The 128,947-nt window shown below is 52.7% G+C and overlaps 39 protein-coding genes across 39 annotated transcripts; 19 read left to right on the forward strand and 20 right to left on the reverse strand.

The window, feature by feature from the left end:
* Positions 1–5,525: 5,525 nt before the first annotated feature.
* CDEST_03789 (uncharacterized protein) lies at positions 5,526–6,812 on the reverse strand. The gene has a single exon (XM_062919948.1). It carries the CDS (start codon positions 6,766–6,768, stop codon positions 5,845–5,847), a length of 924 nt encoding a protein of 307 aa, XP_062775999.1. The 5' UTR covers positions 6,769–6,812; the 3' UTR covers positions 5,526–5,844.
* Positions 6,813–8,591: 1,779 nt separating this feature from the next.
* On the forward strand, positions 8,592–9,725 carry CDEST_03790 (uncharacterized protein; the record flags this gene model as incomplete). Its single annotated transcript, XM_062919949.1, has 3 exons — positions 8,592–8,701; positions 8,763–8,881; positions 8,938–9,725. The coding sequence occupies 3 exons, from the start codon at positions 8,592–8,594 to the stop codon at positions 9,723–9,725; spliced, it is 1,017 nt and encodes a 338-aa protein (XP_062776000.1).
* A 679-nt stretch (positions 9,726–10,404) lies between these two features.
* Positions 10,405–13,650, forward strand: CDEST_03791 (Putative alpha-L-rhamnosidase, concanavalin-like domain, six-hairpin glycosidase superfamily). Its single transcript, XM_062919950.1, has 2 exons — positions 10,405–12,473; positions 12,532–13,650. Exons 1-2 carry the CDS (start codon positions 10,677–10,679, stop codon positions 13,435–13,437), a joined length of 2,703 nt encoding a protein of 900 aa, XP_062776001.1. The 5' UTR covers positions 10,405–10,676; the 3' UTR covers positions 13,438–13,650.
* Positions 13,651–13,726: 76 nt separating this feature from the next.
* Positions 13,727–14,389, reverse strand: CDEST_03792 (uncharacterized protein). Its single transcript, XM_062919951.1, has 2 exons — positions 14,061–14,389; positions 13,727–14,008 (listed from the first exon to the last, which is right to left on the reverse strand). Exons 1-2 carry the CDS (start codon positions 14,271–14,273, stop codon positions 13,874–13,876), a joined length of 348 nt encoding a protein of 115 aa, XP_062776002.1. The 5' UTR covers positions 14,274–14,389; the 3' UTR covers positions 13,727–13,873.
* A 759-nt stretch (positions 14,390–15,148) lies between these two features.
* CDEST_03793 (Putative mycotoxin biosynthesis protein UstYa) lies at positions 15,149–16,278 on the forward strand (the record flags this gene model as incomplete). The annotated part of the gene is made up of 4 exons (XM_062919952.1): positions 15,149–15,428; positions 15,487–15,767; positions 15,821–15,911; positions 15,995–16,278. The coding sequence occupies exons 1-4, from the start codon at positions 15,200–15,202 to the stop codon at positions 16,276–16,278; spliced, it is 885 nt and encodes a 294-aa protein (XP_062776003.1). The 5' UTR covers positions 15,149–15,199.
* A 384-nt stretch (positions 16,279–16,662) lies between these two features.
* On the reverse strand, positions 16,663–17,427 carry CDEST_03794 (Putative 2EXR domain-containing protein). Its single transcript, XM_062919953.1, has one exon. It carries the CDS (start codon positions 17,287–17,289, stop codon positions 16,693–16,695), a length of 597 nt encoding a protein of 198 aa, XP_062776004.1. The 5' UTR covers positions 17,290–17,427; the 3' UTR covers positions 16,663–16,692.
* Positions 17,428–18,543: 1,116 nt separating this feature from the next.
* Positions 18,544–19,531, forward strand: CDEST_03795 (Putative SGNH hydrolase-type esterase domain, SGNH hydrolase superfamily). Its single transcript, XM_062919954.1, has 2 exons — positions 18,544–19,100; positions 19,162–19,531. Exons 1-2 carry the CDS (start codon positions 18,678–18,680, stop codon positions 19,519–19,521), a joined length of 783 nt encoding a protein of 260 aa, XP_062776005.1. The 5' UTR covers positions 18,544–18,677; the 3' UTR covers positions 19,522–19,531.
* A 1-nt stretch (position 19,532) lies between these two features.
* CDEST_03796 (uncharacterized protein) lies at positions 19,533–20,313 on the reverse strand. Its single transcript, XM_062919955.1, has 4 exons — positions 20,204–20,313; positions 20,028–20,133; positions 19,921–19,968; positions 19,533–19,870 (listed from the first exon to the last, which is right to left on the reverse strand). The coding sequence occupies exons 1-4, from the start codon at positions 20,218–20,220 to the stop codon at positions 19,832–19,834; spliced, it is 210 nt and encodes a 69-aa protein (XP_062776006.1). The 5' UTR covers positions 20,221–20,313; the 3' UTR covers positions 19,533–19,831.
* Positions 20,314–20,727: 414 nt separating this feature from the next.
* CDEST_03797 (Putative protein kinase) lies at positions 20,728–23,816 on the forward strand. The gene is made up of 4 exons (XM_062919956.1): positions 20,728–21,278; positions 21,340–22,350; positions 22,407–23,249; positions 23,309–23,816. Exons 1-4 carry the CDS (start codon positions 21,213–21,215, stop codon positions 23,504–23,506), a joined length of 2,118 nt encoding a protein of 705 aa, XP_062776007.1. The 5' UTR covers positions 20,728–21,212; the 3' UTR covers positions 23,507–23,816.
* Positions 23,817–23,820: 4 nt separating this feature from the next.
* On the reverse strand, positions 23,821–24,406 carry CDEST_03798 (uncharacterized protein). Its single transcript, XM_062919957.1, has 3 exons — positions 24,174–24,406; positions 24,070–24,117; positions 23,821–23,981 (listed from the first exon to the last, which is right to left on the reverse strand). Exons 2-3 carry the CDS (start codon positions 24,108–24,110, stop codon positions 23,879–23,881), a joined length of 144 nt encoding a protein of 47 aa, XP_062776008.1. The 5' UTR covers positions 24,111–24,117; positions 24,174–24,406; the 3' UTR covers positions 23,821–23,878.
* A 570-nt stretch (positions 24,407–24,976) lies between these two features.
* Positions 24,977–27,112, forward strand: CDEST_03799 (uncharacterized protein). The gene is made up of 7 exons (XM_062919958.1): positions 24,977–25,242; positions 25,319–25,384; positions 25,443–25,486; positions 25,538–25,746; positions 25,796–26,418; positions 26,477–26,587; positions 26,712–27,112. The coding sequence occupies exons 1-7, from the start codon at positions 25,132–25,134 to the stop codon at positions 26,949–26,951; spliced, it is 1,404 nt and encodes a 467-aa protein (XP_062776009.1). The 5' UTR covers positions 24,977–25,131; the 3' UTR covers positions 26,952–27,112.
* A 214-nt stretch (positions 27,113–27,326) lies between these two features.
* On the reverse strand, positions 27,327–28,016 carry CDEST_03800 (uncharacterized protein). The gene is made up of 2 exons (XM_062919959.1): positions 27,698–28,016; positions 27,327–27,643 (listed from the first exon to the last, which is right to left on the reverse strand). The coding sequence occupies exons 1-2, from the start codon at positions 27,896–27,898 to the stop codon at positions 27,626–27,628; spliced, it is 219 nt and encodes a 72-aa protein (XP_062776010.1). The 5' UTR covers positions 27,899–28,016; the 3' UTR covers positions 27,327–27,625.
* Positions 28,017–28,791: 775 nt separating this feature from the next.
* Positions 28,792–29,476, reverse strand: CDEST_03801 (uncharacterized protein). Its single transcript, XM_062919960.1, has 4 exons — positions 29,347–29,476; positions 29,137–29,269; positions 29,031–29,078; positions 28,792–28,982 (listed from the first exon to the last, which is right to left on the reverse strand). Exons 1-4 carry the CDS (start codon positions 29,349–29,351, stop codon positions 28,956–28,958), a joined length of 213 nt encoding a protein of 70 aa, XP_062776011.1. The 5' UTR covers positions 29,352–29,476; the 3' UTR covers positions 28,792–28,955.
* Positions 29,477–29,920: 444 nt separating this feature from the next.
* CDEST_03802 (Putative protein kinase) lies at positions 29,921–33,091 on the forward strand. Its single transcript, XM_062919961.1, has 5 exons — positions 29,921–30,186; positions 30,250–30,276; positions 30,377–31,396; positions 31,458–32,207; positions 32,259–33,091. Exons 1-5 carry the CDS (start codon positions 30,169–30,171, stop codon positions 32,973–32,975), a joined length of 2,532 nt encoding a protein of 843 aa, XP_062776012.1. The 5' UTR covers positions 29,921–30,168; the 3' UTR covers positions 32,976–33,091.
* A 1-nt stretch (position 33,092) lies between these two features.
* On the reverse strand, positions 33,093–33,670 carry CDEST_03803 (uncharacterized protein). The gene is made up of 3 exons (XM_062919962.1): positions 33,512–33,670; positions 33,395–33,442; positions 33,093–33,341 (listed from the first exon to the last, which is right to left on the reverse strand). The coding sequence occupies exons 1-3, from the start codon at positions 33,620–33,622 to the stop codon at positions 33,291–33,293; spliced, it is 210 nt and encodes a 69-aa protein (XP_062776013.1). The 5' UTR covers positions 33,623–33,670; the 3' UTR covers positions 33,093–33,290.
* Positions 33,671–34,577: 907 nt separating this feature from the next.
* On the forward strand, positions 34,578–36,301 carry CDEST_03804 (Putative Mg2+ transporter protein, CorA-like/Zinc transport protein ZntB; the record flags this gene model as incomplete). The annotated part of the gene is made up of 7 exons (XM_062919963.1): positions 34,578–34,694; positions 34,746–34,808; positions 34,864–34,907; positions 34,960–35,156; positions 35,215–35,852; positions 35,909–36,040; positions 36,095–36,301. The coding sequence occupies 7 exons, from the start codon at positions 34,578–34,580 to the stop codon at positions 36,299–36,301; spliced, it is 1,398 nt and encodes a 465-aa protein (XP_062776014.1).
* Positions 36,267–38,192, reverse strand: CDEST_03805 (Putative major facilitator superfamily, MFS transporter superfamily). Its single transcript, XM_062919964.1, has 4 exons — positions 37,749–38,192; positions 37,539–37,697; positions 37,176–37,478; positions 36,267–37,119 (listed from the first exon to the last, which is right to left on the reverse strand). Exons 1-4 carry the CDS (start codon positions 38,043–38,045, stop codon positions 36,634–36,636), a joined length of 1,245 nt encoding a protein of 414 aa, XP_062776015.1. The 5' UTR covers positions 38,046–38,192; the 3' UTR covers positions 36,267–36,633.
* CDEST_03806 (uncharacterized protein) lies at positions 36,430–36,616 on the reverse strand. The gene has a single exon (XM_062919965.1). The coding sequence runs from the start codon at positions 36,612–36,614 to the stop codon at positions 36,441–36,443; it is 174 nt and encodes a 57-aa protein (XP_062776016.1). The 5' UTR covers positions 36,615–36,616; the 3' UTR covers positions 36,430–36,440.
* A 247-nt stretch (positions 38,193–38,439) lies between the features above and the next one.
* Positions 38,440–40,161, reverse strand: CDEST_03807 (uncharacterized protein; the record flags this gene model as incomplete). The annotated part of the gene is made up of 1 exon (XM_062919966.1): positions 38,440–40,161. The coding sequence occupies one exon, from the start codon at positions 40,159–40,161 to the stop codon at positions 38,440–38,442; it is 1,722 nt and encodes a 573-aa protein (XP_062776017.1).
* Positions 40,162–40,678: 517 nt separating this feature from the next.
* On the forward strand, positions 40,679–41,578 carry CDEST_03808 (uncharacterized protein; the record flags this gene model as incomplete). Its single annotated transcript, XM_062919967.1, has 3 exons — positions 40,679–40,890; positions 40,943–41,339; positions 41,393–41,578. 3 exons carry the CDS (start codon positions 40,679–40,681, stop codon positions 41,576–41,578), a joined length of 795 nt encoding a protein of 264 aa, XP_062776018.1.
* A 1,146-nt stretch (positions 41,579–42,724) lies between these two features.
* Positions 42,725–43,153, reverse strand: CDEST_03809 (uncharacterized protein). Its single transcript, XM_062919968.1, has one exon. The coding sequence runs from the start codon at positions 43,035–43,037 to the stop codon at positions 42,744–42,746; it is 294 nt and encodes a 97-aa protein (XP_062776019.1). The 5' UTR covers positions 43,038–43,153; the 3' UTR covers positions 42,725–42,743.
* Positions 43,154–45,007: 1,854 nt separating this feature from the next.
* CDEST_03810 (Putative 2EXR domain-containing protein) lies at positions 45,008–45,298 on the forward strand (the record flags this gene model as incomplete). Its single annotated transcript, XM_062919969.1, has 1 exon — positions 45,008–45,298. The coding sequence occupies one exon, from the start codon at positions 45,008–45,010 to the stop codon at positions 45,296–45,298; it is 291 nt and encodes a 96-aa protein (XP_062776020.1).
* A 252-nt stretch (positions 45,299–45,550) lies between these two features.
* CDEST_03811 (uncharacterized protein) lies at positions 45,551–47,027 on the reverse strand. Its single transcript, XM_062919970.1, has 6 exons — positions 46,495–47,027; positions 46,379–46,434; positions 46,243–46,305; positions 46,108–46,185; positions 45,964–46,044; positions 45,551–45,907 (listed from the first exon to the last, which is right to left on the reverse strand). Exons 1-6 carry the CDS (start codon positions 46,734–46,736, stop codon positions 45,747–45,749), a joined length of 681 nt encoding a protein of 226 aa, XP_062776021.1. The 5' UTR covers positions 46,737–47,027; the 3' UTR covers positions 45,551–45,746.
* CDEST_03812 (uncharacterized protein) lies at positions 46,995–48,092 on the forward strand (the record flags this gene model as incomplete). The annotated part of the gene is made up of 3 exons (XM_062919971.1): positions 46,995–47,127; positions 47,534–47,675; positions 47,888–48,092. The coding sequence occupies 3 exons, from the start codon at positions 46,995–46,997 to the stop codon at positions 48,090–48,092; spliced, it is 480 nt and encodes a 159-aa protein (XP_062776022.1).
* A 1,063-nt stretch (positions 48,093–49,155) lies between these two features.
* Positions 49,156–50,177, reverse strand: CDEST_03813 (Putative S-adenosyl-L-methionine-dependent methyltransferase superfamily). The gene has a single exon (XM_062919972.1). The coding sequence runs from the start codon at positions 49,929–49,931 to the stop codon at positions 49,209–49,211; it is 723 nt and encodes a 240-aa protein (XP_062776023.1). The 5' UTR covers positions 49,932–50,177; the 3' UTR covers positions 49,156–49,208.
* A 1,438-nt stretch (positions 50,178–51,615) lies between these two features.
* Positions 51,616–53,648, reverse strand: CDEST_03814 (Putative S-adenosyl-L-methionine-dependent methyltransferase superfamily; the record flags this gene model as incomplete). The annotated part of the gene is made up of 7 exons (XM_062919973.1): positions 51,616–52,232; positions 52,333–52,339; positions 52,462–52,574; positions 52,714–52,732; positions 52,816–52,924; positions 53,098–53,225; positions 53,415–53,648. 7 exons carry the CDS (start codon positions 53,646–53,648, stop codon positions 51,616–51,618), a joined length of 1,227 nt encoding a protein of 408 aa, XP_062776024.1.
* Positions 53,649–56,181: 2,533 nt separating this feature from the next.
* CDEST_03815 (Putative Acyl transferase domain superfamily, phosphopantetheine binding ACP domain, thiolase) lies at positions 56,182–64,713 on the forward strand (the record flags this gene model as incomplete). Its single annotated transcript, XM_062919974.1, has 7 exons — positions 56,182–56,355; positions 56,442–56,586; positions 56,728–56,996; positions 57,164–57,959; positions 58,047–58,529; positions 58,650–63,745; positions 63,808–64,713. 7 exons carry the CDS (start codon positions 56,182–56,184, stop codon positions 64,711–64,713), a joined length of 7,869 nt encoding a protein of 2,622 aa, XP_062776025.1.
* Positions 64,714–66,139: 1,426 nt separating this feature from the next.
* On the forward strand, positions 66,140–69,800 carry CDEST_03816 (Putative UDP-glucuronosyl/UDP-glucosyltransferase, Glycosyltransferase family 28). Its single transcript, XM_062919975.1, has 3 exons — positions 66,140–67,531; positions 67,680–69,415; positions 69,498–69,800. The coding sequence occupies exons 1-3, from the start codon at positions 66,624–66,626 to the stop codon at positions 69,689–69,691; spliced, it is 2,838 nt and encodes a 945-aa protein (XP_062776026.1). The 5' UTR covers positions 66,140–66,623; the 3' UTR covers positions 69,692–69,800.
* Positions 69,801–70,175: 375 nt separating this feature from the next.
* On the reverse strand, positions 70,176–71,621 carry CDEST_03817 (uncharacterized protein; the record flags this gene model as incomplete). The annotated part of the gene is made up of 1 exon (XM_062919976.1): positions 70,176–71,621. One exon carries the CDS (start codon positions 71,619–71,621, stop codon positions 70,176–70,178), a length of 1,446 nt encoding a protein of 481 aa, XP_062776027.1.
* A 1,611-nt stretch (positions 71,622–73,232) lies between these two features.
* On the forward strand, positions 73,233–74,783 carry CDEST_03818 (Putative pectate lyase PlyH/PlyE, pectin lyase/virulence factor). Its single transcript, XM_062919977.1, has 5 exons — positions 73,233–73,558; positions 73,613–73,730; positions 73,782–73,879; positions 73,944–74,105; positions 74,190–74,783. Exons 1-5 carry the CDS (start codon positions 73,280–73,282, stop codon positions 74,442–74,444), a joined length of 912 nt encoding a protein of 303 aa, XP_062776028.1. The 5' UTR covers positions 73,233–73,279; the 3' UTR covers positions 74,445–74,783.
* A 4,106-nt stretch (positions 74,784–78,889) lies between these two features.
* CDEST_03819 (uncharacterized protein) lies at positions 78,890–80,427 on the forward strand (the record flags this gene model as incomplete). Its single annotated transcript, XM_062919978.1, has 1 exon — positions 78,890–80,427. The coding sequence occupies one exon, from the start codon at positions 78,890–78,892 to the stop codon at positions 80,411–80,413; it is 1,524 nt and encodes a 507-aa protein (XP_062776029.1). The 3' UTR covers positions 80,414–80,427.
* Positions 80,428–80,506: 79 nt separating this feature from the next.
* CDEST_03820 (uncharacterized protein) lies at positions 80,507–81,169 on the reverse strand. Its single transcript, XM_062919979.1, has one exon. The coding sequence runs from the start codon at positions 80,891–80,893 to the stop codon at positions 80,537–80,539; it is 357 nt and encodes a 118-aa protein (XP_062776030.1). The 5' UTR covers positions 80,894–81,169; the 3' UTR covers positions 80,507–80,536.
* Positions 81,170–82,556: 1,387 nt separating this feature from the next.
* CDEST_03821 (Putative major facilitator superfamily, MFS transporter superfamily) lies at positions 82,557–84,656 on the forward strand. Its single transcript, XM_062919980.1, has one exon. The coding sequence runs from the start codon at positions 82,954–82,956 to the stop codon at positions 84,532–84,534; it is 1,581 nt and encodes a 526-aa protein (XP_062776031.1). The 5' UTR covers positions 82,557–82,953; the 3' UTR covers positions 84,535–84,656.
* CDEST_03822 (uncharacterized protein) lies at positions 83,740–88,279 on the reverse strand. Its single transcript, XM_062919981.1, has 6 exons — positions 86,771–88,279; positions 86,565–86,645; positions 86,437–86,461; positions 86,277–86,376; positions 85,972–86,207; positions 83,740–85,877 (listed from the first exon to the last, which is right to left on the reverse strand). The coding sequence occupies exons 1-6, from the start codon at positions 86,870–86,872 to the stop codon at positions 85,219–85,221; spliced, it is 1,203 nt and encodes a 400-aa protein (XP_062776032.1). The 5' UTR covers positions 86,873–88,279; the 3' UTR covers positions 83,740–85,218.
* A 3,787-nt stretch (positions 88,280–92,066) lies between these two features.
* Positions 92,067–93,016, reverse strand: CDEST_03823 (uncharacterized protein; the record flags this gene model as incomplete). The annotated part of the gene is made up of 2 exons (XM_062919982.1): positions 92,067–92,939; positions 92,986–93,016. 2 exons carry the CDS (start codon positions 93,014–93,016, stop codon positions 92,614–92,616), a joined length of 357 nt encoding a protein of 118 aa, XP_062776033.1. The 3' UTR covers positions 92,067–92,613.
* Positions 93,017–95,023: 2,007 nt separating this feature from the next.
* CDEST_03824 (uncharacterized protein) lies at positions 95,024–95,946 on the reverse strand. Its single transcript, XM_062919983.1, has one exon. It carries the CDS (start codon positions 95,815–95,817, stop codon positions 95,197–95,199), a length of 621 nt encoding a protein of 206 aa, XP_062776034.1. The 5' UTR covers positions 95,818–95,946; the 3' UTR covers positions 95,024–95,196.
* Positions 95,947–99,250: 3,304 nt separating this feature from the next.
* Positions 99,251–101,389, forward strand: CDEST_03825 (uncharacterized protein). The gene has a single exon (XM_062919984.1). The coding sequence runs from the start codon at positions 99,282–99,284 to the stop codon at positions 101,088–101,090; it is 1,809 nt and encodes a 602-aa protein (XP_062776035.1). The 5' UTR covers positions 99,251–99,281; the 3' UTR covers positions 101,091–101,389.
* Positions 101,390–101,829: 440 nt separating this feature from the next.
* On the forward strand, positions 101,830–103,455 carry CDEST_03826 (Putative tetratricopeptide-like helical domain superfamily; the record flags this gene model as incomplete). Its single annotated transcript, XM_062919985.1, has 2 exons — positions 101,830–102,276; positions 102,330–103,455. Exons 1-2 carry the CDS (start codon positions 101,837–101,839, stop codon positions 103,453–103,455), a joined length of 1,566 nt encoding a protein of 521 aa, XP_062776036.1. The 5' UTR covers positions 101,830–101,836.
* A 391-nt stretch (positions 103,456–103,846) lies between these two features.
* CDEST_03827 (Putative protein kinase-like domain superfamily) lies at positions 103,847–104,665 on the forward strand (the record flags this gene model as incomplete). Its single annotated transcript, XM_062919986.1, has 1 exon — positions 103,847–104,665. The coding sequence occupies one exon, from the start codon at positions 103,847–103,849 to the stop codon at positions 104,663–104,665; it is 819 nt and encodes a 272-aa protein (XP_062776037.1).
* Between the last annotated feature and the right edge of the window lie 24,282 nt (positions 104,666–128,947).

Below are 128,947 nucleotides of genomic sequence, written 5' to 3' on the forward strand. Positions count from 1 at the left end.
CAGTGCGCTAGTACCGGCGCACTGATCAGACGGGCCTTTAGGTCCTCAAAGGCGTCCTGGCACTCTTCAGACCATACGAACGGGGTGTCCTTCTTCGTCAGGGCAGTGAGGGGTCGGGCGACGGCTGAGAATTGGGGTATGAACTGTCGGTAATAGTTGGCAAACCCCACAAAGGATCGGACTCCCCTTACTGATCGGGGCGTTTCCCATAGCTGTATAGCCTTGACTTTCTCAGGGTCGACTCTTAGACCCCTTCCTACCTCGACAATGAATCCGAGGTATTTCACGCTTTTTGCCTCGAAGTCGCATTTGTCGATATCGATCTGTAACCCTGCCTCCTGCAATCTGATCAGGACCTTCTTAACCTTGCTTCGGTGATCTGCGAGCGATCCGCTCGAGTAGATCAGAATGTCGTCGATATAGGCAGAACAGAACTCATCAAGGTAGTCCCTCAACGTGTGATTGATGTATCGCTGAAAGGTCGCCGGGGCCCCAGTTAACCCGAAGGGTGTGACCATCCATTCGTACAGGCCGTACCGGGTGCGGAATGCAGTCTTCCATTCCTCCCCTGCCTTTATCCTGATCTTATGGAAGGCTGCAATAACGTCTAGCTTTGTTAACCACTTGGCTTGTGATACCGCCCTCAGCGTCTCGCTGATCAGGGGGAGAGGGTATCGATCCTTCTTCGTGATTGCGTTCAGACCTCGGTAGTCAACACAGAATCTCAGGCCTCCGCCAGGCTTCTTCACGAAAAGTACGGGGGCGGAGGCCGAGGAGCTGCTAGCTCTAATGAACCCTTTGTCCAGCAGGTCGGTAAGGGTCTTCCGCAGCACTATCAGTTCCTCCCTGGACATACCGTATAGTGGTCCCCAGGGGGCTTGATGCTCTCGGCCGTTGTTGTCTTTTTCCAGGGGGATCTCGTGGTCTATCCCCTTCCTGTGCGGCGGAAGCTTCTCGGCCTGATTACGGTCAAAGACCGGAAGGAACTGGTGATAGTGTTTAGGGAGCTTGTCTCTTGGGTCCGTCTTCTTCTTAGGGGCCAAGGCTTTCTCGATATCCGCGATACTTGCGGCAAAAATTCTCATACCGGTACCTTCCGCCGGGTTTTCCCGTCTCTCGCGCCTGATCAGGGCCATGAACACTGATGCCGCCTGCTTCTGTAGAGGAAACCGGTGATCCTCCTGCCCGGGTTTCCTTCCTTGTACCGTGTGGTTTGCTACTCCAATATGCAGGGAGTTGGTTGCTGGGCGGACGACCACATCATCGTCTTTCATCCAGGATTGTCCAAGGATCACGTCGTCCTCCTGATCAGGGATGACGTAAAAGAACAATCGTCGTCTCTTGTACCCGTCGATGTCGATGCTGGCGTACGTGACGGTGTCTATAGCCCCAGGCACTGTGACGTTGACCTGTTCGAGGGCTCTCGGTGGTATGCTGATACGCGGCAAGCGGAGTTTCGTAGCGTAGGTGTCGCTGATTGTGGCGTAAGTGAGGCACCCGTTATCCACCAAGGCGTAGGTGTAATGGGTGTTATTGATTCCGATGTTAACATAAAAGGGCTCACTATCCATGTTCTTCCTAACACTCCGCCACTCCTTTCTTGCTTCTACCTCCTGGCGGCGCTTTTCGCCAGGAGTTACTCTTTTCCCGAGTCTTCTGAGGTCTGGTCAGACTCCGTCTCGCTCGATTCCTCCGAGCTACTCTCGGCAACAAGCTTAGTCTTGGACTTCTTGACTTTCGACTTCTTAGTCTTTGCCTTCGGAGGTTTCTCTTCTACGTCCTCACAGTGCCGAGCGAGGTGCCCTGGCCTCCTGCACCTATAGCACAGGAAGTCTTTGGTCCTTACGTCCCTCTTCTTCCCTCCCTGGTCAGGGGCCTTGGTCTTACTGACCTTGGTAGGCTCCCAGTCCATCTTGTCGTGAGGTGGTCTTGTAGGGGACTTAGGCTTTGCCTGACCAGGGGTAGACAGCCTTCGTCGCTGCCTCTCTTGGCGTTCCTGAGAGGACTGGTTGTCTAGGCGAGATCCGATCTTCATTAAGAGCCTGGTGTACTCGGGGTAAGATTCCGGGATATCAGCCACGCTGATCAGGTGGCTGCGTAGGGTCGCATTCAAGGCTCCTTCAAGGTAGTTGATTCTTACAACGTCAACCCATTCGCCTCCTCCGCTCTCGGCCAGTTCCTTCTCGAACTTAGGGAGGAAAACAGCAAAGCTCTCGTACTCTTTCTGGCGGAGCGTTCGTAGTCGGCTGAGTGCCCTGGCCTTGGCGTTTGGGTCTCCATAGCAACTTTCCAGGTAGCTCATGAACTGGTCGGGCGACTCTTCTCCGTTTGCTCCACCCTGAGCGTAGTACGCTGACGCCATTGCTTGAGCTGTACCATCCAGCCTGGCGTATATATATCCAAATATATCAGCGTCACAGTCAAAGGCTCTCCTATCTAGGCGGATCTTTCCTTTCATCTCCAAGAACCAACGTCGGAAGTTTTTACGGGTACCATCGAACTTCGGAGGGTCGGGTATCTGGTGTTTTCTTCGGAGCGCGGTTATCGGTTGAGCCTGATCAGGGGGGGTGGAGGTTGCAGTCGTTGTAGGGGTCTCGTTTGGGGTCGTTGTCGGGTGCCTAGGTGCGGCTAGGGCTTGCTGCAGCAGTCGAATCTGCTCTCCGTGGGCCTCTCGTTCGGCCGCTTGGGTGGTTCGCATCTCCTGTAGCTGGGCAGCCAGCTGACTGATCAGCTGCACCAGCTGCTGTGGATTCTCAGATGGTTCGGCATTCATATTGCCCTCCATGTCGATAGCTCCCGCAACACACTGTGTTCTCTGGGGCTCTTCCGGTCTATCCTTTGTCCCGCAACCACAACGTGGTTCTGTTGAGACTAGACGGGGTACTCCTGATCAGTCCTACTCTGATCGGGTCCACGGGTTCTGTAGCTATTTTGGTTGACGGTCCCTTTTTCAACTAAGCTACGAGGCTCTGTCCTCCAGCCTCCGCCAGACCGCTACTTCTAGAGAAAGGCTCCGACGTCCTTAATCGCGCAGACTCTGGCCGTCCTCACTAGACGAACCGACCGTCTAGTATAGAGGATCCTGGTGTTTGGGATCTGAGGATAATGTAACGGTCCAAGGCGTGTGTATTTGCAACAGGCTATGGCGACTACTACGAGTATCCTCAGATGAGGATTAGAAGGGAAGAACAACAAATCTCCGCCTCGCAGCGGCCTGATCAGGGCCATGCGGCCCATGCCGCACTGGCCATCGGATTGTCGGCATCGTGGATTCCGTGGTGGGCCTGACCCGGGGTCGCCCGTGGCCGCGATATCCAGCAAGGCCTCATACGGGCCCAGCCCGTTACAATCCTACTATCTCTTATTATACTATATATAAGTAAATAAAGTATTTAATAAAAGTTTACTTTATTAAACTAGTATTAGTTTATATTATAGCTACATTAAAGCTTATTTAAACTTAAAAATAGAACTACCTACTAATTTAGTCTATAATTAATATTTTACTATAGTAAACTTTTACTAGTAAAAAAGTTATTATAGAATCTTTTTACTATTGCTTTATATAATAAGATCTAAAGTGCTTTTATATATATACTATAGCTATATATATTATTATATTAAAGTAGATTAATTATAATTATTTTCTTATAGTAAGTATATTAATATAAAATTTGCTTTAAATTCTATATAAAACTTAATAGTTACACTAATATGCTTATTACTAAGCAAATAGTATATTAAAGTATTTAAATACTATATTTTCTAAAACTTTAAGTAAATCTCTACTTATTAAATACTCTACCTTCTTTATAGCTATTATTACTAGTATTATAATAGTAGGGTAGAAAGTAGCACTTTTAGTGTAAATAGGTGGTAAGTGGGGTGCCCAGATGGGGGGGGTGCCCATAAGTGGGTGCGCGACGTTATCTAATCAGATAATCGGTAAGACTGCACCAACGCCCGATATGCTGAAAGATTGAAAGCATGTCTTACTTCGTCTTGAGAGGCCCTTTGTCAGAGAAGGCGCCCTGCTGTACGTTAACTATTGGAGTGCCAGCGTGAAATAGAGCCTTGCCAATGATTATGCTTAGGCCAAAGAGTGCGAGGCTAAGAGCGCGATGTGAAGAGCAGTATGGCGGCAGTAATCGGCAGCGTTATATCATGACTACATGCCTAATCTTCCACCGTGAGAAGCAGGCCACATGCGCTTTTGAAGTTTCTCAAGAGATAAGACACCACGAGAGATAAAGCAGAAGACACTCGGGTTTCTTGGCAGGGGCCAGGTCTGCTTTATTGGACGTGGAAAGAAACGCTAGCAGCCCTCCCACACCACCAATGTTCCTACGGAACACTGCAACGCCGTTCCCAGTCCCTCTCGCGGCTTGGCATACTACGAACTGCAGGAAACGGAGCAGCCTCTTTCGGCTCTGTGGAAAGTCATAAGTTGCTGTGTTTGTTTTTGGATGTATACACGGGCACCCAGCTTGTTGCAAAAGTGTCAGTAACTCAGCACGAAGGTGCGAGGTTCTTGGTCAAATGAAAGATATGGAAGTCAAATCTTGCCCAATGGTAGTAATTCATGTTTTGGCATGTCGAGGTGACAAATAAAGTTGTCAGCGTGACAGCGGTTTGGTCTGACTTGGTTTCCGATCCTCGAATCTAATGGATTGAAGAGGGAGAGCAGAAAGCCAACATAGCAATCAACGAGACGGTATACTTCTGGTTCCTCAAACCTCGCATTTCATCAGGAGACAGTTTTATCTTCCCTGAAGTTTTTGGAACCGAGATCGGGATTCTCGTCAAGCTTAACATATCGTCGAGCGCTGCACATGCTGGCCAAGAGACTGTCCAGATGGTGGTTTTTCTGGACGTTTTCTTTATTCTGCTTCTTGGTTCCTTGGCATGAGAGCTCGTCGTCTGACTTCACTCCCGCCAATCTGGAGTCACAATATTGTGTGCTACCCTGGATCTATGACTAACCGTAAGATTATGTTAGTCGTGATCCAAGATGAGAAGCGTAGAAGTCCAGTCTGGCAAGGTTTTGTGTGATGTTTCCTGGGAATCGGGGGATCCGTGAGGAGCCGGCGACGACGGTTTGCGAGAGCCGGGAGGTGAAACAAGGCTTATATCCGCCTAGTATGAGCTGTCTTCGTCATAAACGTAGCGGAAAAATCGACACCGCTAATCACGGCAACTTTTAACTCCTCAAGCCCCTTCCAGGATGTATGGAAGCATCAATCAGATTGGAAAATGCTTCTGAAGCGATGTGAACAGAACCTTCAGCAAAGGTGTGTTCAATAACCCCCAGATCCAGGCCATTTGATAGGTCTTGACCAGCATCTGTGCAACCAATGATCTTGATTAGGTGCTTAGTTATAGAGTTGATTTTTTTCATTGTGGCTTTAAGAATGCTGTTGCTAGCTCAGTAAGAACTTAAGTGTAGACAGCTACGTAGCTAAATGTCAGAGACTAATTGCACTAAAGTAATAGATCAACGTGCTGCAAAATTTCTTAATAGGTCTGGGACTATCATTTTGCTAAAAGCGCTCCTTATAGCTAGTTATAAACAGTTTCCCTTCTTATGCGATGCGCCTAAGGACAGCTAGAGTAACACCTTGGCTGCGCCTTAGCAGATTAGTAGGTTATCTATTTCAGTAGGCTTTCCCACCCCAACACCAAAGAAGTTACAATGGTAGCAGATCGTTCGAGACTCCAAGAGGTCTAGTGTATTACTGGGTAACAGAAAATATGTAGTAAAGAATTGAATGATTCTTGGACTGGCAACGAGTGGTTGCACGGGACTCTATAAAAGTTACACCCAAGGCTCCGTCACGCCTACTCTCAAGCGGTCGGAGGCGGAGGAACCGCAAATCTGCCACTTTCGATGTCTTCTTGCGCCTGGAGACTCATGTTGACGATCTCGATGATGACATGCTGGCGCTCCGCCTCAAGGTGCTCCTCGGAAATGGCGCTACCGTACCAGATGGAGGCATAGATATCAACCCTCCTCGTCATGTCACAGCCGACAAAATCGCGGGCGGCAATGTTGAGCACGCCAAAGTTGGTGTTTTTCTCGTCGACCAGGTTCTTGTCGCCGCAGGCCTTGATGGGGAACTCGGGCAAGGGGCGGACCATGGGCCGCTGGGCGCAGGTCTGGGGGCTGTAGTTGGGGATGGAGAAGTTGGTCGTGACGCCGCCCCAGCCCTCGAGGATGTGCGAGGTGCCGAGGGCGCCGGTGTGGTCCGAGTACTTGAAGTAGTGCTCCGCGTTGCCGCGATTGTTGGCGGCGTCGGCGAAGGGGGAGGCGGACCAGGCCGAAAAGGCCCATGCGGTCACGTTGGGGAGGTGGACGAGGGCGCGGCACTCGACGGCCTTCCAGGTGGCCGGGTCGTCGAGCGTCGAGTTGTCGTTGACGTCGTACCAGAACTGCTTGGCCTCCTGGATGTCGTCGGCGAAGATGTCGAGGAACCCCTTGTCGCCGATGGCCGACTTGCGAGCGAAGAGCAGGTCCATGCATCGCTCGGCCGAGGACGGAGCCGGCACGGAGGTGTCGTTGGCGCGCTCGTTGAGGGTGTTCCAGACGTACTGACACCGTTCGAGTTCAAAGTCGATCTTGCTGCCTAAGACTCGGGGCCCCGAGAGAATGTAGTCGTGGCCCTTGAAGGTCTCGGTCCAATTGCCGAACGCGGGCCATGGCGTGGACTGGGCAGATGCCAGGGCAGCGAAGGCGGCGGCGGCGGCAGCAGCAGCAGCGATGGGCAACATGACGAGATGGGGAGTGAAGGATGGAGAGATTGACTCAGGTTGAACTGCTTCAGCAAAGTTCGATTTTTTTCCTCAGTCTCGTATGGGTGTATGGTGTCTTATATTGTCGAGTGGCTGATAATAGTGCTTACATCCTCACCCGCGTATCTTGTCCAATCAATCACCTTGTTTGCCGTGGATTTTTTCTTCTCTTCCTTGCTAGGAGTCCAGCAAAGCCATCTTCACTATTGAAAAGAAAGCTGCAAACTTCATCGGAATCGGTAATTGGAAGTCCCACCCCCCCAGCGTCTCCAGCCCATCAGCTCTGGAAATTTATTCGCTTCCGCGGCTGTCAGATTCACTGCCGGAAAACACGCGACCAACCACAGCCAACGGCGTGATATCGACCCTGGTAGACCGTTGTGTGATGGACACGCAGGCACAAGGTACAGACTATAGGAGCCGAGACAAGCACCGAAGAATCAAGCCTGGTTGACAAACCGTTGGTCATTGTCCAAAAAGATGCCAGCGCTCTTTCTTACCTTCTTGAGTCGGTCACCGGACCAGAAACCAAGTCCATTCTGCATTTCCACGTTGCGCTGTCGCACAAACTTGAATGTTTTCGACGAGATGAGGGGAACATCCCGGTGTTCTGGGCAGACAAGTTAGGCTTGGTCGCCAAGATGTCCAGCGCCGGCGAAAACCGTTGGCCACCGTTTCTCTCTGCGGTCTCTCGGTTTTTTTTTGGGGGGGGGAGGATTTGAGACAAGGAGACGAGTGTAGATCAATGAACCGATGCTTGTCTCAATACAGCGTAATAAAAACACGCTGGGGATGGCCACACACGGAGAATGAACTCAATATTGACACTGACAAGATATTGTTTGTTTTTGAGCAAACACAGAAAAACCTGGAGAAGGCAAACAATTCGAAATGTGTCCAAGTCCAAATGTTTGTCTTCCCCCGGCAAACTTAAGAAGCGTATAATTACGCCCGGCGCTACCAGGAGATCGACATTCAGAATGGCTATGAATGGAGGCTGGGTGTTTGTGACGCGACATATACGATGAGCTCAAAGGTCTTGGGACCAATCATTCACCATCTAGTATCATGCTCATCTAAAAGCTCAACTGCGAGCAAAGGATCGATACCATGGATAGCTAGCAATCCCAGGGAGTTGGGGGTCGCAGTAGGCTGCTACTTTCCGCCGTGGGCTAAGCAGCGCCGCTCGTTCGATGCAACTGATGTGCCGTCCTCTGGTTGAAATGCAGAATAAACTCGCCTAAAGAGTGAGTTGCATGAACTACCTATTTAGCAGCTGAATGGGGCGCACTGCATCCTTTGGAGCAGGGAACGCTTCGCCAACCGACGGCATGCTATGGGACCTGCTTTTAGACAGCGGCACAGCGCAGCACAACGGAACCTCAAATCGCCAGCTACCATGACGAACTCTTGGCATGGCCTACGATTGGCGTGATCGGTCTTTCTTGCGGAGGGTTGGCGCTTCGCCAGTTTGGGCACCTCATGGTTTTGGCCCTTGGGTAGCATTCTGCAACACCTATCCCCTTCGCCACAATTTTGAAAGTCGTCCTGCCTAAATCCTATCTATTCTCGGGTTGACTTGGCTGGATGAAATTTTAGTATCATGACAAACAGGATTCTTTCATGAGGTTGACCCAGATATAAAATACGATGAAGGACTCGGGTAAAAGAGTAGGGCACAAACACAAAGACAACTCAATCATATCATACATACACCAAGGCGCTCAGTCACACCATCACACCAAGTCTTCAATAACAATTTCAAACCAGTAACACTCTCCACTACAGACACAACCGCCGACATGCGTACCAACTCTGCCGCCACCGTTGCACTGAGCTTTGCAACCTTTGCCGCCCCGGTTCTTTGCAATTTGGCCACCATCATTCGCATCCCCGAATGCGCGGCGAACGGGTGAGCAGTGTGACTGTTTCCAAAAGAAATCATTTGAACCAGCGAACTGACTTGGACCTAGGCATGGCACCGCTAAGAATATCTGGGAAACCAAGGCCGATAGGTGTCAAGCGGCGATTCTCTCTCTGTACGGCCGGGGTGCCGACACCATCACAGCTCCAAGGGCCGGATGCGACAGAAGTACGTCGGAACCCGAATCACTTCCAATCTTGGAATCATGCTTACTCTTGAGATAGTCGTCTCTGTCGACCCCTGCAGCGTCTGGTTGTGTGCAGGAGACGTCGGGTCCCAGGGCACAATCTCGGCTGGTGCTCTGGCCACCGCCGCCCAAGACATCCATTCATTCTGCAGGCTCAACGAAAACGCCGGCGGCAGAGTCTTTGTCGCGGCCCCGGGTGGGAAACCAGATGGCACAGTCATTGTCCAGCTGGGCGAGATCCACAAGGACGAGCTGAAGATGGCGAGGCGTGAGGAGCCTTCTCACGTCCAGGGAGACGAAGCTGCCGGGTATGACGAATCCGAAAGGAGAGAAACGGACTTGCGTCGTCGGAATCGCCTGTCGCGTGGCAAGAGATCTGACCCGGAAGAACTCGGCCTTGCAGAGGGCGTCAACGAGGGTGAGGAGATGATCCTGAACGAGGTCGAAACGGGGAACATCGCCGCGGACTTTCTGCAAGACATCCAGCGAGTCCGCAACGTCAACAACCCGAACTGGCAGAATACCGCGCAGGTTGAGCGGACGTACAACACCAACAGCGGGCCCATCACCATCAGCATGGGGTTCCTCGGGAGGAACGGACGCACTGTGAGGGACCTCGGGCTCCGCGACGTGGAGATCAACGACCTCGTCATGGAGATCATCGGCAACTGGTACGAGCGCGGCCTTCGCAGCTTGTTCTCGGTGCATATCTTCCGGCACTTCCGCAACGGCGGGCAGCCCGATGTCCCGCTTGGTGAGGTTGCCATTGTGATTGAGCGAGGCAACAGGGGCGGCAACTTGCTGCCGGTCCAGGGGTCGCAGTAAGTGAGGGTTGGGCAGAGCCTATGGGATATACTTGGAGGTTCTTTAGGGTGGTTTGATGTTGGTAACACAAGGGCCATTGAGAGTTGGAAGTCGTGGTAACGAGGAAATCAAGGCGTTGGTCTTGGTTGGCTTGGATAGAGTGGGAGATGGCGCCGTATCTGAAATTTAGCTCGCTCGTTTGTTTGACAAGTAAACAGTTTTCGATAGCTTAAAGTATTTTCAACACCACTGTCGTTTGCCGGTTTCAGTCAGCCTTACACGACTATTGTCTGAACCCAGAGTGCCCCATCCGTCTCAAAAGGAGCAGCCAGAGAACCAAAGTGTTGAAGCAGACGGAATGAAGTGTATCTTCTGACTCTCTATATATGATTAGTCCACAATTTAGTAACATCACTAAAGTCACATGCAAAAGGTACAGTCCTTTGACGGCTGGAGATGCTATTGTTGTTGAAGGAAGAGCGGTGCCCAACATCTTATTTACATAAAGCGCGCCACTTCGTTGAGGGGCTGGAAAAACATCGGCACACTTAGCGGCGCGAGTCTCCTCAGCTGGCATCCTTCCCTCATCCACATTGGGAACTTGGAGGCTCTACTTCGGAAGTGTTGGAGTCCATGATTGGTTGTCTTTCCTGAGATGCGGATTTCACCCCTCTCGATGCTAGGATCAAGCTCGGAAGAGGTGCCAACCCGCCCCTCGTCGTCAGACAGGTCTCCGACAACTCTCGGTCTCTTCTGGCCCGCTCGTGGCAGCTTCGAACCGATTGTGTTTTTCGGGCGGCCCTTATATCTAGTGTGACCGTCTCTGCCGGCGGGTATGTAGCAGACGTTGGGCGCTTTTACTCACTACTTTGGACATTGGGATACTTGCATCCAGTCACCCGCCGTCCAATCACCGATACCTGCGCAGACTCGACCAAAGTTCAAAGTGGTCGTCATTGCATCCAGATCGACATGGTGGAACTTCAGGTTGTCAACGTTCGTGTCGACCATTATCGGCGTCAGAACGCGCTGGGCATTCATCTAAGCAGGCCTCGGATCTCATGGCAATTCCAAGAATGCCCTCCGAGTTTCAAGTCAGTCCACTGGGAGGTCCGAATCCAACACGATGGATCTCAGCACCTTTTGGTGAGCGAGCCTGAAGCTCAGAACGATAATGTTCACTCAGCATACTGGCCCGAAAGCTTGCCTATCCAGTCTCGCAAGGTTTACTCCATCGATGTCAGGGCCCGGAGTGCCGAGCAGGCAGATTGGTCGCCCTGGAGCGAGCCATTCGTCCTGGAAACAGGTCTCTTGTATCGCCGCGACTGGAGCAGCAATCTCATCTCGGCTCCTTGGGCAGAGGATAGCAAGAACTCACCGCAGCCCGAGGACCTGTTCCGAAAAGAGTTCAAGACAGAGGGAAACATTCGCTCCGCGAGACTATATGTAACGGCACAGGGCGTGTACGAGGCTGAGATCAACGGGCGTAGAGTTGGCGACCATTTTCTTGCGCCGGGTTGGACAGCCTACGACGGAAGACTGCAATACCAGACTTACGACGTTACTTCGCAACTTTCTTCACTCGGTCGGAACTGCATCGGTATCCGGGTAGCCGAAGGATGGTTCAATGGCCGCATCGGCTTTGAGGGTGGGCGAAGGGGCATATGGGGCACTCGTACTGCGCTTCTGGCCCAGCTTGAGATTTCCTACGAGAGCGGGGTCACCGAGACTATCGTCGCCGATGACACCTGGAAAGTCACTCGCGGGCCCATCAAGCTCGCTGAGATCTACGACGGAGAGAAGTACGATGCGACGGCAGAGGTGGATGGCTGGTCAAGCCCAAGTGCGCTTTCGGGAGATTGGCATGCTGTCGATATTCTCCCTCCCCTGTCTGCCACAACAGAACTTATCTCTGGGTATGGAGAGCCGGTCCGGAGGCTTGAAACAGTCCCCCCATTGGAGGCCATCACAACGCCCTCCGGCAAAACCATTCTCGATTTTGGCCAAAACCTGGTTGGATACGTTCGCATCAAGCAGATCAAGGGCCAGCGAGGACATCAAGTGACACTGACCCACGCCGAAGTCCTGGAAAAGGGGGAGTTGGGCACAAGACCGCTGAGAGATTGCAAAGCCACGGATGTCTACACACTGAGAGGCGACTCGAACGGCGAGTCTTGGGAGCCACGGTTCAGCTTCCACGGATTCCGTTACGTCCAAGTCGATGGCTGGCCTTCATCCGGGGCCGGGCTTTCGGAAGCCGTCGAGGCTCAGGTGTGCCACACCGACATGGAAGAGATTGGAAACTTCTCCTGCTCGGACGAGATGCTGAACAAGCTGTACAGCAACATCCGGTGGTCGATGAGGGGCAACTTCCTATCCGTACCGACCGACTGTCCACAACGAGACGAGCGGCTTGGGTGGACCGGAGATCTTGCGCTTTTTGCGCCTACGGCAACCTTTATATATGACTGCTTCGGCATCCTGAAGAACTGGCTCGCGGATGTGGCCTTTGACCAGAAGGTGCTGGGTGGCGTTCCGCCTATGGTGTCTCCCAACGTTCTCCTCGGTCACAAGAACTGGGGCAAAATCGGCGCCAACGCCATCTGGCACGATGTGGTTGTGCTTGCGCCTTGGGCTCTTTACGAGGAAACGGCCGACCTGACTATCCTCCGAGATCAATACGAGTCTATGAAAACATGGATTGATGTGATCCCGAGGAACAAGTCCGGCTCGGTACACCTGTGGGACTTTAGCTTGTTCCAACTTGGGGTGAGTAACCTGCAATCTTGTCTCTCCTGGAGATTCATCTAGTAACACACACGTACAGGATTGGCTGGATCCCAACGCTCCTCCCGAAGAGCCGATGAAGGCCTTGACCGATCCCCCCCTCGTGGCAAACGCTTTCCTTGTCAGATCCCTCGATTTGATCACAAAGGTGGCGGCAGTCTTATCAAAGACAGACGACGCGGCACGGTATCGAGAAGAAGCCGAGGCGGCCCGCAAAGAGTTCCAAGATGAGTACGTCAGTGCCAACGGGCGCCTCACATCCGACTCGCAGACCGCCTACGCGCTCGCGATCTCCTTTGATCTCCTCCAACCTACCCAGCTGAAGCGAGGCGGTTCCCGGCTCGCAGAGATTGTCCGGCGTAACGGCTTCAGGATCGGCACAGGGTTCGCCGGGACGCCCTTCATCTGCGAAGCGCTCACCCACACCGGCCACAGCGACATCGCTTACTCCATGCTCTTGAACCAGAAGTGCCCGTCGTGGTTGTACCCGGTGACGATGGGCGCGACGACGGTATGGGAGCGCTGGGACAGCATGTTGCCGGACGGGACCATCAACCCCGGCGACATGACGTCCTTCAACCACTACGCCTTTGGTGCGGTGGCCAAGTTCCTCGTGGAGCGTCTTGCGGGCTTGCAGCGGTTGGAGCCTGGCTGGAAGCGATCGAGGGCACAGCCGGTGCTGGGGGCGGAGTTTATGCATGCGTCGGCGGAACATCTTACACCGTACGGCAGGGTGTCTTGCGCCTGGAAGTTATGCGGTGAGGCAGGCGGCCCGCAACAGCTTACAGTCGACGTGACTGTGCCGCCGCTCACGGAGATGGAGGTGGTATTGCCAACCAGAGGCGGGAAAAGGGTCGAGGTTGTCGGCTCTGGTGACTGGTCTTTCACCATAGAGTATGAACGTTGCTACGACTGGCCGGTGAAGGAATTGTCGATCTTCCCATAAGCAGACATCGAAACTTATCGGAAGACGCTCTGGACGGTACCTGGTCCTCATGAACGTTCATCGCAGAAAGCCTTGCAAAGCTTTCAGTTGCAACTTCTGACCTTCTGGTGATTGCGTGCTGGATCCGTGTCTTGTTTAGGTGTTTCGCAGCAAAGTATTCGTCTTCTAACAGGCTCAAGCCGCCGAAAGGAAGGGTATGATATTGGGTAAAAGCATCTCCATAACATGATAACAGTGGATTGCATTGGCATCTCACAGCATTGTCATGTAGTGATCATGGTACGTTGCCTGGTGTGACTTTCGCTATCCACTGTATGCATAACAGTTGCATCCACAAACATGAAAGTTTTAGCTAACAATGGTCATCGACTCATTGGCTCATCATAAAAATCTCATCATGGGAAACCAAGGCGCCCGGCATCCGCGTCAACGGGTCTTAGTAAGTGCCAGCAGACTTGATGACAATGGAGTCCTTAGCCAGCTGCTCGTACTCGGCCCCTCGTTTCTCTTCATCCCGCTTGTAGGTACCCGCGGACTTGATAACAATGGAATCCTTTGCGAGGTCGGCGTACTGCGTTATTGTGTCAGTTTATCGCAACAGAATTCAAGAGCTGTTCACGTACCTCTTCGCCACGCTTGTAGGTACCGGCAGACTTGATTATGATGCTGGCCTTGGCGACGTCGGCGTAGTCGGCCTCTCGCTTGTAAGTGCCAGCTGACTTGATGATAATGTTGGCCTTAGCTACATCGGCATAATCAGCAGCAGGTGCTGCGACAGGGGCCGCGACAACGCCGATGGCCTGGAGGGCAAGAAGAGTGACGACTGAAAGCTGCATCTTGGGCTGTCAGATTGATGGAGAGTAATGATGAAGGGCAGATTGACGGTTGGGAAAGCTCCGTTTATCTTTCTTCTGGTCGCTTCCCCATCTTTATGTGCTTTGAAGAACTGTCACATCCTCAGAATACATGGGTAAACCAGGCCCTCTTCTACCATTAGTGAGACTTTGGTAATGGTGGCGCCTTATCACAGTCTCCGATCACATCAGATAGATTAGGAAATCGTCTTCTGACTTAATATGTCCTTCTTGCCACATCTCTACGCTTGCAATACCAAGAACGGAAGGTCAAATATGACTTACGGCCCGTCTAGACCGTACCAGGATCACCATCCACGTACAGGGATACTGAACATTTGGTCCTCGAAAGCATTTCATTGGGACTCCAGTATCTTTCGACTAGAGCCGGACAACTCGGATTGCCGAACCAGCGGGCTCGCCTTCACCTTGGAACAGGGGTCAAATCCCACAGGGGCGGGGTTGCGCTTCCATCCGCTTCGGAATTCCACAGAGATGCGTGTCTGGGTCCAGGAATGCAACGATTCGGCTCTTACTAGTGGCCGTCGTTTCCGCAAAGCTTATATGAAAGCAGCCTACTCGTATCGATCCAGGGACTTTTGATGCAGCCCCCATGCCGAACCTAACTGCAACAAGCAGCTCGAACCTCGGAGGATTACGCCATGGGCGAAGGAGCAGGCAGGAGCGTCATCATCTCCCAGTGATGTGGGATTAGAATGATCTTTTCCAGCTTAGACCGCCGATAAGGTGTGACCTGCTCGCAAAACGAAGTTGCCGACTGACTATGGCGGCCAAGCTCACCTCAGTTTTGAACCGCACTCCTTTCAAATTCCCTTCATCAAACTCATTGTCCGAAACGACTGTTCTTAACTTCTTGTTGGGTTAGTCCAGACTTCAATTTTGGCAATATGTGGTGGAAATTGCGACGAGACTACGAAAGCCTACCACAATCTGAGGGGAAACCAAGAACCAACAACTCTCAGTGGGCACAATGGTTCACACAGCGTATGCCACGATTGACGGTGGTGCTTGGGGCTACTAATGCCATCACTCTTATTGCTTTCCTATTGAAATCGAGTGCTACTCCGTCGAGGGAAATCCTTGTAGAACAATGCACTCGAGAGCTGTCCACATTTTGTAAGTATGCTGACATCGACGTCCTGGTCTCAACACATCTGCTGATGATTTTCATTAGCACCAGCCTTTGAGGCTGTGAAGTACACGGCGCCAGATCACTACAACGCCGAATTCAGGCAAACAAATAAGTGGCGCGGCCCTCCCGGGACACACTCCAACGAAATTGACATTGCATGGCATGAAATCGAGCTTGGAGCAGGAGGCATCCGGGTCACGGAAGAAGAAGTCAAAAAACTGAACATGACCGATTCGCCAGAGATGCCGTTCCACAAAATCCCCGAGGATCAAGGTGGCGGGTATTTGGCCATGCTAGAGGTCTTTCATTTGCTCCATTGTCTGGTATGATCATATCGCTCCGAAACTTGCACTTGTGATGCCTGACGTTGTGGTAGAACTCATTGCGAATGGGGCTATTCTTCAACTACGACCACTACAAGTTTCTGGACGAGGGTGTCCCTGATGAAAACATACATTCCCACTTTGGTAAGAACAACTCTCAGCGCATCCCAAGGTCAAGAAACACCGCAAGGTATGATCCATCTCTGACCGGTTGCCATTCAACGCAGATCACTGTATCGACATGCTGCGGATGAATCTGCAATGTCAAGCCGACGTGACGCCCGCTCTCTTCGTCGACCCGCTCAACAACCCTTTGAGGCGAGACGCTCTCCCAAATTGGTCCTCCATGCACACTTGCAGAGATTTTGATGCAATTTTGGATTGGAACAAGCACGGCCCGAGATCTGTGCGTTGGCGGGATGCCGGGGCCAACCCATCGTGGGATCCCGCTCTCGAGGGAGCAGAACAGCCTTTCCCACCAGAGGGAGTTGACGAAGGCCATCACCACTGAAGCTAACTGAAAGTATCGGATTGTAAAGAGATTGCGAGAATGATTCATCACTTCCCAAAGTGTTTACCGACGCTGTGTTTCGGTGTCAATGTTGATGTGAGAGATGGTTTCAATACATAGAATAGTGTCTTAGTTCCATGATTAGATGAGAGTCATCGTCTATGAACCAAACCAGGATGGAGAGTTGAATATGGTAGTCCGAATTGCTTGAACTCGGTTGATTCGAAGTACTATAGGAGTGTCCAGCCACGATTGAAAGTTGGATGGCGCCTCAAGTATGGCATAAGAGCATGGTATCGGCATCAGAGGACACGATCACTTGAACAAGTTTTCTCGAGCTGATTAAAACAACAAAATTGATAACAACCTACTGAAATTGCCGTAGAACACATCTATTAGCCTCCCAGCATGTGACTATATGGGCTGCTCGCGGTGAACAAGACTCATTGTTCGATGTGTCGCCTTTTCGACTATGGTGATGCTGGGTAGTTTCGAACTGTTGTCTTTGACGAAACTCTGCATCGTGTCCCTTATTCTTTCTATCACATGAGCCCATTCTCGTAAAGACTCGTCGGATAAAAACGCCATCGTCTCTAAGACCCGAAAGCCCGTGAGGGCTTCCTGGTAATGACGTGACAAGCATTCAACGTCCTCCACTTCAATAGCGAGGTGACGAATGACTTCCTTTTCCATTCTGACTAGCTTTAGGTCCCAATAAGTAGCTTGGATGGTATCAAACTCAAAATTGACCCATATGTGACGTGGCATTGTACCGCTTGTGAACGATTTCTGGTACAATCTCAGGTTTCGAGACTCCCGACAAGCCTGCAGCACGGCAGGGATAGGACTTGATGAGGCGCAGTAAAGTAGCGTGTAGTCTAATGGGTGACGGCGATATTTGTTGAGCTCGACTTGAGCGCGAATCGTAAGTTCTCGCGGCTCTCTTGTAAGTTGCCAGATGCGCATCCGTAGCTCGAATGGAAGTTGGAAGAAGCAGTGAAATGTTTCCATTACTGACGTCTGAAGGCTTCTGTGCCTTGAACAGACCGCTTACTGCGGGCAAAACAGGCTGTCGTCATCACTTGAACGACAGGAAAAGAGGAAGTGAGACACACCGTCGTGAGCAACAATGGGCCGATTTGCGTGAAATGCGGACACTGTTTCGAGGTTTTCTTTGTCGGGGCATCGTCGCCTTAAGTGGGAATCTGACAATGTGTCCGTACATCCAGAAATTGCTGGATCAGGCGACTTGCAGACTGAGCAGTGCGTCATAAACTCATTCTGGCCGCCAAGTTCAATGGCGTCGACTGTGCCACATGCACCTTATGTTTTTGTTGCCAATGAGATGTAGCTTAGTCCTACATCTGCCGCAGTCGCCGTTCGCTTCCACGGCCAGTAATATTAACAGCTCAGCCTGCACTTTCTCGGCACGCCCCGTGGACTAAAATCGTTCAGCAAATGTCCCTAATGACAATCGAATGGAGAGGACTGAAGCTGTCCGATTGTGGCTGAGGCTAGAGACAGTTTTTGTCAATTATAAACGGGTATTAAGTGGACTGAGCCAAGTAGCTTTTAAACGAATATAAGTAGAAAAGGTAAAATGATAATTCAATATCTTCTACAGATGCTATATATTGGATAAGTGACAAATTGCAGTCCAAGTGATTGAACGCTGTGCTTAATCCAATGTGACGTAGACGGCTAGGAAAGCAAAAGTCCAGTCCCAGTTTCCACAGACACAGATCTATCTCGTTCAACATGGTTCTAGAGGTGGGGTGCCGTGAGTTAGCAACTGAATGCGAATTGTCAAGTAGACTATCCGTCAAGATTTTTACCTCATAGTGCCTTAACACTCGCAACTACATGTACCGCTTAGGAACCATCTATGAACAAGTGGCACGGCCATCTCGGCCGAATGATCCCACGGGCACGGGAAAGACCGAGTGACAGACGTGGGCTCCCCCGCATTATGCCATGCCAAGCTTCCCGTTGTCCGAGATCGTCCAAACCTGACAGCGAGATCAACGGAAGCAAGATCTCGTCTCCGCAGCAACTCTGCCGCACTTGGATATAAGCCTTCAGAGTTGAAGAAAGCGGCTAGACAGGCGGGGAAACCATTGGTGGGAATGACGTGGGGACATCGCGGCATTGATACCCATGTTGCCGTGATCGCTTCTCTCGGCGTAGTCTTCGCCGAGATGTTACGATGCTACTCTGAAAGTCTGTTTCGATTGTTCATATATATTAAAGCTCGTTTTCCTTGAGCCACGCTGTAAAACTCTGCCCAACTGCGAGAGACCAGCTTGTTCTGCATCGTCAACTGCCTTGCATCATTCGACGCATCTTCAGCTGCCCTGTGCATATTTTTTGGCGTCCCACGAATTTCTTGACTCGTCAAGATGAGAGTTCAAAGCATCGCAGCCATCTTGGCAGCGGCCGTCACATCGGTCTCCGCAATTCCATTCGGACACGGTAGCGTGTCGGAAACCCGTTCGACCAAGCCTCCCTACTTTCTGCTTACCGGCGACTCGACTGTTGCCATCAACGGCGGTTGGGGCAACGGATTCTTGTCCTTCGTCGAGTCGCCGGCCGATGGCAAGAACTATGGCAAGAGCGGTGCCACAACCGTGTCATTCAGAGCCCAAGGCATTTGGAAAACCGTCATAGAAGAGGTCAAGGCAAACAAGGACGACTTCAGTCCCATTGTCACAATCCAGTTCGGCCACAACGACCAAAAGGCCGCGGCGAACATTTCCCAAGAGCAGTTTCAAGCCAATCTCGAAGCTTTGGCGAACGAAGTTACGGCTGCTGGCGGAACTCCTGTGAGTCTACCCTTGCAAGGTATACCCAGAATGAATGTGGCTAATGAAAACTATTTTCAAGATCTTGATCACCTCTCTTACGCGTCGCACCTTCAGCGGCGGCAAGGTCATCCAGAACCTCGAGAACGAGCGCCTCCGGGCCATTGCCGCCGCAGAGGCTGTGGGTGCCACGTATCTGGACCTGAACACCGCCAGCACCAACTATGTCAACGCCATTGGCAACGCAAATGGGCGCAAGTACGACCTGTCGTCTGGCGATGCCACGCACTTGAACCCTGCCGGAGAGGTTGTATTCGGTCGCCTGGTTGCGGACCTGCTCCTTGAGAAACGGGAGGATCTTGCCGAGTTCATCAAGGAGAACAAAGCGCTGAGCGACAAAATCAAGGCTGGCGTGTTTGCCACCGGTGACGAGACAGACTAAGCGTATCTCCTTATAGAAACCTTCCTATGCTAATACCTGTCACATCTTGAGTTGCCGTGATTCCACCAGCATTTGCCCTCTACAATCCTAAGAAGCATTCTCGAATCCACTGATCATTGTAATGCACTCGGCGAATTTCTGTGGTCCTTCAAAGACTAACCGCCAACCCACAAGCACCCGCCCAATCGCGATGAAATTGAAATCTAATCTTATCTGCTTCACCAAAAGCAGCAAGCCAGAAGGAAGAAGTCCTATATTCCCGACGTCTTCTCGGCTCAACGCATGTGAGCCTCGTCGAGTAAAAGCGGTGCTATCGACATCTGCTGTAGAAGCAATTCGTCAATTCACCCTAGCTCAACGTCAGCCAGCACATGAAATACTGAAGGGGCAAAGACATACAGGCGACAATGGCCTTTGAGCGTAGATCCGATAGCTGTTGTGCCTCATCTGTATTTGAGCGTGTTAGAATTTGTGTCCCAAGACTTTGCGGGTATGGAAGACCTGACCTCTACTCGATAGCTGAGACCCATTTCCCCAAACTTCTGCTTCAGCAGCACGGATAGCTTCTGAGGGTCAACCTGACGCGCTGGCACGACAAGTTTCTCTTCATTTCTGAGGGCCCAACAATGGTTAGGAGACCATCACGCGTGCATTCGCTTACTCTCGCCGGAATCTATCTCACCTGTGATCCCAAGTCATTTCGCTTGCTGCCTGCCAACTGGAAAGTCTGTGTTCTATGATTGTAGTTTGATGATGGCTTCTAAACTGATGCCAGAACTTTGGAGAAAATAGCCACCCAGGGTGTTGTGGGGTTCGGGCATGTATAATCTGGGATTGAGACAGCCTGATCTTGCTTTTGTCACCTGATTATCTGCGTCACGCCAGCCTCATTATTTGTTTGAAAGTGCAAGAATGATTGGGCATGTGTGAGACTGCATTAAGCACAGCCCCCGTCATTCCATCGAGTTGGTGCATAGTCACCAAGTTGGTGTGTGGTTTCGGGATTTCATTGGCCTTGAAGTATTGCCCTTTAAATTGGGTGGCACGGCTGACCGTTTTGGCGCTTCTTAGGTGAGAAGAAAGGAGAAAGGATATGCCTCCGGCATGTCAGAGGCCTCAACGAGCATATCGACGCCTGTGATGACTCGGTCAGCCAGCATCGACTCGTCATGATGCCGCAGGCCAGAAAGCAGATATCAAGTCAAGTTTTTTCCACGCATAACCGAATCCGTTCGTGGACGTACCTTAGTTTGCTTTGAATCACACAAAAACCTCTAAGAAAACTGCGTTATTTCAGGCTCGAGCCTCAGGCGCGTATGTTGCACTCAGCCTTGAGTGAACCCCTTGTTTTCGCCCCCAACTCGCAGAGCAGCCCTTCAGCTGAATGCAGGACATAAGAAGCGCTACGTTCACTGGCCTCAACCCTTCTAGGTTAAGCCATCCTCAGCTTTTGTTAAACTCCCCAGCCTGCTGCGTCCGCATGGTCTCCGCTGAGCTACATCCTCTTGTTCCATTTTCTCCGTAGCGGTCAGGCGATGATGGACGGATGTGTGAGTCCTGACAGGGCTACAAGATTCCTTGTAGTCGTTTCAACGTGTGCGCTTTCACTTCTATATTTAATAACGACGTATCCTGAACATACAGCTAATCCTTTCCAATTGCCCAACTGAGGACACAACCACACCACCAAGATGACCATGCAAGGCAGAAACCGCTCTGCAAACAAGTCTGCCTCCGAAGACTGGGCCGGAGAAGTGGTGAGTGACCATCTTGCTGCCCCAAGCTTGAGAATTCGATCCTTTCTAAGGCGTATTGTAGCAATCATTGGTCGAAAAGTATGAGAACAAGGACCGTAATGGCGCAGATAACCCCGCAATCAGTGCTATCCATGGGCAGTCTGGCGTTTCCAGACGTCGTACCCGGGAAAACATCGACCTTTCGGAGAACAGCCCCAGGCCCAACCTCCAGTTTGCGAAGTCAGACCAAGGCTCTATCGGCCAAGACATATCCAGAATCAGGACTCAGAAGTCTCTAGAATCTATCAGCACTTGCGTTGATCACGGTGACAGCTATCGCCTGTCCAACCGCGACACGACACCTCCATCGGCTGATCAAAGTGGCTCGCTCCCTCAACTGCGGGAGGAAGTGCTTCACGCGGTGGGGCAGCATGATCACTTGGAGCCTAGGCATCCAGGGACTCGTCTTGAACTCCAGAAAGAACTCTTCAATGCTCTGGAGCGCCAGAGCAACGACAAGGAGTTTCTTCCTCTCCAGGCTCTCGACGACTTCATTACCGAGAATACAGTACAACGAGAGCTTGAGGCTGAATTCGATCATTTATCTAAGTCAGAGATAGAAGCCTGCGTGCACTATGTCTGTACTAGGAAGAAAATCAGCGATCCCAGGACCAAACACCTCAAGTTCACCTCTGGCCAAAGGATCTTTGCTCTCCTCATCATGATTGAGGGGTTGGATAGCTTTCTCAATCTCATGAGTCAAGGCCTTCACGACATTGATTTACCTCTAAAAGACAACTGCCAGCGTAGTTCTCATCGACCAAAGACATTTACTTGTTTCCAGTCTTGGTCCCCGTTCAGATTGCGATCCTTCGATGAGTGGCAATGGAAGCTGTTGGCACCGTATTTTTCCACGACCAAAGACAGAGAAGAGAGAGTCTTGTTTTACAGCTTGCCTGCTCCGACAGTAATGCCATGGCTTTCAGAAACAGGACCGAGGTCGGCAGATCCTGAGCCAGATCGTTTCGGGGGCTATAGCACAGTGAAGAAGGTCAAGATTCACCCTTCACATCACAACTTCCAATTCCCAGAGGTATGTCACATCGGCACTGTATGCTTTCGGAATAGCAATCACTAAGTCCCATCCAGGGACGCGAGCCTTGCTTTGCTGTGAAGAAGCTGTATACGCGTAACAAGAAAGAATTCGACCGCGAAGTCGACGCTCTGAAGAGGTTCAACACCAGAACAAACTCAAATCTTGTTCAATTGTTGGCGACATATCGGCATCACAACAATTACTGCCTCTTGTTTCCTGGCGCAGATGGGAATCTGAAAGATCTTTGGGAAGCAAACCCTCAACCGGTCGCAGAACCTAGTTACAAGAGAGCGATGTGGATGGCCGAGGTGTGTCATGGCATTGCCACGGGTCTGTCGCAGATCCACCAGCATAGGACCACGGAAGAAATACGCCGGGATGCGATCGAAATTGCGAAAGAGGATAAGAAAGGGGATTCACCTGCTGGGATACTTTCTAACACCCCAGCAAATCTTCGCCAGAACGATGACCGATTCGGTAGGCACGGCGATATAAAGCCTGAGAATATCCTATGGTTCAAGAACTACAAGGCGGACAGCTACCTCGGCGTTCTGCAGATCTCGGACTTTGGACTCACAAGGTTTCATAGCAAGCATTCTATTTCGAAACACATGTCGGAGGCTGTTGGGGGCCGGACTTACAGAGCACCCGAGTTCGACACCACGAGGAACGGGTTCGATCAATCGTACGACATATGGACTCTGGGTTGTGTATACCTTGAATTCATCACTTGGTACCTCCTTGGTTGGGACCAAGTGGATGACTTTTCTCAGAAGCGGACGGAGGAGGACGACGAAGCCTTGAAATCTTTTAACAAAGATGGGTTTCCAGAAGACAAGTTCTATAAGTTGGACGGCGACGGATCCCGGGCCACTGTCAAAAGCAGTGTCACTAGAGTGAGTCAGCGCTGTTAAGTTCCAGACACAAGCAAGCAACTGACTGAGCCGACACACAGTGGTTCAAAGTGCTTCATTCCCGGCCAGACTGCACCGATTACATACATCAGTTCCTGTACTTTGTCGAAGGTCGGATGCTTCGAGTTATGAAAACAGAGCGAGCAGAATGTGGTGAGGTTGCAGGGGAACTTTGCAAACTACTCGAACAGTGTGATAAACGTCCGGAATTTTGTCTGCATGGTATACCTGAAATCTGAAATAGCACCCAAAAAGATGAGATGGAGAAGAGAAGGTCTCTTAACAAATCCACTTCCCAGGATGCTGAACAAAATGGTTCCCGGTGAGCATTGTCCGGAGGGGGTAATATTTCTCGCGCGTTGGGCCTTTCGTTTGAACACATAACACTACATAAGGTGGTCTCTGGAAGGGCATAATCAAGGCCTAAGTAGGAGAAACACGCATCTACTTGTATCTTTCGGTAATTTTCTTTCACTTGCGAGGAGTATATACCGACTAGAACCTAGAAATAGAAGAAGTGGTGCGTCCGTTGTTGAGAAGTGGCATCATGGACAGATGTACTTGCTATTGAGGACATGCGACCACGTTGACGAAGCCACTCCTGCGTATCCCTACCGACCCCTCCTAGTCATATCATCGTCTATCCTATCACCAACCCTCCCCTTGTGTAGCATAGTGCGTCGCGATGTTCTCTTTGATTGTCTCGATTTCTTCCTAATGCTTCATTAGCTAAAGTATCACCGCCCAACATGTCAGATGGCAAGACGTGATGCTGTCAGAATGCACCGAATCCCACACATACATGTCGAAGTGCCCGAGGCAGGATGAGGTGGTAATGGTCATATTTAACCTGGAAATATCAGAATGCTTAACAGCCGGTTCAGAGCCACTGAAGGCTTAACTTACCTCTTTGATTTGGTGCTTGTTTCTGCCAAAGATCCGGTCGAGCTCTCGTTTGAGATCTTCCTGGCCCTGGTAGGCAATCGGTAACTGTTGCTCAACCCATTGAGCCTGACGGGATGATCGGTGTGACCTCATGGCCGAGGCCCTATCATTGGTGAAAAGAGTGATCGAGGCTGGAATGAAGGTTGCCTATAGCGAGTCCAATCTCAAACCGAGTGGGAATGGTTGCTCAGAGCTGAGAACGATGTGGAAAAAAGACAGTCATAAGCTAAAGTGGCAAAGGTTTCGATTCATTTAATTATTTTCTTCAAGGCAAGGTATAGATGATTTGCAGGGGCGAGCTTGCTTTCGCAAAAGTACGTCCATTTCGCCCGGGACGCTGCAAGACGGCTGTGAAGTTGCACATGAGGCTCAAGCTATCATCAAAAGTAAAGCAGTGTCTCATCTGGCGTGTGCAGTCGTTAAAACCGACGGTAACTAATATGCATGGTTCAAGTGCAATGCACATGTGACGAGAAGCGATGGCTCTTGTTGGCTTCTGCCAACACACCAACTCAGCAGTGAGAAAGGTGAGGCGGGAAAGATAAGCATGCCGTACCATACCCTGCTCCCGTTGGGCGGCAAGGCAGTGTCAGCTGGATTTGATGGCTTGTATTGGATGGATGCTTACCGAGCAAGTCTGCCTGACATGCAGGACTAAAATCAGGTGTGACGCATCTTATCATACAGTACTGCTACACCCAGACAAAACAAGCGGCAGATCCACGAGTGTGGTTTTCTTCGTGCATGGTAGGCAGCAGTCAGCACTTTTTTTGTTCAGTTTCTTTTCACGATAGTTATTCGTAGCGTTGTCTAGAAGTACATGCCCAACCGGTTCACCTACTCGCAAATAATTCCGTCGCAGAGTTTTTAGACGATCGAGTGATACTTACAGTGGACCAAGACCAAAGAACCCCGAAGTATGGACTGGGCACGCAGTGATCCCCGTATGGGTGACAAAAATCTTCGGACATTTCGATATCATCCGGCGCCTTGTCGCGTTGTCAAAAGGAAGCAAACGGGTGCGAATGAGGTTTGCATGACCCTCCGAGCAAAAAAAAAAAAACCAAAAAAAAAAAAAAACCAGACTCGATACTCACTAAGCATAGGGTCCTGTCTCTTTAGCTGTTACAGTTGGCGCAAGTGAGGGTGACTGGAAAAGCGCCTTCGACAAGGTTAGTTGTTGCCAAGCAAGATCTGGATTTGAAGCTTCGTTACTCATGTTTATCTCAGAAGATTTTCGGAGATATCGATGCGTCTCATGAGGGGCTCTTGATGTAAGTATTGTGTTCCGCAGCCACAGGCTTGAGGTTAAAGGTTGATAACAGACTTGCGACGAGAGCGGCAGAAAAGCCCATTACCAACTCACACGAAACTACGATTCTTTCCAAGCTCCCGTTCTCGCGGCCCAGTTGGTTGCAAATCATGGAAAAGTTTCACATTCATGATTCGGTCGCCAGGCTTATCAACCGAAACACTGCCGCGGAATTTTCCCGCAGCCAAATGAGCCCAAGCAATCTCGAAGGTCTAGCCATAGGTTAGTTTATCTCGCACCAGAAAGGAGGGTTTTAGTCTCACTCATGCAGTCTACAATTGCCGCTCGTCGGCTTCATGGCCGGGTGACATTGCTCTGTCTGTAACTTGGTTCCCAGAAAGGTGGAAGTGGTACGCCGTGTTTTACGGCTGCGACAACGCAACGGCAAAGAACATTGAACATCGACTGAACAATTGCGAGGATGCAACTTGCCACCCCCTCATTCTGTTGGGAATGTTTGCCGAGTTAGAAAGACGACGACAGATCAGCCTTGTCGACAAAGGCAGTCTAGACTTCCTCAGCGCTGTATCCAGCTTGAACAGTACTAACCACCAGTTGGATGACAGCGAATATGCCAGCCCGGTAGCTTCCAGTGCTGGATCTCACGACAACAGCCTTGCCATTGATCCCTGGCTTAAACTTTCGCATCTGAAGAACGGTATACAAAACTGGAAGGACCAGCTACTCAAGATGGTAACCCATGCCGATGAGCTCAACGAGTCTTACTTAAAGTCTGATCCCAACTCCACGGTGACCGTCAACGAATTCCGAAGCCAAATGCGTAGAATCGGGGGTAGGATCAAAGACAGACTAGAGGATATCATTCGCGACTGCGACGAACAGATGAGAAAATGCCAAACAAATTTGGATGGAATCATTCTGGCTGATCAGATGGTGAGTTGATCAAGAGTCGTTTTGTTTCATCTTTTCTAATCATTGGACCCATTTCTAGGCTCACACGCAAGCAAACATGATTATAGCTTCAAGGACGAAAGTGGACAGTAGCCAGATGAAGTCAATCGCTTTGCTGACCATGATCTTTCTCCCAGCTACTTTTGTTGCGGTAAGCACACCAATGCGATCGAATCTCAACCTGACTGCTCTTCAATGATGTTTAGCATTGTTTCTTCACACAAACACCTAAAAGTACGTTCGTAGCATGAAGTCTCACTGACAGCCCTCCACAGACCTTGTTTTCAATGACCTTTTTCAACTGGCAACCAAATTCAAAAGATGGAGAAGTCGTCGTCTCACCTCGAATATGGATCTACGCAGTTATTGCGGGTGGATTGACCATGATAACACTGATTACTTGGTTCTTATTTCTCAGAAGACGGCTAGCGAGGAAGCAGCTACGTCAACCGTCAAAGTTGGCAACTTTACTCACGACATTTCGACTTAGAACTCAACAGGTAGAAGACGAGTAGCTAGACGGCCATGGAGACATGAACAACGGCAACCAAATTGAGCGGTGTTCTTCTTGATCAATTGGTCTGTAATTATCATTAGCACGCTTGTATTGCTTCAAAATAGTGGAATAAAGACTGGCTGAGACTATACAATTACTACAATTACACTATCTCGCAACATATAGCGCTAAAATACTGACTTTTCTCTATCATGTTCGCCTCGAAAAGTGTCTATCTCAGTCGCCATAACATCTGGCAATCATATTTTGCACTTTTTTTGCGTTTCAGCCAAAAACCGCAGTCATGGCGGGATATCATCTGAAGCACAGGGTTAGCATTTCACCGTTAGACTAGAAAAAGCAAGCGACCGATGTTTAAAATTGGAATAGGTGGCACATGCGAATGTGTCTAAAGGCTTTCTACCCCCAGCCTTCCAAAATTTAAACTCTTGAGATCTCAGAGACCTAAAGCTCGAAAAACACCAAGCTAAATAGCTAACGCCTTTGCCTAGGACCCTCAGCTCCATCATCTTCGATGCCGATCGATGTTGCGTTCATTAATAAGTCGTAAGAATTGAGTACAGCATTCTATCACATGTTCCACTTTGAGTGAGTGCGTATTACTGCGTGCCGGCGCCGTGAGAGTCACATCACTCTTCAGATGAGTTTACGTGCAGGCTTCAGGATTGGCAATCACCCGCGCAAAAAAGCCTAGAGACCATGTTAGGAGTTAAGATATCTTGAGAGTTTGTGGTGAAAGGATACCCAGTTGATTTGTCGTTCTGTTGAGGGTGCCTTGATGGAATAGAAGTTATGCCGCATCTCTACTTTGTAGTTGATGTCTCCATAGTTTTCCTTCAGGAAGCTGGAGAGACGTTGTGGGCTCGATACATATTTTGACGGGATTTTGTGTTCCTGGAACCCTCCCTGGACAGATATGGTCGAACCAATGTCTGACGTGGGCATGGTAGTGGACTGATTTGAGTTGCGAAGGCGAGTAGTCTCTGGGAACCACTTCTGGATCGAGGAGCTCTTCTCCGTGTAAAAGCTTGTTATTCGTGCAGATGCTTAGTCTTGTAGAGTGTTTGTTGTGCCGATCGATAAGTTTTCAACATGCGCACATTTGCCGTAGATATTATATAGCACTCGACCATGAGCTTCACTTGAACGAGCCACATCAGCTGGTGGCACCTGATGTGATTCACGCACGGCAGGGGAAAACGACATAACAAGGCGGAAAAAGTGGAAAAACCCCCCTTATTCACTGCCCTAGGACTCACTGCCCCTGCGACTCATTCCTTGTCGAAGTGACTGGATCCTGAGAGCCATGACTGAGACGTCGCAGGAAGGTGCATAGTGGCCGCCTCAATCTTCATGTTGGCTGGGTGCTTTACGCAGAAGGGATTGCGTCTGAGCCCCCTGCATAAGGCTGATTGGCTAACATGCCACACCAAGCTCACTTATGAGGCACAGCCTGATTTCAAAAGCGTCTGTTTGACCGTCTGTGTAGCCTGCTATGGGAGCCTGCAGGATGTCTTGGCCATGCATGCATGAGCTGATGACGACTCGTTGGTGCATAGCCCCCCTCACCTTGAACGCCCCCAGTAGGTAGGCTTTTGCTGGGGTTGAGCAGGCAGCAGCGCCATTGTCTTGGATTTTGGGGTTCCATGCGTCCATTTGATCTACCGACATTTTCTTTTGGCATTCTCGAAGCAGGCTGCAATCTCTTCGGTTGTCGTCGCTCATCCTGCAGGGCTTAGAAGCAACACAGCCGCTTCCAATGACGGTGACCTTTAGGGGGATTCGGTGTCTCGGAGTCGAGTGGGGCCGTCCGGACACCGAGGGTTCGGGATCGTTGCCGGGCGAGCAGAAATAAATGACACTTTTTGTAAGAAGACAAAGTTCCAAGAATGAGAAGTAATGGAAAGTGAAGTCATCAATCAAGGATATTTATCTAACAGGTGTCAAACTCCGCGCATCAAAACTAGCCTCTGGGCTAAAACATTCGACCCATTCCAGACTGTCAATATACGCATTGGTTTATTTCCTCCTGGACACAGTCAGCATTGCATCAACTTCCGCCATGTCTTCCATTTACCTGAGATAGATGCCCCCTCGCGGAGATTGAAAATTTGTTGTGCCTCATCTTGATGGTTTACTCGTCAATTAGGTGTTTTATGATCTTATTCGCAGTCTGCGCTTACTTCCACACGGTACATTTTCTGCCCAAACCTTTGGTCCAAGACCTTTGACAGCTTTGCCGGATCAATGGACTGGCTTGCTAGCACTTGGGTCGGACCCGACCCGGTGTAGGAGCTTTTTCTTTGAGGACAGGCGCTGTGAGCCAAACCGATGAGCGTCAGTAAAAGGCCATGATGATGAGGCTGAATGACAGATGTTCTAGGCAGACTCACTTCATAGTATTATCGGAAACGCAAAAACAGTTCGACTGGTGAGCTCGATGAAGTAAAAAGTCGCGTCAGTAGCTTGGTGACACTTTTTCCACTCTCGCGTGGGTGCGAGCCTGCAGTTATTGACCCGGGTCCCTACACCCACTTTGCCCCCCCAGCAGGCATACCGGCGGCAGCGAGGTGGCTAGCCTGCTGGTTTGGGGGCAAATCCTCCTAGTGTCACTCTTATCGGCGGCGCGGCGGCTGGATGCGCGTCGATTCAATAGGTCCCTCAGCTGGGGGTCACACAAAACTCGGATTCTTGAAAGAGTCCGTGTTCCAGTCAGCCCCAGCGATTCAAGTTCCCTGGTAAATGCTTGCAATCTAGGTCGCCTGTGGCCCCCAATAAATGCAGTGGGAGCTGCATACATCGTAGGGAGCTGAACAGGGAGGCACAGCCACGGTGTCTATGCAGGTGACAGCCTGCATGAGAAAACTACTGGCGAACTGCATCCCTTTCCTGTGTCCTTACAGTATAACAGGCGGTGGTTTAAGGAATGATCAGCGTAAGCGGGTGGAAGTGGCTTACAGGCGTTTCCTCGCTGCTCGTCATTCCGCATCAAACGGCTTCCACCCATTTCCGCCCCCAAGGTCTTAGCTCAGGGCCGCCGTGCAACAATCAGAGCCTCGCCATATGGGACCATGATTGATTGACACCAGGAAAGCCTTGCTCGAATTTCATAAACGACTTGTGCTCCCGCAGTGTATCTTCCAACTTCTAGCCTTCTGAGCCAGTCAACCAACAGTCCGTCACATCTCGGCTCAACGGAGTTACACGCTCGTGCAATGGCAGTAGACCAGTCGGTAAGATCAACTGATTTTACGCGTGACCAAAAATGAGAAAGCATATTTTGCTGACAAAGCCAGGAATATGTTCCATTCGGTGTAGCAGGGGTATGTTGCCACCTTACGTCAACTCTCGATCTCGCGCGGGTGATAGTCCGACGGGCCGGACCGTGCTTCTTGTTCGAATCCAAGCTAACAACCATGTTAGGAACCTAATCATGACTCAAGTGCATACGGCGGTGAAGATGTCAATGGGAAGAACCTGGAGAATCCCGCATTGCGTTTGACTGCCGACGACGGCACAGAAACGGAGTTGGGCAATGTCGCAAATGCCGAGCCTGCTACTGGCGGGCTCGTGAGAGCCATGACGGGACTCGAAAACGACCTCTCCTCAGTGAGGTCACTGATCAAGTCAAGGACCCCTTCTGATGTTCAAACGCTTGTCATCGACCATGGTGACACAGCACAATTGCAGCAACAAGACCAAGATGGTCAGATTTCTGCTCCCGAGTCGCCTGGAAACGATCTTGCAGGTATCGGCGGGACACTTAGAGAGGAAAAGATGGAAGCCGACGACAAGCTCGAGCTATCGGATGCCGAAAGCGAAGATGCAGACGACCTCTGGAGTTTGCTCGACGACAACCTCATCACCCCACCGCCACACGATGGCAAGAAGTTCCTTCCCTTGAACGAGCTTCGAAGGATCATTGCGAAGCCCAAGGTCCGGCGGGCGTTGAGAAGCATTTTCCCGGACGAGAAGGCTGCTGAGTACGCCAACGCCGTGTGCAATAGGACCATCTACAGCGACAACCAACAGACGACGCGGCAGAGGATGTTCGCCATTCTTGTGCTCACGGAAAACATTGGCGCTTTACCCAGCCTCATTGATGAAGACCTCCACGACGCACACCTCCCTTTCCAGGAAGTTCGAGACGAAGGCGGGAAGAAATGGTACTTGTGTTGCAAAGGGAAAGACGGCACTCGCATACGATTCGAGGGAAGTCGCAAGTGGACAAACCCGAAGATCAAATCCTTTGTTGACAAGCAGTGGCACTTTCTCTCTCCTTTCTTCAACATGTTGGCAAACAAGCCGTTGGCATATCCTCTCGAGCCCATGATCATTCTCCCGTTTCTTGAAGGGGACGAAGGACACGACAACACGGTCTATGGCGGTTACAGCACGGTTTGGAGAGTCAAGATCCACCACGCGCATCATAACTATCTACACGTAGGTCTCGAACAGCGATGCAACCATGTAGATGAAGCTGCTGACATGAGTTTTATCGTAGCGTGCGGAACCTTACTTTGCGATCAAGAAGCTGCAAAAGTCCGTCGACAAGCGTGCCTTCAATCAGGAACTCCAGGCGCTGAAGACGTTCAACCGTCAGGGCCACGAACACCTGACCAAGTTGCTGGCGACGTATGAGTATCACGGTTACCAATTTTTCCTCTTTCCGTGGGCGGACGGCAATCTCCGAGAGTTCTGGCAGAGATACGATCGCCCGGAACCAAGTCCTCAACTCGTGGAATGGATAGCAGAGCAGTTTGCTGGCCTAGCGTCTGGCCTCGAGCTCATTCAGCACCCGCCGCGGGATACTGTGACGGTGGAAGACCCCAAGGACTTTGGTCGACATGGAGACTTGAAGCCAGAGAATGTGCTGTGGTTTAGGGACAGCAATCAATCCCACAACGTCCCGGGCAACGGGAAACTCAAGATTACGGATTTCGGTCTGACCAGATTCCACAGAGACATTACCAAGTCCAAGGACAATGCCCGGGGACTTGGCGTTTCACTGACATACAAGGCGCCCGAAGTCGATGTGGTTGATCGTGTCTCTCAAGCTTACGACCTCTGGACTATGGGGTTACTCCTTCTAGAGTTCGTGACTTGGTACCTCAAAGGGTGGGAAGGCGTCGATGAATTCTCCAGAAATCGATCAGAAGACGACGTTGGCAATGAGATCAGTATGGACATATTTTACAACCTTGGAATGCAAAACGGGAGGACAGTCGCTATCCTGAAGCCATCCGTCAAGAAGGTGTGTGACTTCATCTCCTACTGCTTTTTTAGATGCTCATGCAAAGCACAGTGGGCTCAGCATTTACACCAAGACCCTCACTGCTCTCTCTTTCTCCATGTTCTCATCACCTACATCACGCACCACCTGATCCGGGTGAACTACAAAGAGAGAGACACGAGCAAGGACGTGGCACATAAGTTGAGGGATATGGCCGAAAAATGCGCAAGAGATCCACAATATGCGTGGTTTGGATGTCCTAAGCCACCGAACAAGTCCGACACCGCCCGCACCGACAACACAGTCTCGGATGACGGCTATGGCGGCGCAGATCGCCAGGAAGTTGCGGATTCGTGCCACACTTCCACAGAGACCTGCTTCCACGATATCTACAAACCAGATTCTATGGAAGACATCGTTGCGCTGGATGATCTGCGCGAGGACACTCCAACACCTACCCGCAGAAGCCTTGCTAATGGGTCAGACGTTATGCCTCCTCCCAGAAGCAACACCAATCAACAACCTTTACACGAGCAAACCGCCGAAACAATGGAATTTCCCTATCAGTTTACTTCGGCACTGACGCACAGCCCTCCCCCTAGCCCACTCTATACTAGCCAGGCAAGCACAATTACTGAGAACGGTGACGAGGGGCGCTTGTCATTCAAAAGGGACCGGGAGGATCTTTTCGATGACTCACTTGGACGGGAGGTAAAGCAGCCGAAGCTGGATGCCAATGGTATGGTCTTATACGGATCAGATCCTGGCCACCTACGCCATACGCAATAGACGAGACTCATGGACAAAAACACGTGTATCATTGTATGCTAGACTAAAGAGTAGAGGTAGTAACTATAGCGTAATGCATCTATTTAATCCCAATCCACCTCGAATAGCGTATAATCCAAAAACCACAGGACTGAGCAACGTGTATTACTAAGTCTCGATGAGAACACGGGAATATAAATGAAATTGACTCCGCTAACAAGCCAAGGCATGGGGGTTCAGAACTTTTTGGACCTTCTTGGACCAGTGTTCCCATCCTCCTCAAAAGTGACTTGATGTCTGTGAGGCTTCACTGGTAATGACGACCTTCCACATTTCTTACTCCCGGTAATGCCACTTGACGTTGTCATGAATTTGCCTGATCTCTCCCTGGCTGTGTAAGCATCACTACATTCTCATATCCGATATCTATGTTGGCTTACCGGTTGAAGTTTCCTGGGAGCTTCAACGAGGTACTGATTGCCCTTCACCTTTTTGGGGCATTAGCAAATGACTAGACTCACACTTGACTGTTGACGATGGGAGAAAAGAACACTCACACTGAGCCGGTACTGATTGGCGCCAAACTTCTTATCCAACTCCTTTGCAACAGGGTCAGGGTCGTTGTAGCACCAGGGCAAAATGGACGGGACGAGTCTTGAGGGTGGCATGGCAAGGCAAGATAGCGTAACAAGTTCACCGAAAATGCCAAAGAGGGGCTGAAATCTCAAAGGGCAGGTAATCGGCCTCTAGGGAAATGCGAAAACAGAGATGCGCCTTATAAGCCTTCTCGGCACGCTTGCACCAGAGAAGAAAGCCTGATTGTTGCGGCTCTTGAATATTGCCAGCACTTGTCCGCCCTGGTAATAAGGCTGCCGGCCAGGCGTTCTAGGCAGATAAGCATGCGGCGGTGATCCTGCACTTCCCGGTATCAAGACGGATAAGCGGAGAACGGATGCATCACGAGTACTGTTTCTCCGGCAGAGAGGACAGGCTGCCCTAATCGGCCGTTGCTTTGAAATCCTCCTGGGAACCCCGCACTTTACAGTCAAGAGTACCTCCTGCTCAGCCCGTATGTGAGGGTGCGTGATGATTGTGCCACCGGCCGCATCCATTTGCACTACTGCATCATGCATGCTGCACGCTGCAACTGATATCGCAACATGAAGCAGGCTGAGCTGCAGACAATGAACCGCTGCTTCTCCGCCCGAATCTTCCTCCCAAATCCAGGCCAATGGCTGCTCAACACACATCCGGTTGTCTGCCAATCACTCTCACTGCTCCCATCACGTAGTCTGATCTGATCCAAGGCCGATTGCCGTCGGGACCATGAGCTGTGGCTGTGGCACTCGCGCCTCGTACCCCGCTCTGGGGAGGGATGTAAGGTGGTACCTTAAAGCCGGGCGATCGTGGGAACACTTTCTTTCAGTTCATGTTGGTGCTACCAGGAAGCAGCCAAGTGGCCCTGAAGACATCTCATTGAGCAGCATTTAGAGGCCGTACCCTCCCAGGGTCTGGTGCACGTGTGAGCTGGTCTTCTGGATTGACACAAGGTGGCCTTGACCGAGTCTGCTGCAAAATAGTCATCATCCTTGGTGCCATACACTGTGGAGCTTCTGATCGAAGATGGAGTGGCCGTCCAAGGCATGTAGGTTCAGAACTCGCGACTTTCGCGCCTTCAAATATGAGGAGCGGTCTTCCAGAGTCATCACCGTCCGTCTGGACGATACATCGGACTTGGAGGTGAAGTTTTCTTATGCCATGAAGTTTTCAACGTACTAATTTTGGTCGTAGGAGGCATTTGTCGATGAAGAACTGACGTCGTCATCGGATTGGGAGTCTTGGCTCCAAAGAACCGTGGGTGCTCATGCCAGGCAAAGCAAGTGGACTGAGCGGTATTGACACGGCACAGGAGACGGATGCAAAAGACGATGAATCGAACACACTCCATATAGTGTAGGTATTGGACAGAGGAACAAGTGAATCTACAGAACTGATTCCAAAATAGACTACTTCGCCGAACTACGAAAACAGTTTCCGAGTGCCCATCACAGATTCACCATGTCCCAGTGTCCCAAGCAACATTTAAGCAGATCACCGAGTCATTCCACACGCATCGGGCTCTAGCTCGAATAATCACTCGCAAAGATACAGAGTTTCTCTATTGTCTACAGGTAAACGAAAGTTTTGAGCCAGAAAGACTAGGTGAGCTTGAAAGCAAACCCCATGCCTCCGTAAGAGGTCTAAATGCTAAGCTGTTTAGTTTACAACTACCGCACTAGTGCAACATGGCCCAACGACGTTGCGGTCTCTGTAACTCATGATCCGAAGCTCCGGTCCACGATGGCAATCTTCTTCGGATTGGACGATGGCCAAGAGCACACGCTAATGGAGAGGATGAAAGATTCACTAGATGATTTCTACCACCCCCTCGCACTAGTCGGTGCGGTGTGCGAATTCGAGCGCGATAGACTGGTCACAGAGCATGCTCGTCCCATGGAGGGCAGATACCTTGAGAAGAATCTAGAGTGGAGTTCTGGCAGCAGCGAGAGTCTCGCATCCGGCTCAGAAACCGAGACAATGGAGGATGTTCTCGGCCTACGCTTCGACTCGAGCTTTCTCTTGACCGGCTTGACCGCTGCCAGGCGGCAACTTTCAAGGATAGTTGAGCACATTGAGGCATTACGCAAAGACGACGAAATGGCTGCATTCATGAGAGGTGCAAGATATTGGGCGAGCAAGGAGATCAAGACCGGGAGCGGAGACGCGGACCGCAGTAGGCAACTCAGGCACACAGCCGGGCGACTTCAACAGCGTCTCAACCAGATCTCCGACGAGTTCGAGATGAAGCTCGATAGCGTCCGAAACTCTATGGAGGACATGATGGCCACAACGCAGGTGGTAAGCAGACTATGCGGCTTGCGCGTTTACTACACGGGCTGAACTTGTGTGCACAGGTCATCAGCCGCATAGCCCGGCATGACAACCAGATAAACATGGCGATTTCTGTGGCCACAAGACGAGACAACTCTCAGATGCGGTCGATTGCCTTCGTGACGATGTTTTACCTCCCTCTCACGAGCATTGCTGTAAGTGAGCCACGAGTTCTCGAGGAAGTTAGGGTCAAACGCTGACTCGAGAAGACGATTTTCTCCATGAACGTGTTCAACTGGGACGCAAAGGACGGGGAGAATCTCATGACGACACACTTTTGGCTTTACTTGGCGGTTGCCGGGGTCTCGACGGTTCTTACTCTTGGGCTTTGGGTTTTTTACACTGGGATGCGAACGAGATTGTTTTTGAAGAAAAAAGATGAGGAAGCAGCTGAGGCTGAGTCACAAACTACATAGCGTGCCGTTGCGATGCGGTATTCAAGGCGCTGTTAGCTGCTCTAGTCGGGATAAATGCCTCTCTCGTCGTCTCCCCTTAAAATCGTATCTGATCAAGACCATCCCCTAAGTCTAAAAATTCAAGTATCAAGGATCAATATCAGATCGGTACAGGTACCTGATGCGTCTTACGCCACGTTGCTCCCAGACGAACAGTGAGATATACCAATCCAGCACATATGAATTGGATACCTGCTGACATTGTCGAAACCCAGCCAACGCCAATCGACTCGATTAACGGGAGGCATATTGCAGTCGAGATTCCTGCGAGCATGTATCTTATCAAGTAATGGCTAGCTGTTGTACATTCGGTTAGCGAACGTCCCTATCGGCGAAAGGATTCGGAGCTTGCCAGAAGCCTCCCCATTTTGGTGTTGCATAACGTCCAAGATGTAAGCATTCAAGCTTGGGAATGCTGCCAACTGCGCAACACCCTGGAGAAACATGCAGATGATGGGTAGCGGTATACCGCCAAATCTCTTGTCCAATGTCCAGCCGTACAAGACCATCGAGGTCGGCAGCATGATGCCCAAAAAGACCAGACTGCTCCGAAGTCTGTCCTCTGGTAAGCGAATACCACGCTTTCGGATCCACGAGGCCACGGTATAGTCGGCCCACCGTCCGCCAATCTGGCTGCCTACCACATAGCCGACGCCTGGAGCGATATAAAGCAAGCCAGACTGCAACGGGGTTGTGAGGTGGAATCTTGGGTTGAGCACATATCGAATCGGGGTCAGGAGGGAGTACATGTTCCAAACCAGTGAAGCAGATGCAAGACACTGCGTGAAAGTTAGCACAAATCACTCTCTGTGTGCGTTGGGCAAGGAAGACCTACAACCAAGAAGAAGTTCTTGTTGCCGTAAAGCTTCAAAATTCTGGAGGGATTTCCCCATTTCCAGAGCTTGCTGCACTTTTCCACCACTCCAAGGCCTGCAAGCTCGGATTTGCGAGTCTTGTGTAGTGTCTCTGGCAAGCAGAAAAAGACGAAGATCAACGCGACGCCGGCAAGACTGGCCTGGATCCAGAAGATGACCCTCCACGATGTGAAAGTCACGACTATACCACCAAGAAGTGGCCCGAATGCAGGGCCAATGGTCGTGCCGGTGAGAAACCAGCCGAGAGACGTTGCTCTCTCAGTCTACATTTCTCTCTCAGTCAGGTACTCGATGTTATAGGCTTGCGGGAGTAGCACGCTTACAGGGTGGTAGATATCCGAAATGCAACTAGACCCAAGGATCAAGAACGAGGTGCCTTGGAAAGCCGTGAATGCTCGAAAGACAAAAAACAACTCCAGCTGGGGCGATAAAGCTGTCCCAATAGTGAATGCCAGGAAAAGTGCGAGGCTATGAAGATAGGCCTATTGCTCATTAGAGTTTGGGCTCGCGAGCGGCAGATGGAGTTCGCCTACTGATCGGCGTCCAAATATATCGGCCCACGGTCCCCATATGAAAGCCGAAAGACCCATGAATGCGAGGTAGACGGCATTGCTGATACTGATGGCCGTCGCTGTCGTGTGATAGGTTGCGACGATTTCGGGCACGGCGGCAAGCACACTCGTTGTTGACACTTGCGCCAGAAAGCCGCAGAAAGCAGCGATGGCTGTAATTATACGCTTTTGCAAAGGTTTGAACCGGGAGTAGACCGAGAGTTGGACTCGGCCTTGGTCTTCGACCTCCAGCATCATCTCTGCGGTGACTGTCGACATCTTTGGCGCTGGTTTCAGATGTTCGAGGAATGGTAGCGCAGAAGGGAAAACTTCCAACTGCCTCTTTAGTTCTATAGTAGAGCGAAGTTGGCAATGATGGCCGATGTCGGCCCAGAGAGCCGACGTGACTCAAATAGAGTTCAGTCCCGGGCCGTCCAGGAGTCGGTCAAATTGCAGTCTGCCGGCCGGAACCCGCAACGGCCGCTCATGTTTAGTTCATAATAGGTAAATAGGTTTGTCTGTCATGTTACTAGATCAATCAATTGTCCAGTCAGGACTACAGCTGACTCGGTCTGTTGTTATTCAGTAAAGATGGCTTATCAACTATTATGAGTCAGACCTTACTGACCATTACAGGAGACACACGAGACGATTGGATTAATCGTTGATGTCTCTAAAGCTCTTGCGGAGTCATCGACTCCACGTTTCGGGCCGCTCTCACAACCCAGTTCCTAGTTTCGGGGTTCATCACTGCCACCCACTTTCTGCCCTTTACATCCCAACGTGCCATCCCTTTTTCCCATATCCCACCGGTAAACCCGTCCTCCTGACGGATGTCAGAGACGACCTCAAGAAGCTCGCTCTTCTCGAGAATGGCGGCCATTGACAGTAGTCCCTGCGGCTCCTCGGTCAGGATCGATGGCGTGTCCTGGAGACGGAAGAACACGAAGCCGACGGAGCATAGGGTCACGGCCAAGAACACGATGATGACGTACGCGACCCAAGGAACGACAAACAGGCGCGTTGTAGGCACAAAGGCTGTTCCACTAGCGGTCTCGAGGTTTGTGAGTCCATCAAACCCGTGAATGGCGACTGCGTTCATGTAAATGGCCGTAAAGACCTTCGGGATCGCCTCCATCAGTGCCTCTGATCCCAACGGGTTCGATGCCCGTGCTCGCTGCGCGTAGTACAATATTAAGTTGCCCATGTCTGTCGTGGACCACTTTGCCTGTGGGTTGAAAGTCACGGGCCCAAGGATTCCTTGTTCGAAGACTCTCCACAACTTGGGACGGCTGGTGTCTGGCTCACCGGTTTCGACGAATGACACAACGGTTGGGGTGCTCGCTGGTGACGAAACTCTCAAGGTCCCTGCGACTTGGCGGTATCCGGTGGCACAGGATATGACGCTGATGTTGTCGATGTTGTTGCTGGCTGAATTTGAATATCTGGCAGCCGTGAACACCAGACGACTGTAATGTGCATTGGCTGAGCAATCAAACTCCACCGTTGTCTTGAGGTATGTCTCCTGCGTGTTGATGACGGTAAAGCTCTGCTTGAAGTCGCAACCTCTATCGCTCCCGGAAACCTGAACTGAGTCTCCGTTGGACGTTACTGTGTAATCCTTGACTAGCTCGCAGCTCAGATAACCAGAATATGCCGTCGTGTTCGCCGCCATTGCGGACTTAGGGGCCAATTGAGAGTTGGCAGCAAATGGGCGGTAGGCACGCTCACCATCTGTCCAGGGTATGCTGTTGCCCCCGTAAAGCAGTGTTGCTGAGACTGTGTCCAGAACAGGTCGCCAGTCCAGAGTGGCATTGATGTTGTCGATGTTGTATGCTTTGGTATAAGCAATCGAAACTGGCTGGGACGCTGCCACGGCTTGCGCCACGAATAAACGTGCAGCGAGGGGTGCGATGAGGTAGGACAGAAACACGGAGAGCAGAGTCATTGTGCCCACTGTGAAGTGCGACTTTCGAAAGGCTCCCCACCAGCGCCAGACGGTGGCAACAACGCGATAGTCCAGGAGAATCGACACCTCGGCATCAGCGCCGCCGGCTTTGCGCAGCTCGACGTATGGTTGTCGTTCTGCAAGCGAGCTCGCAATCCACGTCCAGTACGCGCCGAAAAGGGAGAATGCGAGGCTGGGGAGAGAGGTCCAGAGTAAACCGAGGTTCCAGGGGACGTTGAATGTGACAGAGTTTTGGTCGGCCGATGTAGTGTTGTGTGTAGCGAGTGTAACGAAGCCACCCTTCTGAGACGATTCAATTGTTAGAACGATTATGGTGATGACCATGGCGATGTCGAGAAGGGCGAAGGTCAGGAGGTATGGCCATCGTAGACAGCGGGATAGCCAGCCGTAGGGGCATGAGGGAGACTCTGGACGTTTTTCCGACATGATTGAGTAGCATCAAGTTACAATGTCATCGCTAGTAGGTCGAAACTATGGCAAGGTAAAAGAATCGCCAGATAATCATCCTTGTGGGTGATATATCAATCACACGGCGCAACACAGCGCAATGGAACTTACCGAAGTGTGTTCAGCTAGGCGCCGCCACTTTCATCCCACAAGGCGGACTCGGACGCCATGCGGACAAGATCGCTAACCTAATACCCAGCTGAAATTTTAACTTAAGCCACAATGAACGTAGATTGGACCCCTTACTTCATCTAGTTTCCTTTCGGAGTAGGTTATCGGTGTTGGCTTGACAGCCGCAGTATGCCACGAAGGCCTCAAACATCCTCGACACGGGGCTGAGAAAACTGCGCCATGCTTCAACGACCTAGACCAACAATGTGGCTAAACAGCTGACTTGAATCTCCGAGTTGGGTTGGGGGGGCATTGACTAGTATTTAAGATCAAGGCGCGTCAACTTGAAAAAACCCAAAGATTCGGCCCGGTAACATCGAGCGAAATGCCTTCTTTCACGCTTTTTGTCGCTATCTTCCCCGCTCTCCTGAGTGTGTGCCACGGAGCAGCGTTCAGCCCGCCTGAATGCGTCGGTGATATCAAAGAGTTCCCGAACTGCGAAAAAGCCGATTCTATCGCTAGAAAATGCAGCAATCTCTCAAAGCAAGAGACCATCAAGTGTTTCTGCACCCAAGATCTACTGAACGCCTACGTTGGGTGAGTGCGGCATCAGCACGACTTTTCCGATGCCCTTGACTGATTATCACAGATGCAAGGGCGAATTCAGGCAATGCGCCCTGGGCAACTCCTTCGACAGCGCCTCCGATGACCAGATCGCCCAATGGCAAGATGCGTGCGGCCCCTATCTGCCGAAAGACATCACGACGCCCGTCGCCCCCACCGCGACGAGGACGCTGGACGATGACGCGTGCAAGAGCGCCGCCGAGAGCTGCGCCCAGCTGAGCCAGTCTATCACCTCGTGCTCTTCTGCTTACACCAAGCCGGCGGAGCTCACCAGCTGCCGCTGTCAGGAGTCGCTTGTCTCGCTCGCCTCGGCGTGCGACGTCAACGGACGGCAGTCGTGTATAGGGGTGATGTTGACAACGAGCAACATTTGGGAGTTTCGAAACTGCGAGGCTGCCACCAGCATCTTGCAAAGTTCAAAGGTAGATCTTGTGCGCTTTACTAATAGGGAGGCAATGACTAACTGTTGAGAAAGAATACTGGTCCCATTACCACGTCCGCAGGGACGTCTGCCGCAGCAACCACGGTAACTGGTCCTTTGAAGTTTGGGCCGAGTTCCACAATCACCACGACCGCTTCGAGTGGATCGATATCTTGGCACCATTACATGGGTGCGAGGGTCTTTGCTACAGTTCTTCTTGTTTTAATTCCATCCTTCTGATGCACAAGTCTGGTCCTGGCGTGGCAGAAGTAATGTTCATGTATGCGGGTGATGGCTTAATCAAACATCCACTACCTCTCAAAAACTGTTCCAATCAGGCTCCTTGGCTGTTTACCATGTAACGTCTTATCCAAACAACCGATCACATCTCATCTAAAAAAGGCCGGGTTCTTTTTTATGAGACTACCGCTTGAGGCGGGTGATCCGCCCATCCCATCCGCGGCTGAAACAGAAGCGCTCCAGTCAATGCCAAGCTGCTCATGAATCATGATCCTGGTGTAATCGGCCTCCCAAGCCGGCGCTTATTCCCGTGCAATATGCACGGGACACAAACAGGAAGCCGCGGACATGAGCGGCCAGCAGGCAACTAACCTCGCCCGGCCCCCATCTGCCATCCATCCGTTGTTTATTTCCTCATGGCCATGCACTGTGACCATCACGCTCCGAACAGTTGGCACTGGGATCGTTAAAGGTTTTGTGCCCAGTCGCTGCCGGACTTTGCTAAACCAACTAACTCTTCAAGAGGTATCGGTCACCGGAACATATCGTAAGCAGGCCAGGCTGCTGCAAGTAAGACTAGAAAAGACATGACCATCCGCACGTGGTGTATAATGATCGAACGTTGCCCCAGAACGGTGGGTAAGCCGCTCCACAATATAGGCAGCTCGTGTGGGTTTTGTCAGAGTTATCCCAGCTTCGACCATGCGGCCCATCTTGACATCGGGTAACTGGTCGCCGTCGGTATCCATCACGGAAATGTCTGCCAGGGCAGTCCCTCCAGAAAGATCTGACCCTACAGGTGCACGTGCCCATCGTCCATATCACGAGATTATGCGCATAGCTTCGGGACTCGGCCGAAGCCTGCTTAGGTTGGTATCTGTGGCAGGGTATACATTTGACATGCGCTAGAATTAAGGCGGTTGGGTGCCGCCTATACTATGTACTAGAGTACGTTGCCAAGGCGGTGGTCCCTCTCAAGGTCATACAGGTACACAATATAGAGAAAAACAGTTGCCTAATATGTATAATGCATGGGCATCTCCCTGTCTTCATCCGTCCAAAAGTTGGATCCCCAAATGCCAGACGCCCCACTCCCAAGACCTCGTGCCATCCGTCTTTCATGATAGGCTAAATCGGCATGGTAAACGGATCGTGGCGTCAGGTTTTAGCACTTGTGACGCTGTGCCCAGCGGATGAGATCGATGCAGGCGGCGCCGGTGTACTCGTTGCCGGGCTGACCATCGGGGCACGAGCAAACAGTGTCGTAGATGGGGGCGACGGGGGCGTTGCCGTTCTGGAAGTCGTTGGCGGTATCTCTGCAGGCGTTGGCGCAGCGGCCCTTCTTGTATTGGCAAGAGATGGCAGCACCGGCACAGAAACGCTTGCCGTTGGGCCCCGAGAGCTGAGCTGAGGCGCCCAGGACGAGGAGTGAGATGGAGAGAAGGGTGCTGAACTGCATCTTTGCGGTTATATCTGGAGGTATTGTGGGCGGTGAACGAGATAGGAGTTCGCCAAGGAGGACGTTTTGTTGTGAGAGATCGAAGCGAGAATGCAAGACTGGCGTGTGATGAGTGGTTTTGAGAGCTGTTGTTTAGGCTCGAAAGGAAGCCTCTTTTATAGATTATTCTCAGACTCAACTGGTCTACACGATCTTGTATCACAAGAGTGAAAGGTTATGCTTCACGAGTCGTGCAAGACTCAATCGTCAATATCCCGCAGGGACAGCAGCATCAACTTGTGGATCTAGAATCGCTCGGCAACTCGGTGCTTGTACCGTAAAACCGACGACAACATCCTCAGCCAGAAGTGGTTCCAGATAGTAAGTACTCCTCAGTAGTTCGTATGGGTCTTAGCGGGGCCACAGGTGAGAGTGAAACGTTGCTATGTCATCTAGGATTGGATCAATTCTTTCGCAACGGCCAATCGCGCAGCTGAATGAGGGACATCGTGCTCAGACTAGGGGCCTAGCCGGGTTCTTAACTCGGCATAGTAGATGCGGGATAATACCCGTCGAAGTTATCATGACACGGGCGCATGTTTGGCTGGACCAATATTTGGCTGCGGAGGCTTCCCAAACAGGAATGTCGATTAGATGGCTGCACTGGTGGACAAGGAATATCGAGGCACCGTCAACGCAATAGATTTCCTTAGAGAACACTATTAGACAAACGAAACCACACGTGACTAAGAGGACCTATTAGGCTAAGGTAGTTGACATTAAGGTCTAAGGTCTGACTTTACAACTGTTGACAGCAGATCTAGGGCTGCTAATCATGCGACTAACACTAACATAGCAGCTAGAACTCTGCCCCCTGCGTTCATGGGCCCTGTCAGCCCTTTCAAATGAATTTGACTCAAGTCCATCGTCGTCGCTACGATCGGAACTCCCGCAGTCAGGGGTAGACCGTATCCGGCGAAGAATCCGACACCCTGCGCGACCTCGTGGCGCCGCATGATGGAGGACATCCTGGAATGGGCCGACGAGCGTTGCGGGGCCTAATGAGGGCCGTTCGATAGAGACAACCCAGATGCAACAGCTTCGCATAAAGAGGATAAAATCATCTCGTGCTTTTTTTTTCTTTTTCTTTTTTTGCATGTTAGCTTGGCTTGTAACTGATGTCATTGGGACTGAGAAATCTCCCTTTACTGAGTATCAGATATTGCTGATCTGGGCGAATGGATGCCAACGTTGTGATATGCACCCACTGCTGCGGATGAGTAGCCATACATACAAGCGTCAGACCTAGTCACCAATAGCGCCCTTTTAACGTTAATACGCGCTAGAGCTGCTTGAGATAAGCGAACCATTGAAATAGCCGTAGTCAGACTTGTCGAGACGAACCCGTTTTGGGGATGAACGTCATGGATGCTTTATAAATGTACTGGTCTCTCCATCCTGCTTATATCCCACTGTGGTTTCCTCCCATCACGATGTCATGACTAGAGAGAATACATCTATACCCAAAAAAACCGCCTAGGCTGGGCGCAGACTTCTGTTCCTGGAAGCGCTTTGCCAGGCCGCAACGTCCCATTGAGGTAAATGCAAATGTTTCTAGGCATCCTCAGGCAATGAGTCTTATTGGCTTTGCCCCGCCCTATGCCAAAACGAAGCTATTCCCTCCGCATTTGATAGGATAGGTAGGTTGTCGTTATAATCAATGGATGTGTTTCTTTGCCGCACGGCGCAGTACTTGGATTATTATCGCCAATTGCTGATTTACAAGGTTCTGCTTCTTAGGCAATGAGACCCTTGGAAGACACTCTCATCTCACCTCATCTCACCGCATCTCATCTCATCTCGGCCACCAAATAAACAGGTAGCCCAAATCATCCAACCATCCGTCCCATTTCACAGTCCCTTTTATCAGCACTCCGTGCTTTTTCTTCCTATCAGCAAGCACATCACTTTGCACGGCCCAAGACCTACGCATGACTACCACTACCACGGCCATATTCCACCAATTCACACGTCCCTCCCCCGGGCTCCGCGCTCCCCTCTGGGAGCTGACCGTCGAGCCCCGCATCGTCGATGTGCGCGTCGTTTACCATCGCCCAGACCCTCTCAAGTTCAAGCGATCTGACCTAGGTGCGCTGACAGACAGGTGGATGGACAAGAGGCTGCTGCCGATACGCCACCTGCGCTTGTCTACCCCCGCCCTGGTCCAGCTGCAAGCTTGCCATGAGGCCTGCGACAATCTGAGAAGGCACCCTGATATTTGATATTGCTCTGACTTTCCCTGTGGACCTGAGAACGTCTATTTCGCTGACCTTGAACACATGGGCGGCATGGTGATGAACGGCATTCGCATGGATGCGATGGTGATCAAGGAGTACGTGGGAGCTTGGCGAGCCGGGAGAAGAGGGTTGAAGGAGTGTTCTGACGGTTGTTTCCGGTGCCACTGCTGTTTTAGTGATGACAGATTAATATCACAACTTAAGAGGTGTGATCAGTTGGAAATAGAGATGACATGCCGTTGATAGGTCTGCACCTCCATAGGCTCAGAAGTCCAGGTCGTAACTAGTTAAAGAAGGCTGCTAAGCTTGCAACAAGCTACCCTAGGAATCAAATTTACTAAGAAGCAGAGAAGTGTTACCAATTTCTTTCCCAAAACAGTCTACAGGCAAGTCTTGCTGCAAAAGACGGAAGGGTAGCCAAGCTCTCAACGTCTCAATTGGCTTTCTGAGCGGGCACTTTGATAGTCTCAAACTTCCACGTCTTTCCGCCGTCGGAGGTTTTCATGTCCCCTCCAGTAGCACCGAAATTCAATACTTTACTACTCCCAAAATCCTTGTCGGCCTTGTTAAGTACCACGGAGACATCCTTCCAACCTGCCAATGATAAGTCAGTCAGCTGTGCCTCTTCTTTCGTTCTGTGATGATCGTACTGTGTGCCGGGTGTTCGGCGCAGGCGTTGCCGTCAGCGCACAAGATTGAAAGGTAAAAGACATTTCCGACTTGGCCCCTACCTGGATTGATGCTAGTTAGTCCCGGCGCTATGGAGGAGTATTATTCGTGCTCTGGAGACATACTGTTCGTGACGGAAGAACTGGATTTCCCGTCAACGTAGACGTTTTGCTCCCAAATCTGGGTTTTTGAGTTGAGCTTGTCTGCGGGATTTGTTAGCAGACCAGCTACGATGTCACGGGGATAACTCGATGCCTTACATTCTGTTTTCACTGCAGCTCCAGGGGAGCAAGACTTAGGAGTCCCGAAGGTTGGCGTTGAGCCTGCCCGTCATTGAATTAATCGAGCCGGTCTGTGAAATAAAAGAGCTAACGGCGTCAGGGTAACGGTACATACCGGTGATAGTGTAGGCAAAGCTGCACCACTTTTTCCCTCCATCGTTGCAATAGGATCTACCAACTGGTATGAGTTATCTTTCTTGGTGCAACTGTAAAGGTTCATCCGCGCCATACCCGGTGGGAGAGTTAGAGACGACCCCTTGGATAAAGGTCTCCTTGTCGTTCATCATGATACCACTCCTTATGGCGATATCACCCTTCACGGAGTCAGGGACTTTAGGCAGAACAAGCGTGGCGCGGGCCTCCTCAATGTACGCATCGCCGGTGGTAGGGAGGGTGAGAATGTCGGAAATGGCCCTGCCTTGGCTGACTAGTACCGCCAAGATGCTGCAGATGACTGTGTGAAGTGTCTTCATGATGATAGCTGTAAGACTGAGAAGAAGCGAGCGTCAACCGTGGACAAGAGCATAAAATTCTGGGGTGGACATGTTTGAGGAGGAGAAACCTATTTATCCTCGTGTGTCCAGTAAATATCAGAGCGGAAAGAACAAGGGTCTGTCGGCATTAAACACTTTCGAATGAGCGCACGATGAGGGTGGGCAATCGGCTTGCGAGAACCTAACTCATGGAAGTGTATCTTCGTTACCGGCTCTGGCGCGGATGTTTACTCCGACATGAAAAAAGCCGAAGCCTATCAATCGATTAAATTCTACTGTTTGTCCTCTGGGATCTCCAACACTCGTGGTGAAACGGATCCAACAGCCTTTTCATGTCGACGACATCAAGACCCAGCTAACCTTGCATTGCGTATCTCGTATTATCAACTACACTACTTTCGCTAAATACTGGCATTAACGACAGGAGAAGGAAGTACATGGGCTAGAATCTTCATGAAGACCTCGTATTAGTAAAACGGGCTAAAGCTAAGGCCGCGTGGCGCTCTTGAACCTAGATCGCCGAGGCAGCAGAGGGTTCTGAAGCGAAAGAATTTGTCCTCTGATGTCAACATCACTCCAGTATACCTCAACGGACCCGACTTGATGATTTGAGTTACTTGATCCGATGTATTTACTTTTGTCCACAATTCCAAATATGCCCGCGTTCATCCCCTTTTCCGTCTAGTGCAGCTGACTGACTGTCGTCCATTGGTTGTGATTCTAGCAACACATTGTGGAGAGAAAGACATAGAAACAGGACTCACTGAGTTTGATAGGCTGTGATCTTCCTAGTGGCTGCGGGCGAAAGTTCTACGCTCTTCCGTCCGCGGCTGGACGTCTGGTTACTCCGGTCCGCCAACGTATAAATCACAAGGGCCGAGCTGCTCGGCCTAGAGTCAAAAACGGGCGGATACCATAGTACTCGTATGCCTTTGGGGGCAAACAAGATTCGTCACTGGGATTAGTTGACGAAGACGCTTACGACGCTCGACTCGTAGCCTTATATGTAGGCGTTCCATGATTCGCTCAAGGGAGGTTTATGCTCAAGCTCTGGCCTGTCACCAACATAAGTTTGGACGAAATCGATCAGGTGAGTAGGTTCGAGCTAACCCTGGTTCGACCACGGAAAGTCACGAGAGGGAGAAAAACGAGAACGAAAAGGGTAAAAAGCAGGGCGGCAAGAGCGACAGTATCGATAATGGTATTGGAGATGCCTGGAACAGCGACCTCAGTGCTTGGGATGGTGATCGTGAGCTGCAATATGCCGTCTATAGGGTTCGTCTTGGAGTTTGTGCGGTCAACGGCTCTGGCACCAGCCACGGCACCATGCACTAACAGTAATGTACTGTTGCAGGTCTCAAGATGAGTTTTGACATGCTGTGGCCAACTGCTTGAGGGAGAAACCCAAATACTTGATCTATTCTGGGAAGTGGAAATGCAAACGTTACCGCCAGCGTGGCAAAAACTTTCCCGCGCCGAGTTCAACTCATCCCATGTATCTTTTATTTTTATCTAGAAAAAAAATGCTTTTCTTCCTGAACCCATTTGATGCGGCTTGCAGAACAAAGCTCGCCGGCTCCGTCGGCCTTCTTCATTCTCCAAGTTGTGGCGCCAGGTGAGAATACTCGCGGACTAGCTCGTAAAACAACACAAGAAACTGTTCTGTCACAGAATATCTAGCGGACAAGACGATACATTGGTTTTTTTTTTTCGGCAGCCAGATAGGTCTGGGGAGAAGGAGAGTTTTGGAGAGTGTTTTCCGTGACATCGTGAACGAAGCGACAGATTTGTCTCTTCGCGCAGGTGTCAGGTTGTACTGCCCCTTGGGAAAACCGATTCTATGCTTATTTTTGCCAACAGGCACATTGCTAAGAAAGAAAAAGAAAAGCGCTGTCCGATGCCATATTTGGTTAGTTTGAAAACTCAAGAATGCTTCTGTTGAGCAGAACAGTGGTGATGTGGGCTGATGGACAGATTTTCTTGTCAGTTTGATTATCAATTAGGACTCGAAAGCACTCAGTGCTACCTTTTGTCTGTATTAAAATTGCAGTGATGAGTGCTTTAGACCGTATCCTTCAAGACGAAAAAGAAAAAAAGAAAAGAGAAAAAACAGACCTTGAACTCAATCTCAAACGGCATCATGCCATCATCACATAGCAGCCATGATTGCGACTTCACACAGACTGGACAAATCCCCCTTGGAAGCAGGAATACCCCCTCTTATATTCATCTAAGCATGATAGCGATGAGGGGAATTCGAAGTCACTGGCGATCTGTGGGAACGCAGGCGGCCTTACGACGCAAAGAACACAATCGATTAGACTCAGACACAGCGTTTCACATGTCGTTGATCAAATCACCATCAACTCCATAATACAATGCAAATAGATTTCGTTCTTTATTATTCATGCCGCACCGGGTATCAATCGTTATCCAGAACCTCTCGCAAACTCAAACATCCAAGAGCGGCTTCCTCGGCTTCTTGGCCCGGAAGAGCATCAGCTGGCCAATGACCCAGGTCTCGACCTCCTCGAACTCCTGGTCCAGCGCCTCCTGGACGTGCTCCTTCTCGTCGTCCCAGTTGTGGAAGATGCCCCACCACTTGTTGTACCAGCGGAGCTGGAACCTCGTGAGCCAGCCGGTGGACGCGTTCGGGCCGAGCACGGTGCAGCCCGACAGCACGCCGTCGTCGCTCAGCAGCTCCTTGTACGTGCCGAGGGCGCGCAGCTTGGCCCTGCCGCCGGGCATGCAGTGGAACAGGTTGAACATGGAGATGGAGTCGAAGCGCTCGCCGAGGAGCTGCTTGGGCGGCGGCTCCGTGACGTCGGCCTCGACGCAGCGGACGTCGGTGTTGGTCGCGACGGCCAGGACGCGCGCCTTGGCGGCCCGGAGCGGGTTCGCCGTCAGGTCGAGGAGGGTGAGGCGCTGCTTGCTGTCGGCGCGGAAGGGCCGGGCGAGGGCGGCGGCGGGGAACCAGCCCGTGGCGACGCCGCAGTCGAGGTGGTTGCGCGAGAAGTTCTCGGCGAAGAAGGGGAGGAGGACGTCGTTTGTCGAGCACTTCCAGATGTACCTCATGTTGAAGCCCAGGACGTACTTGTCGTAGAACAAGGTCAGGAAGGACGGCGAGTAGACGGCGCCGTACGCGGCGTTGGGATCAGCGCCGAGGTCAGCCATTGTGTGTGAGAGGGGGGGTCAGTTGGTGTTGTTTTTGTTGTTGGTTTTGATGCGTTTTGAGAGGGAGCAGGATGGCAGGGAAGTGGTGATCGTGACAGCGAGTCAAGATGATCCCTCTTGAGCTTGTCTAGGTTCTAGACACTCAATAATGGGAATAGACAAGGTGGTGGTGGATGGGGGGTTAACTGGTTGCTGTTTGCCGGCTCAAACTCTCTACCGGGATGGACGCTGCGGAAGCCCCAAAAACTCCGAATATTTCGGGCAAACGATAGCTATTACTACTTACTGCCTTGTCGGTGGCACCATACATACTTTGGTCGTCGGAACGAGCGCCGGGCATCTTGGCGCATAGTTGCAGCGAGATTCCGCAGCTTTCCTATCTATCCGTACGTTGTTGGTTCGACTGCTGCTCGACTTCTCGGCTGTGCACTAACAAACATACTTGGCCCCATTGTCCAATCAAACTCTGACTCCGGGCTCGACGGGGGACAGAGTGTTTGCTAACGTCGCAATTCTCTTATTCTCTTGTAACTCTGGTTGCAGAAGAAGTGGTCCCTGATATGCATCTCGGTGGGTCAGAGTGCCGGCTTCACTTCTGCTTCTGGAACCTGCATCGTCACCAAAACCTTTGCCCGTTGGCGCTAAGGACACTTGAGTTTCGAGGCACCTGTCGGGGTGAACCTCGGTTTGCGTGTCCAATGGGTGTGAAAGCCTGTTTAAATGCCTCAAAAGGGAACGGACCCATGAGTTGCGGGTTGCTGCTAGTCCAGCGCCATACCATACATATGCCTCATGCACGCGTGCGTTGCATGTGACCTAACCAAATGCCGGTGCCAATGTGCGAATGGCCTCACTAGGAGGAGGAAAACCAGAAGCCAATTGGTGTGCGGAGTGCAGGAGAGAAAGAAAGAGAGAGAGAGAGAGAGAGAGAGGGAAGAATCCCTGGTGATGACCCAGTTCCGGCGATCTTCGCTTGGCTTTGTTGACCACGCCGCAATCCTGCATTTGCAGGCCCCGGGAACCCTGCCAGACCCTATTGATCCTTTGGGGCGTGGGGGCTGGTTCCAGAGACAACAACGGCCAACAGCGACAACGAGCAAGCTTTGCTCGCCAAGGAGATGACGAGTCGCACTTTTACGGCGGCTGCGGCATGCCAGCCTGTCAACGGCATCTGATCTGTCGGTGAGCTTGCCACAACTGGAGCAAACACACAAGAACTTGCTGCTTGGGGGAGATGTGCTGTTTTCCGCTAAGGGGGGGTGGGAAGGGCGTGGACCGAGATAATGCATATGTTCTGTTCTTAAACCGCTTCTCATTCTTACGGGCAGAAAGAAAATTGAAGCCTGAAGGGGACGGTTCGCTGGCTCTGCGCAGTCGTCTACGTCGTGGTATATCTATCATCCAATGCCTTACAAACGTGACAAAAGTTTCTTTTTTTTTTCTAGACTTCATTCTCTTCCTCCTGCGGACTGAGGTTGGAGACTGACACCTGTGAAACCGACGCCTGCGCCGAGCGTAATGAGCTCGCGAGTGATGTGGACGTCGACGTGCCGCTACGTGGCTTGCGACAATACACCGTCAACCTAGATTTAGGGATGAGAATGTAGGCCAAGATCATTGTGGGAAGAGTAGAGAAGGCTGTCGAGAAAGAAAAGAGGTAAATGGAGGGGGGGGTGTGGTTCACTTACAATGTCATGAAGGAGTGGTATCTCGTGTCATCAATCTCCTTGCGGACCTTCTTCAGCAGCACCTGCACCTGGGCTTCGGACCAGCCGAGGCCGATGGTGAAGACGGGCACGCTGAGCGGCTCGATGATGGCGTTCCAGTTGGAGACCATCATGGCGCCGAACCGCTGGCACTTCTTGCCCGGGTAGCACGGGTTCGTGGGCGCGGCGTACTTGGTCAGCTTCATGCGCTCGAAGCCGGCCTTCTCCAGCAGGGGCTGGTACTCCTGGACGTAGCGGATGTCGCGGCCCATGTTCTCGAGGCCCTGGCCGAGGAGCCTGTTCCACTTTTGGAACGAGGTGCCGTCGAGGGACCGGTCCGGCGACTGGAGCACGGGGATCCACTCGGTGAACTCGACCCAGCCGCCGGGGTTCAGCTGGTCGTAGATGGACTGGATGAACTTTTCCTTATCGACGATGTCGCCGAGCATGCGGACGTGGATGTAGTCGAACTGCTTGTTGAGGGCCCAATCGGCCGTGGCGTCCATGAGCTTGAACTGGCAGTTGGGCGCCGAGTACGGCGGCCGCACCTTTTCGATATCGATGCCGACGACGGCACAGTTCGGGTTCTTCTTGGCTGAACGGCGGGGGAAAAGGGATCCCAGTAGTTAGCGTGGACCGTCGTGGACCGTCGTGGGCCGCGTGTCACCCGCATCATAACCGGAAGGAGAACTTGCCGTATTCCTATGTGCTCAAGTGGTTAGTCGAGAAGGGGGGAGGGGAGGGAGTGTTCCGTTTCCGTGATGGTTACATCATTTCTCATGCCCGGGATGGGATGGACGTGAAGGAGGGGAGAGGAAACGCACTAATGCCCATAGCCCCGGCCCCGTGCCAACGTCGAGGGCCGCTCTGGGCTTGACGACCGGGGCCAGGTGGAGTCTGCCGTCGAATAGCTCGGCAATGATTTGGTGTTGGAGGACTGCGTGGAGGTCAGCACGTCGTGCGTCTGGGACCTGCAAGGTTGACCCTCTCCTGCGAGACACGTAGGAGTCGGTGGGGAGGAGGGGGAGGGCATGGGAAAGAAGAGGCGAGGGGCGGCGTTCAGAGAGCTTGCTGACCATTTCTGTCTTGTTCTTCCTAGAGTTGGAACCACTGTATCAGCAGACATTGTTTGCGTGTCGATTGGTAAGTTGGGAAAGATGTAAGATGTTCTGACATACCTTGCTGTTTGGCACGAAGCCAAACCGCCTTCCGGTCTTTGCAAACTTGTTGAAGATGGATTGGAAGATGGAACGGGTATCCTTGGTTCGTGATTTCCCTGACCCGATGCTGTTTGGTTTGGGGGGAGGAGGGGGGATTGTTAGTCCAAGTCCAAGTCCAAGTCCAAGTCTTCAGATGGAATCATGGTCAAAAGTTGACAGTCGATTCAAGTGCTCAAGACACAAGCGGCCGTGCAAGAACGACGACTCCCATGAGCTGCTATAGGAGAGAGGACGACTCACGGTGTCGCCGTGCGGAAACTCACGGCCGGCGTTGCGTCGTCCGAACCGTCGTCCGAGTCGGATGCTCCCGCCCACAGCGCCCGGCTGACCTCATCGGACGTCGGGCTCGGATGGTCATCGGCATAGTCCTGTGTGATTTCATTAAACTCAATTCTCTGGTTCTCTAAGAAATAAAAAAAAATAAAAAATGAAAATAAAAATAAAAGTGTCCGTACAGAGCACCCTGATGACGATGAATCGTGATGGTCGGTCCAGTGCGGTGCAAGGGGGGTTGGGGGGTGGAGACAGACGAAAGCTAACACGGGCGTTTTACATACATCTTGTTGGCCCGAGTTCATCGAAGGCCTCGTCGAAGGCGGCGTGCGCGGCCTCCCGTCGCTCTCGGTCGACGGGTTGCGGGTACGCTCCGAGGACGAACTAGCGGTGAGCCGCGTCGATGTGGAGGCGGCCGAGACGCTGTTGGCGGCCGTTGATGGACGCAGCGGCAGCCGTCCCACGGGCGAGGCGCTACGACCGCTTTTGCGAAGCCTCTGCAGGCTGTGTTTGTCCATCAACCTGCGGTCCTCCTCCGAGCGAGACCGTGGGCGAGGCGAGAGGAGAGGAGGGGAGTGGGAGGGGAGAGGGGTGAAGGGGGAGGGGGGAGGGGGGGGGGGAAACGCCGGATGTGGTGTGATGGATGGGATGCGGTGCACCAAGACTGCAGCAGCAGCAGCAGCAGCAACAAAGAGCCAAGGGAAAGGGAAAAGAAGAGGGGCTGAGGACGTCAAGTGTAGGACAAGAAAGTCTCTGTGCAGAGCGCAAGGGGGGCGAAGGGAAGAAGAGGATGGATGTTCGGATAGACGGATAGTAGTAGGAATGGCAGTTCCTGATAGTCCGAGACAAACAAGACAAATCAACCGGCAGCAACAGAAGAGAGTTTGCGGGATAGACAAGGACGTCCCATGGACTCTGAACTCAAAGAACAGCAGCGGTTCGTCTCGTCTTTCTGTCTCTCTCTCTCTCTGTCTCTCTACTCTTTTTCTCTGGAGGGGGGAGGGGGTAAATGGGCCTAGGGCAACAGTTTAATTTTTTTTAGTACCGAGTCAACGGACACTGCCGTCGTGGAACACCCCTGTCGGTTCTCCCTTTTTCATCCCTTTACCCGCTTTCGAGGGCCGGGGGGCGTTGTGGAAGAGGGGGAAAAGGAAAAAGTTTGTAGGGAGTTCTTGGGTAAGCGACTGGCTTCAATGATGTGAGAGACGACATGCGGGGCTATCTCTCTCTCTCTCTCTCTCTCTCTCTGCGTGAATGGATCATGGCTTCAAGACTTGGGTGTCTGTATCTGTATCTGCGTATGTCCTAACTCCTGGGTTGACAAACAGGGAATTGTCAGCTGGAGAGAGAGAGAGAGAGAATCAAGACGCGGGCTACACCGTCATGCGCCAGGCTCCCGGCGTCCGGCGTACTCTGTACACAAATAGATAGAAGAGAGAACTTTTGCAAGCGAAGCAAATACGGGGGTTCTCTCGCGTCAACAGCGTTGTTATCTCCCCCCCTCGCGGCCCAACCTGTTGGACCGGCAGCTAGAGCTTGTCATCCTGCTAGTCATGACCTTGCATCCAGCACGGAGCGGAGCAGACGGCTGGGGAGGGGGGGGGGGGGGGGGCATGTCGCCGGGGGGAAGAACATCCAGGGCCCGGCAACTGGCACGCCATGAGTGGGATCTTCTCGCTTGCAAGGCCCCTGAGTCAAGGTTTCTGCCGCGAATCGTCATGAAAAAGGCCTGGATTGGGCACCAAAGCCATGCCGGATCTCTTTATGATCGTCGCCGGATCTGTAGATTCCGGCCTGTGTTATCCGTTTTGTGTCCCTACTACTCTAGACACTTGGAAGAACCATCGCCAGAGGTGTGTATCACCAGAGAGAACGCAACTCCCGCACCCACCCAAGCTCTCACTGCAGTGCCGAAGAAACGTTTTTTGTCTCCTCTCTCACGTGGCGTCGAAGAAATGCAGCCGACATCCCTTTGGGCGACCAACAGCCAATCTCCCGCCCACCCCACCACCACCGCCATCTAATAAGTACCCCAGCACACGCCCCTCCCCAGATGGCGTCCAGGCAGTTGCTTTCTAGGTATGGTTGGGTGGGCGGGTGATGTGATATATCACACTTGCAGAGGGGGGGCGCCATATGCAGTTTGTGCCGGTGCGAGCTGGATTAGGAAGAGACTGTCAATACTTTGCCCTCCTCCTGAGCCACTCTGCTTGGCGCCCGATGCTTGGGACTGTGATCTGCGATCCATGACCTAACCCCCTGAGCTATCATCTGGGTCTGGGGGGAGGGGGGACACATGATGTTTGGGTTGCATTAACAGCTCTACCGTCTCTTGGCCTGGCCCCCACGGCCCTGCTCGCCAAGATGGTATCAGGAGGCTTGACGAAACAAGGGAGCAGCAAAGCGTTGGTTTCTTCGAGAGGCCAACGGAGACCCAGCGAAGTCTAAGAGCATGTTCCACGCAATGAGGTACGGATATAGCTCCTGCCAATCAGACATCCCTGTACACAGACAGTAAGCCATACTTGTATTACCTTGCGTTGGATTTCCTTGTTGGAGCGGTTTGCCAGTCGCGATAACTCTCGGAGCCACCTCCGTGTTTTGTCCGTTGTCTGCCGATGAAGGGGCTTCCGTACAGCCAAACAACGTGAAGCATCGACACTCGATAGTCGGGGGGGTAGCGGACCAAGTCGAGGCCGCTTATCGAGCTTGACGCCAGAAATCGCCAACTGCCCACTTTGTCCACATGTCGTCGACGGTCCAGCTCAAGAGAGGAGAGGAGGGGGAGGGGGCGCGGGCAGCTAGTGGATTTCATCTCATAATGCCGCCATCTTCTGGAGCCCTGATCCAGGCCCCCTTCGACTTCGTCCTCAAGGATCTCCCTCCATGTTCCATTCTCAACCGCTTCCCCGAACCACCTCCATCCCTAACCTCCAGGCTCACCGTGGGCTCACCGCACGGACGTTGAGCAGATCATCGCCGGAATTATATCACACACATCCCATCAGACGTTCGTTCGGTTGGCCTAGTACGGATACTATCCGATCAGCCATGGAAGAACCCATCGCCATCGTCGGCCTGAGCGCCAGGCTGCCCGGCGACGGAGACACCCCCGAGCGCTTCTTTGAGTCTCTGCTGGCCGGGAGATCTGCCCGGACGGAAGTCCCACAGGATAGATACAACGCAGACGCCTTTTGGCATCCGGACGCCGACAGGAGCGGTGCTGTGCGTTAACTCCCCCCCTCCTCTCTACATGATGGTCGTTTATCACTTCATGGTGTCTGGCAACAATTGACAGGGCAAACGAATAGACACGAGTTCGCCATGGGCACTTTTTAAAAGGCAGCATTTCGGCGTTTGACGCCCCCTTTTTCTCCATCACGCCCACGGAGGCACGGAGTATCGATCCGCAGCAGCGAGGGATGCTGGAGAGCGTGTACAAGGCACTCGAAAATGGTACGCAAAAAGACCCAGATACCCCAATGACACGAGAAACGTGAGAAAGGAAGAAGAAAAAAAAAGAGAAGAAAAGAAAATGGGAAAAAATGGGAAAACAGATCGAGATGCTGACTTTCTTGCGTGCCCCTCCTCCTCTAGCCGGCATTCCCCTCGATACTGTTGCAGGGTCTCGGACCGGCGTGTACGTCGGCTGCTTCACGGCGGACTACAACGACCACATCGCCAAGGACCTCGATATCCCGAACAAGTACTCGGCGCTCGGCACGGTCGCGAGCATGCTCAGCAACAGGGTCTCGTGGTTCTTTGACTTCCGGGGCCCGAGTGTGACTGTCGACACGGCGTGTTCGAGCAGTCTAGTGGCAGTGCATGAAGCTTGCATGAGCCTAAAGCTCCGCGAGATATCCATGGTAAGATCCAAAGGAACTGTTCCAGGGGGAAGAGGAGGGGAAGAGGAGGGGGGGAGGGGGGGGCAGGTGGCGAGAAACCTTACTTTGACCCCCCTAGACTCTTTGGCCCCCAAACACTTGAGACAATATCATGAGCCCCCCCGGCTGACCCATCATCTCCTTGACAGGCCGTCGTGGGCGGGTGCAACCTTATCCTGACCCCGGAGATGACTCTCAAGCTCGACGCGGCGGGCGTGCTCGGCCCGGACGGCCGGTCGTACAGCTTCGACCACCGGGCCAACGGGTACGGCCGCGGCGAGGGGTTCGGCGCCGTCGTGCTCAAGCGGGTATCGGACGCCATCCGGGACGGGGACGTCATCCGGGCCGTCATCCGGAACTCGTCAACCAACCAGGACGGCCGTTCGCCCGGCATCACGCAGCCGACGAGGGCCGGCCAGGCGGCGCTCATCCGGCACGTCTACGACCGGGCGAACCTGGACCCGGCGCTTACGCGGTTCGCCGAGGCCCACGGCACGGGGACCCCCGTGGGCGACCCGATCGAGGCGGGCGCGCTGGCCGACGTCTTCGCGCCGCACCGGTCCCCCGACGAGCCGCTGTACGTCGGCGCGCTGAAGAGCAACGTCGGCCACCTCGAGGGCGCGGCGGGCGTGGCGGCCGTCATCAAGGGCGTGCTGACGCTCGAGAGCGGCGTCATCCCCGGCAACATGGGCTTCGAGAGGCGCAACCCCGAGATCCGGGACGCCTGGAACCTGGCGTTCCCGACGGCGCCGACCGTCTGGCCGCAGCGCGGGCTGAGGCGCATGTCGGTCAACTCGTTCGGCGTTGGCGGGAGCAACGCCCACGTCGTCATGGACGACGCGCTTCACTTCCTGAAGCGCCACCGGCTTGTCGGCAACCACCGGACGGAGGCGGTCCCCAACATCGCCCGACACCTGAGCGCCCCGTTGACGAATGGGAGCCGTGGTGAGTTCTCTCTCTCCCCTTCGACAACGACTTGATATGCATATACAGCTTTGCTCGCGGCTTCGCTGACTTTCCTTCTTTGAGTAGCAGATGACGCCAACGCATCGTCCCACCGCCCGTCAGACAGCGGCATAGACCTCAGCGGAAGCGAAAGCGAAGACCTCCCACGCCTCTGCGTCCTCTCGACGCACGACCCGGACGCCTCGTATCGTCTCCGGAAGTCGTACAAGGCGTACCTGGCAGCCAAGTTATCACAGGGCGTCATGGGCGAAGCAGCGCAACTGCGCCTCTTGAGGGATCTCAGCTACACGCTGGGCTCGAGGCGGACTCATCACTCGTGGAGAACAGCGTGCATCGCCAACTCGCCGAGACAACTGCAGAAAGCGCTGGAAGAGGGACCGGCACCGGTCAGGGCGAAACCAAAGCCTTGTCTGGCCTTCATCTTCACCGGGCAAGGGGCGCAATGGGCGGCCATGGGCATAGAATTGTTGGCGTACCGGGCCTTCCAGGAGAGCCTCTTCGCTGCCGATAGATACCTCAATGACCTAGGCTGCAGGTGGTCGTTAACGTGTAAGTCAAGCCGCCTTCCCAAGTTCCCCCTTCCCCCCCCCCCCCCTCCCTTTCTTTCAGGACAGGGATGCAAACCAACACGCGTTATCGGGATTTCGTATGCTGACATTCTGCTTCCAGTCGAGCTGTCCAGACCAAAATCGTCCTCTCGGATAGACGACCCGGAGTTCTGTCAGCCTATTTGCACGGCGTTGCAGGTTGCTCTGGTCGACCTCCTCACCACCTGGGGCGTCTTCCCTCATGCCATCGCCGGCCACTCCTCTGGTGAGGTCGCTGCGGCGTATGCTGCCGGAGCAATCTCTCGAGAGGCCGCGTGGAAGGTCGCCTACCACCGCGGGCGGCTGAGCGCCAAGTTGGCCCGCTCCGAATCGCGGCCCAAGACAGGCATGGCCGCCGTCGGCTTGGACAAGGCGAGCACCGAGGCGGCCATCGACCGCGTCAACCGGCTCGGCGGCGACGGCACGCTGGAGATCGCCTGCATGAACAGTGCCGACAGCCAAACCGTCAGCGGCGACGCCCAGAAGATCCGTCGCCTCGTCGAGATGCTCGGCGAGGAGAAGGTCTTTGCGAGGAGGCTTAACGTCGACGTGGCGTACCACTCGCAGTACATGAGGGCCGTGGCCGAAGAGTATCTCCAGGCGATGGGCGGCGACCTTGAGAAAGGCGCGCTCAAGAGCCCGTTCGAGCCGCGGTTCTACTCGTCGACGACGGGTGCTGCGATAGCGCTGTCGCAGCTCCGACGACCGGACTACTGGGTCAAGAACTTGGTGTCGCCTGTGCGGTTCACCGAGTCGGTAATGGAGATGCTCAAAGGCTCTCCTGTGCCCAAGTTCAACGGACACGTCAACGGAGACGTCAGACAAGAGGCTGTCATAGAGCCCATCACCGACTTCCTGGAGATCGGCCCTCATAGCGCTTTGAGAGGGCCGCTATCCAGCACCGTGAAGCAAGTCCGCGGCAGCTCGGCGGTCGACTATCACTCGGTCCTCCATCGCCAGAAGCCGGCCGTGGGAACCATCCTCGAGGCCATCGGCACCCTCTTCTGCCACGGACACGGCTTCAACCTCGCCCGGGTCAACGAAGCGGACGAGCCTCACGGGCCCCGGCCTCTCATGCTGACGAACCTGCCGTCGTACCCGTTCGACCACTCCAAGGAGTACTGGGTCGAGAGCACGTTGAGCAGCGGCTTCCGGAAGAGATCCGCGGGTCGGCACGAGCTCCTCGGGGCCCCAGTCCCCGGCGGCTTCAACGCGGACAACGCGGCGTGGCACAACTACATCCGGCTGACGGAGAGCCCGTGGATCGAGGACCACAAGGTCTCGGGGGACGTGCTGTACCCGGCGGCCGGCATGCTCGTCATGGCCATCGAGGCGAGCCGGCAGGTCGCCGACAGGACCAAGGCTCTGAGGGGGTTCAGGTTCCGAGACGTCTCTTTCAAGCTCGCGCTGCGCGTGCCTGACGATGCGAGCGGCGTCGAGTCGCAGTTCTACCTGCGCCGGTACCGGGATTCAAGTCTGTCGGACGACGGGCCCTCGTCGTGGCATGAGTTCCAGCTCTGGACTTTGCAGGACGACAAGTGGAGGGAACACTGCCACGGGTTCGTGCAGACAGAGTACGAAGCCGAGGACCGTCCCGTTCGTTCGAACATGATAGAGGACGACGTCGTGACGGGTGACAACCTCCTCGGCTGCGCAACTGAAGTATCTGTAGAGAGACTGTACCGCAACCTGTCGGACTCGGGGCTGGAGTTTGGCCCGACTTTCCAGACCCTGAGCAACGTGCGTGTCGGGGAACATCTCGACATGACCGCCACGGTCGACTCGCCCGGTGAAAGGGTTAAGCAGACGATGCCGTATCAGTACCTCCAACCGCATCTAGTGCACCCGGCCACTCTCGATGCCGTCGTCCACGCCAACCTCGTGCCTGTGGTTTCTGGTAATAAAGATGCCAAGTCCACCAGAGTCCCGACTTACCTGTCTGACGGATGGATCTCGGCGCGGCACGATCTGTCTCACGACTCCTACGCCGTGTCTGCAGAGTCCAAGATGCTCGGCCGGAACGAAGTCTCCGCCGAAGTCACGGCTACGCATCTCCAGCAGGGTCACAGAATCATGGTTCACATGTCGGGACTTGTTTTCAAGACAATTTCTGACGGTCCATCCAAGGATGCCAGGGACGACACGTCTGCACACCCGGCTTTCAACATTGCATGGAAGCCTGACCCTCTCTTCCTCGACAGAGAACAGGCTGCGAAGCTGTTCGAGCTGCCCATGACGCAGGAAGACGACCCAGCCCGGTGGATGAAGGACTCCGAGGCCCTCTGTCTCGCCTACATCCGCCGCCTCGTCCAGGACGTAGCCCAGGACACCATCGACAAGATGGCCCGGCATCACCAGCGATACTTCGCCTGGTTCCAGCACGTCGTGCGTCAATCCTCCAACGAGCCCCCCAGCAGCGACGACATCAACGAACTGGAAGCCAGGGTCATCGCCTCGGGCGCGCCGGAGGGGAAACTCATCGTCGCCGTCGGCAACGCCCTGGCCGACATCCTCGCCGGGGACCGCGACCCTCTGGACGTCATCTTTGGCGAAAAGCTGGCCGAGGACGTCTACAGCAACGGGCTCGGTTCGCGGCGCTGCTACGCGCAGCTCAGCCGCTACCTCGACGCCCTCGCCCACGCGAACCCGGCCATGTCGGTCCTCGAGATCGGGGCCGGCACCGGCGGCGCCACACGGCCCGTCATGGCGACGCTGACGCAGGGCGGCGGACGCCGGTACAAGCACTACGACTTCACCGACATCTCGCCCTCCTTCTTCGAGCAGGCTAAGGAGAACTTCCGGGGCGAGCTGGCGCACATGGGCTTCCGCGTGCTCAACGTCGAGAAGGACCCGCTGGCGCAGGGGTTCGAGGCCGGGCGGTACGACGTCGTCGTCGCGGCCAACGTGCTGCACGCGACGCGGGCGATGGACCAGACGCTGCGCAACGCGAGGACGCTGCTGAAGCCCGGCGGCCGGCTGCTGCTGTTCGAGATCACCAACACCGAGGTGCTACTCGGCAGCTTCTGCTTCGGCGTGCTGCCCGGGTGGTGGCTGTCGGAGGACGAGGACCGGGTCTGGGGCCCGCTGATGTCGCCGGCCTCGTGGCATCGCCACCTGGTGAGCGCCGGGTTCAGCGGCGTCGACGCCGTCTTTGACGACTTCCCCTCGTCGCCGCACCAGATGAGCTCGATCCTCGTGTCCACCGTCCCTGGTCGGCCGGAACAGGCACCGCTGGCCGAGATATCGACGATGACGACGACGTCGACCTTCGTCTTGGCGAGCGAGACACCTGCTCAACGCAAGCTCGCCGAGACTATCTCGCAGAGCATCATCGGCCGACAGGGGCCATGCGACATCACGACGGTCTCGGCCGTCGCCAGCCGGGACATGACCGGCTCTACATGCATCGTCGTGTCCGAGTGCGAGAAGCCCGTCTTGAGGGACATGACGGAGCAAGTGTTTGAGGGCGTCAAGCGGGTGCTCACCCAAAGCAAAGTCGTTCTTTGGGTCACCCGAGGCGGAACGGCTGCCGCGCCGGACCCGGACTCGGAGATGGTCACCGGCCTCGCGCGGGTCGTTCGATCGGAGCGGCCCGACGCCAAGATCCTCACCGCGTCCTTCGAGGCGGCCGCGGCAGAAGATGTAATCGTCGAGAAGTGTGCCCAGATACTCCGGGCAGCGCAAGACCACACGTCGGACAACTCGTTCAGGGTCGTCGACGGCGTCATCAACGTGCCCCGGCTCGTGCCAGCGGAGTATCTGACGGAACACGTCGAAGCTCAGACGGGGCCCTTGAGAGTCGTGGATAGGCACCTGATCAACGACGACAACGACGACAACGAAGACAACTCACGCTCTCTTGCTTTGCAGATTGGTAGTCCTGGACAACTAGACTCCTTCAGATTCGAAGACGACGACAACTACAAGACGCCGTTGGGAGACCACGACGTCGAGTTCAAGCCGATGGCCTGCGGACTCTCCGTCGACGATGACCTGTCCTCAGCTCTAGGGACCTCAGACAAGTCCACGCTAGGCTTCGAAGCGTCCGGCATCGTCACAAGAGCCGGATCGTCCTCCAGATTCCAGGCCGGCGACCGAGTCTTCGGTCTCTCCGTCTCGGGTGCCGTCAAGATGCGCGTGCGGTCCAGTGACGGCCTCCTTGCCAAACTGCCGGACGGCGTGGCTTGGGCCCACGGCGCTGCCCTGCCGGTGGACTACACGACGGCCTACGCGGTCCTTTGCGAGTTCGGATCGCTGCAACGAGGTGATACCGTTCTGGTGCATGGGGCCGCGTCCACCCTTGTACGGGCCTTGATCCAGGTTGCCCAACTCCAAGGCGCCGAGGTCTACGCGACGACTGTCGACGACGACCAGGCGGAACGCGACGTCTTCGTCGACGCCTGTGGCATCTCACGAGACCATCTCTTGAGCACCCGCGACGGACCACTGAAGCCGTCTCTCCAGAAGCTGACCAAGGGCCGCGGCATCAACGTCCTCGTCAACTCGGCCGGCGCGGACGCGTCTCTCGACAGCGCAGCGGGCTGCGTGGCGCCGTTCGGGCGCATCGTCAGCATCGGCTCCGACGTTCCCCTTTCAAGCGCGAGTCTCGTCCGGGGCCGCAACGTGCGCCTCGAGTCCTTCGGCCTCGCCGCCTGCGCATCCCACGACCTCGCCCGCACCGGGGCCCTGTTCCAGCGCATGGTGGACCTCGTCTTTGCGAACTGGAGCAGCGTCGGCCGGCCGGTCCCCGTCTCCGTCTACCCCTTCTCCCGAGTCCGAGATGCGTTCCGTCAGCTGCAAGCGGAAGGGCATAAGTCCAAGGTCGTTCTCGCGCCTCACGACCACGACGTGGTGCCGGTCTTGTCCGTCCGAAAGGCAATAAGTGTGTTTGACCCCGAGGCGTCGTATGTCGTTGCGGGCGGTCTAGGCGGGCTTGGGCGGTCAGTTGCGCGTTGGATGGCTTCCCGGGGTGCCCGGAACCTCATCTTGCTCTCGCGGCGTGGAGCAGTGGAGAAGCCTGCGATCGATCTCGTCCGCGAACTCGAGTCGTTGGGCGTCAACGTGGTCACGCCGGCGTGCGACGTGACGGATGAGAAGGCTCTGCGGCATGCCATGACGGAGCTCGCGGCCACACTGCCGCCCATCAAGGGCTGTATCCAAGGATCCATGGTCCTCCGGGTGAGTCTTTGTCGAATTCCTGGGTAAAAAATAAACCTGATACTAACACAAACACTTCAAAGGATAACATCGTCGAAAACATGTCGGTCGACGAGTGGAAAGCGGCCACCCTCCCCAAGGTAGACGGTTCGCGGAACCTGTGCAGCCTCCTCGCCGACACGGTCGACTTCGTCGTCTTCCTCTCGTCCTTCGTGGGCCTCATTGGCAACCCCGAGCAGGCCAACTACGCCGCGGGCGGCGCGTTCCAGGACGCCCTGGCGCGCCAGCTGAGGGCGCGGGGCGTCAACGCCGTCTCGGTCGACCTGCCCATCGTCGAGGGCGTCGGCTACGTCGCCGAGAAGCCGGGGCTCTGGGACCACCTCCGGTCCGCCGGGTGGACGCACATCTCCGAGGCCGAGCTCCACGCCGTCCTGGACTACCACTGCCGTCCCGTGGCGGCGGAGTACGGTCACGGGCCGCCCACGGCGGACGTCGCGAGGGCGCAGGTCATCCCGCGGCTCTGGCTGCCGCGGGAGACGGCCGTCGTCGAGGGCCACCAGACGCCGTCGTGGGGCGGGGATCCCCTCTTCAGCCACCTCCGGCTGAGGGCAACGGGAGAGGAAGGGAAGACGGCCGACGAGGCGGCAGCGGCGGCGGCGGCGGCGACGGGCAAGACAACGATCAACCACAGGGCGCTGCTCCAGGGCACGTCGTCGCGGGAGGAGGTCGAGGGGGTCGTGCTGGAGGCGCTGCTCCTCAAGATTGCGCGGATGCTCAGCGTGGGGGTGGCGAACCTCGAGACGTCGAGGCCGCTGCACGCGTACGGCATCGACTCGCTCACGGCGGTCGAGCTGCGGTCGTGGCTCGCCAAGGAGCTCGGCGCCGAGGTGTCCGTCTTTGACATCACCAACAACTCGAGCATTGCGCAGCTGGCGGTGGTGGCCGCGAAGAAGAGCAGCCTGGCGCCGAGGTTTGATGGAGGTCAGTGAGGAGCGTAGGGGGGAATTGGGTTGTTGGTATTTTAGTGGCATTCTTTTCTTTTTCTTGTTTCTCTTTTTTTCTCTTTTTTTCTGTTGCATTCTCAGTTGCATGTTTGTATGTGTTGGTAGACGCGGAGGCGGCATTCGCGATGCATTGGTCTTGTTTTCACGCAGATGGAAATGATGATGATGATTTGGACTTTTGCATTATTTTGTTGTTATTGGTTAGCGGGCGAACTTGTCTCTATAGAAGCTCAATGGATGTCGTTTTATTTTGCTACCGCTACTAAAGTGATTACTATCTCTTGCCACTGATTCATACGGGCAGAGGTGTAAACTTGATGCATTTGAGAGTTGGCTCACCAAAGCTAAACAAGCCCCTCTGAATCGCAACGCAGGAGAAGAAAAGGTAGGGAGCGTCGTGGGTCTAGAATATTTTCCGAGATTAGACAACCAGCTGTGCGCTAAGAGGAAGGGAAAAAGACGGGGGGGGAAAGGGAAAAAAGAAACCACCCCTCTAGATGCGGAGAGAAAGCTTGATCTTGGCTGGACTGGACTGGACTGGACTTCTTCGTCCGTGTGATCCGGCGCCCGCCACGGGAGCGCATTCCAGGGCTCCGTGTCGTCCGCAGTCCGCAGTCCGTAGTCCGTAGTTACCGACTGGACCGAGGTGACGGACGACAAGAGTCTGTCTTGGTTTCTTCCGTCTTCTGCAAGTTATCTCTTACTGTCTGCTGATGCTGGTGGATATACAGCTTCTCAAAAGGTCAAAAAATCACGAGCCGGGGCAGCCAAATAGTCGCGCAGATGGACGGAGTCTCGGAGTATTTGCTGAAGACGCTGGCTGGAGCTGGAGCTGGAGCCGGGGCCGCCGGCGAGTCCGACCCCTGGTCATCCGAGCATCCGCAGGGCATGCAGCCATCATGTACCAAGGATCGGATTGTTTGTCCCCCCCATTGTGCGAGTCTCGGCACACGAGGACTGAAGGGTTTTGTTTGTTTGTCAGTGGGGGAGCATGCAATGGCGATTGACTGACTGATGACTGATACTCAACAGGTTGTTTGTCCTGTTTGCAACTATAGAAAAGCGAGACACCAGGAACATGACACATTAGGTTTCCCAGTCTCTTCTCCTCTCTTCTCAGTCAGAGACAACCATCATCTATCACCCATCAACCATCACCCATCAACAGACAGCAGACAACAAGCAACAGGGCTCGAGGCGAGACCGAGAGGACCCCGTCAAAAAAGGGCTGTACGAGACTAACTGCAACCGGCGTAAACCTAAAGCGCCCCTCGTAAATCAAATCTGCATGGAGAACTCATCTTAATGAGTGCCCCCCTCTCCCTCCACGCGCCTCTTGGGGGAAACGCTAATGCCAAATCCTGACCCCTCCATGACGTTCCCTTGGCAATTTTCTGTACCAAAAAAATCAGAGGAAAAAAAAACACAGCGAACGAAGCCGCGTTCGATTGGCATGACACACGTGATTGATCGTCACCGAGTCAGCGCACCGTGGAATTTGCTTGCGGCATAGCATAGCATCGCATAGCATAGCATAGCATCTCACCACTTCATCTCATCATACTAGGTTTCATAGCTTATCTCGGAACTTGAGCTGAGAGCCTCAATCTCACTCAATCTCACTCAATCTCATAGAGCTTCGTCTCATCCTCTCTTCTCACCAACACTTTACAACAACTCATCGACAGCTTATCAACAGCTTATCAACACCTCGTCAATCGAGACAGTCAACTCCAATCAACCCACCGTCGAGTTACTTCTGTGAGAGCATACATACATACACAGCATCGAGAAAACACCCTCGTCCTCGTCCTCGTCCTCCTCCTCCTCCCCGGCAACCAGCCCTAGGTCCCCCGGGCCCCGAAGCCCATCGGATCCTCCGACTATCGATCGCCATGGCACTCAGCCGCGTCACGTCAAGGGGTCTGGGCCACATCCAGCTGGGGCAGAGCGACAGGTCCGACACGGCGACCTCGGGCAACGTCGGCAGCGATGGCCGCGTCAAGGTCCGGTTCCACGCAAACCCGCAGAAGCTGGCGTCCTGGTTCCAGGACTTCCAGGGCTCCTTCAGGCCGCACTCGGGCGACTACGACGACGGCATCATCGACAGAGTCAACACCAACGCCGACGATCTGACCCAGGCCCGGCTGCGTCGCCGCCACAGCAGCGTCGTGCTCGAGAACCTCAAGCGCCACCCGCCGGCCGCGAGCCCGCGCCTCAACATCGCCATCCACATCGTCGGCTCCCGCGGCGACGTCCAGCCCTTCATCCCCATCGCCCAGCTGCTCGCCCGCGCCCCTTACGGCCACCGCGTGCGCATCTGCACCCACCCCGTCTTCAAGGACTTTGTCGAGTCCAACGGCGTCGAGTTCTTCAGCATCGGCGGCGACCCGGAGGCCCTCATGGCCTACATGGTCAAGAACCCGGGCCTGCTGCCGAGCCGCGAGAGCGTCAAGGCCGGCGACATCGGCCAGCGCCGCAGGGAGATGGCTGAGATCATCAACGGCGCCTGGCGGAGCTGCATCGAGGCCGGCGACGGCATGGGCCAGCGCACCACCGCCGCCACCGTCAAGGACGCCGACGACCTCTTCGTCGCCGACGCCATCATCGCCAACCCGCCCTCCATGGCCCACATCCACTGCGCCGAGAAGCTCGGCATCCCGCTGCACATGGTCTTCACCATGCCCTGGTGTCCCACCCAGGCCTTTCACCACCCGCTGGCCTCCATGAGCTACGGCGAGGCCGACACGAGCGTCGCCAACTACCTCTCCTTTATCATGATGGAGCTGCTTACATGGCAAGGGTCGGTCATAATCTCTCATCCTGTTCCTCCTTCACTTCCTCTTCCTCCTCCCCCTCCCTTCCCCTTCCCCTTCCCCTCCCCCATAGTGTCCATAGACTGTTACTCTCCAAGATCCTCCCTCCGCCCCCTACTGACAAAAAACCCCCAGGCTCGGCGACTTGATCAACAAGTTCCGCACGCAGACCCTCGGCCTCGACCCCATCAGTCCCATGTGGGGTTGCCAGCTCCTCCCGAGGCTCCGCGTGCCCTACACGTTCCTCTGGTCCGAGTCTCTCATCCCGAAGCCTGCCGACTGGGACTCCCATATCAACATCACCGGCTTCTCCTTCCTCCCGCTCGCCGACAAGTACACGCCGCCCCCGGACCTGACGGCCTTCTTGGAGTCCGGCCCGCCGCCCGTCTACATCGGCTTCGGCTCCATCGTCGTCGATGACCCAAGGGCCCTCACGCAGCTCATCTTCGACGCCGTCCGGATCGCCGGCGTCCGCGCCATCGTCTCCAAGGGCTGGGGCGGCGTCGGCGGCGGCAGCGACGACACCGTCCCGGACAGCGTCTACCTCATCGGCAACTGCCCGCACGACTGGCTCTTCCGCCGCGTCTCGGCCGTCGTCCACCACGGCGGCGCCGGCACCTCCGCCGCCGGCATCGCCGCGGGGCGTCCGACCGTCGTCGTGCCCTTCTTCGGCGACCAGCCCTTCTGGGGCCAGATGATCGCCCGCGCCGGCGCCGGCCCTGCCCCCGTGCCCTTCAAGGAGATGACGGCCGAGACCCTGGCGGCGAGCATCTCCTTCGCCCTGCAGCCCGAGGTCCAGGTCGCCGTGCAGCGCATGGCCCAACGCATCGCCGAGGAGGACGGCGCCGGCGACACGGCGCGCGACATCCAGGAGAGGCTGGCCCTCGACACGATGCGCTGCGACATCTGCCCCGAACGCCTGGCCAACTGGACGCACCGGAAGACGGGCGCCCACCTGAGCAACTTCGCCGTCGGCTGCCTCGTCGACAGGGACCTCATGAAGCCCCACGACTTCAAGCTGCTCAGGCACAAGAAGTGGTACGTCGACGAGGGCGCCGAGCACCCCATCATCGGCCTGGTCGCCGCCGTCGCCGGCTTCTTCACCTCCGTCGGCATCGCCACCTCGGACTACTCGGAGCGCCTGCGCAATCCCCGGATTCCCCCGGGGGGGCCAAACGGAATGGAGATAGACCTTGAGGCCCAGTCCGAACGGGCAAAGCCCGCCGAGGTGGAGAGCAACACGACCCGCGAGGCATCCGCAGAACCCGACGGCGGCAGAGGAGAAGAAGGAGGAGGAGGAGGAGAAGAAGCGGGCATGGCGGAGGACGGGCATCTGAAGCGGGTGGCCAAGGCCAACACGATGACGCCCAAGCAGATGAACGCCATCGCCAGGAAGATGGCCACCAAGTCCCTACGGTGCGCCGACCCCACCGTCGAGATCGCCATGGACGACATGATGACCCGGGGCAGGGGCCGGCGGAGCAGGAGGCCCTCGGTCGCGTCGTCGTCGGCCGGCCGGCACCAGCGCAGAAGCCGGCCGATGGAGATCGCGCGCGCGACCGCCCGGTACGGCTTCGAGGTCGCCAAAGCCGGCCTCAAGGCGCCCGTGGCCGTCTTCTACAACATGGCCAACGGCTTTCACAACTACCCCTCGTACGCCTTCGCGAGCCACGACGTACGGCGGCGGGACGAGATCACGGGGCTGGGCAGCGGCATCCGAACGGCCGGCAAGGAGTTCGCGCTGGGGAACTGGGAGGCCTTTAGCGGGATCGTCGTGAAGCCCTATAAGGCCGTGAAGAAGGAGGGCATCAAGGGTTTGGGCAAGGGGATCTGGCAGGGCGGCCGCGGGTTCACCTACAACATCTTTGCCGGTAAGTGTGTCCTGCTGTTTTTTTGTGTCCGTCGATTTCCCCCGTTCGAACAAGAGTGCTAACTGTGGTTGTCCGTCCGCAGCGCTGTTCGGTCTGCCCGGGTACACTCTCAAGGGACTCGAAAAGGAGCTGTCGAAGCACAGTCTGACCGAGCTCAAGGCCGAGGTGCTGCTGATCCGGCTGAGGCAGGGGATTGTTGATTTTAGGAGGTCGACAGCAGCGGAGAGGGAGGAGGTTGTTGTAAGATGGCAGCAGTTTTTGTCGGGACGGTCGTGAAACCCAGTTAAACTTGTATACCCCTTTTCGTTTGTCTATAAGCCTTGTGTGTAGTACACTTTACTCGTAAGAAACGAGTCTATTCGTAATTCCAACTACTAATTCTGGAACCTGTTTTGGCTCTGGTTTTTTGATCGGCCCTTCACTGTCTACGAAGCCCTGATATCTGGGGGCTAGTTGTTTGCCTTGAGTCTACTAGCTGCCTCACCGAGCCCAAAGGTTCTGGGTCGCAATACTAGTGATGAGTATGTCAGGTTTCCGATATTGGATCACCTTCCCAACTGAATACAGGCCTGAAGTTCATGATTGTCACCAGCCGTGTCTGTTTGGTGAGATGTCCAACGATGGATGGGATAAATCACGATACCGGATTCGACAACACGCATTCATTGCTCACTAATGCACAGCGTCTGAGTGTTTTACGGGTCTTGATCAATTTCTTGGTACACTATGGGCGACTTCCTGGAACCTACACCCGATTTACTTACCACTGCCGAATCAAGTGGTACAACTCCAGTTGCTCACAGATGCTCTCCGGCTTGGTCAAACCAGCCGGGTCGATGCGCTGACTGACGGATTGGAGCGTGAGACCTGGGTGGTGGCGGCTTACTACCTTTTCCCACTTCGACAAGATCGCATAACTCAGAGGGATTTCCCAGGTAGCGCCCACCGTGAGTTTGACTTCGTCCTCCTTTACTTGATACCTTAAGAAGAACCCTTCGCCAGTACCACCGGCCCACACTTCAAGGACTCTTATACGAGGCATCCACCGGGCCGCCTGAGCTGATGTTTTAATAAGGTGTATCGCCTTTACCGGGTCATGGGCCAGGTGTCGAAACGGATAGGTGAGTGCCAAGTGTTCAATCTTTGGACTTTGCGAATCCCGTGGAAGCCCACCCCCGAAGTACTGGAGGAACTTTTCTGCATCCACTGCATGGGAAACGGCCAGTTCTTGGAGATTATAGCTACTCCGGGCTGCTTCGGCGGAGATGATGGAATTCTCGCGCATCGAGGCAAATGCGTCGCTTTCGAGTATGCTTCGGTTCTGGGCCAACCACATGCTTATTCTGCGTATGTCGGGGCGACTCGAGGTTTTGAACACTGGGCGACTTACAAGCTCGACATTAAACATGTCTTGATCGTCTATTCCAAGCCATGGTTCGTAGTTAATGTCGCGAAGACTCGGCAGGCTGTGGAGAATATGCTCCATTGACGTGTGGCGGATGCTCCGACATAGTTTCTGCTTAACGACAAATGAATGGATGATGGGAATCGGAGCTAGGGCCATGTTCGCAAAGGGCCAGGTAAGTGTAAGAAGGTTACCGAGCAAACGCTGCTCAACACCGGTGAGTGAGTATCCAGGCGACCGGCTGCGTTCACAGCGTTCGTGTTTCGGTGATGAACTCAGATGCCGCGCATCGCTCGGCGAGCTGGCGCTCAACTCAAGCGCGATTCCGTCTCCTGGGTTATGCGAGGGCCAGCTTGCAAGGACGCTGAAGAGTTTTATCATCGCGTCAGAGAACCTCGCGTTGTTCGCCATCATAGTCTCTCTGCTTTCCCGCTGGTCGCACTCCTCGCAGGTGTAGCTCTCCAGGTCGATGTGAAGCGAGATTTTCCTGACCAAGCTTCTTCGGTGATCCGCAATGATCTCTCTCAAGCCGGCGAGGCCCGACTCTAAAGTGGATGACCGAAAGTTCAGCGTCCGCCATAGCAAAGGTTCGAAGTAGGAACGCCACTCTTTCGATACGCTGGCCCAAGTGCGGACGTAATGGTTGCTGGCAGAAGAAAGTTGCTTCTCCAACTCGTCCAAAATCGGGAGGCGAAGCTCCGTTGGAAGTGCAGGCCATCCAGCAAGCGGTTTATTTTCAATGGCCGTCTGTTGCTCCAGCTCGGCTCCGGCTCGAGTTTGTGAGCTCATGCTCCTGGTCATGGAAAAGAATTTACGTAAAGACGGGTTCGAATGATGGCTCGTATGGGTTGAGTTCTCAGGTGTTGCAATAGATGTTCAAGCACAGGAAATTATCTTTCTCGCATACGGGCGGTATCTTTTTATTCTGCTGGTCCCGTACTGTCTCCGATGCCATCACTAAGCTTTTTACGAACCAGTGATACCTTGATAGATGGTTTGCCTCTCCCGTGGTGGAAGTGGCTTGAACTACGAACATGTACACGCCATAAGACTTTCAATTGGAAAGTCGAATGCCCTTTGACTATCTCGAACCAAAGTCAACGATCGCCCCAGAGAAAGATTGAAAACTAACCAACGGGTACGATCAAGTACTAGCACCCACGGATCGATGTAACCACGGATCGATGTGGGTTTTCCACCGGGGGGGGGGGGGGGGTGTGATATCTTGAGTAATCGAATCGGAAACTACCCAACATCAAGAATTTCAGACAACACCTTGAAAACGGACAATTTACAGATTTACATCTCCTTAATGTTCAAAGACTGAGACATATAGCCAAGGTGATCCGACTTATTGTTAAGCAGTCATCCTAGGAAAATCATAACCCGTAAGACTTTAAGAACGGAGTTGAAGATGGAACATCGATCTCACCACAATCTTCCAACACCACCCTGATCGCCCTAGTGCAACGTCGCCATGTGCCTAATTCTCTCCCCAAGGCAATCAAGCAAGTCGTCCTGAATCACCATCAACCGGTGGAGTCTTGGCTGCGCTGTCCATGTCATCGCCAAGAAAGGGCTTGCAGGAACCCCACATGGCGATGGCGCAGGATGAGCCTGATGATAGCAGCAATGAGGGGTAGATCTTCCGTCGGTCTCTCCATCGTGGTTCAGAAGCTGGAATGCTTTCACTTTTCCGCGTTCACGGCCGTTTGTCGGCCAACTACAAGGTCTGGCTATCCGGGGCCGTCCGGGGCTGTCCGGAATCATGGCCTTCCCGCTACACGATGCTATGTGAGATCTACGTGTGGAATTCTTGTCGTCAGAATCTCAATGGACTTCACATACTTTTAAAGTCTGATTGAGCTTGCTAACACGTTTTTTTCTCTTGGTCATGCCAAAGTTGTTAAATCACTTGAAGCGGAAAACAGTACTTGCGGTCCTGTGCCGTCCTATCGCTAACGTTGAACCATGGTTGTTTTTCCACTCGATAATAGGGATCGTTGTCCATCACGGATAAGCTACTGGAGACGAAGTGGAGGCTCCCTGGTCCTCCGCAGTTGCACCAACGACAACCAAGCATTGATGCTAGAGGCTGGTTGGGAGAACCTGTGCCCCGGGGTTCTTGGCAAGTGAGCCAAGAACCAACTTGAGAGAGAACCATCAAGATTGATTCATGGAATTTGACAGAAAAAGAAAACCACCCGACGCCCGCCGAGGTCTTCGTGCTCTAGATCCGTTGCCCGGTGGGCTTGGGGAAGGTTGACGGATCATTTGACAGATGTGATGATGCAAGTGGTCTCCAAGGCGTGATATTGAGTCCAGGCTGGAGGCGAGCTCACCCCCGATGCCGACAACTATTTAACCATTAGAACTTCCCGTAACACAATTATTTTCTTCTGAGCCAAACCTGCTATTCTACTTTTTCCCACTCCCAAGTTTCACCTCTCTGCTTCATCATGAGGATCACATTACCGTTGCTCGTCTCGCTGTGGTCCGCAGCCACCCAGGTTGCCGCCCACCAAAGGCGTCAGGCCGGCGCAGGCGACCCCGACGCGACGCAAGCCGACCTCAGCGCGCGTCCACCGCCCCGGTTCCCCTACCCGGTCACCAGGTTCCCTGTGGCGAACGAGACTGTCGTGTTGAAGGAGGCCTTGTACATCCTTCCGGGCCAGGTCTTTGACGGCGGCATGAAGCGGTACGAGCGCCAGGAGGGGAGTTGCAACGAACAAGCCGAGGTCAGCCGCCCTTGATTCTCTAGGAAGATATCTCGCTGATACTAAGTCTCCTAGGGCACCGATGCTGACGCAGTATTCAACCTGATGCCCGGTTCAACAATCAGGAATGTGATCATCGGAAAACACCAAGCCGAGGGTATCCATGCCCTCGGCGACGCCTGGGTCGAGAACGGTTTGTCACAAACGCGCTTGATCCGGTATGGCCTCGGCTAACCTTGACAAGTGTGGTGGGAGGACGTCTGTGAAGACGCCCTCACATCAAAGGGGCTGAACACCCAGCTGAGGGTCATCGGTGGAGGAGCTCGAGGTGCTTCAGACAAGGTACTGTTCCCATTTTTTGCAAGGCCAGTGATATCCTCCGGCTTCCTGACCGGGACTCTTGCAGATCTTCCAAGACAACGCCCTGGGCGGCAAGTTCACAATCACCGGCTTCTACGCCCAAGACTTTGGCAACTTCTACAGGTCATGCGGCAACTGCGTGCTGCAGACCAAACGGACCGTCAACGTCACAAACGTCGTCGCCGTCAACGGGACCAGGATGGGAGCTGTGAGTCAACTCGGCCTTATCCTGCCACCACCACCCTCCTCGCATCCTCAAGAGACTCAACTGACTCATTGCGCGTGCTGCCAGATCAACGCCAACTACAACGACGAGTACCATCTCAGCTACGCCCAGCTCGACACGGAGAGGATCGTCGACAAGGGCATCGGGAACGACCTGCAGATCGTGCCTTACATGGTGGGCACCGGCCCGGACGACAAGTACGCCCTGTTCAACGAGACGAGGGACTTCATCACCAAGTTCGAGGGGACGGTGGACAACGTCTACGAGCCGGAGGACCCGTACCCTTGGCTGTCGGAGTACTGGCCCGAGGGTTTCCATTAGTTGCGAGTGCTTGGGGTTAGTTGCTTTGACGCATTTTGCCGTTCGGAGTTAGACCGCTTCAGAATCTGCGTGGCTGCTCCACCGCTCGGTTCGTCTCTTATTTTTTGCGTGACTAAAAATAAGCGACTGTGAGATCACAGCCGCCTGTGAGGGACTCGCATCCTTTTTGGTGACGCAAGAGCAGCTCAGGTCTGTCTAATGAACGCCTGGCGGTGACGGGGAAGCACCAAGACGACACTGCCCAGACAGAAGCCGTCACCGACAAGTCCCTGATATCTCCAACCACGCAGCACTGCTGTCTGTAATGATAGTAGTAATATTAATAATAGATTACTTGATGTGTTAGAGGGACGCCTCATGAAGAAGCCGAAGAACCGGAAGACGCAGGACATGCAAAAAAGGCATGACAAACGTTGACCCAGGTGCTTGAATTCGATGACCAAGCAACCGGATAGAGGCATGAACTGCATCAAGAAGTGTCGGTCACAGCCGAACGCCTTCGCAACTGATGACCACCTCAGAACCCGTGAGCAGCATAAAATCTTTATCGTGAGTGTCTGTTCCCCCCCCCCCCCCTGAGCTGAACTGACAGAGTCGAGGGTGAACGGGTCCCGCGAGCCTCCCACAGACGCCAACGGGTCGACAAGCTCTTGAGCCGTTCCACACGCCACTGTAGATCCAAGTCGGCGCGTTTTAGCCAACGATCGCCGCCCCGTCCCGTGCAAACGAGAAACGGCAGAAACGGTCCGTGGGGTGGGACGAGGGAAAGGAGGCTGACCGGATCAACTTCCCATCTGGGGTGAGCAGCTGAACAACAAGACTCCCACGCCTTGTGATAGTAGATCAACCGTCAACGTGGCAGGGCGGGGGTTCCCCGGCCTCGAGCCGCCCGTCTTGCTGTCCCGCGCCAACACAAACGTGACGTGACATCAAACAAACAAAAAAGGCCGAGGGCCCGCCAGCTCCGTTCAGCCTTTTGACGATGTAACGACGGACCCAGCGTAGCGGTGCTCTGACAGGTACTAGAGCCGCGAAGGCTTCTCCTTCATGACTCTTCTGCCGTTCGTCTAGAAAAAAAAAAAAAAAAAGGACTGGGAACCTAAAACGGAGGGAGGGGTCAATGCCTCCAAGGGGGAATGGGAGGAACTCACGCTCCGATGTTTTCCATGGAACGAAACCCGTGGAACCAGAGTAGAACGGGTGTGGAACGGGTGGTGGTTTTGGAATCTTTCTCGATCATCTGTGAGGAAGCCCTCAAAAAGAGGTCACGAGGTCCCCGCGCTGCGTCCTTGTTGTCGACCGAGCGCGGCGGGGCGTCTGAAGCCGGTACACGCAGCTGCGAGTGCGATGTTCGCGGGTGAGCCGGCGCCGGGCCGTTTGCATTTTTGCAGACGTGCGTGGGCCTGAAGTTGCATTGTCAAGATTCAAAAATGCGAGATCAAAGGGTGGTGGATGGGTTCGTCTGCATTGTTGATGGCCGACCCGATGAGTGGATGGCTTCGTCATTCAGATGCGACCTCGAAGGTTTCGTGGGACAAACTCCTGACAGGCCCCTAGACGCGGCGGCTAAGGGGGAAGACGACGGCATGTGGCGCCAGTCAGGCGAAGGCGGGTAGGAGGATGTGTCGACTCGTCGTCTAGTCCGGGGGCTAATATCCCATTGCATACATAGCCTTGCTCAGGATATCCTCGACGAATAGGACGGACCCCCGTCAGCGACGGGCGGACGGGCGGGCGGCCGGTAAGGCAGATTCGCAACAAGCACTCTCAGGCTCGAGTCAAAGTCTCCGGAGGGTTCCGCCCCTTGGGGAGTTGCTGGAGGCCGCGGGGGAAATGGGAGGAGGCCATGGACGGGTTAGTCGGCGCATCCTTGGTCGAACCCGGCGCCGGGCGACCTTGGCCGGCGTTGAGCGGTTGTCCATGAAAACATGGGGGAGAGAATGGAGTATGGAGTCGCAGTTTGACAGCACGGGAGAGTCATGTTGGTTTCTCCTGTGTCACCAGGACAGCTATCCCCAGTTCATATTGAGGATCGGTTGGAAACGGCCGTGTCGAAATAGACGGGGCCAGTTTTTCTTTTTGTCAAACATGGTTTCTTCTCCTACGTGTCCGGCCGGCAGACCCAAGGATCCTACGGACGGATGGGACATGGGAAAGATGCGAAGACCAAGCGGGCAGGGCCGGAGTCTAAGTCTCTCGGACGCCGCCCCATCGTCTCTGTCCAAAGTCCCAGTCCGCTGGTAAACGAACGAACTAGCCCAGCCTCGTTTCCGTTAAACGTTTGGCTTTTCGACCATCAACTGTTTGACAAGGCCGAGAGGGCAAGGGCCGAAGCGCAAGCCAGACAGCTAGCTCTCTAACTGCGCGTCGGGTCTCGACTCACTTCCGACCAGTAGGAAAAAGGGGTCTTGGGTAACCGGTTCATAGGTCTTGCTTTCGGCAGAATACAAGTATATCCCACATAACGTTGGGGGATATAATACCTGTAGTCTCGAGGATCAGACCACAACCGCAGAGGGGCGTTGACGAGGACAGGGCAGAACCTTGGCGGAAGCCATGGCATGCCTGCATTACCATACCTGAGTTAAAGGAAGAGTAAACATAAGGGGTTGCAGAAAGGAGGAGGGTCCTGCAAGAATGAGAAGAGGGAGAGGGGAGAGGGAACGGAACAGCAGGATTTGGGGTAAAACAGGGGAGTACATCCATCGTATGTGCGCGCTTTGATGCCCGCATCCGGCCGCATGTTCCAGCATGACCAGGAGCAAGCTACGGGAGTCTGGGACGAAGAGTTGCTTTAGCATATCCGCGCTGTATGCCAAACTGGAAGTTTTCCCAGTGTCAACCATTTTCTCCCCTTCAGCGCGAGATATGCCTTGATCGGTTGAACACGGCGTGCATGCGCTCTGCCGCTCTGCTCTGCTTCTGCCATATGCTTTCCATTCTTGCTGCTGCGAGCTCTGATATATGTCCGGACTTGACTCCGCACTAGCGTTTGACGCTAGAACCGAACACGACCGAGAGCGACTCCATCGACGGGCTCTTTGGGGGTTCGAGTCAAGAGCATGGAGATCCCGGGCAACAGCTCTCGAGTTTCCAGCAGTGGGAAGTACTCGTAGAGATATGGACAACAACCACCATCTGTCTGCCTAGGGCTCTTCTGGCAGAAGCAAAAAGGGGCGCGAGGGGCCTGGGCCAGACGCCAGAACGCCAGGGTCGGACCCTGGTGCCGGGAGCTAATCGACATGTTCCGCAACGGAGTCCGTCGCCGATCGTCCAAGAGGCCAAAAAGAAAATCCCCCGAGAGTTCACAGTCCCGGGTTTGGTGACCTTGTGGTGGGTAGGGAAACAACCTTCCACGTCTCGAGGAACTGAGAGGTCTTGGCCTGGCCTTGGCTTGAAAGTCTAGAGCGAGGCGTCCGTCGTCTTGTCAATGTCAGAAGGACGATGCTCTTCCCTCTGCCCTGCCCTCTCTTGCTGTCTCTCCCTCCCCCTTTGTCCCTATGGCTCTTTTCATCATCCCACACACAAACACACACCCCCGCCAAGAAACTCAGAGCATTGGCGACAGCGGGCAGAGGTACATAGTAAAGGCTGAAAGCTCTGGGTTTATGCCGGCCAGAGTTTGCTGATGAGGGACGACCGTCCAAGTACCCGAAGGGCATTCCTGGGCCGGCCGCGCTGGCTCCTGGCTCGGGGCTCGAAAAGGAGCAGCAGCAGTACGGATACTGCATGGGTACTCAGATACCCGATGTACAATGTATGTATGTATGTATGTGTGTGTGTGTGTGTGTGTGTGTGTGTGTACAGGTAAGTAAGTTGGTATCCCTCCGCTTTGAGCCCAGATACCGGCACCCACCTGGGCACGTTGTTCTTTTCCGAAACCAGGGACCGGCCGGCCAGGCGGTCCGTCTGAAGTCGCGATGCATTTCATGCTGCCCTCATGATTCGTGTTGCGACGGGCGTATGGGTTGTGGGCGGACGTGCGCTTTGGGAGATCCGCGCCACCCACACACCGGTCCCGCCAAAGGGTGAGCTTACTTACCTTTTCATATGAAGTAGTCAGGTCGCACGTTTCGTGCAGTGAGAGACAGCTGGAGAGAGAGAATAGAGAGCAAGGCGAGCTCTGGTTCCTGTTTGTATCACACATACACCGAGCCACATCGAGAGAGAGAGAGAGAGAGAGAGAGAGAGAGAGAGAGAGAGGAATCGTTGTCTCGTCGTCTTCTTCGTCTTGGTCATCGCCCTCGTTGCTGTTTGTTTGGGCTCGCGCGCGCGTGTGTGTGTGCAAAAGAGCTGTTCAGCTCTTCACTCGTTCCCATTCGTTTTCTTCTTCTTTTTCCCTTTTTCCCTTCCCCTTCTCCTTCACTCATGCTCCTGCAATCTCACCTCCTTTTCTTCCCTTGATAAAAAACAAATACCCGACAGAACCGACCGGTATCGCTGCGATGCAGTCGGGAAGCAATGAGCCGGCCGCCGCCGACATCACCAGCGACATGGACGGCGGCGAGCACATCACGTCGTCCAAGGCGAGCTTCGAAGACGCGCCTCAGGAGCAGGTTCCCAGCACCTCCAACTCGGGAAACAGCCACCCGTCCGAAGACAGAGCGCCGAGCGAAGACGCCGCGGTCGACAACAACGGCAGCAAGCCGGCCTCGCAGAAGGCGCCCGATGACGTTGCAGCGAAAGGAGGATCCCAGCCGGGGAGCAAGGCGCCGTCCAACAAGGCACCGTCGCAAGCGGGGAGTCGAGCAGGCGGTTCGCAGCAGGGCAGCAGGAGGGGGTCGCAGGAGGCCGCGGTGACGGGCGGTGGCGAGTCGGCGGCGCCGGGAGGTCCGGTTGCCGACGCCCCCGGAGCGGCCTCCAACGCCAGCGTCGCCCGAGATCGCGCTCCGGGGGGCGACGAGAACCGCGAGACGTTCCGCGACTCGACCATCACGGCCGTCAGCGAGAGCACGGCCCAGATGCTCGGGCGCGACGGCATGCCCAAGACGACGACACACGACCCGTCCGCGCCGGGCGTGCTCGCGGGCATCGGCGAGAACGACCAGGACGACGACGACGAGCTCGAGCCGCTGACCAAGTACGTGGACTGGACGAAGCACATCTCCATCTCCATCGGCCCCTTTGTCATCCTCTTCTTCGACCTCGCGCTGCCGGTCTGCATCTACTACAGCTGGCTGCGCGCCCGACGCAACGACCGGCGCGCCGCTTGCCAGCCGGCGTACGACGCCGGCGTCGAGTGCGGGTTGGGCCCCGTGCAGACGATCGAGAGTCGGATTCTCGGGTTCGCCATCATCTCCTTCGGCTTCGGCGAGGTGTACATCCTCGTGGTGCGCGTCTACCGGCTCATCGCGCGGTTCGAAGAGTGCGCGCCGCTGCTCTCCAAGCACTGGCTGGAGATGGACGCCACGACGTGGGTGTACACGCTCGGCCTCATCGCGGCGCTCGTCCCCTTTGTGTGCTCGACGACGGTGTACGAGCCCGAGGTGGTCGAGTGGCTGTACCTGTACTCGCCGGCCTTCATGTTCATGGTGCTGGACGTCATCGCCTTCATGACGCTGATACCGATCAAGATACCGTTCCGCATCAACTCGGACCCCAAGGGCACGCGGCTCAAGCCCATTGTCTACTACGCGGCCGAGGACTTCTTCGCCGTCGACGGGGCGCAGAACCGTGAGTTCCGCAAGAAGTACGTGGAGCGGTACGACAAGTCGATGATGTTCCGCAAGATGATTCTCGAGCTGACGCTGTTCTGGATCGGCGGCTGCACATGCTACATTGGCTACGTGGCGGCCATGATCTGGAACCTCGAGTTCGAACGGGCCTTTGGGTCCACGCTGGGCGTCCTATTTGGGTGGATCATAATATGGGGTGTGGCGGCGAGGTTTTGGATCGAATATGCCATCAAGCGCGAGCAGAAGTGGTGGAAACAGAACAAGGCCGAAAGAGAGGCGGCCAAGCTTCAATGAGCCTAGTGTTTAATCACAGCCGTTGACCCCCCCCCCCCCCCCTAACCCCCGGAACCCCCCCGAGACTGGCCGGTGAAGAAGAGGCCAGGCGGAGGGTAGGGGAAGGGAAGGGGCGACGGCTCGTCACCGATAACCTAGTGTTAATACTGGCACAGCCAAAGATTTTTTGTGTGTATTTATGGCGGGACGGGAATGGGGGTCTGGCTGATGAGATAAAGGCACGAGACGGGCCTGGACTGGACTGGACTGGACTGGGATACCCAGAAATCCGAAGAAACCGAGGGCGGGCTTTTTGCGACTAATACGTAAATCGTTGTTTTTCTCTATTGCACGGAGCTGTTTGATGATGATGATGATGACGACGATGGTGGTGATGCCAGTGCCGTGAACACATCCAGAAAGTGAGAACAAGGTCAGCCCAGTACTAGGCTTCACGTTAGCTTCACAGTCAGGCAGTCGATTAACACTCTTGTCAATCATGCTGCAGACATCAGACAACCGTCAACGAGGCCGCAGGCGTCCAGAGGAGCGAAGGGCGAGCTTCCCGGATAGCCAAGACTGGCCCAGGCTCCCGAGTTCGTGGCGGCATGGGCTGCGGAGCGCCCTGTGACAAACAGGGTTTTGTTTTGCGGAGAGAGAGAGAGAGAGAGAGAGAGAGAAGAAACAGAGCTTCGGGTGGGAACGACGTTTCCGCCTGAGAGATGGTGTGGTGTCTCGCTGATGTCGCGATGTGGTCGAGGCAGGCCGAGGTCCGACCTGGGTGTGTGAGTGAGTGAGTGAGTGAGTGAATGAGTATCTATAAGTGGAAATTTGTATGTGTGTATGTCTGGGGGAAGCTCTGGACTACCGTTCGAGGGTACGTACCTCTAGCATGTCGGCAATGTTATCTCACTTGCACAACATATCCTGAGTTATGAAAATGGGTTATGCAGAGTATTATGCACATCCCCCATTTACCACACCACATCCATCACTGAAAACCTTCTGGAGTGAGTATCCGTACAAACAAACACCTGCGATCCATCCCTTCTCCCATTGGCCTCTCAATCTACTTGCTTCCCTAGAAGGACGCTTTCGAGTGCACAATTGGCGTGGCTGATTCGACACGAGTGAATTGGCTCATGTTGGCATAATCATACGATTGATGAACTAGTCCGGAAGCCCTTTTCTGCGTTGGTCGCAAGGCTTCAAGCGGGCACTCTTCCGCCCTTCTCACCGCTCTACAGTTACTCCATGTTTCATCGTGAGACGTCGTCTCTTGTGGCAAGCAACTCTGCTGAGCCGTTCTCGTTGCTGGCCAGAAGAATCGAGGAAACGCGACACAATGGGACAAAAGACCAAGGTTCTGACTGAAGACTCGAGACTGACTGGAAAAGGGTCTCTCACTCATCCCCCATCTCAGCCGCATCGGATGAGTCCCCGAGTCCTCACACCATCTCATCCGTGGGGCACACACGCAAACATACACCTCGCCTCATATGTATTTTCCCACGCTTTTGTGAGTGATTAAACAGGGGTTTATCCAACCCGGTAACTTCAGCCCCCAACAGCAAAGATATCCCTCGCGTTGACCCGAGTCATCATCGTCGTCTCTCTCACCCCACCACGTCAAGCGTTAACCCGCCCGGCCACCGATACTCGGCCCCCCATCTCCGATGATACCCGGGGGGCGGGGCCCAGACCGAGGCCAATGACAGTCTCCCGATGCTCCAAGCCAGTTACCGAATTCTTGGTCCGCCTAGCGAATCCGCTCGCTTAGCTGGATCCAGAACCGCGTGCCATGGGGGGCCGAGAGTTGGGTTGGGGGCTGGGAAAGAAGGTAGGAGGGGGAAGGGGGGCGGCAGCGATGCTTTCTCGGCTCGCCAAACCCCTCGTCCACCTTGGACTCGGGAGAAGTCAAAAAACACCCAAGCTTAATTCATCACAGCCGGCTAGCTAGCTACCAGCCTACCAGTCAGCCCATAACCTTAGACGTGACTAGAGAACAGGTGGACTCGGCCAGCGACGAGTCTGGTGATCCCCAGCGGAGCAGCCCGTCGTCATCTTAACTCACAGCCCAGCGGCCGAGTGTGATTTGCTCACTGAAATTTTCACGCTCTAAACCTTGCAACCCTCTTCCCATCCATCTCCCTCAACCACAAGAGGCAGTCTTGGCCTTGCCTCCCCTCCCTCTCTCGTCCTAATTCTCACTATTATTGTCTCTTTTTGGCGGAGAAGAGAAAACCGCGCAAACGAGGCTCGTCCTCGGCCAATGAGACAGCACTAGCGACGACCGACAAAGAGTTCAGCTCACTCATCCCCCCCCTCCACAGATCTGTTTTCATATCCGTGAAAGAAAAACCCTCAGACGCCCTTGAGATATACTCCAACTCAAAATAAGGAGAAATCTAAACGATCTAGAACTAAGATTGAAACGAAACAAGGTGTATCCTACACCCACTCTCACTCTCACTCTCACTCTCACCCCCCCAACCTACCCACCCATACACACAAACACAAACGCACACACGCATCCCCCCCCCCGCGCTTCACCCCCGCAAATGGCCCCCGAAAAGGACCTCCCGGCCACCTCCGGCCCCGTGCCGGCTCCCGGACCCGATCCCGACCTCGAGACCGCCGACTCGCCTCCCCCTCACCGTACCGATGCTGTCACCGCCGCCGCCGATGACGATGCCCTCGCCATGGTCGGCACCCGCCCCCAACCCTACGACCCCGCCGTCGCCGCCCGCGCCGTCCGCAAGATCGACCTCTTCCTCATGCCCGCCATGGTCTTCGGCTACGGCCTCGTCTACTACGACAAGGCCATCCTCGGCTCCGCCGCCATCTTCGGCATGACCGCCGACCTGCGCCTCTCCGTCCCGCTCCCCTCCGGCGCCGTCGACACCTCCCGCCTCTCCTGGGCCACCTCCCTCTTCTACTTCGGCATGCTCGCCGGCCTCTACCCGACCACCTACGCCCTCCAGCGCCTCGACGTCGGCCGCCTCCTCGGCGTTCTCGTCCTCGTCTGGGCCGCCGTCTGCATGCTCACCGCCGCCGTCACCGACCACCGCGGCCTCTACGCCCAGCGCTTCTTTCTCGGCTTCGTCGAGAGCGTCATCCCCACCGGCTTCATGTGCATCGTCACGGGCTACTACACCCAGGCCGAGCAGTCCCTGCGCCAGAGCTGGTGGTTCTCCGCCACCGGTCTCTTCACCATCGTCGGCGGCGCCCTCAACTACGGCTTCGCCCAGATCCGGTCCGGCGACCTCCGCCCCTGGCAGTACATCTACCTCCTCGCCGGGTGCCTCACCTTCCTCTTTGGGCTCTTCTGCTTCGTCCTGCCCAACTCCCCCGTCTCGGCGCGCTTCCTCACGCCCGAGGAGCGCCACGCCGCCGTCGAGCGCCTGCGCCACGGCCAGACCGGCGTCCGTTGCACGCAGTTCAAGCCCTACCAGGTCAGGGAGGCCCTCACCGACGCTAAGGTCTGGCTCGTCGCCCTCATGATGGCCTCGGCCTACACCATGAACGGCGCCGTCTCGGGCTTCGGCCCGCTCATCGTCTCGACCTTTGGCTGGACCCCGTACGAGGCCATCCTGCTGCAGTTCCCCCTCGGCGCCATCTGCTTCGCCGTCATCCTGCTGACGGGGTACCTCGGCACGCGCCTTGCCAACGTCCGCATCCTCATGCTGGCCGTCTGCTGCCTCCCCGTCATGGCCGGCTGCGCCCTCATCTGGCGCTCCGCTTGGACGCACCACGCTGCGGCGCCCGTCGTCGGCTACTCTATCACGGGCTTCTTCGGCGGCGTCGTCAGCCTCGTCATCACGCTCGGCATGTCCAACGTCGCCGGCCACACGAAGAAGAGCTTCATGGCCGCCACCATCTTTGTCGCCTACTGCGTCGGCAACATCGTCGGCCCCCAGCTCGTCCGGTCCCAGAGCAAGGCGAGCCACTATCCAGAACTGTGGCTCGGTCTCATCATCTGCTACGTCATCTGCATCCTCGCGTCGGGCGCGCTGTACTATGTCCTCTGGAGCGAGAACAAGCGGCGGGCCGCGCTGCCCGTTGACGAGGACGAGAGGGCTAAGCTGGCCTTTCAGGATCTCACGGACAAGGAGAATCCGTACTTCCGCTATGTATACTAAACGGTTAATCCCAGGCAAAGTGTTTCACACGATACCCATCGGCGCTTTTGTTAGCCAGCTGTTCTTCTTCGCTGATTCGTTTCAGCTATAGAGCTGATATTGTACATGGAAGCATCGCCCCCCGAGCGTGTTCATCAAGTACATATCTCGTCTGCAAAGAAGTACTAGTATTCAAAAACATTGCAGTAATGCGAATGGAGGAAGCAGTGAAACGCGCTTAGCGCATGGTATTCCCAATAAGACTCATTCATCAGGATTGCATGCAATAAACAAGTATGCACCTCGGTCCCCGATAGAGGAGAGGGACGTCTAACTAGAAATACAAGCGAGGTAAACCATGCGAACCCATGGTGCCTCTCCGCCCAATTCTTTTGCTCGCCGCGGTTTGCCCCGTCCCGATCATGAAAATAATAATAATAATGGTGTGCGATGACCCTCATGGGGCAAAAAAAAAAGAAAGGAAAAGAAAAGAAATAGAAGAAAATGCCAATCAAGTCCCAGGCATGCTATCCGAGCATATTGGGTTGCGCCAGACCCCCCGAAAAACGCCGTTTTCTATGCATATGTCCCGTGGCGTCCGATTGGTAAACGCCGTAAAATCGTTTCTGAAAATCATCATTCCGTTTGCCTGAAACATGATACCGAGGCAGGAGTTGCTGTCTTCGTTTCATGGTACAGATGCTGTTATCTGGGTGACCGAGGAGGGTTGTTTGGCAGCTCCGCCGGCATGTTCTCCTCACCACGCCCATCGTTCAACTCGACCGGCGATTGCATTGTGCCGGGCGCCGGGGGCGGCGGCTGTGGGCGTTGTGGCGGTTGCCCGGGATGTGCGCTTCCCGGGGGCGGTGGCGAGTATACACCCGGGAGATCCGACTTGGTAGGTGCCACTGGGTTCACCATGGGAAACTGGGGCGAGCCCATGTTGCTGCCGGACTGGCCGGTATGCTGGGATGCGATGGGAACCTGCTGCTGGTACATGCCGTAGTTCTGGGCCGGCCAGACACCGCCCTCGGGGGGCGGTTGTTGCTGAGGGGGCTGCGGCGGCCATTGGCTGCTGGGGAAGTAGGCCGGTTGAAATCCGTGGGGTGGGACCGAGTTCGGCGGCGAAGGGTTCGTTTGCGAGTGCGGCGATTGCGTGTACGGCGGTTGACCGTAGTAGTGGTAGGCATGAGTGTGGTGAGGGGGAGGGTATTGGCTGTTCCAGTGAATGTAAGTAGGGACGGCGGATGTCATCTGCGGCGATGCGATCATCTTGTCTCCCTCGGCCTGAATCGTCTTCTGCGAATCGGTGGTGCTGGGCGCTTTTTCCAGGTTTGCTTTGCGCAGAGCATGCAGGGCGCGGCCTGGGGACGGTCAGTCAAGATCGAGGGGGGGAGGGGTAAAGGATCCTCAGTCAGGAAGATATATCTTAACAACAAAGGGGGGGGGGGCACGAACCAAAAACACTAATGGTGATGACAAAAAGCACAAAGTTGACGACGGACGTGGCAGTGCCGGCAAAGGTGGCAGCAACGAAGCCGTCGGCAAAAGGCTCAACGTTCATCTTGTAGTAGACCTCATATTTTGGCCCAAAGGTCACGATGAAGGCGTCGAGGGAATCGAGATCGTCGGCATGGCTGGCCAACAAGGCCATGGTTATGAGCCAAAAAACTACAGTGAGTAGCTCGAGACCGCTGCGCAGGACGGGTTAGTGAGGGAACGTTGCGATGCGTGTGAGGAGGGGATGGGGGGATGTGGCCTACAGATGCACCCAGCAGTTGTACATGATGGGAATGAACATGACGGCAACGCCCAACCAGGTCAAGTAGGAGAAGGTCCAGGCGAATGCGAACCACGAAAAGGCTACGGTCGAGATCAGCATCGAGACACAAGAGGGTGAAGCGGGGTGGTGGTGTGACATACGGAAACCCTCTGTGCCACTGAAGGACTATATCACGAGACAAACAAGCACAAGGTCAGCAACAAGAACGAGCCAAAAAGCCAACAGGGGTGGTGGCGAGTGTGGTTAAAGGGGGGAATGAGGGGCATACCGTTATCCTACGATATCCCGTCGCCTTTTGCATGGTGGTGAGGCCGAAGATGGTGATGCCTAACGTCGCAATGGCGAGAACCTAGTGTTACCAAGAGGGGTCAGCATCTCGTCGGCTCGAGGCGATGTGTCGGGGTTTTGACGACATGTTTGTTGGCTTGGAGCGTTGAAAATGGGAGGAGAATACTGGGGTTGTGGTGTCCTTACGAGCTGGAGTATCCTGATGGCGGCAATCCACACCGGCATGGCCGGAACGTGAGACCTATTCCTCCCATCCTTGGGCCAAATGTTGTTTGTCAAGAAAGCCATGGACGACGAGGTGGGGGATTCGGACCCCTTGGGTTCGGGGATGGGAGACCTCGTCGGCTGGGCCGGTGCCTCGCGAGGAGACGGGGGGCTATCGAGCCGTCGTGATGATGTGTCGGGGCCAGCGGGCTGCAGATTCACGAGCGGGATCGAGTTGGGTTCGGCGGGGTCAGGGGGGACGGGGTCTCTCTCGGGAGAGGAATCGCGAGATCGTGTCGACGTCGTCGTGATGGGAGTCGGTGGAACGGGTTGGTGTGGTCTGGGGAGCTGCGAAGCCGTCGTTGAGGAGGGCGCGAGGCGCGGTGCGATGCAGGGCAGGGCGACGCGATGCGATACAGGAGGGTTCGGTGTCGATGTCGAAGATAGGACTCAGAGGGCGGTGCAATTAATCGGTACGCCGGTTCACGGTAGCGGTAGTCGGAGAGTCGTCGTGTCGATGTTTTCTTTCGTCGATCGACGTCACAAAGGTTGGGACCCGGCAGGGAGACGGCGGCGGCTCGGGGGGGTCGGGGCGCACTGAGCAGACAACGGGTGTGTGCTTTTTCTCTTTTTGACTTCCTTTCTCTTTCTCCGTCCCGGAGCAAATGCAACGTCAACGTTCCTTTGGGGGCGGAGGTAGGTCGGTGCTGTCGGTGGCAGTGGTGATGTTTGTAGTAACGGTTGACGGAGGTAATTGTTGGTGGTGGTGGTGGTGGGAGATTAGGCGGCGGGCTGGGGAGGAGCTTGAAAGAAAGTTGGCAGCGGTCGGCGGTGGGTTCGGGCGATCCAGGTCCAGATCCAGGTTGTTCCCGGCGTCAAGGTGTCAAAGTCTCCGGGTTGGGTTGAGAGATGGAGAGAAGAGTTGAGTTGAGTTTGGGGGGCCTTGGGACGAGCAGGGGGGGAGAAGTAGACGGAAATGGCTCTTGTTGTCTGCTTTTCTGAAAGTGGCTGTCTCTGTCCCTAGTCGGTCTGTATCTCTCTCCTACGGCCTGCGTGACAGATGGAAAGACAGGAAGATGTCAGTGGGGGGGGGGGACGGGTGGGGTTGCGACCAGGTTGGTGGAAAGTGTACAGTAAGGTAGTTGGGTAGTTAGCGTACTCTGTCTCTGTACTGTAGTACGGATACGTATGGGAACAAACGAGAAAGGGAGAGAACGAGAGGGATAAGATGTGGTAGAGCGAGTGGCCCCCCTTTGCTTGTTTGTGTGTGTGGGCGAGGCGGATGGACGATGGAACGGTAAACACTCCAGCGCCCAGCAAGCAAGCAAGCAAGCAAGCAAGCAGGCAAGCCATCAACTAGCCAGCGCCCGGAGCACAGCAGCGTATTGGACGCGCTGGAGAGTAGTGGGTGACTGGTAGACTGGGCAGGCCAAGAACAGGGAACATGGGGGAGACAGAAGAATCCTGGCCAAGACAGTGGGTGGAGGGGTGGATTGTGGATTGTGGATGGTGGATGGGACAGTTCAGTCGATGGTGAATAATCCATCTCTTCGGTGCAGCTGCCGGCATCTGTCATTCGTTCGGTACGGATGCGATGTGAAGTGCCTAGGGCCATTGGGATCGGTATTGGTATTGGTATTGATATTACCGAGTCTGGTCCATTTTGATGCCAATCGTCTTGGTGAGTGACTTCATGAGCCCATGTCGGTGTCATTCGTCAAGCCAAGCCAAGGGTTTCCGCCAAGGTTAAGCAGGAGGCTAGTTGAGAGAGTTTGTACCATCGTATGTTGTATTTAGTAGGCGTAACAGTTGAGTTGCGTGTGTCTATGTCTATCTGTATGCCTGTCTGTCTGTCTGTCTGTCTGTCTGTCTGTTGGTAGGTGTCAGTAGGTATGGTAGGCATGGTAGGCAGGTACCTATTGGTTTGGTGTGTATCTGTACTCTGTAGGTGTGTATGGGTATGCTGTGTGTTGTGTGTGTGTTTCTCCGAGAAGATGACGGCCGCCAGCCCCACCAAAAAGAAAAGAGAAATCCACCCAGCGGCGAAAAAGACGAGAATGCATCCTATTGGTCTTGGTCCGCCCCATATTTTCCTTGATCCACTTCGCCAAGCGGGCCGGCTGAGTTCCGACGTCATGATTTGACCGCGCCTGTGTCCATATCGTCCCCCACCACCACCACCAACACCTCCGCCCTCGTAAGTATCTTTTTGCCGCTGTCCCAGGCGGCGAGGTACATGTTGCGCAGATTTCAGCGACCGACAAGCATCCCACTTCCCGCCGGGGTAGTGCTGGTACGTACCATCTGAATGCATTGGGATTCCCCCGTCATTCTCGTCCATCTCTTCCCTCTTTAATTTTCTTGATTATTATCATTTTTTCTTCTTGCAAATGGTCCCCAACTTTACTCACTTACCAGGTACCAACTAATACGCCTTCGTTTATTAACTATTTGTCTTTCTATACGATGTACAACTCGACGCCTACTCAATACACATATCCATATGTTCAACATGCAACACAAAGCTACAGTACAGACGATGCGGATACCTCCGTGTCTTTCGCCAAACCCGCCCACGAACCAGCTCACCACCCACGGCTCCGTCCTGCTCCCTCCCACCCTCCGCATCCAACCGCCCATGGAGCCTAGCCTAGAGGGCCCGCCAGCACGATTGATTCCTAGCGTTCCTTTCATGCTGTCCTAGCTATGCAATCGCCAGTCGCCTGCTCCCAAGACCACCTCTCGCCCAATCACTCTCGCCTTTTTCCCTGCCGCCGTATCCCAAACGGCATCCGTCACTTTGCTCCGGCCGCCTCTGGTCCCCGCTGCAGTGTGGCAGAGCCCATCAGTGTTGCAAGGGTTGTTGACATCCGGGATGCCGCATTCCCCTCGGATTTACACAACTTTGCCGCCGTCTACAGTTGTTCTCACTACTCTCTGTTTCAGCTTGCATTCGTCCCAACGCCCAACCTCGCATTGCACCGAATACCCATCCAGCACCAAGACTCACAACGTCTATCACGCTTCTCACTGCTCATCCGGCCGGCTGATAGAGGCTGGGGCCGGTGCCCTTCATTACAGACCACATTCGACGTCTGAAAGACATGCCTGCCAAGCCGAATGAAGCTTCCATTTGTTGATGACACACTGACTACGAGTACGAAAATGCTGGGTACATACAACACCGCCTCTAAAAACAACAAACACTCTGTCAACACACCACTGGCCCGCCCCTTGCTACATCTTGTCTTTTTTCTGCCGGACCGGCCTTTGGCTGGCCGTAAATCTCCCGATCCATGGAACCAAATTCTAACTCTTCTTCCCCTCTCGTTCTCGTTCCGCGCATGCAACACGACCGGTGGACCCTTTGCGCCCACTGAAAGTTAGAACCACACGCTGTTACCGCCCTGATCACTGATCACCGCCCGCTCTGATCAGCCAGCAGGCTAACCAGACGCCGTTTCCGTTAGCCAGCGATAGGAATTCTCTCCCTCCTCCCATCCCACAGGCCGTGCATGGGGTATGCCTCACGACGCTCTACCTATCGAAGGCGCGCCCAGGACTCCTGGGCGGCACCAATAGTCACCAAATGACAATGGGATGATGCAGAGGGATGGATGGTATGCAGGACGGACGCAGACGCTGCTCGCAGGTCACAGCTCACAACGTGCGACACTCCCACAATGCGAATTGGCCCCTCCCTCCCCTCACCTTTGTTCACTGTTCCGGCACTCTCCCCGCCAAGATGTCCTTTACCGCCAAGGTCGACTCTCCGCCAAGACGAGAGAGAGAGCGAGCCACCGTTGCTGAGTGGGAAGGGAAAAGCGGGGGTTGCTGGTCTAGGAAGCGTGCAAGATCTTCCTGCTTCTCCGCCAGAGGCCTCCGCTTGAAGTCACTCCCTCTCGGCCACTCCGTCTCCTCCCAAGAGCCAAGACTTGTGCCCAGCCCTCTCCTCTCCTCCTCCTGCTCCTACTCCTCCTTCTCCTTCTCCATCATTTGTCTCTCTCGCTCTCTCGCGCGCTCTCTCTCCGTGTATTCAAGCATTTCCACGGCTCTACTCCAGTGGCCATGTCCGAGACAAGATGGGGCTGGCCGTCTCGTCGTCCGAGGCACACCCCATCTTGTCACCGTCTTGTCATCCCAATCTCTCAACGCCGGCCCCCCTGCCCTCCCCTGCCCTCCCCTGACTCGGCCCCCCGGATTCCCCTCCACGGACACCGGAGGACGTTCAAATGAGGCCCGGCTTGTCAGCAGCCCACAGGCGCACATCCGCGGTTCCTTACTTCAGGCACCTGCCGATCCAACGGCCCTGGACATTCATCAATCGGCCTGCCGTCTTCGGTGGTGTTTGCTCAGTCTTTCGGAACACCACAATCTTTTCACTTTAATTGCCGCAGCCCACCCCATCCTCTCAGACCTGTTCGGGCCATGTTCCCTGTTGTCATGACGAAATGCCTATTTCTCGTCTGCCACGGACAAACCCCGTCAAACGCCGGCCTGACGAGAAAACGTCACGACGAATGCTTCTTACTGGTGAGACGATCCGATTTTGAAAAGACACACAATCTTCCGGCCCCCGGCCACCACCGTCGGCCCATCTTGTTGCACACTCTTTTTGCAGCAGCGCCAAACTAATATGCTACCATCCCCGCGCGCCAAGAACTATACCTCTCGATCCTCGACACATGTTCACTTGCAGCCATTCGCTATGCTAGAAACGTAGGCTTGGCCGGTACCAATAGGCGAGCGCTCCTCGCCAACACGATACACTAAGTCATTTGCCGAGCCGCCGTTCCAACCCTAATTGGCTTCCTGGGCCCGGCGATGATACTGTTAACCTCCCTCCTAATGGCGGTTGGCTGTTGTTGCATCCCACCGGTCCGGTTACCTAAAAGCAACGATAATACCGGGCTCGCTTGATGCCTGTCTACTGTTTTAGTCGAACCGTCGACAGAACTCCGTCCTCTCCCCCACCGCTTCGTGCCATCTCATCATGATTTCACCATCGACTCAAAACTGAGCGGGCTTGGACCTCAAGCGACCGTCCAACTTTTGCGATGAGCTGGCGTTGTCCCTAGATGGCTCATCACACCCGTTCTCCCGATGCTCATGACTAGAGAAAAGAGAACCAAGGTCGTGATAGGCCATGCCCTCGCCCTTGAGTGACCTGTTGATGAGTGTCGCCTCCACTGTGTGGGTGTACATGTTCGCGCCAAGCGGCTGACTCATTCGCGTGCTCTCGAAGCCTTGGCACGTCCGCTAACGGATGTGTCTTCTCTCGGTGAAATCATCCATGCAACGCCCCCCCCCCCCGCTCTTAGTATTACCTAGACTCCTGGCGCGATTTCTTTTTGTTCCCTTCGTTCATGTTGTCCAGAGTAATGGGAGCGAGATAACGATCAGCAAAGACGAAAGCTGCCAGAGGAGTTAAGTGTGGGAAATGTAGCGCGGCGAAGTAATATGCTAATCGTGTCTCCCCCGTCTTCGCTATATAGTTCATCACCTCTACCAGGCCGAGAAAACAACACAGTAAACCTACACGAGTACATTAACGGCGAAAGGCTCCCAGGAGTTAGTCTGTTATCACGGAGCAGCCCCAACCCAAACAAACAAATTTCTTTCTGACGGGAAGTGGGCGTCACAGGCACACATAGCCATCTTGCCCGCTTTTGGTATCATCGTAATGACCCTAGCCCTATGGGGCGCGACGGTACACATTCCGGGCAAGGGGGAGCTTCCGGATTGACGGCGTATTGGCAGGGAAGAAGAGAGAAGACTAAGCTTCAGCGTCTGCATAGTCGTAGTTGATATGAGAGAGGAAGTGCTTAGAGGGGGTGGTCGTCTGTAGGGGCGATGCTCGAGTCATGCGCGCACCTAGGGTATGTTGTAAGGAAGCACTTTGGCCCTCCCACAATCTCGCCAGGTGCAGATGGAAGAAGCCCCGGCCGGCCAATGACATGTTTCCACATCATGGCGGCTGTGTCTGCTGTAGTGTTCGGGAGGTTCTGCCTAATAGCCTGTAGGAACATCTTGGAAAGCTCTGGTGACTGTCCTAGAGGTGTGAAGCGTGGTGTCTCGCGAGCTTGAACCACGAAGTGCGCATCGGAGACGGTGAATTTGAGCCCAGCCAGGTGACAATCCGAGTTCCTTGCTGTCAACTTGGCCCGGCGGTGTTTCTAGGGCCGGAGCCTGAGGACGATATCCGGGCCATGGCTGGGCCTGGTGCATCCCGAGGCCTATTGCTCTTTTGGGCTGGGGCTTGTCCCGAGTTGACGAGCGAAGGGCTTCGAACGCTTCTGCTTCCAGACACTGCTTCGTTCCCTTCTCATCTTACACGACCACTCACCACTTGTCTGAGTAACCTGGAAGTTGGCCACCGTAGATGCCACTTGAGTGCCGTTTGATGATGCTACCTCGGCTCCGGCGAAGCGGTATTTGCTCCAAGAACGCAATCTGTACGCCAAACCTGGCCCAAGTGTTAAATGACGTCTATATCAGACTTCACTTCGTGGTCAGAACTCTGAATGCCGATTGGTATCGTTTAGCTAACTGGAGGCAGACGTGCTGCCACTGTGTCGTTACTCTCAGATACATCCAGCTGGAACGAGGACTATCACACTTGTCCAGTCTGCGATCCCCTCGATGGGTGTTCTTTGAAATAAAATTGATTCTGTGAGGAATTTCAAGATACCATCATCGTTCGGGACGTATACAAATCACTATCTACGCAGTCCATATTCTGTAAACACAACCACTGCCCTCGCTCAGCTTCTCAATGCTACTTTTGTTCGTTTTCATAACGCAGACGTTTGGCCGCTTCGTCCAACGGTACTATTTTATCCACTGGCGAGAGAGTCTTACTCGCGAGACACAATAAATGAATGAATTCATACTTTGCGAATGTTTAATGCACCTTGATATTGCCGCTATTTACCTCGTACTTCTCACCTGAGAACTCTATTTAATACAGCCTAGGCAAAAGCAACCTGTCTGTTTCCTTTGATTTTACCTATCTTGTGACCCTCCCTCCGCGGTTTCTCTGGGTGACGAGGCGAGTCTTCAGGGACTCATCTCCAGCTTCGTCCAATGGTCTCTGTCAAGCTTAGAATTTACACAGTGTCCCTTTTTGAAATACCCTCTGAGACAACCTTTTGGGTTTTTGGTAATGACAAGTCTCAGAGAACATTTTCAGCATATCATTGAGACCCCTGATTCTTGCCTGGATCACCACAATGCTTTGTTGATGTTGAATATCACATTTCCTAAGGAGTGCAACTGTGCAACCCTGACATGTGTTGGGATCTTCAACCCCAATCTCACGTATCAGGACTGCCCGGCGATTCTATGCAGCCAAAGTCCCACTCTTTTTTCTAAACCTTATGTAGTTCATAGGTATGACAGGTTTAGGCCAAGGCCTAGGGTGTCATGAAATTGCTGTCAACTTTACCCTTGCCAGCCTTAAAAGCCGGTGGGATAGGACTTTCAACTTCGGCCTCAGCACACTGTTCAACACGTATCTGTACCGTCGAACTCAAAACTTACATTATCCGTGCCACGCAAGTTGTGTTTCAGTGGAGTTCATGCCAGTGATAATGTCCAGTTGCCTTTCTCGCTGTGCCTCATGGCACAAAGTTCTCCGATGAAAAGGTAATCATGACGCACGCAATCTTTTGAAAGATAAAGCGAACCGCGGCGCCGTGATCAAGGTGGAAAAGACCAAGGTCACGAGCAGCCATGTACTGTTCGAGTGAGAAGCGAACATTTGAGATTAATCGAAAATTCGAGAAACCATGAGGAAAAGTGAGAAGATTTTACTGGAATATTGCCATTGTGCGTAGTATAGACAGGTAATAGGCAGCAATCTCGCTGCATGGTATCCGAGATGTAGAGAAAAGACTTAACAAATCTGCCCACATTGGTAGGAAACCGCACACCTTGAACCACGTTTTAGAGGACAACTGAGCCCAACAAATCCCCACGAGGAAATACGTGCAGATCGTTCGGTGGTAGAGACTTTACTTCTCTGATACATTCTAAGCACCAGCCATCAGTTTCGTATGTAGTATGGGAAAGATCCGGCCTCAATCCATGTGTTTTGTCAACAGAGCTTAGGCAGGCATGGGTCCGATGGTTTGATCGTGTAGTAAGTACCCCTTTTATCTTCGAGGATGACTTAACCTCACTTAAGAGTAGTAAAAATGGCACGATGTCATGTCAGATAGGTTGATGTTGCAGGTTGAAATCAGTGAGCTCGAAATTAATGAACCGCAATGCAGACTAAAGTCCCTCCAAAGTAATTAGATGCAACCATGTTCCAACCCGTTTCCTCGCTTTTCTGTCTGCACAATGAATATCCATGCAATCATTCAATCCGAACCAGTCATTCCATGTTCTCACCGCCCCCTTTGTCAGTTGGAGTAGAGATTAAAGCTGGCGTTCAGCAGATTGTTGATGACATCGGCCTCGGAGAGGGCCTGGCCCTGGACGGTTGAGTCAATGAACGGCAAGATCGCGGTGATGAGGCCAGCCATGTCCGTCCTGAGGAGGTCAATGTAATTCACTAAGCCCAGCGGCGCCAAGATGCTGCCCAGGAGACCGCCGAGTGTGGTGCCGAGGATGCTTGACGACTTGGCCTTGCTCAGCAGATCGGTGGCGGTCCTGAGGTGCGGGGTGATGTCGTTGGTCAACTTGTTCACGATGGCGAGCGAGTCGGCCGAGCTCAGATTGGCCCTGAGGCCCTGGGCATCGAGGCGGCCGGTCTGCGTGAAGGTCTGTAAGTCGATAGTCTCCTTGAGAACCTTTTGCACGTTGCCGATGTCGTTGCCGGCGTTGTCCGTGGAGAAGTTGAGGCTGTTGAGGGTGCCGATGAGGATCGTGATGGCACCGTCGATGATGTTTAGGTCCTTGAGCACCTGAGTGCCGGTCGTCGGCTGGGAGGGGAGGTTGCCGACGGGTAAAAATATGCTTGTTGGCAGCGCGGAGACGGCGCACAAGGTGGCGAGACTGGAGAGGATGGTAGAATAGCGCATGTTGGCGGTTGTGAGAAGATCGACTAGTCACTCGAAGAGAAGAGGACGTTCGAGCACGAAGTATGTGAAAGGGCTCCCGATTTGGGTTGAAGATCGTCTTATAGGTTCCGTTGATGGAAAGCGTTTGGCAGAATGTCTGAGTTTCTCGAGTGAGGGAGGGAGACGGGAGGGCCTTATTTATGAACTCGTCTGCCGCTCCCGTTCTTCTCAGTCTTGCTCCGCCTGCCCTCTTTTCTTCTTACTGTTGACGGACTTGGCACTGGCCGATAAACTCATCCGAGACACTCTTTCCTGGCCCAATGTCTCACTGCCCCCAGTGAAGATCGCGATCATTAACCTTTTCATACAAGCTCGCCAGAGCCTTGAAGCCACGGGCTAGTCCCATCGCAGCCACACAGCAAGCAGGCGATTGGCTCCTCACACAGGAAGCGGGCTGGATCGCGGTGACAAGACCGGTTCCGGGTGCGCCGGGGCGGCTGCATTCGGTCGTTGTTGTCAAAGACACTGCTTAATCTGCGGGGCGGGGGATTTCCCGTCGCTAGGGTCCAATGGCCGTCGTTGCAGCTGACCAACTCGATGGAAGCCTTGGACCAATACGGGCGGGAAAATGCAAATCTCCCCTTCGTCCCTCCTGTTGTGAACGTTGGATAGCCTGGGGGGGGGGGGGGGGGGGTTAATTGTCCTTCGCTGTTTGCGTTGCCAATTTTCCCTTGCGGCCGGCCTATAGGATATTGGGGTGCCGCTTAGTTGATGAAGGATCAGCAGACTAAGAGGCCGTTCTGTTGCAACACTCTAGCATTGTTCCGTCACTCTCATCCGCATCGGATTCTTCTGCGTCATCCGGGACACTGACAGAATCTGGCCCAGGCCGCGGCCCGAGATGATCGGCCGGGACCGAAGCAAGGAATGTTGTTTCCAAAGGAGACAGACAAGGCCGTTGTGAACTGGCATGGAACCGGCTGAGCGAGGGCATTCGGACGTAAGGGGTCCGTTCTAGCCCCATTGTATCCTCTCTCTTCGCCTTTTGCAGTCTTTGTACTTTTACTTCTTGCCTCTCACATACGTGCCAGAGAATCCTACCTAAAAGCCCAGGAAATACACAGGCTGAAAGGTCAGTAGATACATGAATCTCGGGGGCATCAGACGCTAGAGCCATCAACCAGGGGAGGAATTTGACCCTACGAGATATGGAACGACAGAGAGGAGGGCAAATAAGACTAACAGGCGAATATGACAGTACAATATTAGGAAGCAGTAATTCGTGTGCATCATTTGTCAGCGTTTCCATTGTGTTCTGCACAACTGCTGCGGGCCGGGGCTGTGCTAACGGACCTCTTGGGCCTTAGACTCCCCAGTTCAGAGTATATTTGCGATAGACATGACATGTTCCTTCTAACCGAGGCTATCGGGGATTGTACCGTTCTTTGTGCTCTCGGGGACGCCACAGCTCATTGTTCCCACACCAGTTCATGATGACAATTGTTTCTTACTGCGGTCTACGAAGTCAGCCTAGAGACCACCGGATGGACGATGGGTTTTGTGTGGATGACGCATTATGTATCCCCGTAGGCTTTAGTACATACTCTTACCTATGTCAAATTGGACATGATTTACCACATGGCTGTCTATTATGGGGACTCGGGCCCGTTACCGTCGAAAGCCACGGCGACCTCGTGGATTGCTGGAGCTTTTCGTCTCTTTACAAAAGAAGATGACATGTATGACGCAGTCAAGAGCAAGAGTCTGACTGATGGGTTTATTTTTGAAGCCATCGATCTAAATCTGTTGCCAGCGTGAATGATCACGGCGGGACAGTCCTGCTGTCTGACTGCGGCTGCCGGCTGCTCAAGCTGTCCCAAGAAAATGAGTCTATGTAACCAGGAAGATGGGATCACACACCCTTGGCCAGACACAGCAAATGGCCTCGAACATTCACCAATTATGCTGTGTCTATCCCTTTTGCGACAATCGTGCCTTTGGCGGATATCGTCTGGATAATTCCGGCTCTTGCTTTGCGGCCAAGTAGGAATTGCTATCCAGTGCATGGGCTATCATGATGCTGGTCAACGAGAGAAAGACTATTCAAAGCCCAGGTGACGGCAATTGATCTGGTGTGTACAGAATATCCCTGTCAAGGAATTGTTTGTATCGCGAGCTAACGATGGTCCAGCCCGTATACTCGAGAGCCACGCTCTTTGTGGCTGTCAAAATGAGCGGCCGCAGGCCGAATCGGTTAGCGATAGAAGGGCCTGGCCAGCACTGAGCTAACCAGATTGATAATGTCAACATGCTATTTTGTGAGAAACAGGCTATCGTACATGTAGTTTAGTACTTATTCGGGAGCCTTTTGGGGTTCCCTCAAATAAATTCCAATGAATTGGTAGGTGCTGGTTGTTCTTTTTTAGAGATACTTGGTGAGGTTATGCTGAGACATGAATTCGAGGGAGAAGATTACACGATATGATGACTTGATTTCCGCTGCCAGTAACCGCAGCGAAGCTATCTCTGACCTTTCTTGCTGAGATGGAGCACCGGTTTTCTGCGTCGTCCTACCCAGAACTCGTAAATGTGCGTCAACGTAGGGAGCAAAACTCTCAAGAGGTGAATCGTGATGCAATGCGGAAGCTGGCTCAACTAAGACTAGGCGAATCAGTCACGTGCCCTGCCAACGGAACAAAGCCGGCCAGCGCCAAGAGCCTTGATATCAGATACTTTTGCGAGATAGCATGGGTACCTAGTTCGCTGTTTTCGAAGGCCAAGCTCAACTGGCGGCCGGTCAGCCTTGAGTTGTGTTGATGTTCGTCCGTCCGTCCCGAACAGAACAGAAACAGAACCGTCACAACAAGAGGACCCCGGAGCCTCCTTTCCCACCTGTTTGCTCAGATCTGATATCTCCTCTTGCTCGGATGCTTTCTTTCTGCTGGCTAGGCTCTTGATAATCAAGCCCCCCTGCCATACCTTTGATAGGGCGGTGACCGGTCTGAGTGGCTACTATTACCTAGTGCTGGTCAGCTTCGGCGATTTTCCCTTGCTTTCGATGCTCTGCAGATGGACACTCCCCTGGTTCCTGCAGCGACCATGAAGATTCTACCGGGATACGGGATACGTGCACACTTCGTGGTCACAATCCCCGGCCTCCAGACACCCTAACATTCGCCCCCCCGCACCTTGGCTTTCCCCATGGGGAGTCACGTTCGTCGTGAGGGGGGCCACCACCGGAGATTACATTGTGGTAGATTGGAGGCCAGCAGCGCCGCTAGTCGGCGACCATTACCCCGAGAGGGGAACATCGTGAGCTTTCACGGGAAGAGGCCGTCATGGTAACGTACAGGGACCGCCTTGGCTATTCATCTCGGTCATGGGTCAATGGCTAGGTACTTAAAGTCCTTGTCTCGCGGCGGTCCGTTTGCGCAGCTCTCCTCCCGGCCTCGGCCTCACATCTCGCACCTTCACCCGTCTCCGCCATGATACTTCGTCGCTTCATCCAGACACTGGGGGTGGCCCTGCTCGCCGCCTCGGCGTCTGCCGCCGCAGTCATGCCCCGGCAAAACGTCTCTGTCGACGCGACCAGCCTCGAGCTCCTGACCAAGGCCGCCGATGGCCAGGTTCCGACTGTTCTCACCAACAAGAACGCGTCGCTGACGGGCTCGCCGCGCAGTCTCACGCGTGAGGTCCGCCGCCTCGTCACGCCTTTTGTGTGGCCCGACTCGGCCTACTACCACGACGAGACCCTGCTGCCGCACATTGACGAGATGCTCGCCGTCCTCACCCAGAGTCAGCACTGCGACGGCACCTACACCGTCGGCAACCGCCACTCGCCCCCAGACACGGGCTTCCTGGTCGAGGACTTTGGCATCATGGTGCGCATCCTCGAGGCGGACGATCACGAGGCCTCCCAGGCCATCGCCGATACCATCCGCGACATCCTCGTCAAGGCCGGCCCGGGCCTCGCCAAGGGCGGCATCCACACGCCAAACCACCGCTGGAAGATCTGCGGCGCCCTGGCGCGCATCTCGCGCATCACGGGCGACGAGGACGGGAGCCTGGTCGGCCGCATCGACGAGTGGCTCGCCGAGGGCATCGACATCGACGCCGACGGCATCTACTCGGAGCGTAGCGCCATCTACTACGCCGCCGTGACGAACCCGTCGCTTCTGACCGTCTTCCACGAGCTCAACCGCACGGGGCTCCTCGCCCACGTCCGCAAGAACCTCGAGCTCACCATCGAGCACGCCGAGCCCGGGGGCGAGATCGAGACCATCCTCAGCCGCCGCCAGGACCAGGCCCAGAGCCCGGGCAACAACATGCGCGAGTTCTACCCCATCTTCCGCGAGATGGCCCTCCTCGACGGCAACAGCCGCTTCGCCGCCATGGCCCGCCTCATCGAGCAGCAGAGCGGCGCCACCCTCGGCGACTACCTCGGCGCCCTCATCGAGCGGCCCGCGCTCATGGCCCCGCTGCCCGCGCCCGAGGAGCCGTTCGTCGACTTTGACAAGCACTACGCCGCCGCCGGCCTCGTCCGCGCCCGTCGCGGCAAGCTGTCCGTGTCCGCCTTTGGCGGCTCCGACTGGTACCGCGCCGGCGACAAGACGGACCTGTACAACCGCTTCGGCTCGGGCCTGTCGACGAACCCGACCATGTTCCGCGCGTGGAACGGCAAGGCCGTCCTCGAGGCCGTGCGGCTCGTGCCCAATTTCTTCACCATGGGCCACTTCCGTTCCAACGGCATCGCCGTCGACGATAGCGGCGTCGTGCGCCTCGCCAGCGAGATGGAGGTGCCGTACTACCTGCCCATGCCGGCGGAGGGCCGCGACGAGAACGGCGAGTACGCGCTCGGCCGGTCCGTCGCCGACGGCCGCTTCTACGCGGCGCTCGACTTCGCGAACCGCCCGACCAGCATGCGCCGCCTCAAGACCGAGGTGGCCATCGCGCCGACAGAAGCCGGGTACGACCTCACCTTTGAGGTGACGGGCGAGCGCGACGTCGAGCTGACGTTCGAGCTGGCCTTCCGGAAGAATGGGACGTTCGCCGGCGTGGAGGAGGTCGGACAGGATGCCACGGGCGGCAAGTTGTACCACCTCGTCGAGGGCGAGGGCTCCTACAGCGTCGCGGGGGATACCATCACCTTTGGCTCGGGACTCGGCCGCGGCCTGATCGACGCCCGGCCCGGCGAACAGTACAGCTGGCTCGGCGGCACGCTCGTCTTGCAGGGTGACAGAATCCATGCATGCTTCTATGCGAGTCATGGACATAACCCATCCAGGATGGTCTGACTGTACTTAAACAGGCCAGCCTGTCATTTCCACCTGGCCCTAGCTCTGGAACAGTTATTAGGATAGCATTAGGCCCACAAGCCCGTGGTGATACCATCCACTCTTTAGTACGAATAAGACACTCTTTTCTGCTCACTCATATATGCATATTCCGCTGGCCACCCTGACTAACCGTCACAGGGCGACAAGGTGTACATCACGGGCAAGTCGCCGTTGACGTACACCCTGAAGTTGGGGTTCTCGTAGTAGGATAGTTGAAGTACATAATGTGTAAAGTTCGTGGTTTCCGAAGGTCGGCCCTCCTCAAGAATGTGCGCTCCCCCTCCTACGCCCCAAGGAACTGTCACACCAGGAGCAAATGAAGCCTCCTTTCTAGCCTGTCCTTAACATGGAGTTTCTCCTACACTGCATGTACATAATCGACCATGGCATGTATCAACCTGCTGGCTTATCCCCCCACCCCCGCCATGGTCGGCCGAGTTTTGAGTCTTGGCCGGTGTGAGTGGCCAAGCAGTATACGCAGGGAAGCAGACACACACGCCTCGGTGGCCAGGCCTTGTGTTCGTACGCTAGACCTAAATAGTGCGAGGTCTTCACGGCGTAGGAAGCACATATATGCGTGGTGGCGTGCCGCTGCTCCGGTTGGCTGAGCGGATATCAACATATGTTACAGAGTACGTGTACGGTGTCTTTATCTATACCTATCGCTGACCGATCTTGGACACCATATCCGTCACATCTCCACCATGGAAGACGCGGCAGGCTGTGCGGGAATATCTATGGCCGCGCTGCCATCGGAAATTTCTCCTGCCCAGCCGAGTAGCAAGACCTTGTTGTTATTACTATGTTTCCTGGCAAATGCCCAGGTCTCGGCGGAGATGCTCTATCGTGGGGGTACACCACGCAAGCGTTGGACCGACGAGGGCGGGATCAAAATCACAGGTGCGCCTCATGATGCCGCTCTCCAGCCACTGCTATCCGACCTTCCGACCTTGCATGATGCCTTGGCCGAGCTTGAGCGGCTTTCGGCAATAACCCTCAGTGTCGATGGGACATGCACTCTCCACCCTGGTGTCAGGACAGCTGTCCTGCAAAGCCTGCCTCCCGAATCACACTCCTTCTGGCGGTGGCAAGCCCTGGCCACTGCGTACCGCGCCGTGCCATGGAAATATCTCGAGCCCGCTGCGTGAGTACGCACTCGGTCAAATAATAAATGACAAGTACTAAGGACTTTTCCAGGGAGCCACATGCGAGGGCGGGTTTGACACCTCACGTGGTTCACACCATGGCCGCTGTCCGAGAACACGACGGCTATGAGAGCCTATCCATCCCTGACAGAGTCGATGTCGTGCTCACGCTCATCGAAGCGTCTCGCCTCCCCGGTACAGAGTGGAAGCGTCATGCGGTTGAACAAGCAAAAGCGGCAATGTGCGGCTGGCAAGATGGCTATGTTCAAGCTTGCATTGCGCAGAGAGAGTCGGTGCTGCAGCGGCTCGCCGGGGGCGGGATGCCGCCGACCCTGGCCACCAACTCGCACCAGGAGCGAAGAGATGGTCTCGTCAACAAAAGAATGAATGCCGCAATTGGGCTCACTGTTCACCAAGGAGCTTTGGACTGCCTCCAGAACGAGGAGTTGTCTTCGGCGTTGGACGTGCTTGGAGAGTGGCAGCCAACTGGGCATCCTTCTCCCGCCGAGGACGTAGTTCTGTTTCGCATGAACGTCTTGCGTGGGAAGATCTTGCGCTTCCAAGGCAAGTTTCAAGAGGCTCTCGGATGTTTAGACAAATCGAGATGTGCGGCGGAACAGCAGGGAGATGTCTACTTTGATGAGGATGCTGGAGACCTGGTGGTTGAGACCGCCGATACCATGAGAGAGCTGGACGAGCCGGTTCGCGCCGAACAGCTGCTTAGAACGCAGCTCGAACGACCGCTTCGCACTCCAGCAACTCGCGCGCTACTGAATCTGGCCCTGGCCGAGTCTCTGTTCGCCCAACAACGATTCGCGGAGGCGGACCAGCTCTGTCGCGATGCCGAGTTCTGCCAGCTGTCCAAGATGGCACGCCTACGTCTTTGCATCACGGCGGCCAAACTGCGGCATGCAAGCTCAGACTGGGAGGGCGCTTTCTCGTGGTGGACGCAAGCGCTCATCGCCATCAACAAGTTCCCCTTGACAAGCGGACATACGACGCGCTTAATCTACCTCTCACTTTGCGATGTACTGAAGCACCAAGGCAAAGAGGAGCTGGAACAGGCATCGCGTGCGCAGGTGGTTAAACTGGAGAGCTTGTCCGGCACCGCCCAAGCAAAGCATTGGATAGCCGGCTTGCGACATTGGCAAACGTACCTAGAATCTTCTGTCCTCTAAGACGTGCGTGGTGGTAGGAATTCGAGAAGGTTAGACGCTTTTCTTAAGACCAATGATATCTCCCTTACACCATGTCAAGGGAAAGCTTGCCACTTTGCTCCAGGAGACGGATGGACGGACGGACGCGAAGGCCGGTTTCCAGCACAGTCTTACACACTCTCTTTTCCCTCGGATGAATTAACTTCCGAGACTGGCATTTCATTCATTCAAATACAAAAGGATCACCACAACCCCGTCAGTCACCGTAGCTGGCTTGTCCTACACATCACCCCCCTTCAACGTGACAGCCATGCAGATCCATTTGCCTTTCAACGACCAGTCTGGGGAATGGTTTGGTATTGGACCATCCTAGGGCCTTGTATACGCCATTGACAGGGAAATCGTCATCAAGATGCCATTTCAGTACGCCGTCATCGAGGATCCGGATGAACATTACCTCCCTGAACCCTCGCTTAGAAGCTTCATCTCCCTAGAAAAGGAGTTGGCCGTCTACGCTACGCTCAAAGCGCATCCTCATTCCAACTTTATCCGGCGTCTGGAAACGGGCCAGAGTAATTGCCTTTTCCTTGAACGGCTCGAGCCGTTGGAACGAGCCTGGCCCCGTTCGACCAAACCAGAACGGCGGCGGTGGGCTCTGGAACTGCTCGACGCAGTGAGCTGGCTGGAGGCCCACGGCTGGGCGGATGGCGATCTAGCCGTGCGTAACCTCGGCGTCGACGGCAACAACCGCTTGAAATTGTTCGATTTTGGATCGGCGGTTCACAGCTCCCACCCGGATTACGCGATCGACGTCGTCCGGGATCCTTTCGAGATGGCGACTTGCCTACATTACATTCTTTCCGGGATCGATCCCCTCAAGAATCTGTGTTCTTACGCGGAGGTGAAGGAGGTTCGGGCACAATTGGCTGGTGGCCACGAGGTCATCGGACCGGGCGCCGAAGTGCTGGCCGACATTATTCACGACGGCTGGACCGGGCGAAGCTCTTCCACGTCCTTCGGCCAGATTTATAAGCGAGTCTCCAGCTTGTTTCGCTCTATTGCGGGTGCCACTCTACCAGAACACCCAGAGAGTCATTATCAGCGCCTCGAGTCTCGCTGTAGAGACTGGCTTGGCAGGGCGTCGAGTAATGCGGGATTTCAAGAAATCGAGGGGTATCTCAGGGACTGCAAGGCTTTAGGAATTGATGCAGACTTGGATGTTTGGCGCTGACGTGATTCGAGTGAGAGGTTGAAGATAAAAGAAACCCGTGCTAGCATGGCAACGTACCCAAAACATGCCGTTCTGCTCATTTCCTTCACAGGTGTCCGGCGACCTGCTGGTTGAAATGTCAAACTCCTCTTTGTCCCTGCCTACTCTTATTGCATCACCATCTTCCCCTTTGAATTCCATCATACTCAAGCTAGGCCACTGCGAGAGCCTCAGTGAATACATCCAATGGCGAAAACAAAAACAATGGCGTAGGGGACAAGTAAGGAGAGCGGTGGGGGAGTCGGTTGACATGGTCTTGGCCGCTACCTGTGGTAGTTTGGTCCTGTGCCGTACCTGCATTGAGTTGGCTAGGTCACCTCGTACTCTTATAATCACTTGCAACTGGTGAAAGACTCATATGCCTGTTAGAAACTTAGAGGCTTTGTCCTCCATGAACTCAATGATGAGGCTCGGGGAAAAAGAGCCGCAAGTGGGCTACGTTTGCGGCTCAAGTACTCTTCGCTCGGCGCCACCGAACCAAAAGAAGCTCCTGGTATCTTTATTTCCCCAATATGTTTCATTTCAATCCTCGCTATCACTTTGTCACTCCTGGTAGTCCATGTTGTCATATTCCGTAAATCTTGATGGCTAGAGACCCGTGAAGAAGTGCTTTTTGACCCCGTCGACAAGACCAACCTTTTGTAGAAGACATCAAATCAACATGTGCCGCCTCTAGTGCCGCATCGTTACAGCGTCAGTTCGCTCGTAACCAGCGTCGTCATACGAGTGTTCTTTTGGGATGCTCCCTTCCTTATTGTGGCCCAGGGCCGAAAGAGAAAGATGCTCTACGCACAGAACGGGAGCCAGGCACTGGTTGTTCCGTTGAAGCACACTAGTAAGCCGGAGGAAAAGGAGGATACTCCAACAACTCTTTAAGCCTGCTGGAAAACGCTGTAGTAGGCATCGAGACATACTCTTTGACGGTCCTGGTGCTCGCTGAGACGTTCGTTACGGCTGGGGCTACAAACCTGATGGGTAGGCTCGTGAGCGATGGAGCATTGCGTGCTGAAGTTGAGGAGGGGAGAGGCCGAGATGCTGAAGGGCTGGCAGCAGAATGTTGAGTTGGGTGGGTAGAGCGCCGAGAGGATTGAGCAGCTCGGCTTCTGAGTCGTTTGTGGTGACCCAAAACCGCCGGTCGGGGGTTGCTGATACGTGTGGACGAGACACCGAAAATTGTTGATACTTGGAGGAGACCTTGTAACGTAAAGAGCCCGCGGCCCGTTCAGGCTACCATCTGACAATACCTTTGCTGCTAGTGTATTTGTAACGTTGCCTTGAATCCGGGTCCCTCTTTGCTCAGTTGTCGGAAGTGGGTGTCGAAGCGTGGCAGGCTAGGCATCTAGGCGTAGAGGACGCAAGACTATGTCGTTCTCGGCCAAGATGTAAGCGGGAGGAATTTCCTGGTAGTCAGCAGAGGCTGAACCGAGGAGTTTTCTGAGAGGAACTGCATGTAGTGGTATGAAGACATATTGTTCATTGCCAGCACTGGAACCTGGGCGTCAGTTACACGAGTTGTCCCAGTCTGCCCGCCGTTAACGTCAAGCACCCACATTTGGCCCCCCCCCACATTTAGCCCCCCCAAAAATGCCTCACCACCACCACCAGCCTCCTGTTTTCTCCAACTTCATTACATTACAACATTTACAGTTCTTAACTAAATAGCTTTATCTTTTCTATATACCCTTTTCTAGTCCTTATAAGCTAATACACTAAGTATAAGGTTAACTAGGCCTTAGATGCTGTTGCTAATAGCTAGTCTATTTACAAGGCATCCTCTAAATAGGGGATCCTAAGATTAATACTTTGTTATTAACTTTAAGGCACCTAAGCAAGGGTAGCTGCATTTTCTAACCTTTAGAGGCTTTCCCTTAATTAGGAGGCTAAGCTAGCTAAATAGGTGTAAATCCAGTATGCCCTTAGGCTTGCTCTAACCTATTAGCAGGTAAAGGTATTTGCAGAAAGGATCCTTTATACTATAGGGGATATAGATCCTCTAGGAAAGCAATAGATCTAAGGCTTTAAAAGAAGAAACTTATTAATTAAGGTCTAGAGAAGTCGCCCTATAGACTTTAGATGTATTAATAGAGCATCTACTAAGGTTATTAGGGACTAGTTTAAACTCCTTACTATACTAGAGATTAAGGGCATTAAACTAGCTAATAGATATAATATAGATAAGACTAGTATCCTTAAGGGCTAGGGATCTAATAGGCTAGTGCTAGGGATAGCTAAGACAAAGTCTGTCTGCAAGAAACAGCTTAGATTAAAGGTATAAGTATCTATTATTAAGTGCATCTCTACTATAGGCTATACCCTAAATCCCCTTATTATATATAAGGGTAAGATAGTCTAGCAGCAGTAGTTTCCTCTAGATCTTAGCCCTTATAAAGGATAGTAGTTTACTGCAATAGAAAATAGATAGACTACAGACAACTGTTACGGTCGGCTTTCCGTGGTAGTGTCTATTAGCAGAAGCTGAGGCAACGGTGCTATCGAACAGTGCTGTAGGTTGTGCTAAAAGGATTAGGTCTTTAGAGGATACAGTAATCAGTTGTATACTTAATAAGGGGCTTATAACGTTAGTTACTAGTAAAGGGTGCTAAAAGTATCTAAGGGGATAATTACAAAGTTAATTACTAAAGAGCTATAGAAGTCTGTCCTTAAGTCTATCTAAGTCTATCCTATATATAAGTCCTATGTGCTTATTGCTAAGGTTCTAGCTTACACCTAATTACTAGTAATCTAGGTGTTGTATAGAGTAATTACTTAAAGTAGGGTGCATAAGCGCTTACATTATAATCAATTATGCTTACGTATAATTAGTTGCTTACTTCCTTATCTCTATATAACCTTATATTATAGTTCTTCTGCGCTAGAGGAGTGCACCCTAGTTTCCTATGTCTGCAGCGTATAACTTGTTTGTAACTGCTAGGTGCCCTATAGGGGCATCCCCTAGTCCTATTATGTTTAATAGGTTGTAACATTAGGTCTCTCCTCTAAAGGTTTAGTCCCTAAACTACATAAGTAGGTTAGGTCCCTTGCTATCTAGGCTAGAATAGTGTTAAGCGTTCTTCTTTTGTATTAACAAAATGTCGCACAGCAATTCCTACGCTAAGGGCTCTTCTACATAATGTTACCTAAAGCTTGCGCTTGAAATTAAGGAGTTTAGTTTTAAAGTTATACCTTATTTATATTATTAGTTAGTTAGTTGCTGCTATAAGATGCTAGCTAGTAAATTAAAATGTTCTAAGTGCGTTTGCTGTAGTTATTCTTGTAATGCATTAGCAAATGCAATTTATAAATATAAGTGTTCTTTTTATTTTTGTTTCTTTGTAGTACTAATCTGTTTGTAATAGTAGATTGTCTTTTAAATAAGTCTAATTATCTTAAGCGTAAAAAGGAGTTAGAGGAATTAATTCTTTAATAAAGAGCAGACGCGCTGCATTAGGCTTAGGCTAAAATAGATAAGTTGCTTGCAAAACTAGAGCGTATTTGCAAGGCAAAGCAAATAGTGTTTAAGAAGGGTTAGGAGATCCTAGATAGTAAATCTATAGATTCTGCTGCGTTCTCTTTTAAGTTAGTTGTAGCTAAAGAGGCATAGGCTAGTAGCGCCTTTAGGGTTGTTAACTAGGAGGCAGTGTTTAAGGATCTAAAGTTAGCTAACTTTAATTTTAGTACTCCCTTAGCAGTACCTAAGAGTATTAGAGGTTTTTAACTAGTTCCTATAAGTTATCTTTATATCTATAGCCTTTCTATTTAATAAGATATTTATTATAACTATCTTTATTCCTATAGTTAATAATTTGTTTAACTTTATACTTTAGTTTGTTAGGTTCTATAATAATGCAGTCTTTAGTGTGTAATCTGCGTAGTGCTAGTTTAAGAAGTGCAATATAAAAGACTAAGTAGATTTTTATTATATTAAGTAGCTTAAGTTTGTAGTTAACTATTAAAATCTTTTAGATAATTTTAAAAGGTTTAAGTTTTTTGTAGTCTAACTTGTTGCTAAGTTGCTTAGTTTTAATGTTTTACTATATAAGATAGGCGCTATCTCCCTCTTTAAAGGGTAGTCCTCTAATCCTTAAAGTATTAGTGTATTTCTTTATTTATTCCCTAACAAATTCTAAGTCTTAGGAGATGTTTATCTAAATTTTGCATATTTTGTTAATTTTAGCTACAGCCTTTAGGGCCTATAGTCTTTTGTGTAGTTCTCTATGTGTAGTAGGTTTAAATCTGTAGTTTAGGTAGAATAGGGAGTAGAGAGTGCTTTCTCTAACTGCGCTGTTGTAAGTAAACTAGGCTGTAGGTAATAGTAGTACTTAGTTATCTTAGTTGTAGTTAATATAGCATTATAGATACTGTTTAAGTATCTAGTTAATTTGTTTAGTCTAACTATTAGTCTGTAGGTAGAAAGAGGTTAATAGTTTGTAGTCTATACTAAGTTGTAAAATTAGTAATTTCTAAAACTTTAAAGTAAACAGCTTATCTCTATCTAACACAATTTTGTTAGGTAGTCTGTAGTTGCTAATAATGTATTTTAAAAATGTGTATATAAGGTCTTCTGCTGTACTTGCTTCTAGGTATAGGATAAAGTAAGCATATTTAGTAAGTTAGTTAACTATAACTAATACACTATTGTAATAGACCTTTGTAAGTAGTTCTTTTAACTTTAGTAGTTTAATAATAAAGTCTAAAGAGATTAAGTGCTATGCTGCTAGAGGTGCTAGTAGTAGCTAAATTAGTCTGTAGGGCTTATGCAGGCTGTTCTTACTTTTCTTGTAGAGGTTGCAATCCTAGATTGCGTCTGCTACATCTTATTGTATTACTTACTAGTTGTAGTATTATTAAATTTGTTTCTAGGTCTTAGTAACTCCTTAGTAACTATATGCTCTTACACTGTAAATCTCTCTAATTATCTTATGCGTTATCTTATTAGTTGTGCTAATTATAACTTATCTAGCAATTATAAGGAGCTTCTATGCTAGAACAAGGTCTCTATTCTTATCTATCTTAAGGATAACTTATGTTTCCTTAGGGATAGGAACTTTGTAATCCATCCTTCTGCTAAAAGCGTTAGCTCTGCTGTTGTTAGTTCCTTTTCTGTAGATAATCTAGAAGTTGTATTCTAAGAGGAATTCTAACTATCTGACTTATTATTTATTTAGGTTCTTAGAGGTTGTAAAATGTGTGAGGTTCTTATGATCTGTATACATAAGAACTTTGTGTTTTATACTAGATAGTTGTAGTCTCTATTTGTAGAATGCTTTAATAATTGCTATAAGTTCCTTATTGTAGATCTAGTAGTTTAGTTCTAGTCTATAGAATGCTTTAGAGAAGAAGGCATAAAGGTGTAGTCTTCCTTCTTTATTGCGTTATCTAAGTTGTCTGCTTATAGTAAAGTCTAATGCATTAGTCTTAACTTTAAAAGGTTTATCTAGGTTAAGGATTTAAGTAATAGGTTCTAAACTAACTTATTGCTTAACTTTCTTAAATGCGTTATTGCGTTCTTTAGTCTATTTAAATAGGGTATCCTTTTGTATAAGATCTTAGATGCATTTAACATTTCCTGCATAACCTTTAAGGAATTATCTATAGAAATTAACAAAACCTAAGAACAATTAAACATCTTTAACGTTTTAGGGTATAAGCTAGTCCCTAACTGCCTATACTTTCTTTGCTTCTATCTTAATTTGTCCTAGTGTAATAGTGTATCTTAGAAAATTGACTTTCTTGCTGTAGAATTTGCATTTCTCTACTTCTACTAATAACTTAGCGTCTTAAAGCTTCTAAAGGACTTTGTATATATATCCTTTGTGTAGCTTAAGGGTAGGTAAGAAGATAAGGATGTTATTAAGGTAGATAATAACAAATATGTTAATAAATTTGCTAAGAATGTAGTTAATTATTGTCTAGAAGGTAGCAGGTGCGTTAGTAAGTCTAAAAGGCATAATAAGGTACTTAAAGAGTCCTTTGCGTGTTTAGAATGCTGTTTTCTATTCTTTGCCTGCCTTTATTCTAATTAAGTTGTAGGCTCCTTTAAGGTCTAGGGCTGTAAACTACATTGCTCTATGTAGCAAATCTTAGAGTTTTAAGATAAGTAGTAGTAGGTAGCAATTCTTCTTTGTAATGCTATTAAGCTATTAGTAGTCAACGCATAATTGTAGCTTGCTATTCTTTTTTAGCATAAATAGGATTAGGTATCCTGCTAATAATTTAGAGGGTCTAATGTATCCCTTCTTAAGGTTCTTATTAAGGTACTTATTAAGTGCTTTACGTTCTATTTTATTTAGTCTATATATTAGATAGAACTTTAGGTAGGATCCTTTAATAAAAGGAATCTTGTAATTATAAGGTCTATGTTCTAGTAAGCCTATTTCTAATTCTAGGGCAAACAGCTTTTTGTACTTCTAGTACTCCTCTAAAATAGCTAGAAGTAGATCTAATCCCTGATCTAATGTTGCTAGAGCTACTGTCTTAGGAGGCTGTATCTCCCTAAGATAGGCAATGTATTGTATGTTCCTTGTATTTCTTATGTTGTTAAGAGGTGTTCTAAAAGACTTATTTAAGGCCTAACTCTTGCAGTGCTGCTTAGTAACTAAATCTAACTATTAGAGTTAGCTAGTTCTCTAATCTATTTATAGGTTGTGCTTTTGTAACTATATAATTCCTAAGATAACATTAATATCTCCTATTTCTATAATATTAAATTAAAGTTCTTCTTTCTAGTTATAAACTTATAAAGGGAAGTGCACTATCTCTAAAACAATAAGTCTGCTACTATACTTAACTTATTCTCTTTTAACTATCTGTAACGCATATAGGCGTTCTTTTTCCTGCTATAGTATCTATTGTTTATTCACTAATCTAAGCAAGATAAAGTTTCCTTAGGCGCTGCTGTTAATACTTGCGTGCGTCTGTTGTCCTTAGATCTTAATGTCTAGGTTAAAATGTGCTATATTATAGGTTGCACATAGGGTCTTATAGTTTGTTGCTATATGTTGCCCTTTTGTTGTAGGCATCTTTAGTTTTTTAACTATTAAGTCCCTTTCTTCTGTGCCTTCTGCTAGGCCTTTGCCTTAGCTTTAGAGTAAATAAGGCATTTGTTGTATTTACATTCTTGCTATCCCTTATTGTTATTATAGCACAACATAGGGTATTTAGGGTCTAAGGTAAAGGTTGCAATGTTTCCTTCCTTATAGTATTACATTATCTAGAATAGGAGTTGTCTGCATAGGTAGACATCCTAAATAGGTTCTTCTATGTATTATTAAGGGTAGAAGTAGAACTTCTTCTTACCCTTTCTATATATCTTGCAGTTATTATCTAGACATTCCACCTAAAAGAGGTCTATATAGTCCTTATAGTTAGGGTTTAGTAGGGGGTAGTCTTTAGGTATAAGTAGTATAAGTAAATAGTTCTTCTTATACGCTGTTCTATAAAACTAGACTAACTAGTTGTTATCCTTAGGGTAGATAATCTAGTATTCTTATTGTTTTAGGGGTTTTAGGTTTTCTTCTTTAGAGCTAGATGTAATGTAAGTTTTGTAGTACTAGCTAGGGAGGATTCTATAGTTAGGTGTTTCCTCTAAGTTGTAGTCTAAGCTATCTAGCCCTTGCAGGTAGTTGCTTGCAGCGCATTTATACGCTTTTCTTTCTTAGGGGGTTTATGTTTGTAGGTCTTAAGGGTTGTCTGCTGCAACTTGGTTAAGTGTAGTGATCTTAATCCCTCCTCTTAGTGTTACTAGTCCTTAGAGTGCAGGTCTCTTAACTTCTTTAGGTTATCCTATCTAAAGCATTTCATTAAGTTGCTTATTAATTTTGCATGTAAGCTTCTAACTAGGGCCCCTATGCATTATTGCAAGGGTCTTTAGTTGTCCTTAGGTTTTCTTTTTCTTAGGTGTATTATCCTTTATAAGTCCTTTCCTTACGTTAGGGATCTTTTAGTAAATAGCAATCCTACAAGCTTGTTATAAAACGTTAATACATTATTGTTAGTGTTCCTTAGGGGTTTTATATATCCCTATCTTCTTATAGCCTAACTAGGTTATAGCTAGAGTCTAAGGGGTCTTAGGGTACTATCCTAATTGTTTTTTGCTATCTTAGTAAGTAAGGTAGTTGTTGTTATAGTATGTGTAACGGTCCAAGGCGTGTGTATTTGCAACAGGCTATGGCGACTACTACGAGTATCCTCAGATGAGGATTAGAAGGGAAGAACAACAAATCTCCGCCTCGCAGCGGCCTGATCAGGGCCATGCGGCCCATGCCGCACTGGCCATCGGATTGTCGGCATCGTGGATTCCGTGGTGGGCCTGACCCGGGGTCGCCCGTGGCCGCGATATCCAGCAAGGCCTCATACGGGCCCAGCCCGTTACAATACCCCCCTCCTCCCCTTCCGAAGGGGGCCGTGTTTCTCTTCGTACTCAGCTAGTGCTATTGTGTCCTGAAACTGGCTGAGTGGTTCCCACGTCGGCTTCGCCCAACCCGTCCATTTCACGAGGACCTTCCAACCCCTACCGTGCTTCTTCTTATCCAGTATCTCCTGGACCTCGTACTCCTGATCAGGTCCAGACACAAGGGCGGCGGGTTGTATATCGTCCTGTTCCTGCGATGGAAAAGGGTCGTTTCCGGCATGCCGCAGGAGGGACACGTGGAAGACGTTATGTATCCCAGGCGGCGTGTCTAACCTGCACGCGTGTGTTCCGACTGTCTCCTGAACCGTATACTTGGCGTTCACCCAGTCCAGTTTCTTTGAGGGCCTGTCTGATTTCACATTCGTTAACCTGAGCCAGACTTTGTCGCCCGGTTTGAACTGATCGGACGGCTGTCGCCTCGCGTTGGCGTACAGTTCTTGTCGCTCTTGAGCCGTGGCCATGGCGGCTTGGGCCCATTCCGTAGCGTCCTTCAATCTCTGCACAAATCCTTCAGCTTTCGCGATAGGGGTGCTGTCGTCCGTTCTCAATGGCTCGTCCACCCTGATCAGGTCGATGTCGTATCCGTGGGTGGCAAAGAACGGACTCATCCCTGTAGATGTCGCCGGTCGGTTGTTAATAGCCATCATTGCCACTAGGGACAATTCGTCCCAATCATCCTGAGCATACGAGCAGAAGGCCCGCAAGTAGGTCTCTACTACTTGGTTAGCTCTCTCCGTGGCTCCGTCAGTCTCCGGATGGTAGGCTGTAGAGAGTCTCTGTTTGATTCTGAGGAGCTGACACAGGCGCCTCCACGTCTGACTGACAAATTGTGTCCCTCGATCAGTCACTATTGCTCTGGGGGTTCCGTGGTGTCTGATCAAGGCAGTAGCAAGAGTGTTCGCTGTTGCTTCGGACGAAATTTCCCACATAGGCTCCAGTATAACGTTCTTAGACAGCCTGTCCGTAATAACCAAGAGGTTCTTGTTCTTCTTCCTCGTTGTAGGTAAGTCGGTAATAAAGTCGAGCGATATCTCTGCCCAAAATCGCTCGGGTATCGGTAACGGTTTAAGAAGCCCTCTGCGCTTCTCTCTCCAGACGTTGCCTCGTCCACAAACGTCGCAGTTGCGGGTGAATTGCCGGACGTCCTGAGACAGCCCTGGCCAGTGGAACGTCCGACTGATCAGGGACTTAAGCACATCTCTGCCCGGGTGCCCTGATAACACGGAGTCGTGAATGCTCTGAATCAGCCGCGTTCGCAAAGGCTCGTAATGCGGGACCCATATCCTGTCCCTCCAGCAAAGCCGGCGTTTTCCGTCGACTGTGCACTCCGACAGCATGATAGGGATTCCCCACGTAGAGGGCAGCTGTTTGGCTCCTTGCTGTACAGCGTCCCTGATCAAGTAGTACCGGTTGTTGTTCTCTAACCCAACGTCCCACAGGCTCTTCAAAGGGTCGTCTTCGAAGGGGTTCACTGGTGGCTCAGTCCATTTAGGAGACTCGTCGCTTCCTCCATCAGCGTCCCCGCTTGATACAAAACCGGCCCTGATGGTCGTCTTGGTCTGATCAGGGCACCTCGGCCCCAGGCTCAGTACTGCGGCGCGGTTTACGCGAAGGCTCTTCCGTCCTTCTTTCAACAGCTGTAACTCTCGTCCTTTCAACCTGTCGTCCTCTTCCCCTAGGGGCATATCCTGCTCCCTTCTCGACAGTGCGTCAGGGGTAACGGCTAGCTTCCCGGGCCTATACTGGATAGTGAAGTTGTACTTAGACAGTGTCTCTGCCCATCTAACTTGACGTTCGGTCAGTTGTCGCTTTGTAGTAAAGTACTTAAGGTTGAGGTGGTCTGTGACGATGGTGAATTCTCGGACGCTTCTGAGCTCTGCGTCCCAGTGCTCTAAGCACCGTATTATGGCAAGCAACTCCTTGTCGTGAATAGGGTAGTTGCATTCCGCGGGGAGATTCTTCTTCGAGAAGAACGCTACTGGACGTAGTAGACCCTCTTCATCGTACTGAGAGAGTGTACCTCCGATCACATATCCGGAGGAATCCGTCTCTAGTACGGTTTTTCGTTCTGGATCCCAGTGCGCTAGTACCGGCGCACTGATCAGACGGGCCTTTAGGTCCTCAAAGGCGTCCTGGCACTCTTCAGACCATACGAACGGGGTGTCCTTCTTCGTCAGGGCAGTGAGGGGTCGGGCGACGGCTGAGAATTGGGGTATGAACTGTCGGTAATAGTTGGCAAACCCCACAAAGGATCGGACTCCCCTTACTGATCGGGGCGTTTCCCATAGCTGTATAGCCTTGACTTTCTCAGGGTCGACTCTTAGACCCCTTCCTACCTCGACAATGAATCCGAGGTATTTCACGCTTTTTGCCTCGAAGTCGCATTTGTCGATATCGATCTGTAACCCTGCCTCCTGCAATCTGATCAGGACCTTCTTAACCTTGCTTCGGTGATCTGCGAGCGATCCGCTCGAGTAGATCAGAATGTCGTCGATATAGGCAGAACAGAACTCATCAAGGTAGTCCCTCAACGTGTGATTGATGTATCGCTGAAAGGTCGCCGGGGCCCCAGTTAACCCGAAGGGTGTGACCATCCATTCGTACAGGCCGTACCGGGTGCGGAATGCAGTCTTCCATTCCTCCCCTGCCTTTATCCTGATCTTATGGAAGGCTGCAATAACGTCTAGCTTTGTTAACCACTTGGCTTGTGATACCGCCCTCAGCGTCTCGCTGATCAGGGGGAGAGGGTATCGATCCTTCTTCGTGATTGCGTTCAGACCTCGGTAGTCAACACAGAATCTCAGGCCTCCGCCAGGCTTCTTCACGAAAAGTACGGGGGCGGAGGCCGAGGAGCTGCTAGCTCTAATGAACCCTTTGTCCAGCAGGTCGGTAAGGGTCTTCCGCAGCACTATCAGTTCCTCCCTGGACATACCGTATAGTGGTCCCCAGGGGGCTTGATGCTCTCGGCCGTTGTTGTCTTTTTCCAGGGGGATCTCGTGGTCTATCCCCTTCCTGTGCGGCGGAAGCTTCTCGGCCTGATTACGGTCAAAGACCGGAAGGAACTGGTGATAGTGTTTAGGGAGCTTGTCTCTTGGGTCCGTCTTCTTCTTAGGGGCCAAGGCTTTCTCGATATCCGCGATACTTGCGGCAAAAATTCTCATACCGGTACCTTCCGCCGGGTTTTCCCGTCTCTCGCGCCTGATCAGGGCCATGAACACTGATGCCGCCTGCTTCTGTAGAGGAAACCGGTGATCCTCCTGCCCGGGTTTCCTTCCTTGTACCGTGTGGTTTGCTACTCCAATATGCAGGGAGTTGGTTGCTGGGCGGACGACCACATCATCGTCTTTCATCCAGGATTGTCCAAGGATCACGTCGTCCTCCTGATCAGGGATGACGTAAAAGAACAATCGTCGTCTCTTGTACCCGTCGATGTCGATGCTGGCGTACGTGACGGTGTCTATAGCCCCAGGCACTGTGACGTTGACCTGTTCGAGGGCTCTCGGTGGTATGCTGATACGCGGCAAGCGGAGTTTCGTAGCGTAGGTGTCGCTGATTGTGGCGTAAGTGAGGCACCCGTTATCCACCAAGGCGTAGGTGTAATGGGTGTTATTGATTCCGATGTTAACATAAAAGGGCTCACTATCCATGTTCTTCCTAACACTCCGCCACTCCTTTCTTGCTTCTACCTCCTGGCGGCGCTTTTCGCCAGGAGTTACTCTTTTCCCGAGTCTTCTGAGGTCTGGTCAGACTCCGTCTCGCTCGATTCCTCCGAGCTACTCTCGGCAACAAGCTTAGTCTTGGACTTCTTGACTTTCGACTTCTTAGTCTTTGCCTTCGGAGGTTTCTCTTCTACGTCCTCACAGTGCCGAGCGAGGTGCCCTGGCCTCCTGCACCTATAGCACAGGAAGTCTTTGGTCCTTACGTCCCTCTTCTTCCCTCCCTGGTCAGGGGCCTTGGTCTTACTGACCTTGGTAGGCTCCCAGTCCATCTTGTCGTGAGGTGGTCTTGTAGGGGACTTAGGCTTTGCCTGACCAGGGGTAGACAGCCTTCGTCGCTGCCTCTCTTGGCGTTCCTGAGAGGACTGGTTGTCTAGGCGAGATCCGATCTTCATTAAGAGCCTGGTGTACTCGGGGTAAGATTCCGGGATATCAGCCACGCTGATCAGGTGGCTGCGTAGGGTCGCATTCAAGGCTCCTTCAAGGTAGTTGATTCTTACAACGTCAACCCATTCGCCTCCTCCGCTCTCGGCCAGTTCCTTCTCGAACTTAGGGAGGAAAACAGCAAAGCTCTCGTACTCTTTCTGGCGGAGCGTTCGTAGTCGGCTGAGTGCCCTGGCCTTGGCGTTTGGGTCTCCATAGCAACTTTCCAGGTAGCTCATGAACTGGTCGGGCGACTCTTCTCCGTTTGCTCCACCCTGAGCGTAGTACGCTGACGCCATTGCTTGAGCTGTACCATCCAGCCTGGCGTATATATATCCAAATATATCAGCGTCACAGTCAAAGGCTCTCCTATCTAGGCGGATCTTTCCTTTCATCTCCAAGAACCAACGTCGGAAGTTTTTACGGGTACCATCGAACTTCGGAGGGTCGGGTATCTGGTGTTTTCTTCGGAGCGCGGTTATCGGTTGAGCCTGATCAGGGGGGGTGGAGGTTGCAGTCGTTGTAGGGGTCTCGTTTGGGGTCGTTGTCGGGTGCCTAGGTGCGGCTAGGGCTTGCTGCAGCAGTCGAATCTGCTCTCCGTGGGCCTCTCGTTCGGCCGCTTGGGTGGTTCGCATCTCCTGTAGCTGGGCAGCCAGCTGACTGATCAGCTGCACCAGCTGCTGTGGATTCTCAGATGGTTCGGCATTCATATTGCCCTCCATGTCGATAGCTCCCGCAACACACTGTGTTCTCTGGGGCTCTTCCGGTCTATCCTTTGTCCCGCAACCACAACGTGGTTCTGTTGAGACTGGACGGGGTACTCCTGATCAGTCCTACTCTGATCGGGTCCACGGGTTCTGTAGCTATTTTGGTTGACGGTCCCTTTTTCAACTAAGCTACGAGGCTCTGTCCTCCAGCCTCCGCCAGACCGCTACTTCTAGAGAAAGGCTCCGACGTCCTTAATCGCGCAGACTCTGGCCGTCCTCACTAGACGAACCGACCGTCTAGTATAGAGGATCCTGGTGTTTGGGATCTGAGGATAATGTAACGGTCCAAGGCGTGTGTATTTGCAACAGGCTATGGCGACTACTACGAGTATCCTCAGATGAGGATTAGAAGGGAAGAACAACAAATCTCCGCCTCGCAGCGGCCTGATCAGGGCCATGCGGCCCATGCCGCACTGGCCATCGGATTGTCGGCATCGTGGATTCCGTGGTGGGCCTGACCCGGGGTCGCCCGTGGCCGCGATATCCAGCAAGGCCTCATACGGGCCCAGCCCGTTACAGTATGTAGTCTATAAAAGTAAAGCATAGGGAATATCTTTGTTAGCAATATTAATTTGTTAGCCTTTCTTAGGTACTAGTTAAAACTGCTGTTTTTTAGGTTGTTAGCATTCTCTAGCTATATATCCTAGCCTATTGCAATTGTAGCACTTGAAGTCTTATGCCTTATTGTCTTTCTAGGCTACGCTAAGGTCTATAAGCCTGCTGTAGTATCTATAGGTAGTGCTATTGCAATTCTAGTTATTCTACTAGTAGTTTCCTTTAGGGTGTTTAGCTTATCTGTTGCGCTAAGGGTAGTTCTGCTAGAATTGTTGTTAGGGTTGCTATTAGTACTTCTTAGCTAAGTTAGCTAGTACTTACCTCTTGCCTTTCTCCTTGCGTTGTTTGTAGAGGTAGTTATTAATCTTAATAGCAAGTTTAGCGTACTAAAGGAAGTCTTCTAGGCAATTAAGCTTAACAATCTCATCCTTAACTTTATCCTTTAAGTTGCTGTAGAACATAAAGATCTTAGTGTCTTTAGTAAGTTTAAGCTAAGCATAGAGTCTTCTGAATTCTGCAGCGTAGGTAGTAGCAGACTTAGTCTAGCGTAGGTAAGCTAAGTCTCTTTCTGCTTGTTGTAATTCATTAAGATCCTAAAATAGGGATTTTAAGGTGTCTTTAAATCCTTAGAAATTAGCAAATATATCCCTAACTTTGCTAGAACAATAGTTAAAGATCTTATTATTAAGGTATTCTTCTAGGAAAGGTTTAAACTATTAAAGGGCTTATCCTTACAAGAAAGTTGCAGCATAAATAACTCTCTTAGTTCTACTGCAAAAGTTTCCCTAATAGAAATTCTAATAGTTCTTAACTTAGATAAGGAATCCCTTAAGTGTTCCTAAGGTTCTATTATAGGTAATAGGTAAGTTAAGCTTAAGTTTCTTACGTCTATCTACAGGGGTTTAGATAATGTTGCCTATATGTTACGACCCAAATTCGGTTGGTAACTGATGCAGCCTGGAACGACCCCCGGCGCGAACAGCAGGGCAGAAGGACACTCATGTATGCAGGCGCACGGCGCAGGCCAAACGACGAACAGAAGAACTAGGGAAGGTTACGTGATGGATTAGTTTGGATTACTGGTGATCCAACATGATCCTGCACTAAGGATCAGTAAGCCACTAAACTGACCCAACACCAAGGATCACTAACAGCAAGAAGTGATCTAGTAACAACACTTAAGGATATAAGGACATTTATTCTACATAGATAGACTACCTTCTATAGCTCTTTAGCAATCAACTTTGTGATTATCCCCTTGGATACTCTCGGCACCCTTCACTAGTGACCAACGTTACAACCCCTTGTTGAGTGTACGACTGATCACTGTATCCTCTGACGACCTGATCCTTTCAGCACGACTTACAGCACTGTTCACCAGCTTCGCAGCCTCAGCTTCTGCTAATAGACACTACCACAGAAAGCTGACTGTAACACTTTGATTGCTCCTGTTTAGTAAGTTGACCCTACAAAGCTAACGAACAGTATTGACAAGATGGCCACTTATTATACTCCTACTTCTTTAAGCCCCAGCTCCCAGGGCCAGCAACAGGCTAGGAACCTCGCCCAGGAATTAGCTAAGAACTAGACTATGGAGGACTTCCGTCTGCCTGAACTCCAGCTGGATACTGATGGAGAAGTCTCTCTTACTAGCAAAGTCTACAACTAGATTTGCGCTAAGCTGGGATGAAATGACGACAACCTAGCTACTACTTAGAAACTTATTAACAAACTTATGGAACAAACTAAGATTCTAAAGAACAAAGCAGACTAGGCTACATCCTTTTAGCAGGAGGTTTAGACCCTGCAAGCTATAGCCAACATCATCTAGACCCCTGTAGATAGACGTAAGAAACTTAAGCTTAACTTACCTATTACCTATAATGGAACCCTAGGAACACTTAAGGGATTCCTTATCTAGGTTAAGAACTATTAGAATTTCTATTAGGGAAACTTTTGCAGTAGAACCAAAAGAGTTATTTATGCTGCAACCTTCTTGCAAGGATAAGCCCTTTAATAGTTTAAACCTTTCCTAGAAGAATACCTTAACAGTAAGACCCTTGACCATTGTTCTAGCAAAGTTAGGGACATATTCGCTAATTTCCAAGGATTTAAAGACGCCTTGAAATCCCTATTCTAGGATCCTAATGAATTACAACAAGCAGAAAGAGACTTAGCTTACCTACGCTAGACCAAGTCTGCTACTACCTACGCTGCAGAATTCAGAAGACTCTGCGCTTAGCTTAAGCTTACTAAAGACACTAAGATCTTTATGTTCTACAGCAACTTGAAGGATGAAGTCAAGGATAAGATTGTTAAGCTTAATTGCCTAGAAGACTTCCTCTAGTACGCCGAACTTGCTATTAAGATTAACAACTGCCTCTACAAACAACGCAAAGAAAGAGGCAAGAGGCAAGCACCAGCTAACTTAGCTAAGAAGTACTAATGGCAACCCTAACAACAATTCCAGCAGAACCACCCTTAGCGCAACAGACAAGCTAAGCGCCCTAGAGGAAACTATTGGCAAAACAACTAGAATTGCAACAGCACTGCCTATAGACACTACAGTGGCCTAATGGACCTTAGCGTGGCCTAGAAAGACAACAAAGCACAAGACTTCAAGTGCTACAACTGCAACAAGCCAGGACATATAGCTAGAGAATGCTAACAACCTAAGAAACAGCAGTTCCAACTAGTACCTAAGAAAGGCTAACAAATCAACATTACTAATAAAGACATCCCCTACGCCTTACTCTCATAGACTGCATGCTACAACAACAACTGCCTTACTTACTAAGATAGCAAAAAACAATTAGGATAGTACCCTAAGACCCCCTAGACTCTAGCTATAACCTAGTTAGGCTACAAGAAGACAGGGATATGCAAAACCCCTAAGGAACACTAACGACAATGTGTTAACATTCTACAATAAGCCTGCAGGATTGCTATTTACTAAAAGATCCCTAATGCAAGGAAAGGACTTAAGAAGGACAACACCCCTAAGAAAACCTAAGAACAACTAAAGACCCTTGCGATAATGCGCAGGGGCCCTAGTTAGAAGCTTACACGCAAAATCAACAAGCAACTCAACGAAATGCTCTAGACAGGACAACTTGAAGAAGTCAAGAGACCTGCACTCTAAGGACTAGTAACATCAGGAGGAGGGATTGAGATCACCACGCTCAACCAAGTCGCAGCAGACGACCCTTAAGACCCACGAACATGGACCCCCTAACAGAGAAAAACGTACGAACGCGCTGCAAGCGACTACCTGAAAGGGCTAGACAGCTTAGATTACGACTCTAAAGAAGCCCCTAACTACAGGATTATGCCTAGTCAGTACTACAAAACCTACATTACATCCAGCTCTAAAGAAGAGAGCCTAGAACCCTAGAAACAACTAGAATACTAGATTATCTACCCTAAGAAGGATAACTAATTAGTCTAGTTCTATAGGATAGCATATAAGAAGAACTATCTACCTACACTACTTATACCTAGAGACTACCTCCTACTAAACCCTAACTACAGGGACTACATAGACCTCTTTTAGGTAGAATGTCTGGATGACGACTGCAAGATATACAGAAAGGGTAAGAAGAAGTTCTACTTCTACCCTTAACAATACACAGAAGAACTTATTTAGGATGTCTACCTATGCAGACAACTCCTATTCTAGATAATGCGATACTACAAGGAAGGAAACATTGCAACCTTCGCCCCAGACCCCAAATACCCCATGTCGTGCTACAACGACAACAAGGGATAGCAAGAATGCAAACACAACGAATGCCTTATCTACTCTAAAGCCAAGGCAAAGGCCTGGCGAAAGGCACAAAAGAAAGAAGCTCAACAGTCAAAAAACTGATGACGCCTACGACAGAAGGGCAACGTACGGCGACAACCCATAAGACCCTATGCGCAACCTACGACGCAGCACATTTCGACCTGGACATCGAGATCCAAGGACAACGGACGCGCGCAATCATTGACAGCGGCGCCCAAGGAAACTTCATCTCACCCCAATTGGTGAATGAACGACAGATACCATGGCAAAAGAAGGAACGCCCGTACGCGTTACGGACGGTCGAAGGAGAACAAGTCAAGTACGGCAGCAGACTCATTGTTTTGGAGACAGTGCACCTCCCTTTGCAAGTTCATGGCCAGAAAGAAGAACTCCAACTTGACATCACAGAGATAGGAGACATTAATGTCATCCTAGGAATTACATGGTTACAAAAACACAACCTACAAATAGATTAGAGAACCAGCCAACTCTAATGGTTAGATTTAGTTACTAAGCAGCACTGCAAGAGTTAGGCCTTAAACAAATCTTTTAGAGTACCTCTTAACAATACACTACAACAGAGACAAACACAATACATTACCTATCTCTAGGAGATACAGCCTTCTAAGACGGTAGCCCTAGCAGCGTTAGATCAGGGATTAGACCCACTCCTAGCTATTTTAGAGGAGTACTAGAAGTACAAAAAGCTGTTTGCCCTAGAATTAGAAATAGGCTTACTAGAACATAGACCTTATAATTACAAGATTCCTTTTATTAAAGGATCCTACCTAAAGTTCTATCTAATATATAGACTAAATAAAATAGAACGTAAAGCACTTAATAAGTACCTTAATAAGAACCTTAAGAAGGGATACATTAGACCCTCTAAATTATTAGCAGGATACCTAATCCTATTTATGCTAAAAAAGAATAGCAAGCTACAATTATGCGTTGACTACTAATAGCTTAATAGCATTACAAAGAAGAATTGCTACCTACTACTACTTATCTTAAAACTCTAAGATTTGCTACATAGAGCAATGTAGTTTACAGCCTTAGACCTTAAAGGAGCCTACAACTTGATTAGAATAAAGGCAGGCAAAGAATGGAAAACAGCGTTCCAAACTGTAACGGTCCAAGGCGTGTGTATTTGCAACAGGCTATGGCGACTACTACGAGTATCCTCAGATGAGGATTAGAAGGGAAGAACAACAAATCTCCGCCTCGCAGCGGCCTGATCAGGGCCATGCGGCCCATGCCGCACTGGCCATCGGATTGTCGGCATCGTGGATTCCGTGGTGGGCCTGACCCGGGGTCGCCCGTGGCCGCGATATCCAGCAAGGCCTCATACGGGCCCAGCCCGTTACAATACCCCCCTCCTCCCCTTCCGAAGGGGGCCGTGTTTCTCTTCGTACTCAGCTAGTGCTATTGTGTCCTGAAACTGGCTGAGTGGTTCCCACGTCGGCTTCGCCCAACCCGTCCATTTCACGAGGACCTTCCAACCCCTACCGTGCTTCTTCTTATCCAGTATCTCCTGGACCTCGTACTCCTGATCAGGTCCAGACACAAGGGCGGCGGGTTGTATATCGTCCTGTTCCTGCGATGGAAAAGGGTCGTTTCCGGCATGCCGCAGGAGGGACACGTGGAAGACGTTATGTATCCCAGGCGGCGTGTCTAACCTGCACGCGTGTGTTCCGACTGTCTCCTGAACCGTATACTTGGCGTTCACCCAGTCCAGTTTCTTTGAGGGCCTGTCTGATTTCACATTCGTTAACCTGAGCCAGACTTTGTCGCCCGGTTTGAACTGATCGGACGGCTGTCGCCTCGCGTTGGCGTACAGTTCTTGTCGCTCTTGAGCCGTGGCCATGGCGGCTTGGGCCCATTCCGTAGCGTCCTTCAATCTCTGCACAAATCCTTCAGCTTTCGCGATAGGGGTGCTGTCGTCCGTTCTCAATGGCTCGTCCACCCTGATCAGGTCGATGTCGTATCCGTGGGTGGCAAAGAACGGACTCATCCCTGTAGATGTCGCCGGTCGGTTGTTAATAGCCATCATTGCCACTAGGGACAATTCGTCCCAATCATCCTGAGCATACGAGCAGAAGGCCCGCAAGTAGGTCTCTACTACTTGGTTAGCTCTCTCCGTGGCTCCGTCAGTCTCCGGATGGTAGGCTGTAGAGAGTCTCTGTTTGATTCTGAGGAGCTGACACAGGCGCCTCCACGTCTGACTGACAAATTGTGTCCCTCGATCAGTCACTATTGCTCTGGGGGTTCCGTGGTGTCTGATCAAGGCAGTAGCAAGAGTGTTCGCTGTTGCTTCGGACGAAATTTCCCACATAGGCTCCAGTATAACGTTCTTAGACAGCCTGTCCGTAATAACCAAGAGGTTCTTGTTCTTCTTCCTCGTTGTAGGTAAGTCGGTAATAAAGTCGAGCGATATCTCTGCCCAAAATCGCTCGGGTATCGGTAACGGTTTAAGAAGCCCTCTGCGCTTCTCTCTCCAGACGTTGCCTCGTCCACAAACGTCGCAGTTGCGGGTGAATTGCCGGACGTCCTGAGACAGCCCTGGCCAGTGGAACGTCCGACTGATCAGGGACTTAAGCACATCTCTGCCCGGGTGCCCTGATAACACGGAGTCGTGAATGCTCTGAATCAGCCGCGTTCGCAAAGGCTCGTAATGCGGGACCCATATCCTGTCCCTCCAGCAAAGCCGGCGTTTTCCGTCGACTGTGCACTCCGACAGCATGATAGGGATTCCCCACGTAGAGGGCAGCTGTTTGGCTCCTTGCTGTACAGCGTCCCTGATCAAGTAGTACCGGTTGTTGTTCTCTAACCCAACGTCCCACAGGCTCTTCAAAGGGTCGTCTTCGAAGGGGTTCACTGGTGGCTCAGTCCATTTAGGAGACTCGTCGCTTCCTCCATCAGCGTCCCCGCTTGATACAAAACCGGCCCTGATGGTCGTCTTGGTCTGATCAGGGCACCTCGGCCCCAGGCTCAGTACTGCGGCGCGGTTTACGCGAAGGCTCTTCCGTCCTTCTTTCAACAGCTGTAACTCTCGTCCTTTCAACCTGTCGTCCTCTTCCCCTAGGGGCATATCCTGCTCCCTTCTCGACAGTGCGTCAGGGGTAACGGCTAGCTTCCCGGGCCTATACTGGATAGTGAAGTTGTACTTAGACAGTGTCTCTGCCCATCTAACTTGACGTTCGGTCAGTTGTCGCTTTGTAGTAAAGTACTTAAGGTTGAGGTGGTCTGTGACGATGGTGAATTCTCGGACGCTTCTGAGCTCTGCGTCCCAGTGCTCTAAGCACCGTATTATGGCAAGCAACTCCTTGTCGTGAATAGGGTAGTTGCATTCCGCGGGGAGATTCTTCTTCGAGAAGAACGCTACTGGACGTAGTAGACCCTCTTCATCGTACTGAGAGAGTGTACCTCCGATCACATATCCGGAGGAATCCGTCTCTAGTACGGTTTTTCGTTCTGGATCCCAGTGCGCTAGTACCGGCGCACTGATCAGACGGGCCTTTAGGTCCTCAAAGGCGTCCTGGCACTCTTCAGACCATACGAACGGGGTGTCCTTCTTCGTCAGGGCAGTGAGGGGTCGGGCGACGGCTGAGAATTGGGGTATGAACTGTCGGTAATAGTTGGCAAACCCCACAAAGGATCGGACTCCCCTTACTGATCGGGGCGTTTCCCATAGCTGTATAGCCTTGACTTTCTCAGGGTCGACTCTTAGACCCCTTCCTACCTCGACAATGAATCCGAGGTATTTCACGCTTTTTGCCTCGAAGTCGCATTTGTCGATATCGATCTGTAACCCTGCCTCCTGCAATCTGATCAGGACCTTCTTAACCTTGCTTCGGTGATCTGCGAGCGATCCGCTCGAGTAGATCAGAATGTCGTCGATATAGGCAGAACAGAACTCATCAAGGTAGTCCCTCAACGTGTGATTGATGTATCGCTGAAAGGTCGCCGGGGCCCCAGTTAACCCGAAGGGTGTGACCATCCATTCGTACAGGCCGTACCGGGTGCGGAATGCAGTCTTCCATTCCTCCCCTGCCTTTATCCTGATCTTATGGAAGGCTGCAATAACGTCTAGCTTTGTTAACCACTTGGCTTGTGATACCGCCCTCAGCGTCTCGCTGATCAGGGGGAGAGGGTATCGATCCTTCTTCGTGATTGCGTTCAGACCTCGGTAGTCAACACAGAATCTCAGGCCTCCGCCAGGCTTCTTCACGAAAAGTACGGGGGCGGAGGCCGAGGAGCTGCTAGCTCTAATGAACCCTTTGTCCAGCAGGTCGGTAAGGGTCTTCCGCAGCACTATCAGTTCCTCCCTGGACATACCGTATAGTGGTCCCCAGGGGGCTTGATGCTCTCGGCCGTTGTTGTCTTTTTCCAGGGGGATCTCGTGGTCTATCCCCTTCCTGTGCGGCGGAAGCTTCTCGGCCTGATTACGGTCAAAGACCGGAAGGAACTGGTGATAGTGTTTAGGGAGCTTGTCTCTTGGGTCCGTCTTCTTCTTAGGGGCCAAGGCTTTCTCGATATCCGCGATACTTGCGGCAAAAATTCTCATACCGGTACCTTCCGCCGGGTTTTCCCGTCTCTCGCGCCTGATCAGGGCCATGAACACTGATGCCGCCTGCTTCTGTAGAGGAAACCGGTGATCCTCCTGCCCGGGTTTCCTTCCTTGTACCGTGTGGTTTGCTACTCCAATATGCAGGGAGTTGGTTGCTGGGCGGACGACCACATCATCGTCTTTCATCCAGGATTGTCCAAGGATCACGTCGTCCTCCTGATCAGGGATGACGTAAAAGAACAATCGTCGTCTCTTGTACCCGTCGATGTCGATGCTGGCGTACGTGACGGTGTCTATAGCCCCAGGCACTGTGACGTTGACCTGTTCGAGGGCTCTCGGTGGTATGCTGATACGCGGCAAGCGGAGTTTCGTAGCGTAGGTGTCGCTGATTGTGGCGTAAGTGAGGCACCCGTTATCCACCAAGGCGTAGGTGTAATGGGTGTTATTGATTCCGATGTTAACATAAAAGGGCTCACTATCCATGTTCTTCCTAACACTCCGCCACTCCTTTCTTGCTTCTACCTCCTGGCGGCGCTTTTCGCCAGGAGTTACTCTTTTCCCGAGTCTTCTGAGGTCTGGTCAGACTCCGTCTCGCTCGATTCCTCCGAGCTACTCTCGGCAACAAGCTTAGTCTTGGACTTCTTGACTTTCGACTTCTTAGTCTTTGCCTTCGGAGGTTTCTCTTCTACGTCCTCACAGTGCCGAGCGAGGTGCCCTGGCCTCCTGCACCTATAGCACAGGAAGTCTTTGGTCCTTACGTCCCTCTTCTTCCCTCCCTGGTCAGGGGCCTTGGTCTTACTGACCTTGGTAGGCTCCCAGTCCATCTTGTCGTGAGGTGGTCTTGTAGGGGACTTAGGCTTTGCCTGACCAGGGGTAGACAGCCTTCGTCGCTGCCTCTCTTGGCGTTCCTGAGAGGACTGGTTGTCTAGGCGAGATCCGATCTTCATTAAGAGCCTGGTGTACTCGGGGTAAGATTCCGGGATATCAGCCACGCTGATCAGGTGGCTGCGTAGGGTCGCATTCAAGGCTCCTTCAAGGTAGTTGATTCTTACAACGTCAACCCATTCGCCTCCTCCGCTCTCGGCCAGTTCCTTCTCGAACTTAGGGAGGAAAACAGCAAAGCTCTCGTACTCTTTCTGGCGGAGCGTTCGTAGTCGGCTGAGTGCCCTGGCCTTGGCGTTTGGGTCTCCATAGCAACTTTCCAGGTAGCTCATGAACTGGTCGGGCGACTCTTCTCCGTTTGCTCCACCCTGAGCGTAGTACGCTGACGCCATTGCTTGAGCTGTACCATCCAGCCTGGCGTATATATATCCAAATATATCAGCGTCACAGTCAAAGGCTCTCCTATCTAGGCGGATCTTTCCTTTCATCTCCAAGAACCAACGTCGGAAGTTTTTACGGGTACCATCGAACTTCGGAGGGTCGGGTATCTGGTGTTTTCTTCGGAGCGCGGTTATCGGTTGAGCCTGATCAGGGGGGGTGGAGGTTGCAGTCGTTGTAGGGGTCTCGTTTGGGGTCGTTGTCGGGTGCCTAGGTGCGGCTAGGGCTTGCTGCAGCAGTCGAATCTGCTCTCCGTGGGCCTCTCGTTCGGCCGCTTGGGTGGTTCGCATCTCCTGTAGCTGGGCAGCCAGCTGACTGATCAGCTGCACCAGCTGCTGTGGATTCTCAGATGGTTCGGCATTCATATTGCCCTCCATGTCGATAGCTCCCGCAACACACTGTGTTCTCTGGGGCTCTTCCGGTCTATCCTTTGTCCCGCAACCACAACGTGGTTCTGTTGAGACTGGACGGGGTACTCCTGATCAGTCCTACTCTGATCGGGTCCACGGGTTCTGTAGCTATTTTGGTTGACGGTCCCTTTTTCAACTAAGCTACGAGGCTCTGTCCTCCAGCCTCCGCCAGACCGCTACTTCTAGAGAAAGGCTCCGACGTCCTTAATCGCGCAGACTCTGGCCGTCCTCACTAGACGAACCGACCGTCTAGTATAGAGGATCCTGGTGTTTGGGATCTGAGGA

Source organism: Colletotrichum destructivum, chromosome 2 (genome assembly GCF_034447905.1).
Source record: "Colletotrichum destructivum chromosome 2, complete sequence".
In the NCBI taxonomy this organism is placed as follows: domain Eukaryota; kingdom Fungi; phylum Ascomycota; class Sordariomycetes; order Glomerellales; family Glomerellaceae; genus Colletotrichum; species Colletotrichum destructivum.

Coding starts and splice junctions, on each gene's coding strand:
- CDEST_03821 (XM_062919980.1), top strand. CDS start 82,954: ATGGCCCCCGAAAAGGACCTCCCGGCCACCTCCGGCCCCGTGCCGGCT.
- CDEST_03809 (XM_062919968.1), bottom strand. CDS start 43,037: ATGCAGTTCAGCACCCTTCTCTCCATCTCACTCCTCGTCCTGGGCGCC.
- CDEST_03824 (XM_062919983.1), bottom strand. CDS start 95,817: ATGCGCTATTCTACCATCCTCTCCAGTCTCGCCACCTTGTGCGCCGTC.
- CDEST_03792 (XM_062919951.1), bottom strand. CDS start 14,273: ATGCAGCTTTCAGTCGTCACTCTTCTTGCCCTCCAGGCCATCGGCGTT. Junction 14,009..14,060: donor CCTACAAGCGTGGCGAAGAG/GTACGTGAACAG, acceptor ACAATAACGCAG/TACGCCGACCTCGCAAAGGA.
- CDEST_03811 (XM_062919970.1), bottom strand. CDS start 46,736: ATGAAGACACTTCACACAGTCATCTGCAGCATCTTGGCGGTACTAGTC. Junction 46,435..46,494: donor GTCTCTAACTCTCCCACCGG/GTATGGCGCGGA, acceptor ACCAGTTGGTAG/ATCCTATTGCAACGATGGAG. Junction 46,186..46,242: donor AGCTGCAGTGAAAACAGAAT/GTAAGGCATCGA, acceptor CAAATCCCGCAG/ACAAGCTCAACTCAAAAACC.
- CDEST_03805 (XM_062919964.1), bottom strand. CDS start 38,045: ATGTCGACAGTCACCGCAGAGATGATGCTGGAGGTCGAAGACCAAGGC. Junction 37,479..37,538: donor TTTCGGATATCTACCACCCT/GTAAGCGTGCTA, acceptor AGAGAAATGTAG/ACTGAGAGAGCAACGTCTCT. Junction 37,120..37,175: donor ACAAGAACTTCTTCTTGGTT/GTAGGTCTTCCT, acceptor ACTTTCACGCAG/TGTCTTGCATCTGCTTCACT.
- CDEST_03802 (XM_062919961.1), top strand. Junction 30,277..30,376: donor TTCCATTCGGTGTAGCAGGG/GTATGTTGCCAC, acceptor CAACCATGTTAG/GAACCTAATCATGACTCAAG. Junction 31,397..31,457: donor CGCATCATAACTATCTACAC/GTAGGTCTCGAA, acceptor GTTTTATCGTAG/CGTGCGGAACCTTACTTTGC.
- CDEST_03796 (XM_062919955.1), bottom strand. Junction 19,969..20,027: donor GTCTCAGCTATCGAGTAGAG/GTCAGGTCTTCC, acceptor GCTCAAATACAG/ATGAGGCACAACAGCTATCG. Junction 19,871..19,920: donor CTCAAAGGCCATTGTCGCCT/GTATGTCTTTGC, acceptor ACGTTGAGCTAG/GGTGAATTGACGAATTGCTT.
- CDEST_03800 (XM_062919959.1), bottom strand. CDS start 27,898: ATGCCCACGTCAGACATTGGTTCGACCATATCTGTCCAGGGAGGGTTC.
- CDEST_03798 (XM_062919957.1), bottom strand. CDS start 24,110: ATGACCATTACCACCTCATCCTGCCTCGGGCACTTCGACAT. Junction 23,982..24,069: donor TGCCTCGGGCACTTCGACAT/GTATGTGTGGGA, acceptor ATGAAGCATTAG/GAAGAAATCGAGACAATCAA.
- CDEST_03801 (XM_062919960.1), bottom strand. Junction 29,079..29,136: donor AGAAAATGTACCGTGTGGAA/GTAAGCGCAGAC, acceptor TAAACCATCAAG/ATGAGGCACAACAAATTTTC. Junction 28,983..29,030: donor CGAGGGGGCATCTATCTCAG/GTAAATGGAAGA, acceptor GACTGTGTCCAG/GAGGAAATAAACCAATGCGT.
- CDEST_03806 (XM_062919965.1), bottom strand. CDS start 36,614: ATGCTCGCAGGAATCTCGACTGCAATATGCCTCCCGTTAATCGAGTCG.
- CDEST_03797 (XM_062919956.1), top strand. CDS start 21,213: ATGACCATGCAAGGCAGAAACCGCTCTGCAAACAAGTCTGCCTCCGAA. Junction 21,279..21,339: donor AAGACTGGGCCGGAGAAGTG/GTGAGTGACCAT, acceptor GGCGTATTGTAG/CAATCATTGGTCGAAAAGTA. Junction 22,351..22,406: donor ACAACTTCCAATTCCCAGAG/GTATGTCACATC, acceptor AGTCCCATCCAG/GGACGCGAGCCTTGCTTTGC.
- CDEST_03818 (XM_062919977.1), top strand. CDS start 73,280: ATGAGGATCACATTACCGTTGCTCGTCTCGCTGTGGTCCGCAGCCACC. Junction 73,731..73,781: donor CGACGCCTGGGTCGAGAACG/GTTTGTCACAAA, acceptor AACCTTGACAAG/TGTGGTGGGAGGACGTCTGT. Junction 74,106..74,189: donor ACGGGACCAGGATGGGAGCT/GTGAGTCAACTC, acceptor GCGTGCTGCCAG/ATCAACGCCAACTACAACGA.
- CDEST_03813 (XM_062919972.1), bottom strand. CDS start 49,931: ATGGCTGACCTCGGCGCTGATCCCAACGCCGCGTACGGCGCCGTCTAC.
- CDEST_03825 (XM_062919984.1), top strand. CDS start 99,282: ATGATACTTCGTCGCTTCATCCAGACACTGGGGGTGGCCCTGCTCGCC.
- CDEST_03820 (XM_062919979.1), bottom strand. CDS start 80,893: ATGATTGACAAGAGTGTTAATCGACTGCCTGACTGTGAAGCTAACGTG.
- CDEST_03799 (XM_062919958.1), top strand. CDS start 25,132: ATGGACTGGGCACGCAGTGATCCCCGTATGGGTGACAAAAATCTTCGG. Junction 25,487..25,537: donor TCTCATGAGGGGCTCTTGAT/GTAAGTATTGTG, acceptor GGTTGATAACAG/ACTTGCGACGAGAGCGGCAG. Junction 25,747..25,795: donor TCTCGAAGGTCTAGCCATAG/GTTAGTTTATCT, acceptor TCACTCATGCAG/TCTACAATTGCCGCTCGTCG.
- CDEST_03789 (XM_062919948.1), bottom strand. CDS start 6,768: ATGTTGCCCATCGCTGCTGCTGCTGCCGCCGCCGCCGCCTTCGCTGCC.
- CDEST_03795 (XM_062919954.1), top strand. CDS start 18,678: ATGAGAGTTCAAAGCATCGCAGCCATCTTGGCAGCGGCCGTCACATCG. Junction 19,101..19,161: donor CGGCTGCTGGCGGAACTCCT/GTGAGTCTACCC, acceptor ACTATTTTCAAG/ATCTTGATCACCTCTCTTAC.
- CDEST_03791 (XM_062919950.1), top strand. CDS start 10,677: ATGGTGGAACTTCAGGTTGTCAACGTTCGTGTCGACCATTATCGGCGT. Junction 12,474..12,531: donor TTAGCTTGTTCCAACTTGGG/GTGAGTAACCTG, acceptor ACACACGTACAG/GATTGGCTGGATCCCAACGC.
- CDEST_03822 (XM_062919981.1), bottom strand. CDS start 86,872: ATGGCTTTCTTGACAAACAACATTTGGCCCAAGGATGGGAGGAATAGG. Junction 86,462..86,564: donor CGGGATATCGTAGGATAACG/GTATGCCCCTCA, acceptor CTCGTGATATAG/TCCTTCAGTGGCACAGAGGG. Junction 86,208..86,276: donor TACAACTGCTGGGTGCATCT/GTAGGCCACATC, acceptor CGTCCTGCGCAG/CGGTCTCGAGCTACTCACTG.
- CDEST_03816 (XM_062919975.1), top strand. CDS start 66,624: ATGGCACTCAGCCGCGTCACGTCAAGGGGTCTGGGCCACATCCAGCTG. Junction 67,532..67,679: donor GAGCTGCTTACATGGCAAGG/GTCGGTCATAAT, acceptor AAAAACCCCCAG/GCTCGGCGACTTGATCAACA. Junction 69,416..69,497: donor CACCTACAACATCTTTGCCG/GTAAGTGTGTCC, acceptor GTCCGTCCGCAG/CGCTGTTCGGTCTGCCCGGG.
- CDEST_03803 (XM_062919962.1), bottom strand. CDS start 33,622: ATGCCACCCTCAAGACTCGTCCCGTCCATTTTGCCCTGGTGCTACAAC. Junction 33,443..33,511: donor CCAATCAGTACCGGCTCAGT/GTGAGTGTTCTT, acceptor TGCCCCAAAAAG/GTGAAGGGCAATCAGTACCT. Junction 33,342..33,394: donor CTCCCAGGAAACTTCAACCG/GTAAGCCAACAT, acceptor TTACACAGCCAG/GGAGAGATCAGGCAAATTCA.
- CDEST_03794 (XM_062919953.1), bottom strand. CDS start 17,289: ATGGAAACATTTCACTGCTTCTTCCAACTTCCATTCGAGCTACGGATG.